The sequence below is a fragment of the Poecilia mexicana genome, unplaced genomic scaffold, assembly GCF_051168715.1.
Source record: "Poecilia mexicana isolate PSO_F unplaced genomic scaffold, ASM5116871v1 scaffold_16, whole genome shotgun sequence".
NCBI lineage: Eukaryota > Metazoa > Chordata > Actinopteri > Cyprinodontiformes > Poeciliidae > Poecilia > Poecilia mexicana.
Window position 1 is genome coordinate 8,525,005 of NW_028263385.1, and position 143,200 is coordinate 8,668,204.

The window sequence follows — 143,200 nt, forward strand, 5'->3', positions numbered from 1 at the left end:
TATTTATTCATTTTAGTAGTATTATTATTTAACTCATATCTAATTCATTGTAGTACAAAAAAACAGAAAATTGGGTAAAATGCCAATGGAAGACATGGTATTATTATTATTATTATTATTATTATTATTATTATTATTATTATTATTATTATTATTATTGAATTTAGTGTCATTATTTAAACTTAATTTGATTGCTTTGAATTTAAAATATGCTGATTTTTAAAAAAGTGCCCAAGTATGGCATTTATGAAGTAAATCCTTGTTCCTTTCCAGATCAAAAAGAAGAAGAAGAAGAAGAAAAAAAAAACTTTTATAAAATCATCACGGTGCTGATTAAAACAAGCAAACGAATTCATGGATCAATAGTGATTGATCACATCAGCTTGAAACGTTGACTCGCGTCTTTTGTGGAGCAATAGACGCGTTAAAGAACGAGGATGTCAAAAAAAGAACTTCAAAATGAAATCGTGCAGATTATCAAACGAAATTCGTTCAAATTGCATACATACTTTGAACAAAGAAATGGAAAAGAAGGCAAAAAATAATTCTCTAGTATAGTTTTCTTTTTCTCTTTTTATTTAATCTTGTTTGTAAGGGGATATTTTGCAACAAAAGCTAAAGGAAACATTCCCTGCACCCGGGATTTCTTTGAATTACTACGTTGTTAGGATACGAATAGAAATGTCACATGCGTTAAATACATCTAAGAATGTCAAGTTGTTATCACAAATAGACTGAACAATATGTGAGTGAAGTTTTATCAATGCGACCACAACGACCCCTTGTGGACCCGAGAAACCCTTAAGTGTTACATAATTGGCTTACACAGAAAATGACAATAACACTAAAGCGATGACAGAACAACAGAAAATCAGTTGGAATATACACTACTTGTTTTCACGTTGAGCGGTGAAAAAAAAGACACATGGAGAAAATATTATCCGAAATCTTATTTCAATTAAATTCAGTGAGGACAAAACAACATGCTTATTACACAGAAAGTAATCGTTACACTCTGAATGAAGATGGTTTACAGCTGATGAAAACCCACAGTTCTGTTTACCAGACAATTACAATTTTACTCAAGATTAAATAAAAGAGGACATTTGTCATTTAATAATCTACATAACAATGTGGAAGATTGCTGACTTGGCAGTTACCCAGCAGACATCCCCCAGGAGCTGGCAGTTTTATTATTTGAAAGTTGAGTGGAAGGAAAAAGTGTGGCAAAATTTGGCATTAAGCAATGGATCCATCCTGAACATAGCAAAATAGCTTAAATAATCTCTAACAGCATTTGGGGTCGAATAATCACACAGATTTGTCTTTCAAATTGACATCTTTTTGTAAAATCTAATTTGGTTATTTGGAACAAAAAAAAAATCGTTTTCATGATGCACTAATGTAGAGTTTCCCAAACCTGGTCTTCCAGGCAGACCGTCCTGCATCTTTTAGCTGCTTCCCTGCTTTAATACACCTGACTCAGATGTTTGCTGTTCAACAAAGGCTTGTTTATCAGCCATCAGTTAAAAGAAGTGAATAGATCCACATAGTCCAACTACCTCCACAGCATTTTAAGATTCAGCAAATTATTATTTTTCCCATAATTTATGCTACCCAAAACAACTTCAAAGAACTCTCCATAACTCTAGTAACATTGCAGTTCATAAACTAAATGTATTACCAGTCTTTGCTTCATTTTAACTGATTACCTACAACTTTTGACATTAAATCTGCTTTGATCTAATCCATTCCGTGCAAATCTGTATGCTCATGGTTTTCCTCTTGCCATTCTTGCTTGAATGAAATCATTATTCTGGTACCAAGAATTTGACAAGAAATTTAATAATTTAAACTTGTTTTTGAGACGGTTAAGTAGGGTTGAAGATCAGTGAGGAAAACCTCAAACCAGGTTTGAGTGGTATAAAAAGTGCAACTTTTGTGTTTGTCTCAATGGTAAAATTGAGAATATTTGTCTTTGTGTTTTCACAAGAAGATTAAAGGAATTCGAGCATCCCAAACCATGTTGTAGATTTTGACTGAGTAATCACACTGAATCCTGAATTGTAAAAAAACAAAAACAAAAAAAAAACAACAAAAAAACAGTGAAAGCCTCCTTTAGTTCAGTATGATTCAGATCCCAACTTCATCTTTAGCTTACAGTGTTTACACTGTACACAACACATGTCCTCTTTGAATGACAGGATCTGTCAGTAAGTATATAAAAATTTGTTCAGTGTTATCTTTTTCTTTTTTTTTTCTTTGACTGTTTGTTCTGCCCCTAATGCAGTTGTGCTCTGGGTGAAGAACCATATTGCCTGTATAAAAAACTGCTGCTGGTTGTCCCACTGGAAGGTGAACCTCCTCCTCATGAGATTCAAGTCTTGCAACCTCTAACAAGTTTTCTTCCAGTATTTGCCCTTTACTGAGCTTTGTCATAGGGGCGGTGTGTTTAGTGTGTTGTCAAGTGCTAATTTTTGCTCACAGAGGGCAGAAAGTTCATTTTTTGGAATAATCTCTCCAAAGCATCTTGTTTCGTATGATTACTAAGTCCTCTACATCGATTCTAGCAGATTCGAATCAGATTTGTAATTGATTTCTTTCAACAACTTTCTTCTAGGCACCTTTTGTTATTAGTAACCCAAAAGCTCAAACATCCTATTTGTTTCCTAACCGTTTCAACAACATGAGCAATAATTATACACAACTATACTTTGGAAGTGACTTTATATGCCCATGTGCCGTCATTTCTAACTACAACATTTTTATTTCTTATTGTCTGAGAAACCAGTGAAATTAAATGATGGATTCAGTGAGAAATTAAAGACTCCACAGCGGTTTTATTTATTCTAAAGCACTTATTGGATAAAAAAAATGATTTAATAGCATATCAGTATGTCAGCCCATTGTAGGCTGACGTACTGTGGGGGTCAGTTCCTCTAAAGTGCTGTCTAATGTCTTGGCCGCGATCCAAGGCTTTCTGGACCACATCTGAGCCAGCAGACAGAAAGGAACCACTTTGTTACATCACTTTATACACTCTTAAACCTTGCTGTTACCTATGCAATACCTCTCCGGGAATGTTTTCATTTGAATAAAAAATCTGTCATCACACACACACACACACACACACACACACACACACACACACACACACAAAATAGATCCAGTCCATTACTGAATGCGCCCTAAATTAGGTTCATTTTGGGATCCTTCCAACTACTTTCAATCACCAAATATCCCAGCAGAATGAAAAAACAAATATCACCTTTACATTATCCATTCTCCATCATACATCTACCATAATTATCATGACAATATTGTATTACTTTCACAATAATATTACTGTGAAAGTAATACTACTTTCACAGTAATATTACTGTGGGATATTTGGTGATCTGCTGGGATCACCAAATATCCAAGCAGAATCCAAAAACAAAAATCACCTTTACATTATCCATTCTCCATCATACATCTACCATAATTATCATGACAATATTGTAATATTACTTTCACAGTTTAGGTGATTATCCAATGAAAAGATGAGGAAAAGGGCTTCTTTTAAAATGCTACCGAGCTGCTAATTTGCATATGACTTAAATAAGCATATTCCATCTCTACTTATTATTGCTTTTTTTTATAACAATGACTAATACATTTAAACACGTTAGGGTACCCCCAGTACCCTAAAGTGGTACACGGGGTACCCTAATAAGGTACTGGGGCGTCTATTCCATGAAATGACCACTAGATGACAGTATGAGGAAATGCCTAAAGTTTTAACACTGTAAAACTTATTTAATTTAAGAAGAAGAAAAAAAAAAGTGTGACACAAAAATCCACTTTTGCCAACAACTATACTTTTAAACCTTTATGCTCTCCTGTTTTGTTTCCTTCTCGTCTTTAAATGCTGATGCGATGTCCTGGGTGTTCGGCATGTAGGAGACTCAGGCTAAAAAAAGTATGACGAGCCAGGCCCCGCCCCTTTGGCGTCCAAAATAGAAACTGTAAACAAAAAGCAGCCAACCACAGAGGCTTTCAAACGCCGACACTGTGGAGCATCACTGCTGCTGTGGGACACCGGTCATGTGTTGGATGTTAGGCGAACCGAACCGCTGCTGCTGGCGCTCAGAGCCAGAGGAAGCATGAGCGCTGTCTGTTTTTGAAGGTCGATTTAGTCGTCTTGTTATTATTCTTACGTTTCTGATGCAGATTAGCAAAATGAGAGACGAGGGGAGCAAAATAAAGTTAAATACCTCCCAAACAAATGCGCCAGGCTGTCTGCTGCGATCGGACCGCAGCCATGCATAGTTCAGCTGAAATTCTGTCGGGACACTCACAGAGAGTTGTTTGCAGAATCTTAGTTGTGCTTCATCTGGAAACTGGTTTATTCGCGCCGTTTTCATCCCATGCAACCCTTACCGACCATGGCACGGCTGCGGAGGAAGGCTTGCGTTGCCCTGTTTCTTTTCACCCTCTTCATTTTCGGATCTCTGATGGGACTGAGGACCCTGAAGCCTACTGACGGATTCTCGGATCTGGCTCCTGGCTTGGAGCTCCTGCCGATCTTAGGAGGGAGGATGTCCCGGGAAGCCACCGCGTCCCCAGTCCAAGCCCGCCCGCAAGGGGGAAACACAAAAGCGGTTCTGTCCAACTCCGGTCCAGAGGGGACAATATTCTACGATGTTCACATCTTTTACTACACTTGGTACGGCAGCCCTCATATGGACGGGAAATACATCCACTGGGACCACATCCTGGTCCCCCACTGGGACCCCAAGGTCGCATCAAGCTACCCGAGAGGAAAACACATGCCGCCCGAGGACATCGCCTCCAGTTTCTACCCGGAGCTGAATTCGTACAGCTCCCGGGATCCGGACGTGTTGGAGTCCCACATGGAGCAGATCGGAGCCTCCGCGGCAGGTATGCAGCTCCGTGATGCTCCCTGGTTTGTTTTGGAGCTTCTCTTTACAAATCTGATAGAACGCTGAACAGTTTCAGCACCACAAACAGACTGGACAGCTCCGTAAACTCTCAGTCGATCTGTTCCTGCGCTTATTGCTCTCATGGATTTACAATAAAGAGCAAAAGTGTTCACATGTCTTTACTGCTTCACTATTTTCGCCATGTTACAATCCAAAAACATCAGTGTATTTTATTGGGATTTTATTTTTTAGACATACCTGACAGTAAATTGGATGTATCTGTGAGTAGTTATCATCATAAATAGATACAGACTTCAGATTCTATAAAGACGTCAGAGGTTTGGTAGAGAACATTAAGGAGTCAATATGATTACAAGGAACATAAAAGAGACCAGAAAGGTCAGATATAAATGAGGGTTTGGTTATAAAACTAATGGCCAAACTTTGAAAATCTCAAATCGCTCACAGCTGGAACAAAATGCTGCAGCTCCGTTTTTTTCCCCTCTGATCCAATCAGATAAGACCAAGTCTCATCATCCTTTTGAAATCTCATAACAGTTTGACTCCAGCAAGGTGGTAGGAGGCTTTTCTTCAGCAGAGCAAAGCAGGTCAGAGTTGGTGAGAAGACAAAACAAAAAAAAAAACAAAAAAAAAACAGGGATATTCTGAAGACAACCTGTTAGAGACTTCAAAAATGATAAGGCAGAAATTCATCTTCAAACAGGGGAACCATTTTAAACTAACAACCAGAGATGCAATGAGATTGTCCAGGCAAACACTAAAAGATATGAAGCTCTAAACACAAAGAAAAACACTTGGATCATTTTTTTCAACATCACAACATTGTGTATTTTTGTCTGTCACAATAAATCCCAGTAAAACGTCTTGAAGTTTGTGGTTGCACAGAGCCAAAATGTGAAGTCCAAACCCTGCATGTTTTTACAAGGCACTGTAAACAGCCTTGCTTGAAAAAGTAAAATAAAAAGAATCCATCAGCAGTAAAATGATACAAAGTATTAAATTATCAGCCAGATCCAGTGTCTCCAGTGTTGTGAACTTCAAGTACTTCTTGAAAAGTGTCATAAATTATAAATGCGTACATGCTGTTGCCTTTCCAAAAGCTCCTGCGACTCTAAAAGACATCTGAGGTCTGCTGCAGGGTGTCAAGTAACAGACTCGTGTGTTAGACGACACGTGACAGGCCCTGATGTTTCTGTCCCGCGGCTCACTGGGTTATTGTACACCATCCGGACTGATGAGCCCGCCATGCAATCCTCTGAAAGCTCATCACTTTAACAGATGGACCAGTGGAGGGCTGGCTGCTAATGCTTAGTTAAAACAACCCAATTAATTAGAAACATAACAAGTCAAACTATTAACACTTCCGCTTGAGCTGATAAATGATATTCTGCCACATCAATGTCGACAGTGAAAATGAATAGAAATAGCCACATTGTTTATACACATACATATGAGAGAGTGTTGTACTGTAATAATTTTAATGGATTTTTTATTTGAATGCCTCATGTGCCAGTTCCTGTTTGATGCCAGTGACCAATGTAGTAGCTATAAGGTACCTTCCATTTTTCATATTAGAACTTCAATTTGTATTGTATTGGGGCATTTATAGGCCATAGTGACACAAAACTTTTCTTTTTTTGCCGCCTTTTTTTGCAGATTGATGTGCATTGTTGTGTTTTTTCTATAATGATTAAGAATACTTTCTCTTTTGGCTATGGTTTTCTTCCATATATATTTTTTCATGACTAGTAGTTGCTCAGCAAGATTCTCCAACCTGAGCTGAGGTTCTCTGCAGCTCCTCCAGTTACCATTCAGCCTCTTTGCTGCTTCTCTGATTTCTGTTCTTCTTGATCTGATCTGTTTAATTAATGTGTTTCACTGAGTGAATGAAGCAAAGGAACATAAAGGATCTTTTCAGTAATATTTTAAGTCATTGAATATGAGTGTGATATGGCTGTACATGGAAAAAAAAAAAAATCTGGAAAATTTGAAGAGCGATGAATACTTTTGCAAGGCTCTGCTAAGTCCCTTTTTCTGCCAGCATCAATGGAGGATTCTGCTTTCTGCTTTTAAATGCATGAGCTGTCAAAGCGCCTAAGTGTGCTGAGAGATTTCCTCCTAAACGCGACATGACAGGCTTAGATGAGAAACGCAGATGAGTAAATATAAATACCATGACTACTTGATGAGCAGGATGAAAATATGAAGACGGAAGCAGAGACAGATTTCCAGCCTGAATCATCTCCGTGTTTCCAGGGGTTCTGGTGCTGTCTTGGTATCCTCCCGGCCTCGCTGACGACAACGGAGAACCCGCTGAGGATTTGGTGCCAGCTGTGCTGGATGCTGCGTACAGACACAGCCTGAAGGTAAAGTGCATCAGCACATTTTGTGAGAGCGGAAAAAGTGCTGAAAACTGGTGGAAGAAAAGCTCTGAGAGGAGCAATGTGCTGTAAAACATGGCATTCTTCTATATTTTTCACTGTGTATATCATATTTGTTATTGCAAGAGTGAAGGTTTAATTTCTCTATTGACTGTGCTATTTAAAGTCGACACCTGCTGGTGGACAAGGTCATATTTCATCATTAATGCAGCTAAAGGTTTTCCATCATGCTTAACCTTTAGCCATGCGGATCCCTACTGAACAGCAAAAATAAGCCTATTTCTGCTTCTGTTCACGTCTTAATTTGCTCTTTACCTCTGACACAGAAACGATGAACCCCAAATCTGTTAGAAAATATGGTAACGCTGATACAAAAATGTCATTTTTAAAGATAAAACTAATTAGTTTCTAGAAAAACTACACTGGTAGTAAGAACAATGAAGCACTGGTTCAGATAATATATAATGTACAATATAATGTTTTGCTGGACTTGATCAAATATTAAAATGGTAGTCATATAACTGCTTTATGATCTTCCTTCTCCTTCACTTAATCAGTTTGTTAGCACAAGAACAGGAGGAAAAAATAAAAGTAAACAAATTAACTTTTAAAGTATGTTTCTAATTATTGCACTTTATTTTTATATTAGTAATTGATATGGACATAGATGAAAGCATGTCACTCCTACCTTCCTGTCATTTTAAAATACTGTACTCTTTAATAATGTGCACTGTCTCTGACAAATAAACTAATGTATTTGTTCCCACACGCAGTATGCCAAATGTGAAGACTCATAATTGGAAACCAGGTTTATGAACCATTAGCAACCTGTGAACAGCTGCAAACTGTATCTGAGTGGAGCTGTAGGTGATAAACTCCAGTTGGTAGAGCTGTGAAAATGAGGGTGGGAGTTGTTTTCAATCGCAAAGAAATTCTTACATAAGATTTGAAATGCCATGTTCAAATTGATGCAGGAAAGAGTTTCTCGTACTTCAAAGTGACGCTGAGAACATTATTAGACGTCAACGATTCCTGAAAGGCTGGAGCTGTTTTACTCTGATGTCCTCCCTCCTGAACTTACACATAAAGATGTTGTTTTTATGACATTTTTTTATGTCATCCAGCTATTTGGCTCATGTATCCAGAAAAATAAAGTTGAAACAAGACCTTTACGTGGACTAAATAGAAAGACACATAGGCACAATCAAACATTACCACCTTTATTTTCAGATGTCAGAAAAAAAAAATAGTCCTGCTCTATTTTAGCTGTCTGCTTTTGGTTAGAGTATTGAATATTCACAGATAAACATTGACGTGTAGGGGTACAAAGTTAATGTAAGGAAATCTTTGAGAACAGATTCATGGAGGGAAAAGAGAGACTGTGCTGTTGTAATATAAAAAAAAATCTAACAAAGCCTATAGTTTAAACATTGCAGGATGTGATATAAAAAGGTACAGACACTTTGCAAGGAAGTGTGCATTTGCAGAGTTCCTTAATGTGATGATCTTTGATTGCAAATGTATCCCTTTTAGACCACTGTCAAAATAGTCTTGTCATGAAAAAAATCTTTACTACTTGAATATCAAAAAACAAATAGTTTTACAACATGGTGACGTGATTATGAAGATGCATGACGGTGATGCAATCCATGAAAATGACAGAGTTCACGTCCTTACATGAACACCCTGAAAGAGTGTTCATGTCTTATCCAGCACAGATAAGAGTCCTCTCTATAAAGAGCTCTAGAGAAAAGCAATGGGCTCAGGCTAGACTGTCAGATTTTATATCACATTTATGTCTTCAGTTATCTGGCTGGAGGCAAATAAATAAAGTATCTCCGGAGAGACAAGACAAGAACTACCAGAATAGACATGCAACAGTGGGCTTGTGAGGGTTTCACACATAATGCTGTCAGGAACAAAGCTAACAGATAGGGTTTATCACCACGGTTTGCTGTCAGCTCTGCTCTGGTCAGTGTGGCATTTTCACGGAATGCATGTGGAAAACAGTAAGTGACATGCTACAAAGCATTTTCATTCTTCAACATGTCAGCATCTTATTGAATTAGGAGATTTCTTCTCCCGAGCCTGTGAATAAAAATAAAAAATAAAAAATCTTAGTGCAGTTTTTCTAAGCATCCTCCTACCAAGCTTCTTTCACTCTTTCTGCAGAGAGCAACATTTATTTTGGGACTGCTTCCTTTTGTGCAGTCTTAGATTTTCAGAGTGCAAAGTGCAGAGTGTTGGACTGAACCTTTTTTTCTGGGCTAAAAGAAAAAAAAAAAAGACAAGACAAGTGAGGAGGACAAATGCAACACTTCGGTGTGAGTTAGAGCACTAACTCACACCAGAGTCATAAGTTTCAGGATGAATGTTTTGATTTATAGAGCAGAGAAAATCAAATCCAAAGATAAATTAAAACATATGCACCTAATACTTAAAAAAAATCATGTATATTCATTCCACCTTCCAGAAGAACATCTAAAATAAATCTTAGGATAGGATATTAATGCAAATGATGAGTGGATGTAAACTTCTATTTGAAACTAAATATCGACAAATGGCCGGGCACTGATGACTTGAAGGGACAACTTTGCATTGCTCTCTGGCTTGTAAGAAAATCTTGCTGGAAAAAAAAGAAAAAGAAAAACTTCTGTACACCCGACATCAATCATTCCAGCAATCCCACACTACACACCTAAAAAGAAAAGAAAAAACCTTCACATATCTTTAGGTAATGTTACAAAAGAAACCAATGGAGTTTTCATTATATAAGGTGAAAGGTATTTTCGGCAGCTCCCACACACAGCTTGCGTGTTGTGCACAGCAGAGTTGGAAAGCTCAAAAGCACAACCGCCGCCGCCGCTGCTGATTCTCGACCTCAGCTTGAACCGGTGCCGAAATAGTACCTCTGCCCAAGGGAGTGCATGGGGGTGGTTTGGTGGGGACAGGGTTTGCGGTGGTGGGGTGTCCTGGGAGCTGGGTGCGGGGAGGAAACGAGCAGAGGGGAAGTGAGCATCAAAGGTCCCATGAGTCAGTTTGTGCCTCTGAACAATCTGCACCCTGAGGGGCTGGAAAAGTTCTGTCTCGTAAGTAGGCCATGTCAAGTGCACAGGGGAATACGGCCCATGGGTGCTCTGTGATCAGACAGACTGCTTTATTTCTATCTCTGGATGACAGCATTTTTTTTCTTGTGTGACCCTTTGTTGTTGTTGTTGTCTGTCCACGGGGTGTGACCACAAAAGAAAGTGGCACTCTCAATTACAGAAATGTCCTAAGCGTAGTTGAAATTCATCTAATTATTGCAAAGATCTGGAGCTTTGTGTTTGTGTTTGTCCTAATCCATCCCTTTGTGCTCTCTGCATGAGATGGCATTAAATTCCTCCCTGCTCAGCATAAATCAGGCTGCCGTTGTTCCAGGGTCGTGCTGTCAGTGTTTATGAAGTATAATAATGCTTGAACTCATTTACTTAAAATTTACAGGAGATTTATTGGGCAGTATTTGGGGAAATTAGTACTGTGGGGTCTACTCTGAGCTGCAGAGGAACAGATTTGTGTCTCCCCTTTGGGTGATAATCATGTGGCTTTATATCCTCAGCTTCTCAGAAGAGGTTCACACGAAAGGCTCACAAAGTCCAGAAAGTTATGGCTTCATAAACTTAGATTCAAAGCTATGATTTATACTTCCTGAGGTCTACAGTTACAGAGAAATCAAAGCAACAGTTTTGTCGCCCATAAAGCCTTCCACAGAATCCTGACAGACCATTCATAGGGTCTACAAAAGTACTGACACGCCATTTTTGTCACAGTACAACAGCAAATTTCATATTATTTCTATGTTTCGTATTTTATATGATATTCCGACACAAAGTGTAAATGTCTGAAAACTTGGACGCGCATTTTGGTTCTGTACATTTTCCTCCATAAGTCAATACTTTGAAGAACAATATTCTCAGTTCAGTGCAGTTCCTCCAGCTTTACTCCAGTGCTCTTGGCTGCTTCTCTAATTAATGCTGGCTGAACGCTCTCTGTAAGTTAACATTTCTATGGAAGCAAATATCTTGCAGATTTCTCTTGTTGTGTCAAACGAACACGAGTCAGATCGACAAACAAATATTAATAGTTAAGCATGGACAGTAATGCAGTATTTAAATGATGACTTTTTCATTAAAAGGAAAAAGGCTATCAAAACAAAGCTGGCCCAGTTTGAAAATAGTAATTTGCCCCTGAAAGCAACAAACTGCTATCAAGCATGCAGGATAACTGGCAACGAGTCTTCTACATGGCTATGGGGTATTCTGACCCATCTCATCCAGACTTTTTCAAGGCAACCTTTGGTTTGTTCCCTTTAGATTCACTCAGACGGGACTTGCTGGTGTGCTTTGGATCATTGCTTTGCTACATGACCTAAATACACTTGAGATTAAGGTCACAAACTAATGGCTAGACATTGTCCTTCAGGATTAACAGAATTCATGGCTCCAATAATGACCACAAATATATCAGGTTCAAAAGAAGCAATGAGGACTCGGACCATTACGCTATGTTTGATTGTCTGTATTAATATTATTATTATTTTTTTACTGGAAAGTGTTAGCTTTATGTCAAATTCTGCTTCTTTTTTTTTTCCCCACAATACGGCCATGTCTTGACGGGTTGGCCCAAATGATTTCATTTTTTAGATGAGATGCTTTTGTGTGTTTTAAAACGAACCATGCCTTATATTTCTTCACAGTTGGATCTATACTGGGACTAAGTGGAATACAGGTGGACTCTACAAATTAAGTGACTGGGTTTTCTTTAGGGGTGTCAGAGTAAATAGACTGAATGTAAATAAGCATCACACCTTCCATATTTTTTTGTCTTTGTAAAGCGGCTTCGAAACTGGCTTTTGTGTGAAAGGTACTTTTGTAAGGCACTGTGCAAACATCCGCTTAGCTTCTTAGTAGACTTATGATGAATGTCATGTTGACAGTGGTTTCCAGAAGCACTCCATATCTGTAACACAGACTCCCACTGTGCTTCAAAATCCAGCAAAGATTACATCTGATATAACAACGATGATGTACAACACGCTCCACGGTGCTTAAGGCTGAGCCCGGCTTCCTCACTGAGGTCCCTTCATGGCATCCCTTTAGTCACTGCTGTCATTTTAAAAGGCCATTTTTCTCCTCGCATTGTTCTCTGTGGGTTTTCACTGCTTTTAAAGTGGTGTTTCAATCTGAATTATGCATCATCAAACTCACTGAGTTTTCACTCCTTTTAAAATATTCAGCTTTAGCACCTTTTGTGTACACGCCATTTCGGTTCTCTTGTAATTTTGCAGCTTTTTACTTTGCCGTCAACTGAAAATTGATGTTTCTCTTAAAACACTGGAGTGTCTCAGAGGCCTCCACAGGGGGGTTCTGCCCAGGATAAAAATAAATATTATACATTGTTGGGGAATTTGACATGAAAGCACAGGAGTTCAGTTAATAGTTATTTTCTTTTTGGAATCATTGTCACAAAAATGCTATGATATGCTACAAGGCAACATGAAGCGAATGTTCTTTATGCTTCTTCTAACTTGGGGCAAAATTGTAACTTTGTTTTGAAGAATAAGCCGTGGTAAAAGGATTTCTAAGTCTGATTACATACAATAAAATTTGACTTTAAAAGCCTTTTACTGTGTTATTTCTGCTTGACCTCAGTAATACATTGCTTTTAGCCCTATGCTCAAAAAGGTTAGCTATCAGCTCAGGGAGGATCACTTAGATATTGACAAAAGTTTGACCTGTGATACGAGTTAAAACGCAATATGTATTCTTTTTTTTTTCAGGTCGCATTTCAGATCCAACCCTACAGAGGAAGAAATGACCAGACTTTGCACGACAACATCAAGTACATAATTGACAGGTAGGCGCTTGTCTGGCTGCGCTTCATCACTGACCCAACTCAAACAGAAATCCATTAGGTTTGCATGCATAGCTGAGGGAACAAGGGTCAAAACATAGAAAGACTTTTAGGTTGCTTTTCTAGATTATATAAGGCCAGGTTCATGACTTATAAATGGGTTCTTGATATGAAAGCAGTTTTCTTTTCAATCTTTTAGTATCAAAGAGGGCATGGATGAAATACACACTTAATTCAAAGCCTCCAACTTAAACCAAACTCTTACATATTTTACCAAGGTTGGTGAGGATGTGTCAGGTAAAACATGTACACCTTTCATTTGCTGGCAAATAAACTGTAAAGTAATCTTTACTAATCTGTCATTGATGGCGAACATTAATGTTTCAAATGACCCCAGACATTTTTTATCAACTGACAATATAGCTCTTTGCATTAAAGTAAAAGCAAGCCAAAGATTCACCACATTTTATCAGCACGAGGAAGACAACTGATGAAAAGTTGCTCAGCAGATATTTATTGACTTCAAGCCTCAAAAGATAATTGCTGAAGAAGTTAGCAATTCACAGAATTCTGTATGTAGGCAAACTATAGGAAAGTTGAGTGGAAGCAGAAGGTGTGAGAAAAAGATGAGGCGCACATGAAAGAGGGATAATCAAAGCATTTCGAGGAGGGTGAAGGAAAACCCTTTCAAAAATTGTGGAGAATCACAAAGCGTGTTCCACGTGCTTCAAGAAGCACCTCAAACAGATGAAATCAATACATGGGCAAAAGGATTTTGCACCTTTCCACAATGCCATATGTACCGATATCTAGTTAAATGGCCATAATTTTGCTTGATTTGCCCACAAAATGACTTTACCCAAAATCCACAGAGAATGGAGTATTCAACAGGAAGATGAGAGACAGCAGAGCCAACAATGCTGACGAACTGAAGGTTACTATTAAATAAACCTCAGCACAGCCAGTTTGATGATTTACCACACTGTTGCAGTAATTCATGCAAACGGAGCCTAGACTTGGCATTGAGTGTGCAGTAAAAACATCGACGTATTTTACAGTAGGCTGACATTTAGAAAAATCATTTGTAATCCTATGTAATATTCTATCTGGCCATAGGGGTTTAGTCGCTGTAAACTGCAACAGAAACGCTTGAAATGTATCACGTTGTGTGTAATGTTTGACTTTTTGAATTAAATTACTGAAATAAATCCTCGTCTCTGAAGGTACGGTGATCATGGGGCCTTCTACAAGTTCACCTCCAGCACAGGGAAGAGTCTTCCTCTCTTCTACATCTATGACTCCTATCTGACTCCACCAGAGTCCTGGTCTGAATTTTTGACTCCCACCGGCTCCCACAGTGTGCGCGGCTCCCCATATGACTCCATGTTCATCGCTCTGATTGTTGAGGAGCGTCACAAGCATGACATCCTGGCAGGTGGCTTCGACGGCATGTACACTTACTTCGCCTCCAATGGCTTCTCCTTCGGCTCCTCCCACCAGAACTGGAAGGCCATTAAGGCCTTCTGTGACGGGAACAACCTCCTTTTCATCCCCAGCGTCGGGCCCGGTTACATCGACACCAGCATCCGACCGTGGAACAACCACAACACTCGCAACAGGGTGAACGGCCGCTACTACGAGACGGCTCTGCAGGCGGCACTCAACGTGAGGCCGGAGATCGTCACCATCACGTCTTTTAACGAATGGCACGAAGGGACGCAGATAGAGAGGGCCATGCCTAAGAAAACCGTGACCCGTGTGTACTTGGACTATCAGCCGCACGGACCTGAACATTATCTGGAACTGACCCGCCGCTGGGCCGAGCAGTTCAATAAAGAGAAGCAGCAGTGGCTGATGTGAGCTTTAAACAGAATAATGCTCCACAGTATCAGAGTGATCAAAGTGGCAACAAATGCTCATTTTTCCGACTATGACACGGTGTTCCGGGTCTTTTGGGAAAACACTGAGAGAAATTTTTTGCTGAATACTTAATAGTCCAGGACTCTGAAATGGGCCTGTCTGATTTGTTCTCGCGCCTCTTAACCAAAAACAAAATGTGAAGTCTATCTGTACAGTATACAGTTCTTCTCTTCGTCACTAAAAAGATTTTAAATTAGTTGACTGAGATTATTTTTTTTTGTTTCTGCATGACTTGATTTGTATCACTTCTCTTAGACTAAGGTGTGGAGTTGAACATTTACTAATTTACTACAAAATAAAATAGAAAACAAATCACATTTATATATTAAACTGGTGAAACACCTAAATTAAGAGCATTCTTAGCCTTTATGTGGAATAACCATACAACATAAAACATCAATAAATTAAACAAAACAAACAAAAAAAAAAACAAGAATGAGATTCACAAGCTTTGGTTTATGTCAATCCGCAAAGGATCAAATGCAAAGTTACAGATATTATCCCATAGCATCTCCATTATGTGCTTCAAGTAGGCATCAAGAAGGTCACTTAACCTGTGGCAGAAATTATTTAAATTGGTTGGTTTCCTCACACTGATCTGGCTTTTGAGCCTAGCCTAAGTGAGCACAAAGTGTGGCCTGAAAAATTATGTGCTGCTCTGAACCGCGACTGAAGAATGGTACAAATTGGGCCGGACAGCACAGTTGATTAAAGTAGATTGGCATTAAAAAAAAAAGTTTTAGGAGATTTTCACTGATAAATAGAAATCTTCTTTAAATTGAGAATGTCGAGTACAATACAAATGATTCATATTTTATCAAAAATGTGATAGAATTTCTGGCTCACATGAGTCAGTATGAGGCTAATGGCCAACATTTGAACACTGTACAAAGTGTTGAGAGGTGACATCATCATGGTGTGGGTTTTACTTCCAGAGACGCATAGAAAAATGAAAGAGAAGGACTTCTTTCAAATTCTTGAATTTCACCTCAGTTTAACAGATAGAAGATTGAAACTTGGACATAATGTGGTATCCCAACAGGGTAAATGATCCTGAACACACTTAAAAACCTGTATTGGAAGGCACAAAGCAGGCTGACGTTAAGATCAGGCAGTAGCCATTTCAACAAGGACCTCAGTGTTGTTAAAAAAAACGATGTGTTGACTTTGTGCCAGGAAACCAATCACATTAAATAAACTCTAATTCCGCCAAGAAAAGTGGTGAAACACTCCACCACAGTTATGCCAAGAGAATGTCGATGGCTACTAAAAACGTTTTTCTAATATTAGTGTGCATGTATGAAAGAAATGTTTTAATTATTGCAGATCATCTCTGCCATGACAGTAAAAGAAATACAATGCACTGGTAGCAAGTCAAAGACAGGCCCAGCATACAAATCTATTCACCACTCATGTATGACGACTGAGAGGTAATTCGCCTCGATACCACATCACTGCTGGTTTTCATTCTTCTGCTAGCAGAGGGACCTGCTGCCCTGCATTTACCTGATGGCTTTCTTTTCCACGTGAATTGATCAGCATTTCCTGCTGAATGCAGACAGTGACATTAATCAACCTGGATGGGAGGTGACATAACACAAGAATATCGTCATCAGTTCAATTCAAATTCAAAAACACTTCATTCATCACAAAGGGTAATTTAATTGTTCCTCAGGTAAGTAAAGCTCAGTTAAGGTGTGATTTCACCAAAACGTCTAGAAATATTTTTATCTTCTATTCAAGAAAAGAAAAAGATGCACAACACCAACAGTGCCTTTTACTTAGCAAAAGGAGATTTAGTAGCTTATCAGTGTTAAAGGTTTTGTTGCAAATGAAAAAAAAATTGGCCAAGAGGACTTTGTTATCTGTTAAAGTGAATCTTTCTGAATCAGCTGTTTGGGTTAACTTTAGTTTGGCTCTTTAGTGTATTGTTGACTGATTTCCACAAGGAGAGCATCTACACCTTCTTGTGAACTTTTAAACTAATCATGTGTAATGTACCATCATGTTGTCTAAAGGTCTTTCATACTTTTAGTTTGCATGTTTTTAACTCATACACTCCAGAAGGATTGGCTGTTTACGGTTGAGACACTAAACTCTGTCCTAAAAATCCCTCTGGAATAAAATTCCTCTCAACACGTTGACCACATTACCGTCAACTTTTGAAATAGTTAATTTCTAAATACTGATTTTCAAGCAATTTATTAGTCATCAATAAAAAGATAATTGGCAAATACTTGGCATACAGCAAATTATTGGCTCTCAAACATTTTATAACAGGAACGATCTCATTAAATACCAGGATGAACACGGATACTTTAAAACAACAGAACAACAGTAGCTGGATTTTTGTGTTACGTCACACAAAGTATCCAAAGATATCAGGTGATTGCTTGAAGAACATGGTATAGTTACGTGTCATGTTTTAACTCAAGCCTTAGGTTGGTTAAGCTGGTATGAACTACGACTACATTCAAGCAAAATTCAAAAAAAATTATAAATAAATATATGCACAAAAAGTAATTAGATGGAAAATTCAGAACTGGAATATGAACAAATTTATAACAAAAGTTAGAAAGACGATCATAGTCATCACTGTTCACGTCAGGCTCACCGTCTGTGGTAGGAGTTTAACTTTGCCACAAAATACTTTAACCTTTCGGAAATAAAAATTAATAATCCTGCTTGTTTCTTTTGATGTTAACAAAAATGTAAACAACGCTGGAATAATTAATTTTTTTTTTTGTGAAACCCTGCAGTGGAAATCCATACGTCATGTGATTTTATTGTCCATGAACATTGGTGGAGAAATATGTACTTGATCTTTAAACTGTTCGCAAAAATAATTTTAAAGGCGTACAAAGTTTTTAATACACAGTTAAAAGTTAAAAAAAAAACTTTTATTATCGTAATGTATTAAACAGATTATGAAATTATGATAAAAAAAAACCCCCAGGTCCAATATAGGATGAAAGTAGATAAGTGGAAAAAGAGAAATTGGAACAGCATCTAATAGATGATTAAAATTAATAACAACAGAGCGAATTTGAAACTGTCAGGTGTAAAATATCTGTGGCTGAGTGACAATGAAACACAACTTATTGAAGTCTAATCCTTTCACTGTGCTACAAAGGATAATTTAGGCACACAGTAAAAACTTTCATAACATGAAGAGATTTAAGGAAAAAAATATTACAGAAGATTCAGCTTACTTAATTTATTGAATTCCTGAATAAACTAAACCGAGACATCTTGAACCTCTACACCACATCATGATCAGTGGTTAAGCAAAAAACAAACAAAAAAATAAAATGCAAAAAGAAAAAGCAACTCTCAGTTTGAGAAGAGAGCCTCCATCTGCGATGACAGACTCAGGTTTTTCCTACATTTGTTGTTTTCCATGGGAATGTCCAGCTCTCATATTCTTACTTTCCTGAGTTTCTTCGGGTCAGAACCGGTTGTGCGTCTTAGCGTGCGTTTGGAGTGCGTAGGGTCTAAAGGTCATTCCTCCTTTGAGTTCTCTGACAGTCCGTATTTGTGCTCCAACACGTCAAGCGTGGCAGAAAGGGCACTGAAAACAGAATTAGGGTCATTTGTCATTTAACACACCAAGTCCACTTCAGAGGGAGCGTGGGAGGTTTTAGGAGAGGGGCACGGCGACGGAGCTCAGAGTCAGAGAGGCAAAAATAAACACAATGTGACGAGCTGACTCTGCAGTATTTAATCCAAGCTGGCAGGCATTTGTGGGGAGCCTGTAGTAAGCTGAGGTTGTGTTTTATCAGACTAATTAATGTCAAACAGCTGATTAAAGTATGTCCTTAACTTTAATTGAAATTCATATTTGCAGCAGGTTTTTACTGAGTACATTGTAACAATGTCGTAGTGAATTTCTATGAGAAAATGATATGAGCTCCTCTGTAAAATCCACACATCTGAAGCCAGTTTGCTTAGTTTAAAACTTTAAACACCTGTTTTAGAGCATTAGATCACACAATCTGAAGAAAGGGTGATGTGTTTGGAAATCCAGAATTTATCACTGCAGCTATTACCTAAAATAATATAGCAGAATTCCTACTTATTTCTAGTACTACTAATTATTGCTCAAGACATTTATTGGTACCCCTAGGAAAAATGCATAGAAAGCCTTAAATTCAAGAGTAGCATCATCTCACACTGGTGAAATGGTAAAAAAAAAAAAATAATAATAAAAATAATAATAATAATAATTTGAGTATATTCATTCATAGAATTTTTTTATAAATAAATAAGTTGTAGTAATCAACAATGGCACAATTATTATTATCCCTGTTGTCAATATTGTACTTTCAACATTGAAGTTGACCATTTCACTTCATTCAATCTCTGCAGATCATCGCTTCTGCTTCCCTGACTTCTGACTGTATATCTGTTAGGTCTGTGATGGGCTAAATATTAGCAGAGTAAGGGGCACTTGGTAAAAGGAAGCAAATATTAAGGGTGCTAATAAATGTGACAACCCTATCCCTCTACAGAAAAATGTAAACTTTGAGTAGAGAATGTGGTAGTAGTGAACAAAACTTCCAACAACAATACCTTATAAAAAAAAAAAAAAAAAAAGAAGTAAAAACAAAAACTTACCAGCCTGGTCTGATGACTCTGTATTTACCAGGTACCGACAGATCAATCACAGTTGACCCTTGCCGAGTCTCGTCTCCTATTGGTCCTCCATCCACCACCACAGCCAGTTTTGACCAGAGCTCCTGAAACTCCTTTAACAGGGAAACAGCCATATTCAGCTTACAAAATGCTGCACATGCGTCAAAAAACAAAAAAGAAAGAAAAAAAAAACATGTTTCTTAGACTTACATGTACTTCCACTGTGCTGGTCGTCGAGCTGATGTTGGCACTCGTCAGTGCCAGTGGTTCCCCACACATCTGGCAGAGGCGCCTCATAAAGGCATGATCAGGAATACGAACGCCTACAAGCTAAGGGACAAAACAATAACAGCTGACGGCCTACATGGACACATCATTTGGGATTCTGTTTAAATGCTTGTCCAAGTAAAGAAGGAGACTTACTGAAGTAAAAGGATTGAGATTTGTATTCAGCTTTCCAGATCTTTCAAACACAAGAGTGACAGGACCAGGCAGTAAATCACCTAGAAGACCCTCTTTCACCTTCACCTTACAGTACCTGCTCAGGAAACAAGATGTCAGTGGTCCCTTACTTCATTAATAACTAAACAGAATATGCAGTGATTTCATGAGTCCAAAAGAGAGAATTAAAGGACTCTCCTAAGTCAGAGTCTAATCAGAACTGAGATCAGCACACTCACTGATAGATATCCTGAATTTCTCCAACACAGATCGCCAGCGGCTTCTGTCCGTTCCGTTCTTTCACTTCGTAGATTTTTTTGACAGCCTCAGAGTTTTGGGCCAAACACGCCAGACCGTAGATGGTGTCTGTCGGCACGGCGACAATGTGACCGTCTTTCAGAGCCTTCACTGTGCAGCTCAGGACTTCAGAGTCATCTGAGGGGAAACAAAACCGTAAGCAGATCTAATAAATAGCAAGATCTACAGCTCTGGTGAAAAGTTTACTTTTGCTCCTCACTGGCATGAATAAATACATTTTTGGGCCTTTATGGGTGCAGTGATCCATCTTTTCTTCAGTAAAAGATGGATCATTATATTAACTGTCATTGAAAAATATATACAGAACCACCCCTTCAGTTTTTGATTAGTTATCCTATAGCAAGTTGCACCTACACTTTTTATAGCCATTCCCCTGCTGCATTCAGTTTGGTCTGAATGGGAATCAGAACCAGTGTAATGGCCAAGATAGTGTGCACACACAGAGAATTTGACTTCAGTTTCACACGCTCAGAACATACAGACATTAAAGATAAATATATAACATTAAGATGAAAACAAACAATTACATACATATATGGGTATGTACACTGCAAAACTGCTGGAGCCACAAGTTTCTTCAAATCAGAGCTGCCTTTGATTGTAGATTAATTTTAGTTTTTCTTACAATATTCTACGATGATGATGATTTGTCAACGTTTAAGAAAATGTAAAGTTTCTTGTTTTATGCTTTCATCCTGTAAAGCATCTTGAGCTGCCTGTTAATGAAATGTACTAAAAGCAGATTGGTGACAGCAGCCGATCACATTGTGTAAAATTCACACAGACTCAACAAAATTAAACAGCTGATTGGAAAAACATAGACTCCTCTGATGATCAAATGATAGTCAAAGTTTGCCATAAAAACAACATGAAACCACAGATCCAGCCTGCCTTGTGTCCATGGTTCATGCTGGTGGTACCATAATGGTGTGTGTGGGGGACAGCGGGGGGGATTTTTCTTGGAACAATTTGAAACCCAAAGTTTAAAGGACATACATTATATATTCTATTTGAGTATTTCTGCTCACCATTTCCATCCCTACATTAGTCACAAAGCTAAAATCATGGGTTCACAGTGTTCTGTAATAGCTGTGCTGCCTATATATGCACAACAGCAAGAGAGTGATGATACCATACCAACATGTAACTAACAAAGTAACCACTGAGTATGTATTTTTGTGAATATTCTGATGCCGTGAAACCGGAAACATGGAAACAACAGACTGGACGTAATAAAGAGGACAAAGTTATTTCTTAAAAAGTTTATTTCCATTATCCTGGATTATGGTAAAACATAGACTACAGTTCATCCTTAGTTCACTTTGCCTTCGCAATGCTTGACTGAAAAGGGTACTTTAGGTAAAAAGAAAAAAAAAATCAAAGTTAGCAACATTTTCAGAAAGCTAACGTGTTTTTTGGTCAAAAGTATGCGTGTTAGTTAAACTCTCCCCCATTTAGCTACATCTACAGTTATCTGTTTAAATAAACTGACTGGGATATTCTTTTGTTCTGAGTGACACGCTGTCACAGGTACCTGTTTGGGTCTCTTGATGAACCGTCGGCCCGTTGGAGGTTGGCGGGTATAAGCGGAGCAGTTTAGTCTTCGGTTCTTTACACATGTCGGTTCCGAGTCGACCAGCGACCGCTGAACAGTGCGATCCTCTATATTTGATCAATCCAGCAGCGACAAATCCAAACGAACGCATAAAATCAAGCTAAACTGAAACACAAGCGTGTTATTCCACCAACCAGGAGCATGTTGACGCCTGATGCAATGACAGAGATTTTCCGGGTTACGCCTCTAAATTATGACGTCACTTTTTTTAAAAGCACAACTGCCTATTTGACTAGAAACAAACTTGATAAGTCAGTTCTGTTATTACACTATTTTGTTCATATTTTTTAACAATACAAAAAGAACGAAATTAAAAAGAACATAAAAGTATTTTTTTAAAGCCAGATAACTATGTAATTATTTATTACCCTAAAATTCACTTATTAAATCCCAGCCAAGATGTCTGCAGAACTACAGAAGCAAAACTTGGTAAGATTAAATTATTTATATAACGGCCCAAATATACAGAGCCCGTTTTTTCTCCTCCATGTCCCCTTACAAACAAAAGAGCTATAACCCACAAAATAAATAATTCCCCCCAAAATATTTTACACATAAGATTATTTAATTCCCCCCAAAATATTTTACACATAAGATTATTTAATGCTGGAAATAAAAAAATAAAAAATAAATAAATAAATAAATAATAACAATAATAATAAACATAAATTATATTATGAATGTGTCAGTAAGTTACTGACCGACCCATCATATGGGTCGGTCAGTAATTTATGAAATGCAATTACTTAAATGTATTATTAAGTAATATTTCTAGGAAACAAATACTTATATTAACTATATACATTGCATTTATTATTATTATTATTATTATTTAAAAAGATTTTTTGACTCTATTGGCCTTTATTTGACAGTTATTGGATTGTTGCACGTTTAGGCATTACGTCATCACGCGGTAGACCAATTAGGAAAATGTAAAGCACCTGTAACTGCTTTAATAAATACCGACAGACTGGGCCAGTGAATTATATGTACGGCCATGGCTTCGGGCACAGGTAAAATCAGTTTTCTTCGACAACCAAAATTAAAAACAGTAAGTAGTTTGTCATCGTAATTATGTTTACGTTAGCAGGCGTCTTAGAGGATGGTGCTGATATCCTGGACTTGGTGCACCAGGTCAGTTCCAACATTAAGAGATGTTTGTCCAAACAGTTTCAGCAGTACAGGTGAAAGTAAATAAATGGCTGTAACTTTAAAACGACAGTACTGGAGTCCAAGTGTTTAATTATAATTAAAGCTTGCAGGTGCTTTAAAACCCCAAATAATGCTTTTCATGCCTACAAACAAAATCTATCTCAATGCTGCAGGAAGTCGGTGAAATTTCTACCAGGATGGCTGCCCTGACGGACAAAATAAGTATGTGTAACGCTGTCTTGGATGACTTGAAAGCACTGAAGGTCTTAGTGGTGAGTATTTTTATTTATTTATTTTTCTTGCCCCCAAATCCTTTCTTGCATAACGTCTACTAATGCTGCTTTTTCTGCAGGACAAATCTCTACCGGATGTATACTTAAAGTCGCAGCCAGAACCTGCAGAGCCACTCCCCAAAACGTCCCCATGAAATGTAACTGAATAAAAGCTGTCAATCCTGTTAAGTGGCAAGCAAAAGTCAAAGGACACTGAATGCTTAATGTGACATGAATAAGGTTTTATTAGTACTATATTGCTCTCAAGTCATAGGTATTTATCACTTTGTACGAAACAAGCAAAAGCAAACATTTTCACATTATACATTCTTTAAAAAATACATATCCGTAAGTTCTCTCTTTGGGTGTACGACATTCCTTTGGAAGCATATGGTTTCCTATGTTAAACTGGTCATTTGTGGGGGAACAGTGAAACATTTTACATCAAGCATTCTGCTTCCAAATGTCAACATATAAACTAATTTCTCATGTAGATGTTAAACAAACCTGGGCTGTGAAACTATCGCTAATGTAAATATTGGCAGCAGTAAGCTTTAGTTTTTAGGATAAAAGCTGACAAATTATGTAGTTGAAAGGATATGTTGACAAAATTCAACACCAAGGACTGAAGAGAAAGCTGTATGTTTGACTAATTCTTAAAACAGAATTCTTCTCTGAAGACCTCTTAAAATAAATCAATTTATTTAATAAATCAAAGACAGCTGCAAAATATATGGGCACCGTACCTGAAAGACACTCTAAAGTCCATATTGACACTCTTCATTTTAATATGCACAAGTCTGCAGAAAACTCACTTTTTGCCTAAGAACTGTATATGCAAATCATGTAGAAGGCAAAAAAAAGTCTTGAGTCAGTATTTAAATTCCAATGCCACCTTAAATTGCATAGTTTTGTACTGTAAATTGACAGTACATGTAAAAATGAAAGTAATGGGTGCTTGGCTTTCTTGCAGTAGTTTTAGTGTCTAACTCAGGATTTTTTCAGACATTTTCAAATACAGGGAGTGATTTCAAGCACTATGAGTGGGATTCTGAACACTGCAGTACAATATTAAAAATTGTAAGCCACACATTATTTGTATATTGCTTTAAAATGGTTTACTTCTGTTCAGGCTTTAAAGAAGTGGTTAGCATGCTGGGGAAAAATGTTGTTTTGGGTTTGAGCCAACTACACTTAATATGCTTAAGGTAGAATACAAGTTGCAGATTCTTACTCAGCGCTCGACTAAAGTATAGTTTGTGAAAGTAGGCACCTTTTAATGAGCCGATACGAGGGGAAAAAGTAATTTTGAAAGCCAAAACATTTTCATTTTTAAAATTTGCTTCCAAAGAGCTTTGAGCCAATACAGCTTCTTTACACACCTGTTATAATTTAACAATTTTGACAACTATGTTGGATCTGTGATTTAATTTTCAAGCAGTTCTGATCACCAAAATGATTAGGCACTAGGACCAGCTTGAAAACAATGAAAAGGTAACTTTTGAAAAACTTTTGCTTGAATCCTTAAACAAGGTTACAAGAATGTGTTCTGCTTTTATCAAAATACAAAGAAGGGGTGGCTTAACTTTTTCAGTACTACATTTAAATTTTAACTGAGCCCAGCATTGAGTTTACTGACTCAAGACAACATATCCTGATTACTGTGCCTCTCAAAGATGCTCTTAATTGATGTGAAATGGCCAAAAACGGCCAGATTTTCAAATTTTAACTATGACCATGAAATAAGTCAGCTTTCTGTTCCATCATATAGCAATTAATTACATTCTTCCAAACATCCGTTCTGGAAAAAAAAAAAAAAACTAGACGTGACGAAACTTTTACTGTTTTGGCCAAAGTGATCCATGTAAGAGATGAAAATCAATATTTTGACATGTGAAGGAGAGATGATCAAGGCAAAGAGGCTTGTAGAATGGTTTGTTAGGCCAAGGAGCTTCCATATCAAAACCTGCTAGAAATAATGCCTTAGTTCTGTCTTCATTGCATTGTGTCCCAAGTGAAACGATACTTATTAAATTATACTTTACCAACAGGCTATAAGTTAAATCTTTTTGATACAAATGGTGACTGTACAGAAGCCCAGTTGGTCATAGAACAATTCAACTAAACACAGCAAAAACTCAAAACTGCTCTAAATAAATGTAATTGGGGTGGGGAATGTAAAGATGCAGGATAGATTAGGTTCAAACTCTGAGCTCAAAATTCTATACAAAAATACAAATCCTGAAATCTACAAGGTTCTCAAAGATGCTTACACTAAAAGGTACTCTATCTACAGTCTCCAGACACCAGCTTTTAAATGCTACTTTACAGCAGTTGTATACAAAAAAAGTCTGTAGTGGTGTCGCCTCTCAGCTAGCAAGCTGCGAAATTATTCTTTTTACAAGAAAGTGTGCAAAAAACAGGGAAGAGTGCAGCAAAACATAGGGCCACTGCAAGTGTGAGTCTTCTGGGAAAAAGAAACACGTCTAACGAACTCAGGGAACAGGGATCAGTTATGACTTGATGCATCCCTGAGAGGGTCACGACCCTGAAAACATGGGATGGTGACAGTAGTTGCAAACTTAAGTGTGGTCATATCTTGGAGATCCTTGACAACAGTTTGCTTTACTGTGCATTAAACTAGAGGTCAATCTTTTCACAAACTTGCTTTCAGCAAAACTCGTGAAGCATGTCAGTAACCAAATGAGGAAAAAAAATAAAATGAAATTCAACTTAAAAGCACACCTGATTGAAATAAATTAGATTAATTTCCTACTCTAATAAAGTAGAATTTTACCTGTATAATAAAAGAATCAAGCATTTAAATAAATTAACATACAAAAAGTTAAGTTAGTTTAAGTTAGAGGCAACTTACCAATTGACTTAATGCCATTTAAAGAAAGGCAGAGCTAATCATAGGTTCTTCTCAATTAGTAATCACATTTTTCTGATTACATAAATGTTCCAATGAGAATACTAAGGAAACCACTTCATACGAGCTAAATGATGCTTTAAATCAAACATGATTAAAATAAGAGCAAATTCCTCCAATATACAGTGCATTCTGGTCAGTTGCATACCAGTTTGAAGCATTTGATAGGGCCTACGGTACAGTACGAAGATATACAGATATTTTTTTTCCTTTCTGCTCAGTTACACAACCTTTTTATATTATCAGTGCTTTGACAACATTTCATCAGTTCATGAGTAGATATCAATAGGATTAATATATACAGGCAATGTTTCCCACAAAGGATCAACTGCTTCTTGTCAGAATTGATTTGCCTAAAGGCTGCTAAATCTCTGTGAGCAAACTAACTGCAACTACTGCAGAAATCGAAAACGTACTCCTAGTTTGTACAGGTTTGTATATATGCCACACAGTGCCATACAGAACAGAATGCACTGCACAGACAGAGGGGTTGTACATGCACAAACTATACAGGGCGAAGGATGAGGCATCTGTTTGAAGAATTATTGGAGCTGTGGGTGGAAAAGTAAAACGCGGTGGAAATTCTCTTAGGGACCGCTGTCAGTGGTCATGCTGAAGTCATCCGCAACCAGCAGCAGAGCTTCGATGTTGGCGGCTGTCTCGGGACTCTGCATGGACAGGAAGTCTGAGACGTCCATATTGGCTAGCCCGTCTGATGTGGGTGGGTGGGTGGCAGTGTTGCTCGCTATCGGGGAGAAACTCTGAGCTGCAGTGGAGGAAGAGGAAGAGGAGGGGGCTTCTGGTCTTGGCTCACCCACCTTGGAGGAAGACTTGGGGAGGCAGCAAGACGAAGATGAAGTGGTTGAGTGTGGTGGAGGCTCAGATGACAGCTGGGGAGTGGGCTCTACAGTTTGCTGCTGTGAAGGGGCTGAAATGATGGAGGAGGCACTCTTTGCGGTCTTGTCTTTCACAGAGTCCCTGCAGGCACACTGGCACTGGCAGGACTCCTCCTGTTTGATGATGATGACAGGCAGGCTGAGGCCAATCTGCTGGACAGAGTTACCTGAAAAAGAAACGGCTCCAACTCAGGCTGCTAATATAAGCAAATGATTTACAAACTCGGTACTTTAGAGTATCATTGAAAAGTTCATTTTGGTAACTCGATTAAAAAGTAAAACTCTAAATCAGCCTTTTTAATTTGCTATCTTACTGTCACCAATTTATAGAACTCAAAACAAAACTACATAAAATGAGCCCACATAAACCACATTTCTATTATTAAAAGCTATTGCGACAGCATCTTGGTGGCCCACAGAATCAATACGTTGACTGACTATTGATTCCCTGTTGGTATAAGTATTGATTCACTCCTAACATGATAGGATTGATACATAAATTCCAGATTCCCTCTTGAAATATTTTTATATTTGAATTGTAGTTTTTCAACTCTATCATAGAAAAGATGTTGGTTAAAATTTTTGTACTTCATTTAGAAAACAATGCACACAAATGTGTTTTGTTTTTATATCCGTTTGTCATATATACATGTTATTAAAGTGATTTGTGGACACCTGTAAACTTTGTCTAAATTCAGTTCTAGGTTTTAACAAAATAATCCAAAAGAAAAAACAGAAAATGCCTCAAGGTCAGAAGTTTTATCTGTAAATAGTAAGTATCAATATTTGTATAACAGCAATACTGACCCTGTTTTTACTTAGTATCAGATTGATACATTCGCTACTGGATCACAAAACACATTCTTGATTTAATATTATTTTTTAGCAGATGCCCCAAAATATACAGAACACGTAAAAAGGCTTACCAGCATTTCCTCCAACCGGTATGGCTGTAGTAAAGAAGACCTTTTCCACTTTTGGAGCTCCTTGGTGAGACTGTAAACAAACATCAAAACAGGGCTTTGCTCCTTTGATTTAGACAATTTTGGTGCTGAACTAAAGGACTGTAGAAAGTATGGCTGATAAATAAATGTATTTTATAGATAAATGACATTTTTGGTTTTTCAAGATTAAATTTTTGGAAAATTTTGACTTTTTTTCATCATGCACTCTTTGTGTTTCTATCTTTCAGAGTGATGCTAACATACACAGGGCTGTAATCTTGTTTAAAAAGTGAGTTTTACAGCTTTTATTTATTTGAATTCAGGTCAACTCTATGACATATTATTAGGGCCAGGCTAAGATTTATTTATCTATTTTTTAATTATGAGAGTAAAGTCATATTACAAGAATAGGATCATGGGAGTATAAGGTTGTAATATTAGGGGAATAAGACAGCAATTTTATGAGAACTTCGTCACAAAAACATAAAACATTAAAATGAAGAATGTTGAGCAACTTGTAAAGTTAGAATTTGGCATTGGTTGTAAATATGTGTTATTAAATTTTAACACATCAGTATCAAATTATTACCAGCAGGAGAACTTTGAAACAATTGTGCAAACAACTGAGTCTATTTTGAAGAAAAAAAAAACACATGATCTAGGCTAGATCTCAGTAACTATAAGCTTTATTCTGCTTTAAAATGACTTTTTCTTGTAAGTTTAAGACTTCTGCTAAAAATTCACTTGTTCTGTTAATTATATAACTATATCTTCATAATAAACAATTACACAAAAAAGTTGTATCCTGGCCCTAATACTCTGTCGTACAACTTTCAGAGGCAATGATAAAAGCCACTTTTTGAAAATATTTTCTGTCATTTGTAATTTCTCTATATGGTAAGAAAGCGATTAAAAAGAAAATTTAATCAAAAATCTGGTCTGGTATAAAAAAAAAAGAAAACAGATTTTATTTTTAATCCATATCACCCAGCCCTAGTAGGAGGTAAATGAGTGTCATAATAAAAATCCCCAAAGACTTAGAGATGCTGAGCAGGCAACGTCTCTGTGGAAGCTAATCCTCAATGACTGCTACATTACTCTCATAAAAAAGTGACATTTGTTATGTTAACTCCGGGTGTGTGCAGTACTCACTGCTTGCTCAGGGTTCTGCTGACTGTTTGCAGCGCTGCTCAGGATCCACTGGAGGTTCTGGTCGGACATGACGATGCTGGGCTGGAGCACGTTTGGGGTCGACGCTATGGTGATGGTGGCAGGAGTCGTAGCCTTGCCGGGGCCGGTGTTGGTGACAGTGCTGTTGGCCAAAGGCACGGGTTGAGGTGCAGCTGAAAGCCCATCAGCTGTGGTGGCTGCAGAAGCTGGAGCTGCGGAGGTCAGAGGGGGAGCAGAGATGGGCTGCGGTAGAGGAGAAGTCTGAGTAGCACTTTCCGACTGGAGGAATGTAGGTGGCAGTGCTACATAGTGTTGAGAGGTGACATGGTTTGGCGCTTGGACAGGAGCCGGAGGCACATCTGAAATCTGCTGAGCCCCACCTAGCTGCATGAAAGGGGGGTTCTGTGTGGAGCTGACGCTGGCAGTCACAGGGACAGGAGTGTGTGGCTGAGGGGAGGAGTTCTGAATATGTTGGGAAGAGGCCTCCAGGACAGCAGCGTTGTTGGAGCAGGATGATGAGGAGGTAGGATTGACAGAGAATGAGATTACAGACGAAACATCAGCCACGCCTGGTTGGGTAGAGGTCTCTATGCAGAAGGTTTCACATAAATTCTCTAAGGAAGAAAAAGAAACAAAAAAAAAACTCAGACATGACATCTATGTTTGTTACCCTTTAAACACACGTTTTTGATTCTGAGATCTTACTGGTGGGATGTGGGTCATCTTGGCTGATGCTATTTTCAGGACTCTGGAACATGAGTTCAAAGATTTTTATAGGAGTCGCGTTGTTGAGGTCCAGGTTTTGAGCCTGTAAAACAGATCCAGAAGCATCTCATCAAATTAGAAGATCATTCAAAAGTGTTTTTTTTTTCTCATAGAAGTCAAATAATAATAATGAAAAAAATCACTCTTACAGTCATCACACAGAGTGACATATTAGAAGTCTTCATTCTTACTCATTGTAATATTTATCATTTACAGCTAATGAAAACCCAATATTTGGTTTCCCAGAAAATTTGAAGATTTTAAGAGCAATAAACTCCATTGAAATAAAAATGTAATTTTCATCAAAGGTATGTCTATGTTCTGTACAGTGTATGATTTAAATACTTAACATCAGACCTTGACATCTAAATGAAACTAAATTTACTTTCATCTGAACAGAAGACTTTGGACCACTCAGCATCAATAATTTGTCAGCATAAGATGCTGACGGTGTCTCTGGTTCAGGAGCAAACAAACGTAGCTCTGAGAAGAGACAGCTTCTTTAGCAATGACCTTTTTATTGAATTGAATATTATAAGTAATATTCAAATTACTTAAACTGAATTTTTAGATTTATTTACCTCTAAACTAAATTAAAAAATAAATAAATAAATAAATAAATAAAAGTTTATAATTCAAATACTGAAATAAAACCATTCTAGTTCGAGATGCACATGCATGTAAATATAATATCAATAAATAAATTGGTAATTAATAGGAGAAAATTTAAGGTATCTAATTACCTCACTCTTAATACAACCACTAATTTGTGATTATCTTGACAGATCCTCCACATTAATCCAAACTGCATTCAACAAAGATGAGACAACAGTTCCACTTACGTTATTGATGTTCTCTCGTAACTCTGAGTCAGTAGAGATGAGACTCAAGTCACTGAGGCACAGCGAGTGATTTGCATCCTACAATTATGGGTCAATGAAAAGATAAAATCAGTTTTAAACCTTATACTCCTTTACATGATAATGTCAAAATTTACATTTCACATCAGAAAACATTTTTTGAGAGACAAAAACTCAATTAGAATGGTGTTGCAATTAGGGCTGTTGTAAACGAATATTTTAGTAATCGAGTAATCTATCGATTATTCTTACGATTAATCGAGTAATCGGATAAAAAAAAAATATAAAATGAAATATTGGTAAATCTGGCATAATACCGGTCGGTGTTACTATCAGATATCAATATCAGTCCAATTTTTCATATTTGAGCATCCCTAACAGTTGCTTTTTTGTAGTTTAGAAAACTAACCTGTAACAATAATAGCTCACTTTCTAAGTTAACCAGAAGAAAAGTTATAGAAAAATCTGAAATTATATTGAATTTAATAACAAAGAGGCAGGCTCACAAATATGCTTATAAAAAATGTCTACAATCCAGCTTTTAGTTTATGTATTCATCTTCAGTGAGTTTAATAGATTAATTAAACTCACCTTGCCACCTAACCTGTCACGCTTTGGGTTTGAAAATACGGGAAATGCCGCCTGGAGTGGGAGGAGAGGGCGAATGAACGAACGTAAGATGGGGTGGAGGGGAGGAAATAGACCAGCGGACTGACGAACCGTTAGACCGGGGGACGAACACGGGGGGAAGCAATACGGGATATTTACGACACCTTCACTGGTCACACTCAGAAACTCATCTACCAGCCATGTCCGATGCACTCCGCCACCCGTTTCTTCAGACCGGGATATGAAATTTATTGTGCGGTTCGTCGGTAAAGCTACATTTACACGGTAAGCATCAGCTACTCAGCCGCCCGCCCTGTTCAGTCTATCCGCTCACCTCAGCGCTCTTCCCGCCGTTCGCTTTCAACCAGCAGCCCCGGAGGAGAAATGCTGCCGTACTCCAGGCATCCCCCCAGTCATTTTAAGGATGCTTATTGGTTCCCCAAAAACGATAAAAAGTCGGGCATTATCAATCAATCAATAAAATCCCCACGGGCCAATCTTGAAGATTGGACTTTATGCCGCTGAGACTTAGCTTTTGTCAACAACTCAGAGGCGGAAGTGAGAGCTCCGCGCAACGCAAATTAAGTCCCAGCCGGAACACGGTGCGCTAACTAATAAAACATAAATTAACGAAGCTTCGAGGCAGGTAAATTTTCCTCGAGGAATTTTAGTAATCGAGGTACTCGAATCATTCGAGGAATCGTTTCAGCCCTAGTTGCAATTACAGTGGGACTTTTAAGTACGATGCATCATTCATAAATCTGGGTGTTCTTGTTCACTCCTTTTCTTTTTTCAAAATCAGCCACGGCCTCGACAAGATTATTTTCCCTCTGCTATAAGAAAAAATTTATGATTCAAAAAAAGGTTTTATTTAACCCCTAAAATACTTCCCATTAAGTAATAAAGCTTCACTTGCGAAGTAATATATGAAAAATAAATTAACTCCATATTCACAGCTCATAAACACACACACATCATTTCAAACACAGCTAGATTCACACTTTGCCTGCACAACAAACTGCAAACAAGTGTTTCATATTCCAAGATGCTGCCGTGGAATGACTCACTTCAGAGTGTGGGCGAGTGAGGGTGACAGTGAACGGCTGTCCTTTGTCGTGGCCCCGGATGTGACTCTTCAGACTGTACTGAGTGCTAAACGTCTTTTCACAGCCGTCACTGGGACAGTTGAAAGGCTTCTCGCCTAAAAAGAAAAACGTTTGAACAAGATAAAGGGTCTAATTATGTGCTCAGTAGGTTGTGAAGAACACACAGTGCCTTGCAACATAATCCCTATGCTTTAAACCTCTTTTTTCATTTATTCCATTGCAGATCTGACTGAAAATTTAAGGTTTTAGGTGAAACCTCTAACAGTTTCTTTTCTTTTTTCCAGGATTGTCCTTTATTTAGTTCCAGTTGTCTTCCTGTTGTCTTGAACAACTTCCCTGTCTCTGCTATTTAAAACAATTTCCATAATATAATGATGGTACCACCATGTTTCACTGTGGGAATGATGTGTTCAGGTTTATATATAGGTTTGTATTCCACCACTGGACTGTCTTGTCTTGTTACATTTACAATTATAGTTTACTCTTTCAGCTTCCACTTGATGGAGACATTGGAGCTTCCTGAGACGTACATAGTTTGGAAAAAATACATACCTGTGTGTGTTCGTACGTGTGTTTTGAGATGATGACTTGCAGCAAAGGCTTTCCCACATCCATCATGATCACACCTGTAAGGAATAACAGGAAATGACTCAGCACCTTACAATAAACCATTGATTATTCATCCAGAATCGACCCAAGCCCATGCTGCCCATGTGTCAACATCAAAAACATTCATTAAAAATAGTTTGTGAACACCAGCAAACAGTGATGCATCCCATCTCCACTGCCTTTGGATGTCTTTTAAAGCTTCAGTTCCCAAAGTTGTAGAGAGAAAAGAAATAAAACTGTGAAATAAAACTCACCGAAATGGCTTCTCCCCAGTGTGAGTGCGAATGTGCTTCCTCAGGTCACTGAGTGTGGTAAAGTACTTTGTGCATCCCTCCGATTCACAGTTGAATGTCTTGCCTGTGTGAAGTCTCTGGTGAGCTTTTAGCCTGCGAAAACAATCAAGTTTGCTTTAATACCTCTTTAATGGCAGAACTAGAGAAAATAAACTAGGCAAAAAAAAAAAAAAAAAAAAAACGAGTTTTTTTTTTTGCATTTGTTTTTTACCCAAAAACAGTTATTTTCACATATTTATTTTTATTTTTTTTTTTTTACAATAGTTCAAATTTGGCAAATAAGAAAAGCAACAGAGCAAAGTCCACACCGACTGACTGCAGTGACACAGCATCTGGGTGGCAAAAAGAGAAGACAGAGGAAATGAATGTTGTTAAGGAGAGAATCCATCCGAGTGTTGCATTCGATGGCTCCCTGGGGTAACAGCCTCTGACACATAAGAGATGCTGACGACACATTGGCATCAAGAACAAGGCATTTATGCTACAGCATCTGGAGGAGCCAGGCGGCTGTGGTGTGGGCTGAGATGTACAGCTCCAACTATTGGAATACTGTGAAAAATAGTTCTTTATTGTTTTCCAATCATTTCAGAAACTCACATTTTACATAGTCATTACACAGTTCAAGGGGTGTGACTATTTTTCCAAGACACTGCAGACACATTTAACCTATGATACATTTATTAAATCTTGGATATCATATCACATTTCTCAAACCTTTGCATTTATTTAAAAGGAAATAAAAAGAAACGTATGTAATTCCGGATTAGGGATGTATACAAAAACATAGTGCAGTTATTCTTACACGATGACTGGGTTGGCCTTTAATGTGACTGAAGGTAATTAGTTGCAAACAAAAAAGCCCTGAACAAACAGAACTAAACTTGTCGCCATAAAGACGGGTGGAAGCTCACCTGTATAACGTGTTGAAGGCCTTTTCACAGCCCTGCACGTCACACTCGAAAGGTTTCTCCTTCGTGTGAACGCGGACGTGGATTTTGAGACTGTAAGAGGTGAGAAAGGCCTTTCCGCAGCCCTGCTGATTGCACACAAACGTGTACTCGCCCCGGTGTGTTTTCTGGTGTGTCCGCAGGTTTCCTGCTGTGCTGTAGGTCCGAGTGCAGCCTTCAAATGTGCACTGATAGCGTTTTACCTGAAGCAAAAAAAAAGAGGGGAAAAAAAGGCACAATATTTAAGTCTACTGAAATAATTGCCCAAAAAAAAGAGTCTGTAACTCAGTTTTAAACTTCACTGAACAAAAAAAACAAAGAAAGAAAAAGAAAAAAAAAACTGTAAACAGTTTGTTGACTCAGCTCAAAAATACCAGACCATGATATAGGAAGTGACAATCTGTGACAGTGCGACCTTTCAGAGGGGACTTGAGCTGAATGATTCAGCCACATGTCAGTGTTCAAAGTGGATAAGCGGAAAAGACAGCAAAGATGACTAACTTCCCATGCAACGCATCCATTCAATATTGTTTCACAGCACCAATGTCCAGTGCAGCGCGGCAGTCTCATACAACTACCCCAGGGCCGCGTGAATAATAGCTCTCTATTCACCGTTCAGAAAAACAAAACTACCGTGTTGTGAACACAAAGCCAGGAGAAGAACGTTTACAGATGGCCTCCCTGACAGAAAACTGACATCATCTGGTTTTATTTTTGCTCTCAATCTTATTTAAAGAGACAAAAGGTAACTACAGAACAATTACCACAAAAGCAGGACAAGAGAGGTTACTAAATGTGTAATGTGTCAAGCGAGAAACTCACAATGCAGAGGCAACTTGTCCAGAACACAGATAGTAAAAAGAAAATACAGCGTTTGTTAGTTCTGAGGTTATAAAGTTAAATAATCAGGCAGATAAACTGATTTATAATATTGTTTCAATCTAGCCATATTAAGGCTTCAACTAAAGATTATTTTACTAATTGATTACTCAGACGATTACTTAGAAAAAGAAAAAGAAAAAGGCACACTGTCCAGATTTTTCATGGAATCGTTTAAGCCTTTTTATACAATATTAGAAGTACATTAAAAATACAAAAACAATTTCCTTTTTAAATAAGAAAATAAACATTTTGTTGCCTAAAATGCAATAACAGCATTCCTTCGTCAGTGTATCAAAAGATCTGCAGCTAAAAAAATATACATGTAGCATCAACATGTGAAAAGCTCAGCCTTTCTCGTCAACTTAACATCAACACAGTGTAAGACTGATCTGTTGATTATTTATTAAGCAATTAATAAATGGACAGCAAAAAGGCAATTTCTATTTAAGAGAATCTGAACAAGGTGAAGTTAAAACTAAGCCACTTGAAGACTTCAGGGTTTCTTATTTACTCTGTAAATCTGGGTATGAGTAAATCTGTAAATATGGGAAGAACATATTTACAAAGTTTTATTTATTTATTTTTTTTACCTTAAATGTAAAATGTATATATTTTTTTTCTACAGTTTGGCTCTTTGAGCTACACTCTTCATCTTCACATGATTCACTGAAAAGTTTTCTTGCTTCAAACTCCCCGATCTGTCTGTTGTGTTCCTTGGTTTTCACCACGCTGTTTATTCTCTAACAAACTTCTTAACTTAACAGTACATAAAACACAGGTGCAATAATTATTCATTTAGGCAATAGCTGAAAAAAATTGGTCACAATAAGACTAGAAATAACTGAGATTTCATATTCTACCTGCTTGGATGATTAATTGGTGAGACTACAATTAAGATCTCCTTAATTTTGTTTTCAACCAAATCCAGACCTAAAATGCACGGGGATCTTATCTGGACTTAATAAATACCTGAGAGGATGAGGACAGCGCACCTGCTTAAGCTATTGTTAGACAGAGTATTCCCACTACAAGCACTGCAGCTTGTAGTTGGTTAATTAGTCTTATATAATGTTTTTATGTCTCTGAGTCATTTCCTTTGAGATGCATGCCAAAACCATGGGGAGATTTACAGAGTAAATGAGCAACCAGGTTAGTTTCTGTCTTCCTGTCTGCTTCAAACCCTTCTTCGAGAAATTGCATTACAAACTCCAGGAGAACAAAAACAGCCTTGTACGTACTCATCCCACCTGCTATGTCATACATATAATAAAATTAAGTGGGAAACACTCCCAGCTCTCAACATGCTTTTTTTTTTTTGTTTGGAAGAGAATTAAACCTCTCAGAAAAATCTTTGAAGCTTTCTAGTTGAGCAATTAGCTGCAACTGCTGACAAATCTCATGCAAACAAAGAAAAACCATTACTTCAGCAAAAACCAACAAAAGCCACATCCTACTTTAACAATAATCGATGTTTGCCTACCCTAGCAAACATATCACACACTGGTTTGTCTGGAAACAACAGCGATACGTCCTTTACATTATAGAACATACATGTATTATCATCTTACCTCTCTCTGCTTGGTCTCTGGGCACTCGGAGTGCAAGGTGAGCGTGGCGCCCTCTATGTTGCGAGGCATCGGCGTGGAGCCTGGGTTTATGGTGAACTGGATCTGATCAGGAGAAATCGTGTGGTGCACATAACCCTGAGACATCCCGTCGGGGTCGGCCATGAAGGCCAGAGATCCCTCCTCCTCGTCCGCATCGCCCTCCCCTTCAGTTAAAAAGGTGACTCCGTCTTCATCGCCTCCACAGTGCCCCTCCTCTTCGCCTTCCTCGTCGAGGCGGATGGGGTCTCGCTCGATGAGCACGGTGGTGCGGTCGTAGACGCGCCCAGACGAGGATGACGGCTCAGCAATCAGGTCGTCGTCTTTGTCATAGTGGATCTTGTCGTCCTCTTCTTCGTCTTCCCGCTCCAGCTGGTCCACCTCCACCTCGAAGTACATTGGCGCCTCTGTTCGAGGGCCATTCTCGCTCATGGTCCCTGTCGCCTTACCTTCCTTTGCGAGAAGGACCGTACACTGGTTGAATGCGATACCTGAAAAATGAGAGATAATTACATTTGGTCTTGGTCTTGATTAGATGGTAAGTTACTTTAAGGAAAAGAAATAACTTAATTTCAAGTCTGCAGGTGGCATTGACCGAGTATGTTACTTGTGTGCCAATGTCTAGAAAATGCTCTATGTGTGCTATTTTAGGAATTTTCAATGAAAATGTAATGATACCAAGAACACATACAACAACATAGTCAGAGATGACTGTTCGTGTCTGATATGACTATCAAACAGTGTTTGATTTGCACAAAGATGAGTACAACTATTTAAAATCAGCCAAATAATGAAGAAAGTTGATACATAAACATAAGCATAAGTTAGTCCACAAAAGATTTGGTTTCTTTTAAAAATTGTAAATAAATAATAGAGTTTCATGACTTTCCTGTAAAATTTTGTTTGGAATACAAATGGAAGCTGAAAATCTTTTAATTTGACCACATAACATTCTCCATTCCATGTTAAAGAACCTTTAAAAGAAAATTACAAATATAATATTTATTCTGTCCAGGAAAAGCGTTTGATTATTTATTTAATGCTGCTAACCATTTCAATGACAATATATTAAAAAAATCATTGGAGATTTAGATGTTTTTTTGTGATTTTGCAGCCCAACAATTGATAGGTCTCAAGTTAAAATGAGGAGCAGAAATTACACAATAGTTTTGTCTCTTGCTTAAGTTTTGTATTTTTTGTTTTTAAACATAGAATATCTGAACCATATCTAATAAAATGTAGTTCAACTCATTAAAAATAAATAAATAAAAATTAGGGTGGACCTCATGTTTCAGGAAGATAATTCTTGTACTGAGAACATCCTTTGATACGAAATCTGTTCATCACATCCAGATTTGCAGAAACAATTCTTGCCAAGTCAACCTGCCAAGGTAAAGTCTCAACCTGAACAGATGAAGCATTTTTCACATCCAAGTTCACAGAAAGCACTGTTGTCATCTTACTGAACAAAGCCCCACAATATGTGTTCTGTCTAAGAAAGAGGATGCACTAAGGTAACTTTAAGGATGCTATCTAGTGTTCTGTCCTTCCTGTAGTCCTGTTCTGAAATATTGTTATAATATTTTGCACCATTTGTACAAAATACAATTAAATCCTATTGAAGGAGGAATTTGATCAAAATCTGGCAAAGAAAGATGGAAAAAAATCAACATATTCAAAATTGATATGAAAAAAATGTAATTTTATGGAAAAAAACGAACAAACAAACAAAAAAATAACAAATCCAAAAGAGCATTAACAGAACTTGAAATAACACCAGAATCATTAAAACCTGACATTTTTATTACTAAAAACAGTGACAGAGAACATTTGGCCTTGAAACAAAAATACATTTTCATCTTTACCATTGGAAATACTTGAAACCTGAAACAGTAAATATAAAAGCTGTTTTGGAGGAGACAGAGGAGCCAATAAAATAATTGCAATTCAAATAGCAGCAGGCAGAAGCTCGCTGGTGGAAACACTGGGCTGTGAAAAAGTTTGTGTCCTTGTAGATTTTTTTCTGCTTTAGTTTGTAGTCAAATGTTTTGGATTATATAGCAAACGTCTAAATCAGACATTTGCTATATGTCTGATTTAGATATTTGCCACAGCAGTTTAGATGGGGAAAAATAGCATTTTTAGGGCAAAAATAGGGCAAAATAGCCCTGTTTATGCCCTATTATAAAGGGCAAAAATATATCTCCCATTAACCTAGTAATTGTCTGTTTTTAAGTGTTTGCAATAACTGGCAATATATTAGAAATTGTAAATTTTGGCACACTCTTCCCTACAGAATTTCTTAATTAGGCCACATGGGACAATTTTTAAAACATGTTTAGCCAAAATAATATCATGCCACAGCAGTTTAGATCAATTTTGTCAAGATTCTTGACACACTTCTCCAAAATATTATTTTTACTGTCATTCTTAATTATATTTATTATTTTTTGAGCCATCCAGAAGTTAACTTGCAGCTGTGCCTCGGATTGTTGTTCAACAGCATCACAAAAAAAAAAATAAAAATAAAATAAAAAATGCTGGAGCTTAAGGACAGAATGTGATGGATAGAGATTCTCCATCTAGATTTCTGCTGAAAAGTAGAATTCATTCTTTCAATAAATGCAATTATACCACCACACATAGTGGACTATGCACAGCTAAAATGTTGCAGCCCAACTTTTTAGCCGCAGATTATAATGAATGGCATTTCAGTTAGTAGCATAAACAAAACAGCCAAAATGCAACTCTAAACAACTGAGCTTTTAGACTTGATTAAAGGAACTTGGAGTTCTGGCATTTTTTATTTTTTTTTCAGATTTCTAGAAGTTTGTTCCAGGTTACTGGAGCATAAAAACTGAATCCTGCTTTTCCGTGTCTGGTTCTGTTTTATTCAATAGTTTATAAACAAACTATAGTATTTTGAATTATTTTCTCTAAGCTACATTGAGTTTTAGACTCAATGTCAACAAGTTTAGACACCGAGCGTAAAACTTTTGATGTTCTCCGTTCTCCTAGTGTTAGTGAGAGCGTGAGCAGCAGTGCTGTAGATCAGCTGCAGCTTGTCTAATTTTTTAGGCAGTCCTGTGAAGACACTGTAGCTGTAATCAATTTACTAAAGATAAAAACATGCATGAGTTTCTCAAGATCTTATTGGGGCATTAGTCTTTTAATCCTAGAAGTTTTCTCCATTTGAGGTTGACTTTGTATATGGGTCAATCAAAGTTCAGGTCTGAGTCCATCACAACACCTAAATTTGGAGCTGATCTGTAGTTTCTAGCTGTGATACCCGAAGCTCTGTGCACTCTCTTGATATTGTTGTGTAATAATACAATTTCCTTTAAGAAATGAAACTTTGGAGAAACAGGAGAAATCTGTAAGGAGGCAAATGCATGTTTTCAACCACAGCATCTCTAGAGTGAGTTTAGTTGATTTTACAGAAACGTGTCAAAGTCTAGAACTTTCTAGAGCCAGTTGGGTAACAATTCAAACAGGCATTGGACACAACTAAAAATGATTTACAGCGTACTAAACCTCGTTACAATCCCCAAAATGCAATTACTTTGAAACTTCGTGTCTATGTCCTTTTCTAATGACAACCAGAATCAACTATTTTCGCAAGCAAACGACTAAAATGTTAGCTAAACATAAACATTTGGAAATCTCATCAGCAGGCACAACTGTTCAAAAGTTTGACAATGCAATTACCTTGATTTCTCCAAATGTCAGAACTAAGGTTGTTAGCCAAACACCGTTAGTTAGCAAACTCTATAAGTAGCTAAGACAAACCTGATATTTCAATTTATTTACAATGTTCCTCCGTTTTATCACCCAATTTAGCACATTCGTGCCTTTTCCACGTTTAATAACTCCATTGTAAACAAACAAGATTCTAATTTTCTCGATAAATAGCGAGTTAAAATTAATTTAATAGATGCTAGTATGTTAGCATTGCGCAAGCTGTGTCAACTACATATTTCACATTAGACATAGATGTGCTAGGCAGCAACTCTTTAGCTCACGGCTAAGCTAAAGTATTAGCTAGCATCGCTAATGTCGACAGTTGACATCTCGTACCGACCGTGCTGTGCAGATAAATGGTTAAATTATGTTAAAACGACAAGACGACATACCAATGGCAAAGTTTAGCTGGCACAAGGAAATGACAACAACATACATATTTACCTTTCAAAACGTGAGCCCTGTCCGTAAGATCAGGATGGCAAGCACTTTCTTCCTATCTCCTCCCAACACGGGGATGCCAAACAACGTCACAGATCATAGCCATTTGTGATGAATTATGGGAAACTACATATATAACTCGATCATAAAATAATTTCCAAAGACAAAATAAAAAGTTATATCCTTCCCACACAGGACATGCCAACAGAAATTACCTTTCACTATTAATTTGGCAAAAAAAAAAAAAAAGCTATTTTATGTAAGTGCAACAAACCCCTGCAGTGTAGATTTTATTGAATCAAATCATCTTTACATGTCATACACAAAAATACTTTATTAATCGTAGGACATAAAAAGTAACTATGTTCTCCAGTGAGGTGTAGATGCTGATGGCTGTGGGCAGTAGGCATCTCCTGTAGCAGTCTGTATTGCAGCGGCTCCAGTGAAGACGGAAGAGACAGTTTGTGGGTTTTTTCATAAAATGTTTTTCTACTATTCATTTGACCCATAGATAATTATATTCTGTATATTACTCTGCAATTTATGCATATTCCCATTTATTAACTTCAATTTTTATAAAAGTACATTCACCATCTACACCATAATCAGTGTTTTTCCTTGTATGCCAAATGCTTATAGCCACACTGTGTTGTCAATCAAGTACCCAGCTTTTGGGTAGTTTGTGCGTGTTTTAAATTATTTTCAATGGCTGTAAAATTAGGTTGCTATGTTGTTAAAAATTAGGGGCATGCTTATTAACAATAATGTAAAGCTGAAAATGAATATTTATTTTTTTTAAGTTGCATGTATAATGTACTTATTTTCTAAGAGCATAAATAAAATGCAATGTAAAGTGAAAAATAAAAGCAGACCACACATTTTTAAACAGTTTTATATACAAAGACATTAAAATACAAGTTTTTCTTTAAATAAAATATACATTTAAAAATTTTAGGCTTCTACAGATCTACAATAATCAGTGATAATTGGATCACAAAACATACTGGAATTACAATCATAATTTCTTTAACGTAAATACACTACTTTGCTGTACATAAATGTGGTAAAACAAATTCCTACAGTTTGTTTCAAATACTGTACTGTTTTTAGTGTTCCACTTCAGCAAAATAGACGTTTTGTGCCTAAGAGGAATGTTGGGTTAGGAAATGCTGAAAGAACTCCTGTGTTTTCTTCTTTTCTGCAAGATCCTGCTTCTTAGTCGATCTCAGGAGCAAGGAGGCAAAAATAGTGGCTGTGAACAAAGAGAATTCATTATTTATAGCGCACATAAGAATGATTCCTGTTGAACGTAAAAAAGAACAAATGTATTAATTTCCTCACCCAAAATGTCAACTTCTAATCGATTGTTTGCAGAATTCTTTAAGAGCTCACGGAGAAAGGCTGCTAAATAGTTGAACACATTTTTATGGAACTGAGGTAGCATGGAAATAATCTGAACACAAGGAAAGGAAAGTTGGTGTCAACAGAACATTTAGGTTTTTATTCCCCAACATCAGAAAAAAAGATTGCTGTGATGTTTTTCCTTACTTTCTCACACTGGCCTGCACTGGAGCTGCATTCAAGACACTGCTGGTAAAAAGAAAAGGGAATCACAGGCTCTGGGAGGGCATCTAGGAAGAGAAGAAGGGCTTCTGCCACTGAATGGTTGCTACCCGCTGCAGGTTGATAAAGTCAAGGAAACATTTCTTGTGTGAAATATACCAAAGACTTCAGTACTTTTGAAATACAGCAACAACTCTGTGGTGCAGGGTAACTCCAATTTCAAAAACAAAAAACAAAGACGATGTGGTGACAGCTTCATGCAGTAGTTTTAAAGAGTTTTATTTCACTCTGGAATAAATGTAATTTAAATTCAACACAGATATGGAGTATTTACATTTTTAAGTCTTTAGTAACAGCAACAAAAATATGCAAAGACCATAACAAAGCTTTTTCAAATGTTTCAGTGTTTCACTTTTTTTTAACTAATCAATCTTTTTTTTTTTTTTTTTTTTGAAAGGATACGAAGAGAATCCGGCATCCCTGAATCAAGACAATCTCTTATTTCAGCAAATTCAGTCCGAAGTCCAGGTTGCTGAAATATGTCTTCCTGTAAATAGAAAGACCACATTTGGTTTCCCTTAGGAGCACATACATAAATGATTTATTGTGCCTGACCTAAATAAAAAAAAGTTTCTGAATGAAGGCTTAAACATGAAATATAGATGAAACTCCTTACTTAAATCTACTCCGACTTCCTACAAGCTGCAGAGCATAATTACTTAATCATATTAGCCTCTATGTAGCCTGAGGAGAAATCTAAAACTTAAACCTTTATCTTAATCTAAAGAAGGCCATTTAACTTTAGAACATATTCTAAACAATACATATATATTTTAAGATATACACTGTTATCTAATGAAATAATTTCAAACTAAACCCACTAATAAGCAAGAATAATAAAACCAAAAACAAGTAAAATCCACTCCAATATGGGTCAATGGGAAATCATCCTTTTACAAGCGCCTTATTTTTTACCCAATGAATATATTTTTTACAACTTTAATGCAAAACACTAAGAAAATCTTTTTTTATGTTAGGAAATTTTAAATGTGCAAAAACCTTTTATATTTTGCAACTCAGGAGCAATGCTGAAAGCATGCACTTTATTCCAAGTCCTTACCTTAGCAGATTTCTGCAGCTTGGATACACAGATGGCGAATCTAACAGCAAACTTTTGTAAACCCAAATCTTTTCTCACCTGATTGACAGCATTGCGAAATAAGTGATCCACCATCATCCAGAGCTCTTTAGGAATGTCAAGAGGCTTTTCATCGGTTGCTGCATCATCGTTTGGAGACTTCTCCGCCTGATGTTCAAAAGAAAAAGACACGTTTGTTCGAAACTTTAAAAAAGAGATGACAAGAAATGAAAGAAGATATTTCAAAAGTTGCTGACCAGCTCAAGAAGGGTCTCTTTCGGCATGTCTTGAATGGGTTCTTTCATGTGACACAGTGAATAGATAGAAGTACCGTAGCAGCTTGGCAAATAGTTCCCTGTTACGGAGATGAAGTAGTCCTTGCCTCGCTCCAAATGAAGTACCAGAATATCTTCGATCTCCTGCTTGCCGCAGTTTAGATCTGGTGCCATTGAGCGGTTCACAAAGACCTCCAGGTCAACGTCCATAGAAGCGCCTAGAAAATTAGAGATGGACATACAACACTAGGAGATTTGTGGCAGCAGCCATGATGCAACGTTTGAGGTTCCAAGTTAGGTTTCAGTGTTCAGGATTCTCACCTTGTGCAATGAAGCCTTTGGGTGGGTTGGCTGTGAGCCAGGGCTTGGAGTACGTGGATTCATTCGGCTTCTGGATGAATTCAAACTGACATGGGACCTGCCCGTCATTGAAAAGGTTCAGGGTCTCGGCGTGGTGTTGCATGAACTTCACATCCTTGAAGTGGAACTGAAGGAAAACAAATTCAGAGTCAAAATATGACATCATTCCACGCCGTTTACACGACGCGTGTCAAGACAAACGGCCCATTTAACTCTGAAAATGTATACAGATAAACCGATTTCTATTGAGCTACAAATTACAGGATAGGACATTTTACCTCTCGCTTGGACAAGCTTAAAGATGGAATACATTCATTCTCCATTTTGTCGATATTGCGCACAATCTCTTCAAAGGTCTTCTTATAAGCATCAGGATTTACTCTCTTGATCTGATGAAGAGGGAAGTGAGTCAGAGCAGAGGTTAAAAAAATTAAATGTGTGGGATCGTAGCATTAAAGGGCAGCCTTAGTAATTAAAAATAAATAAATAAATAAATAAAGATTAAAGAGAATGATAAGCAATCCAAGCAGGTCAGTACTTTTTAAATTTTTATTACATGACTCTCTCTAAAATGCAATTGCAATAACTACATTTGTGCATCACAGGATTTATGAACTGCTGCCTCTTAACCTTAACTCTCTTTGGCACTTTTCAACTGAGTCATGTCTTTTTTTAATATATCTATTTCTCATCTTAAGAAAGAAACTGAATTCAAACACAAGAGTCTGAAGGACAAGGCAAAATCTTGAAGTAATTTTACATGTCTAACATGCTTGAGGTTAATGCATCTTGTCCAAACCAAAGACAATGAATTAAACATGAAATCTGGTAGAAGACTGAAGCATTTACCCCGATGACGAGCAAAGAGCTGACAGGTTTGTGGTCACTGGTCCTTACATCCATATGGCTCTTGTAATGCTCCTGCTGAATGTTCTTCCCTTTCCATAAGATACGGTCACACCATGCAGGGATGCGGCATTTTTCACTGAAACCAGAGGAATAAAATGGACAATATTTGCAAATTGGTCTATCTGTGGTAAAACACAGTAATCGGGAATTTCATTGCACAATTTATTATTGTTAAATAAGCACTGAAATGTTAGTGTTACTTAGTGTTAGTGATACTTAGTGATGCCTAGTGGTCAAGGCACATTTTATAGACATTGTTTATAAACACTGTAATCTGGGAGGTCAAATGAATATAACAAAGACATCAGAGCTAATTGTACTTTACCGGTTTTCTGATGAAACAATAATGCTGAAGAGAGTGGATCTCTTTTTGTGAACACTCAAAACCACATGCAGATCCTGCATAAACTAGGATGATGTAAGAAGCCTCTAAAGACTAAAAAAATTCAAAGAATCGAATGAAATGTAGGTGAGACATGTTTCCAGGATAAATTGAATAGTTTGTGTTCAACTAATCTCTCTGCAAGTCTTCAATCTTTTACTACAAACACTAAACTATTGAAAATATAGATTCATAAAGGAAAAAAAAAAAAGCTGCAGTCAGAAATACCTCGTATCCCATTTGTCAGAGCCGGTGTCATATTTGTAGGTGGGCTGGAAATCAATTTCTCCTTCCTTAAAGCCGACAAACACCGCCTCCACATCGATCTGCCTCTTGAGCTGAGGGTCGCATGAAGCAAATGAATATCTCCACTCATAAACACAAATGATAAGTCAGGAACATTAAGGTAATAGATTGACAGTAATTACCTGATCATAAGAGTGAAGAGTCTCAAAATCATTCTTGGCGATTAGATCCTTCACCTTGTCGACGTCCAGATCGCTGATTCTGTAGTTGAGGTCCCCGATCCACAAAACAACACTGATCCAAGAAGCACAGACGTATTTATAACAAAGACGCCTGTGCACCTGTTTGATGCACCAACATTCTAATCACAGCGTAACAATGTAGAGTCATTGAGAAAGTACACACTTGTGCTTCAAGATGGTGAGTGGAGGCTGCGTAGGATCGAGCTGCCGAAACTGGAGACGACTGCAAATGTCCTTGAAGTCCTGATTGCGTCTTTCGTACTCTTCGACGTGCGCAGCCAGGTGAGAGTTGACTACGCAGATGTCGGAGTTGTGGAAGCGAAAACGGATTGCAACAGCCCCTTTGTTTCCCTGTGAAGGATGAAAGATTAATACAAGGAAAGAATATTGACTACATGATTTTCAGTGATTAGAAGAAGACTATTTGGGTAAGTTCCTCATTCTTCAGTTTGGCCACACTTAGTTTGATGACATCACATGAAATTGCTTTCAACAGGAAATTTAGTTCCTTAACTTGTCAAACCGCCTGACATTTTACATCTAAAAACACAACACAGTTGACCGTAGCAGCATATTTTTTGTTATCATTATGTTTTAAAGTCTCTTACCACCTGGAATGCAGTAGACAGATTTAACATATGATCATTCTGATGCTTATATGTAATTATCAGTATTGTCAAAATAAAAACAACTTCAAAAACTGCAGCAGTACAGCCATCAGTGCTTATGGAGTTTGTAGCTTACATAACACTTTGAGTCAGGAATGAAACTAAATGTTTAAGTAAAAGTTCTGGATCAGTACCAATAACGGCAGATATTTAAATTTAGATAACAATCTAGAGCTAGTGCACTCCAAATGAGTGAGAGAAGACTAATTTAACAGACTAGGTTGTTTTTTTTACCTGCAGTAACAAGTACTATTTTAAAGCCTTGTTTTTCTGAGCAGAGCATTGCAGAAGCCACCCTTACCATCCTTCCCATTATGCCTGTGCCCACAGTCTCTGCCTCCACATCAGAGATGAATTCTGCATGCTCCTTCTTCACGTAGAAGATCAGCATGATGCCCACCAAACGGATCAACTTCACCTGAAGCAACAAATTATGTGTTAACATATACAATTAAATGTTTATGACTAAAACAAAATACAAAAACATTAAGCTTTAAGCCATTTAGTTCCATCAGCATCTTGTTTGAAGAAAACTTTAAGCAGACTTGTTTATTGGAGCACATGAAGCAGAAGTGCACAAAAAGAAGCACACAAACTCCCACTGAGTCCAGCATTAAACACAAATCAAAAATATGTTTATTTTATAGCTGAATTTAACTGTCAGGAGCAGATCAGCCAAGTGTGCAGTGAGAAATGACACCTCACTATAATGTCTCTTCAGCTCTGATGAATAAACTAGAGGTGCAAACAAATGAGGAAGCTAACAAGACAGAGTCAGCACTCTGAGAAAGGGGAAATGAGGAAATAATAACTAATATGAACTAAAACTTATATGTGGGCTGACTTGGAGAATAAAACCAAAAAAGGATAGATGCTGAGAAACTGGCTCCAACATGTAAACAGAGATAAAACCTTCTGAATCCACGATGATATAAAAACCAGCTCTGTAAATAAAAACCTACTTACCAAGGCATAATTAGCTTCTTCATGCAAAGCCTCAAACACGGCCTTCATCCACTCCAGCTCCTTGGGGGTGTCACTAAAGAAGAAAGCCTCTTTGCTGAGATCTAGCTCCTGAAAACTACAAAAAAGAGAGAAAAAAAAGTTTCAAAGCTGCTCGTGTTCAGCAAAGTTTTTCACTCCTTCACAGCAAAGCAGTAAATAGAAACGTAGGCAGGATCAGCGAGCATGCATGGCTGAAATCTGTGGGTGGGAATGCGGTTTACTTGAACAGGTTCAATAGTTGCAAGCATCTGTCAGAGGATTGAGCAGGAAACGTCTGTCTTTTGTAACGGGATTAAGCAGAGCTCTTCTCCAGCAGGATGAATATGACTTACCCCAAGCAGTAAATGTCAGGAGGTTCGGGAGTGCAGCTCAGCCACGGACGGAGGCTCTCCTTTGGTGTCTGACCGTTCACATTGTATGTGCCAAGAAAGAATCTGTAAGAGAAAAAATAATAATCAGCATAACTTAATCTGATCGATCTGACTGGAACTTTTTACGTCTACGGGAAAACCTAGTGGCTTTTCTGAGCCTGATTTCCAGATGAGGAAGCTGAAATGGTGAAACAAAATTCATTACATATATTAACCAGAGCATATTCTGTTTCAATGCAATGCACTGGTTCATGATGAAAAACTTTGAAATTCTTTCTAATCAACTATAGGACGCATAAGAGAAACTGTCATAACATTTTGCTTTTAAAAAGTTGCCGTTTCTAAATTTCCAAAATGTTCCAGCATAACATTTCTGTGGCTTAATTAAAGCCCCTTTAATAAAAGTGTCTGCATAAGTTCTCTACAACTGTGCGGATCAGAAAACTGCAGCACTGCCTGTCAGCTGGCTGAAAGAAGACCCCCATCTATGCTTTTAGATCACAAGAAAGAAACAGTCTGAAAATATTATCAAATTGAGGAAAATAAAACAGAACCAAAAAGATTAGACACAAATTAGGCAGTTGAAAAACTAGATGGAAAAAATAATATATATTATATATGACATTGATTTACTTGTTATATGCTATTTTAGCAGCAGTAAGGATTCTTGTTGAAATTACATACTAATTTCGCCATAAAGCTGTGGTATTTTTAATCAAGTTTTCATATTGTCACAGCTTCATTTTGGCCAATCCCAACATGACTATCGACATTATAGCATCCCATACAAGCTAATATCAGTGGACTATCAATAAAAAGAGCAAGTGTTTGCGCAACCCAGTTACAACATCACTAATTGTACATGCAAACAGCAGTGTTTTCATTTTCTCAAAACTTCTAAAACACCAAACTGAAAACCTAAGTATGAAACCAGAAACTTAAACTTTAGGGGAAGCAAAGCAAAAAAATTCAAAGTGGAGAAAAAATACATCTGGTTACAAAACAACATAGATGTCTGCCGACATCCCCATTGGAGAGATACTGAAGGACACCTCGATTGTGACACACACACAGTACCAGAGCCTTTCCATTTAGATCTCCACTGAGATTTGCTCTTCAGGTCCAGATTTAAGATAGGTTTCCTTCCATTCAACAGCCCGGATTGACCCTCAGAGGTCATTTCCGCATGCAGTTGCACAGGATGGAAACAGAAACCCTGTTTTGTGCCAGTTAAAAATGTTCCATCCTGATGGCCCGGGTCTTTGTTACACAAAAAGATAAACTCATGTTTTATACAAAATATAGTATTCTATATTGAATATTGAGTACATTTACAGCCAGTAACATTTCTAACTATCCGGACTAAAACTGAAAGCCAAAGAAGCACAAAATCATCCATACAACACGCATCATTGACAAGAAAGTAATCATAAGTATAAACATTTCAGGATAAAAATACAGGGGCATCTTGATAAACTAAGTTGAACAGCTATGCATTTCAAGCATTCATTTTACGTTTGCTTTATTTTTAGTTTATGGCTTACATCAAATAAAAACTCAAAATTATGTTTTGTTCTCAGAAATAAACTCTTAATAGGTATATTTTAAAATATCACAAAAACAAAATCTTCCTAAGTCTTGAAAGGAGCATAAAGCTTAAAATGCTCTAAGATTTCCTGGTAAACAGCTGCACTGCTGATAAAACACAGTGAACCAACTTCTAGTAATGAGTTATTTTATAATTAAAAAAATGAATTTACTTTTTGAGTAATGTGCACTTGTATGGCTACAAATTCTCACTTGGTGGTTGAATGATAAAACATCTGTAAAATGTCAAAATATCATAAAACAGTCTACAATACTCCTACAGATCACTTGTGTCTAAAATAATAGTTAGACATGTCTACCACTAGGTGGCAGTATGGTAATTGTACAAATCAACGTGCCCAGTGTAAAACAAAAACAAACAAAAAAACGCATGCGTTTTAGTTACCTAAAACGCATGGAAAAACTAACTCAATTAAATTCAACTCATAATGAGTTGGTGCTGCATACTGAGTCACAGAATAGTAAAATAGTCGGCTAGTGCTTTTAATAAAGCCTTGCTCATTTTTGGTAAGTAGCAATGCAAACCCACAAAGCCTCGATCTTACTTTTATAGCTTCTAAATATTGAACTCCCACACACCATGCTGTTAGAAACAAAGCATAAATGTAGATGCAAAAGACTTGGAATGTAAAAACTGCAATCAGCTACATATTTAGCTTTCTTGGTATTAAAATTCAACATCCTTTCACTTGGAAAAGCCGAAATGCAGGAGGACGTGACTGAGACGAGGGTCATACCTGAAATTCTCCAGATAGGTGTACGAGTCCTCACTTTTCAGCAGCTCACACCTGATGAGATTGTCGCGCAGGCCGAACTGCGGCATGGCCAGAATCTGAGCTTTGTTGGAGGTGGTGTGGCTGGAGGAGCGCACCAGATCATCCCGCTCCTCTCGACTAGAAATGCTCTGGCTGCACCACACAAGTTTAAAAAGAGACGGTCAGGGGCAGCAGGGCAGATGTGTCTTCACAAACAGATGAATGGCTAGTCTGACCAGAAAATGCACAGTTGCATTTAAAATACTTGTTTAGCAGTAAGCAAAGCCCCTGGTCAGACTGCAACAGGAACAAGTCTTTTTCTAACAAAGACATTTTATTTTATATCTAAAAAAAACAAAAACAGATAATTTATAAGTACTATTTTATTGAGATATATATATATATATATATATATATATATATATATATATATATATATATATATATATAATGCTGATGAGAGAAAAAGAAACACATTACATCATAACTGTGTGATTTTTCTAGGAATTTATTGTAACCAAACACTACCTTCACGCAAGGCAGTGTTTCTAGGTTTAACAACAAAGTCAGCAGGACTATTGAACACCTTGTTAGTTCACATTAACTGATACAGTAACAAGCAGCAAAATTATAAAAACCTAAGAGCTAAACTTTAAACTTGCTCTCACATTTGCATTAAAAAAAAGCTGCAAACAAATTTGAACTGCTGCTGAAAAGTGTGCTATTGTCATGGCTGGCCCTTTGATCTGTTTTGTGCAGCACTGGCTTTTAATAACAGGGCAGTGACACACCTGTGCAGCTGCACAGAAATGGTTGCTCTAATTTAAAACATACAACAAAGCTTTTTTGGTTTCTCTCTCATAAGCAAACAGAAACAGAACATGTAGGTTTCAAGTTGATTTATTTCAGTGATTCAATCCAAAAAGGGGGAAATTTATGGTTATACTGCACAGTTAATTTAGTTAATTTAGCATTATGGCTTACTGCTAATCAAAACCAACAATTTTGTTCTTCACGAAGTTTTAATACAACAGAAGAAAAACAACAACGGCAAGATTTGAGTAAAAACACTTTTTGTACGCAAACGTTAGCTTTCTGCAACGTATGCCCATATATGTATGCATTCTGTGTACGGTGAATTGGTATACGTTTCACTCACTTTCCAAGAAACACATAATATTAAAAAAAATAATTAAAAACCCAACTTACTTATCTTGGCTGGAATTCCCTTTGGACTTTTGTGGGATGCTGTTAGAACTTTTCACCTTTTCTAACGATCCCTTTTTGTCCGACACTTTCTCTGCGAGTAAAGAAGACGAAACAGAACAACATTAAATGCAATGCAGGATTACAGCATGTTGTGGAACAATGCTTGAAACAACCGCCACAATAAAAACTGGATTCACAACATGTTCACATGCTGCCTTGTTAGTAGTGGGAAGAGTGTGTTTCAGCTGCAGGATTTTTTTCACCCTCCATCTACATTTTAGCTTATTAACTAAAACTAAGCTTAGGGTGATTGGATTTGTAGTAACGGAACAAATAAACTTAATCTCTATATTGTAAAGACGGGGCCTAGCTGAGGCCTTCAGATGCCTGTGGCCATCTTTTGCAGTCAGTTACAGCTACTGCATTCTAAGTAGCTGGATTTAATGGCTGAGTGTGAAGTATGAGACAGCATGGGCCCTGTCTCCTGCTGCTTGGCAGAGAAGGCAGCCAGCTCCCCTGATAGAGAAAGCCAAGCACTTTGAGGAGGAAATTAAACTTTTAAGGCATAACCAGAATACATTAGGAACGCATTTGACTGACAGCATAGCATAATAATCTGAAGGACAACATTAAATATGATTTTGAGGTGGACAATGTAACCATATCAAGTCGTGTCAAATAGGAATAATCTATAGTGAGGATGTAATGGCATGACATACATGGGCAGCTATAATACTCTTATGCAAATAGTTGAATGAATATACTTTTAGTCTCACTAAACTATATTTGATATGTATAACCTTCTAATCTACTGCTATCTTACAATTTTTAGGAAGTTATTAAATTATTCTAGTCATATGTTGTAGGCATCCATTTTTTTTTATTAGCTGCAACTGCACATGCGTGATTACAAAATAAATGTCAAAATCAGAAATGTAACTACTAAAGCTGGGATTGCATTTTTACAGCTCCATCAAGAAAATGTGCTTATTGCATTAGTTTTATTAGGGAAATGTGTGGTGACATATGACCCAGAGTTCTCAAGAATCTCAGCATGTTCCATATGGTCAAGTGACTTCTAAAACTTTCAAAAAGAAACCAAAAGAGCCATGAAAATCTGGAGCAATGCAAGAAGAGAGGCACAAAAAGAGTATTTTTAATGAACTCCAGAAGAGATTCTTCAACATTTATTTATAAATCTTCATTAACAGCTAATAATGCTGGCTGGATCACCAACATCAAGGTATGCCAAAAGAGATTAGATTCAAAACTAACATTTCCTACGATATTTTTACTAAGGTAAAGTATTTTTACCATCAGAAGTAAATGAGTGATTCAAGTTTTCTAGGCCGTATAGAGCTGACAAACTGCTGCCTCACCTATTGCTACTCACTGCCGGTCAGCAGGCTAAAACTATGCCACTACTGTTTTCCTTCACCTCTCCGAAAAACAAATGCAATAGTGCAAACATATTCCTGGTCATAAAGATATGGAACTCACTGTGTTAAAAATGGAGGATCACTACTCACTCCTATTAAGACAATGTGGTTAACAAATTGCATTTGGCAACCATTAGCAATAGATTTGAATATGAACTGCAGGACCTACCTGAAAAGACACCAGACTACTTAATTAGCTATTAAGTTTGTTATGTTACATATTGGAAAAAGAAAGGCAAACATAGGATAAAATGTGGTACAAAGGTTTTGGTTGAGATATCTGCTCAGGAAGACAGTTGGCAGTGGCTGGCCTATCAGATATGTTGTACGGACAGTACGTCTTTCGCAACAGCAAAACACATCTTATCTGCAAGCGAGGAAAACATGTAGCTTTCTTAATTCAGTTAGCTCACGGGCACAGCACAGCAAAAGAAAATTGAGGGGCAACGATGCATTTGCAGTATCCACCAAAATCATGAAAAGTGCAATATCCCTTGCACTTTATAAGGTCTCTGAATAATAGAACTTTTGAGGTAGTCACTTTTTAAAAATCTGGCTATTAAAGACATTTAGATTACAAATGATTGGTACTTAAAAGACAAATAACCTTATGCGACTGCAAAGATATTGCAACAGCAACTGTGATAAAATAATTCATGCAGCTGTACTGACATGCAGTATATTAGTCATTAGTTGGACAAAAGCAATGGTAAAGCAAACAAAAACAGCTCAACTGCTTGTGAATTGTGCAACACCTGCTATTAAAACAAACTGTAAAATCCATGCAAGCAACAGTTGTCAAAAATAATCTATTAAAGCCTGAATATTTCTGAATTAGGTTTGTAACAATAATTCACATTATTAGTAGCTCTTAAGTTATAAGGTTTTGTTTAAAAAAAATAAAACTAAAAGCTCTAGCGTTTCTAGGAAGAGCTTACACTTCCAGATATGGAGATAAGAAACTGAACACGCTTATGTGCTTTTATCAGCGGGTCAATCTTTACTCAGCATACATGTCAGCTCGTTTTCTCAGCCTTCATTCTCTTCCGTATTAAAACATTAACGCCTTTTTGTCACCACAACTGCACAAAGTTCAAAATTACATAACTTCCCCATCTTCCCTTGCTGTATCAACAACGAGAATTCACCTAAACATGGGTTAAGCAAGGCTTTTTTTATGCAACATATTTTCAGCTTCAGGTATGACTGACATGTTTTAAAACTACTTAAAGTCAGGTTAAGCAAGGCTTTTGCTAGAAGCTTAACTATTATTTTTTAAAGCAGAATTTCTAAAGGGAAAGGCACTCTGACCTCAACAAATTCTCGGCTTTAAACTAAAAGACAGAGCAAGAAAAAAAGGCAACAGAAGAGTAGACAGACAGTGAAAAGCCAGGAAATGTAACAGGCTGATAGCAATTCAAACGTGTGAAAGGACACGAATATTTAACCACTTAAACACGTTGAGCAACATCAACCACAACAGGTGCCCCACCACGAACATCATTTAAATCCTGCTGCTAGCGTTAGCCGCGACGTTTTAATATCCACGTTTTCAAGTCAACAAAAGTGGGCAAGTGGCCAACATTAGCGTTACTAAAGGGACATAAAATAAGCGATACATTTCCGCACAATGACTCCCGCAAAACGTTGAAACTAACTAGCAGCACTAATCCTATTCGAATTGCTGTTTGTTAGCATTAGCTAAAAAAAGTTAGCCAATCTCAGCTCCCTGACAGCTCCTTCTGTGTTTTCTCTCGCCTCCTCAGAATCAACAATCAATGCTTTGGGAATGATTTTCATACCAGAGTCTCTCGTCATCTCAGACATGTCCTTGTGTCGCTCCCACGCATTCTGTGCAGAGGATCAATGTACATTGTGTTTCAGACCTGCCCATGCTAATGTTGTAGTAGGAGGAGGAGGGGTTTTTGCTTTTCCTTGCTGCAGTGAAAAGACACAACACGAAGAACAAGCTGCAAAAATGCAACTGGGAAATACTTCATGCCCTAAGTGTTTGGCTGGGAATTCAACGCTCGGAAAAATATTTTTTGTTTGTTTGTACCAACACCAACATGGTCAGAAATGTTTCATTCAGCTTGCAGAGATCTGTGTGTGTGAGTGTTTGTGCATTTGATTTTTGTTTTGCATGCGTGTCCGCAGGAGCGCACAAAACACAGATGTAACATTGTACACAAATAAAAAGCAACTCACAAGCTTTTCTGCTTACATGAAGAATAACAAGTGTGTACCAACACTGCCCTACTGAGACGATTTCAGATTGCTGCCTTTCCAACACTTTTCAGTATTTGATGTCATAATGAAATGTACATTTTTGCTATTCATGGATGGTTGTGTTTCCTAACCCCGCCCCGTGAATACCAGTGGTCCAATGTATAGTTTCAATCCCATATTTGATGTGTATGTCTGTCTGTCTGTGTGTGTGTGTGTGTGTGTGTGTGTGTGTGTGTGTGTGTGTGTGTGTGTGTGTGTGTGTGTATGTGTGTGTGTGCAATACTCATGTTGCAAACTTCTCTGAACTTGCATTATTCAAGGTAAACCTCTAAATTTGTGGTATGAGCTGAAGAAGTCAAGAGAGCTACATAACATAGGACTCCCAAAACCTCACTAAGTAAATGCCCTCAAATCAAATGAGATTCCCCCCCCCCACCTATTTTTCTCAGTTAGCAATTATGCTACAGCATTAAAATATTAATTTATTTTCAAACTTTTTGCATATCTTTACCAGGTGTGCCACCAAATCTGTCTGCCTCAGAAATTGTCACGTTATTCATGGTGTTATTTCACCAGTGATAAGGTTTTGTAAAAAAACCCTTTGAAGGATGACAGAGTTTCATCCAAAGGAAGTGGTGTTTTTGAAATCGCTATGTTGCATTCCTCCAAAGCATAAAATTGTCGACCAAAGACACAGAAACAAGCATCCGCTTCATCCCTCCCTGCTCATACACTGTCAGGAGTTCAATAGGTTTCACAGACCCCAGCTTTTTATAAATGAAACAGAGATGACAAACCGATTTTCTGGTGCTGATTATTTTTAGTGGATAACACCTCCAGCGGTGCAATGGCTTGCTTCATAGCTTCCTGTCTTTTGATAGACTTCTTGTACTTCTTGATCCACTCGAACTTGGGCACTTGTGTGGGCAATCTGCACACATCTAAGGGACGATGGACAGAGACAGCAAGAATAATAGATTAAGAGAAAACAATGTGATATCTTTCACAGCAAAGCATTAACAGCTCTACTTTGAGTACAACAAAAACAAAAGGGACATTCATGATACAGCGCCCGTAATGCGTCGTTCATGCTTCCACTGTGAAAGTAGTGAGCTTGTGGTGAATGTGACCGTCCTTAGCAACAGAGACTTCCTTCTAAATAAAGGCTTGTCTAATTTCGATGTCATTGTTCAGACATGATGACATGAAGTTCAGTCCATTTACCATTTACGTATGTTTTTGCAATACATCCGTGCTACTTTTCTAATAAACATATAAAATTTGATTATATTTTGCTCCTTAAAATGTTCCAAAGCTGTGGAAGATTTTGTCAAATGCTGGCTGTTGTGTAAACAGACCACAAACAGTTCACCCTACCACTCCAAGCTTTGTTGACTTCACAGAGAAAGAGGCGAGAGTGGGACCCAAACGGAAGCCTGAGCTCTAATTCTTCATTTTTGTAGCTCATTCTCACTCTGGTGTCTGCACCTACCATAAGATAAAAAGTGTGGCAGGGGAAAAAAACATTGCAAGATTCATTTTCTGTACGGTAGATCAGTTATGCAAGATAATGATGTCTGAGACTTCAGATAAATGAGGGCAACTTACCCACAACCACAAGCTGCTCTGGAGAAGAAACTATAGAGAAAGCAGCATGAGAAATATGTCAGGGTGCTTCATATTATACTTTATTTGCTTTTCAGTTTAGAGGCAATAAGAATTTTATTAAAAAGTGCCAGCAAATGCAGGTCTTGCAAAAGTATTCATACCTGTTGAACCCACCGATTGCGAGGCAGACTCCTACCACCATTCTCCCGTGGTTTTCAAAGTTTTTGTTACAAAAAAATTTGAAAAGTATGATGTGCATTTTATTCAGCCCCTTTTACTCTCATATTTCCAATAAAATCCAGTGAAACCAACTCCCTTCAGCAGAAAGCTAATCTAGTGATCAAACAGCATCAGACACACACCCAATAGACTAGAGACAAAGCTGTGAATAAATCTAAAGCAGAATCACAAGCTTCTACAACTTCACTTAGTGCTGTTAGAGCCACTGTTTGGCAAAAAGAGCAATAATCATAAGCAGTGGTTAATATGTGTATGGAGGAGCTGAAAAGATCCAGTTAATATTGGGCATTCTGTTGATGGTCACGGAAAAACTATTAGTTGTGCACTCCCTAAATGTAACCTTTATGAAAAGGTGGCAATAATAAATCAACTATTGAAAGAAAATAAATCCAGCTTAATGTTTGCCACAAGCAATGTATGGGACACAGCAAACATGTGGAGGAAGGTGTGCTGGTCAAATGGCACCAAGTCTGAAACATTTTTGCATTATATGCAAACTCATTTGTGGAGCGAAACTAGCAACACACATCACATTGAATTTATCAACCCAACAATGACACATGTTGGTGGCAACATCATGATGTGAGGATACTTTGGTTGACAGGGTAAAAGTTAAAGGGAAGATTGACAAAGCTAAATCGAATACTTTTGCAAGAGACTGTATATTTAATATCAGAAGAAAATTACCTTCAACAACAGCAAAGTCGAGGGTGATGGGTATAATGTCTTCAAGTGACACATCATCAGCTGTAATGGCCATTCTCCGATGGGTATAAATAAAGATTCTGCAAATAATTTTACATAATTACAACAAGTATTAGACAAATACCAATGATCAGTTTCAGTTAAGTTTGTGATTCAGAAGGAAATAAAGATTTAAAAATCAAAAGGCGGGACGAGGTTTTTGTCCGCACCTTTTCTTATTCATTTTTATTGCACAAAAATAATAAACAATATGAAGGTTAAAAGCCATGTAAAGCTTCCTTAATTTGTTTGAACTTACGCATGCTCTTTTGCACACTCTACCAGTCCGAGAAGTCTGCTTTCTGAGCAATCATCAAGCAAGATATCACATTGTGCAGCATGTTTGCAGTTTAGTTAAGGAAAGTGTCATTTAAATTCAACTATTCAGCCAAAAACAGAAAAATATGTAATAAAAAACATCTGAAACATTTGCGTAGACATTTCAAGAGCTGTGTCCTTAATTCAAATCTATTTTCTGTATGCAAATTACTGCACGTTCACATGCTATCAAACCTCCTTAACCACTCCCAACAAGAAGAAATCATGAGCACTTGATACGATGTCGCCATCTTGTGGGTGACATGCGCCACTGCAATTCTATAGAAAAGGCTATTTTGGGGAACTAATCGCAGACCAAACCCGTTTTTGCTGCTCAAAACTGTTCAGGCTGACTCTGGTTAGAAATCACAAGCCTAATGACTCAGTTAAGTGATAAAATCCCGATCAACTCCCACAGCTTAATCTTACAGGCCTCAACCTGGGTTGTATCTCGAGAATCTTGTCGGTCCAGTTTGTGAGTTTGAAGCAGTCGGTCCTTATTTTGAATCTCCGATCACTTAGAAACCATGCGCGGCTCAAAGAATACTACAATGCAGTTTTCTTCTTTTCCCAAAGTTTCCTGAATTGCAACGGACTGATCCATGGTGAAGAACTGAGACAACTTCGGCAGCACGTTTTTTTTTTTTTCTTTCTCCAATGTGAATCCGCGGAGTTTCGAGTGACCCAGTTATTCCCCCTCCAAGAGGGGATCACCGACCGAACGGGCAGCTGAAAGAGACACGGCCCAGCAGCAGCAGTAGCAGTTCAGCGTGGTTCGACATCCTTTTTTCACTCCTTTACGATCCAGATGTTTTCTCCGCTGCTGGTTCAGCCCGAACCCCAGCACGCGCACGCACTCACGGTGCCACGCACTCGTCGGGATCGGTCTTGACGTCACATAAGGGCTGTCATCAGCACAATCAGAAAGGGTGGAAGGATTTTGGGATCGGTTTGAATTAAGCTTCAAGTCAGTAACCCAAATGGGACTTAGAGCCTTCGAGAAGTGGAGAGCGGAACTTACGAAAGGTCCATGATGGAAAACGTGATTTCAAAATGTAGGGGAAGGAAATTGAAAAACAGATGAAACTGTAACCCTCACTCTCAAATAACAAGTGAGACACCAAGTGAATTAATAAGAAATTTATTTTACAGGGATCTCAATAATAATAATAATAATAATAATAATAATAATAATAATAATAATAATAATAATAATAATAAAGAACAATATAAGATTTTAAATTCTGAAGATTATGGTATACATCTAACTAAAACCCTCCAAACACAGGGAACTTACCAGAGGTCATTGCTAAACACATTTGATATTGCTATGCTCAAAAGCACTGAAGAAAAGCTATGAGAAAGAAAAATCACCATCAAGTGTTTTTAAGACTTCATGCATACTGTCTTTTATGTAATGATATATTTTTTTATTAAGAATTAGAAATTATTGTACTATCAAGTCAGATACCCAGAAATTGAATCCAATGGAAATTGTGCGTGTGAATATGTACACATAGGCGTAAATCCCGGGGAAGTCGGGGGCGGAGAGGGGGGTCCCAACATTGGAAATGTATAGAATTGACCCCCCACCCCAAAAAAAAAAAAATCATTGAAGAGACATTTGCATTTAAATAATATCAATATGAAAAGGCAAAAGAAACAAAGACCGAACTAAATTTGCCATTTATCTCAGAAAAAAATAAGAATTAATTTTTAGGTCCCCCCTACCGTTATTAGAACAATGGTTCAGTCCAAAGTGTAGGAGGAGCGACAGCTAGCTGCTGAACGACATATATAAACTCGTCAGAGCCACAGAAGTGAGAAGCTAGCTGTTAGCTGTGGCTAACAGGGAGAGCGGAACTTACGAAATGTCCATGATGGAAAATGTGATTTCAAAATGTAGGGGAAGTCTTGACGGTAAATAAATGTAAACATTTTATTTCACTGCTCATTAAGAAGAAACACATCAACAATAAAGAGCAGACTGCAGTTCGTTAATTTCTTACTTTGGCTAAATCATGATGAGCTGCCTCATTAGCAAAACTGCTACACCGCTTTCATAGTCTTAAGCTTTTTTGTCAAAGGTAGCAAACATCTCATTGATATTTAACTCTTTACATTTTAGTTAACTAGAAGAGTTTGAAACGGGAGGGAGGGCCTGAGCAAGTGGGATAGAGAAAAAAAAAGAAAGTTATGCCTTTATTTCTCATTGTCTTCAATATAGAGCGTTTAAAACCACAAAATAAAATCTGAATATTTTTCTTTAAAAACCCTGGTGCTTTAAGTGTTAAGTGTTATGTTTAAGTTATGATACTTCCCAGATATTCATTTCTATCTACTTATTTGTTCTCAGTCATCCAGGACATGCCAAAATTAAAAAAAGGCTTAAAAATAAGCAACTTAACGAGTTATAATTTAAACAGCTCATAACTTGAATTGGGAGCCATTTCAATAAATCAATGTTTATGGGGAATTTTAATAGTTATTCACTAAAGCTTTTTTATTTAGAACCTTACATTTTTGTAAAGTTGAAGCAGAGATTAGATCAGTGAGACTGAACAAAACTCGTATCTAAGCAACATTTGAATTTTATTTTATTTTATTTTTTTTCTCAATAGGTTCCTTACTTAGAAAAACATGTTTGATATGCATTACTAGTCATTTTTGGTCCTGAAACTTGAATGTGGTTTAAAACTTTTTAAACCACATTTTACGTTACTTTTCTTTGCCGAACCAAAGTCAAATCATTTAGACTTTTGAGATATATAGCTTGAATTTATTTCATTTTAAGCACAATCAAAATTATTCTGTACACAAAGCTAGAAGAAATGGACACATTTCTGATTTCATTTAGCATTTACATGTCACCATTTGAAAATAAAATATATCATTACATATATTTAAGTCATAAATCAGAAAACTATAAGACAAAACTTGCTGCATATTAAATTGCACACTTCAAGAAGGATACATGTAAAAGAACTGCCGTAACAATTTCTTGTAACAGCCCAACTTTTGAGTTTCATAAAGTGCAAATAAAGCTAATGTTCTATTATTCCAAAAATAACTTTTTATATCATAAATCATCTGTGCTGTACCTATTTTTGGGTCACTCACTGACCAAAATATATTTCCCCTTTAAACAGTTGAAGTGTGGCAGTGCAAATATATCAATTCCAATCAATGGACAATGTACAAATGACAGGTTATGGGTTATTTAACAACTAAAAGTCATTACTCATAATTTACTCAAAATTGTCTTTATTATATAATTTATATTCATATATATGAGATTGAAATGTGAGGATTAGGATTAGGCTGATAGCATGTTCCCCCTGGTTGACGCTCTCAATTAAGTTCAAAGCCATGCTTAAACAGAAAGGAATATGAACTGGAAGTGCAAAACACAGGACACAAAATCAACATTGAAACTGAGGCTTTTTCATAGTTTCACATTCTTGCAGTTACAGATGAATCCCAACGAGATACGCATATAGAAACGCGAGGACAGCAAACGCATGCTCATTCACTCAGAGAAGCAGAGTGATTGCAAGCAGGCAAACCAAGGAAGCGATCAACTCAATTTGAAGATAGGGACCTCTTGTGGCGAAAGACGGGACATTCAATGTGCCGTTCAAAATCAGGCAGGAGGTTGTGGTGGCAGTGCAGCACTCCAGGTTACATGGGGAGATTGTGGACACAGTACAGGCAGCATATCCAGTGCAATTGGTGCACCCCGCTGTCCAAACAACGCCGTAGGCAGAGGTCTCTTTTTTCAACTGAAAAAGACAATATATATATATATATATATATATATATATATATATATATATATATATATATATATATATATATATATATATATATATATATATATATATATATATATATATATAATTGAACTACAATTGAAGTAGTTACAAGAACATCTATAAATATCTCACTAATTAGAGAAAATATTTTTTTTTCAGATGAGGTAATTATACTGCAAACAGAAAAATAAATACTACAGTTATTTTAGACTTCTATTTAGACTTTTTTTTACTTTACACCTACTGTTCAGCGCTGGATTTATGTCACATACACAAACGAAAGAAAAGCTATAAAAAATCCTTTCACAGATCATACCTGACAGTGTGGGTTTGTAGAAGTACAAATTTCAAGATCCTTGAAATTTTTATAACAGTTTTCTCCAGTACAGCTACCCTTGTGACATTTGTTTCCCTGAAGAAAAAAAATAACACGACACAGAAAACAGGGTGATTATGTCAGAACATTCACGTTCTGATAGTTAATTGAAAGTCTTAAGCACAAAGCAAATAATAAACTTATAAATATTAACAAGTAAGGAGAAAAGAAGTGCTAAGGTCATTCACAGATTTTGGGCTTTACTTTGTTTGCTGTTGTTGAGGTTGTTCTTGTTGTTGGTGGAGCGTTTGTTGTCATGGTTGCAGCTACTAAAATTATGTAAGAAAAGCATACGGTATGTAAGAGTGCAAGATCACACACACAAACAAGTACTTTTAAATATACCTGTAAAGAGAAAGACAAACATGACAAGATGAAATATGCAAATGCAAGTTCTCTATCTTACCGGTGGTTGTCATCATCATGGGCACAAAAATGTCTTGAATGCATCCAGTGGAATTACAGCAGTTCACAGAACAGTTGGGCTGAGAGGTGTTGTTGCAGTCTTCCACACAAGAGGCACTGCAGCTCACATTGTACCACATGCCCATTGATTTCAGCAGCTGATCCATTGCAAAATTACACAAATATACTTTAGTACATTTTTATTTGTTCACAGTCCTTTTACATTAACAATCTAATTATTTAATTGACTTGATCAGCAGAGTATAAAATAATTATTTACTCCCTTACCTGACATGATTCTCCAGTAGAACAATAAGATTCATTCAGACTGTTGTACTTTGAGTAGCAATCAGAGTAATAGCAGGAGAAGGAAGGGCAATTTACCTGTTTTAGACAGATTGATTGACACATAATTAAGATCAATATAGTACAAATAGAAAACATGGTGACAATATTATTTTTTAAATAAGATTGACTTGCCATTTCCATTGAAGAATTTGATGTGGCGTTTTTATTTTCCTCAGTCATATTACCTAAAATAAAGAAATGATGTCATGTTTGGGAAACTTTAAAGCAGGTATATCGTAGTTGTTTACAATCTGTATATCCTAAGAATTCACTAAAAACTATCAGGTTATCCAGACATCTTCAACAAGTTCTGAAGAACTGCAAGAGTCACGATCTTTCTCTAATTTAAGGCTTGGACTCTCCTTCTGCTTTCTTGGTAATCATATCTCTCCGCCTCATCTTTAAGAACTTGTGGTTCCATGTATTCCCAACAGGATGCTCTCTGCTGAGACTCCAAGCTTGCATATGGTTCCAAGTAGAGATGCCCTCATCATAGTTTTGTGATACCCATTCTCAGACCTTTGGTGCAACATGTGCAGGTCTTCTTGAAAGGTCAGTGCACTCCTTTGCCAATTTGATGAAAGATTCCCAAAGTAGACACCAGTTGACATCCTGTGACAAATGGGTAATTTTCAAACCCCAAAACGTCAGGTACAAAAAAACCAAAACTGTAAGAGAGCTGAATGGTAGGAGTGAAATAACTAGCACCCGTCCAAAGTCTGTTGTAACAGACTGGCCAAACAGCTGACATGCCATCCTAGAAAATACAGTGGACAATTAAAGACCATCCATTTTATTTACACCCTTGTCCCTTAGTGGGGTTGGGAGGGTTGCTGGTGCCTATCTCCAGCTAATGTTCCAGAGGAGAGGCAGGGTTACCCTGAGCAGGTCGCCAGTCTGTAGCAGGGCAACACAGAGACAAACAACCATGCATACACACACTCACACCTAGGGGCAATTTGGAGAGGCCAATTAACCTGACATGTTTTTGGACTGTGGGAGGAAACCAGAGTACCTGGAGAAAACCAGGGAGAACATGCAAACTCCATGCAGAAAGACTGGAGCTGGGAATCGTACCCAGAACCATCTTGCTGCAAGGCAACAGCTCTACCAACTGCGCCACTGTGCAGCCCTTATCAGTTCCTAAAGAATTTAAAAGTTACATGGGATGCAATCCTTTTTGTAGAAACCAGCTGCCAGCTGAAAAACTTACATCCTTCACAAAAAGATTATAGTCACAATCTTCCCAAGTTCTATTTCACAATTCTTTGCTATCAAAAGGAGGACTACTTGTGTAGTACATACATATAAGTTGAGAAAGCAAAGTTAGTATTCTGGTTGTCTACCTGCATTTACCCTGTCTTACAACATGTGAGGCATTTGAGAGCAGCTAAATACCGTGCCTTCTGAGGTGGTTGAAATTGAATGGGTGCTGGATGATGAGGAACCTCCGGAGGTGCTTGAGGCAGAGTGGGTACTGTGTGATGCTGAACCTCCAGAGGTGGTTGAAGGAGAGTGAGTGCTGGATGATGAGGAACCTCCAGAGGTGCTTGAGGCAGAGTGGGTACTGTGTGATGCTGAACCTCCAGAGGTGGTTGAAGGAGAGTGGGTGCTGGATGATGAGGAACCTCCGGAGGTGCTTGAGGCAGAGTGGGTGCTGTGTGATGCTGAACCTCCAGAGGTGGTTGAAGGAGAGTGGGTGCTGGATGATGAGGAACCTCCGGAGGTGCTTGAGGCAGAGTGGGTGCTTACTGATGTTGGGCCTCCAGAGGTGGTTGGTGTAGAGTGAGTGTTTTGGGATACTGAATCTGAGTTGGTTGAGGGAGACTGGATGGCAGTAGACATTACAGTACCTCCATAAGTGGTGGGTATGGTGCTCTGAGTAGGGGTAGCTGCTGAACTGCTACTAGTCATACTAGCAGCCTGGTTGGTGGTTGAGGTTGTTGTTGCTATGGTCATGGCGGTGTTTGCTGCAGAGGTGGTGGTATTCATGGTGGAGGCAGTTGCCATTGTTGGTGAGAATGTAGTGGAAGGATCTGTGTTTGAAGTTGCGTTTTGCCCAGACACAAATACTGAAGGCAGCAGAAGTCCTGATATGAGGAGGCATACAATACCTGCAAAAACGGACATTATGGGAAAGATACCAGATACAAAGATTACCACACAGGTTTGAGTTACAAATATATGTCTTAGAATATCATACAGCCCAGCCAGCAGGGCTTTGCAATAAAAGTATAGTGCATTTTGCAGGAAATTAAGCAATGTGGTTATAGAACTTTATATTGACTGTTTACAAGGGTTCAGTAATTACCTCCCGACAGGTGAGATACTGTATTGTATGACCCCCATCTTATTAAGAAAACTGCTGGTAAAGTTGATTTAAAAACAGCGCTTGCAAGAATGTACATCAGAGTCCACTGAATAATTAACGATTAAATCTAATTTATTATTTTAATCTCCAAATTCAAAAAATGGCTTGAATTTGGAGCCATTGTGCAATGAAAAATGTCAGGAGAAAAAATGATTGCTTTTTACTATGGAAGAGGATTGGGGCCACTAAAAAAAAAAAAAAAAACAGTTCTGACTTTTATCTCAGAATTCTGAGATTAAAGTTAGATTTTTTTGTTTTTTTTTCCAGTGGCCCTAATCCTCTTCCATAGTAAAAAGCAATCATTTTTTTCTCCTGACATCAAGCTAGTAAACTGGCTCTGGGCAAGAGGAACAGTTATAAAGTATTCCCCTTCATCAGAGTTTAACATCAGCAGAGATGCTGACAGTAAGTGTAAATCAGTTTAATTTGACTTGTCTGACTTTTACTTTGAATTTCACATTTAGTATTTTTGTAAAATATCTTGTCTTTTTTTTTTTACTTGGATTTAACTTCTGTGCTCATATTTATGCTGCCTGCAGGAATGGCTTTAATAATTAATAATAATTTCATAAATAATGCAGTAATATCTTGGAAAGGATTACTTGTTTATATCTCCACGATGTTAAACTTTTATGGCTTTGGTTGTGTGTCATCTAAAACTACAGAACAAACTAACTCGTAAGATTAGATGTACTTTTGCCTGACTGCTAATTTGATAACACCTCACCAAATAGAGACTTTAATAACATAACAAAGTTCTAAATGTTAACACAGTTATTCATATAATTTTTCATCAACATGAAAAACAATTTTTTCATTTGCACTTTGGGGTTTCATGACATTTTCTTTTAACATTTTAACAAACAGAATCTATTTAAAAATGTCAGACGGATCCAGAGTCAAATTCAGAGTGAGCATTTAATTGTCCAGGTATTTTTTTTTACTTCACATTAAGGGTCAGAAGAAAATTATGAAGGGCTGTCAAAGTGCAAAGGGTCACTCTTGTAGAGTTTTCAAAACACCTGGATGTATCAGGTGCATCTTTTCCACAAAGAAAATTGTGAATGAAGTCAGCTGCCAAGGCCTTCATGTGAACTCAGTGATTAAAGCTTCATCACTGAAGAAAAAGATTATTGAAGCAAAGATTACTACATGGAAAATCTAAGGAAATGCTTAAAGGAAGTGACACTGCACGGCCTCTAAAAACACTGACAGTCAAGTTCAGAGAATGGGACAGGATAAGTTTTTAGGATTTGGTGCACAGCTTTTTTTCTTACTCATAATCCACAATATAATCCTCTAAATTATTTTAATATATTTTTCTATGTTTTCTGTTTGTTTTTTCTTTTTTCTGTCTTTAAAATAAGAATTCAATTTGTTTGACCCTGTTCTGTGCTTACCTTATACTTTTCAGGATTTAGAAATTAGTAAGTGATTTGAACCACGAGGATGACCATGTTTCTAAATATCAACAGAAGTTTTAAACTCAGAAATTTACACATACCTGTGTCCTTTTTAAAAACGACTGAAGCCATTATGCTACTGGAAGAAATGGAGATAGCTCTGTGCCCAACCTAGAAAAACAAAAATAAAATAGAATAGAAATAACCTTTATTGTCCCACAGAGGGGAAATTCAGATGTAGCATGTAATGTATAAAACTGAACTTCCATAATAAAACCAAAGCAATTTGTTTGTTCTGCTTTGAAAGTCAACAAACTTCATGACAAACGATACCCGTCTGGCAGCAAAATGAACTAAGCAATAATGAACAGACTAAAGGTCTCTGTGACAGACAGCGATGCAATTTCAATTTAGACTGTTTACCAATGATAACAGGTTTCTGAATAACAACCATGCTCATTCACTGTAACCCACCTGCCCAGTTCTTTTGATGTGAGATCTTCTCATTTTACAATCCTCTCACTGTTCTGAGGAAAAGTGAGCTCATAATTGTTTGGTGGAGCCGGTCACACAGCAAGAAACTTCTACTTTTAAATCTGAAATTGTTACTTTTACTTTATTAGAAATATTTTTAAAGTTTGTTTTAGTTATTGCCGTCTGTCCACATCGTCTGCAGTGATGTGTACGGCTGTCTTTTTTTGGCCAGATCACCTTGTGAAAGATGTCTTTGTCTCAATGTCTTTTGTGATTCTACTAAATAAAGATTTAGTAGAAGAAGAAAAAAGTTTCACTGATATCTTTTTAAAGATTAATTAAAAATTAAGTCCACAGAGAAATATCTGTGAGCCCATCGCCCCCACCTCCTAAAAACACAATACAAACTCAAAATGCAGTGAATGCTGCAAGTGCTGTAAAGTATCAACCTGCTCCCTCTATGAAGTAACTTCTGCAAAAATGAGTTCAGCATTGGGTCACGCAATTACACCTCAAGTGTCTTGGTTTGCGGCAATTTATCATTGAGCACAATTAAAATGTGTTTGTTCCCTGATCAGTCCCAGTGGGAGAGCTGCTATCGTGGCATGACTTGTTTTGTTCCTTTCTTCTCTGGATCCCAGCTTGAGCTCCTGTGGGTGCTACACCCTGGAAACTGATGACAACATCGGTCACTTCAGCTTCCATCTCAACAAGGAATCCCAAAATGTTGTATTTGTAAGGAGAGTTCAACCTTGATTTTTTTTTAAACTGTTGCGAAAGTGGCCATTTTCCAATAAAAGTTGGAGTTTATATTAAATTTTAAAGAAGTCTCTTCTGTAACCTGCTGAGAATGTTACAGAGGTTTGAGAAACACTAGTTTTATTTTTTAGCAAAGCAGCCTCAAAGGTAGGGGTGGTTGAGTTTAAGGTAAAATGTGTAAGATCCAACTCTGACATCTGGACATGTTGGCTATCAGAATCCTAGAAATTGCATGATTTTAAAGATTGTAATTGTTTTAATGGAAAGACAACATACATTTGTGAAGGCAGAGCATAGTTTGGGATATTTTAAAAATAAATAATGTTTGATATGAAAGACAAAAGCACTGATATGTTTACACATAAGAAACCTATTATTATTGAAATGTTTACTTAAAAAAATATAGAAGACAACATTTGAACTCCAAATAACTAATTTTCCGGTTACATGATCCTGTTTTTCCCAACCTGCACTTTACTATTTTCCTTTTTTCCTCGACTTCGGAGGCTTGGCTAGCCAAAAACAAATAAATAAAATCCACTTACCTGTGATGCACTCTGCATGCCTTTATCTCAACTTAGGCTGAAGTAAGTAAGCTTGTTCTCTCTCTGGAGTTCCCTTTCTTTGTTGTTTGTTGCGCTCTGTTACCTCCTCCTCCCCCAGTTTGCTTCCTCCTGACTTCACCGCAGCGAAACAAGTGGAAACTCTCACCTGCACCACGTCGGAGGAGGGGACTGGAGGCACGCTGCCGTTGTTGGGTGGGGTCTTAAAATAATGTGGTAATGAGTACAGGTAAACACTTTCTGGGGGGAGAAGGTGGGGATTTCCAAAGCACCCAGAGCTGTGGATGAAAACTCTTTAATGTCTGATTGTAGTTCTGATTAAGCCCCAAATGTGGTCAACCTTAGGGACGACTTTAAATGCCTCTTTTAAGCACTTATTCAGAGCAAAGGCAACAAATAAATTCTTTACATAGCAAAAATTAAATTCCATCTCTTCTCAAAATGTCAAAAATTTTGTGAGCATAATCCCCAGAAAAGAAGATAGCATTACAGTTGGTTGAAGTGTTAGGTTCCTATCATAAATACCCTGAAGTCGTCTAGCTAGCAATTAAAGTTTTATAAAAAAAAGAAAAAAAGAAAAAAAGAAAAACTGTGAATGAGGCCTTCGAAAAGTCTATAAGAGTAAAGGTGAGATTTCAGAGCCCTGCAGTGTGATTGTATAGGGAGTCTTCTGGTTTCTGCTGAACACAATGTGAAATCAGATCCCCTCTTTCTCTCCGAACCATAAAGCCCCTCCACACAACAAATACCTCTTTGTGGCCTAAAGAACATAGAATTCTTGGGCACAACACTAAAAGAACTTTTCCACTCCAGATGACAGAACTGTTTCCACCTTTCATCAAAACTTTGCACTTCATGATAGGGAAACTGTCCCATAAAAACATCAAGGGGTTTGTGGATTGTTTATTTAATGTGAAATTTGAATCCTGTCCGAATTTTTAATTATAGTTTTTCAAGCTTTTGTGGCACTTTGATGCATTTATCATTTGCATCAAAATTTAGTTTTGCTTATTGGTTAATTTAGAACATATTCACATTAACATTCAAACACCACGCGATACATATTTACATTTGTTTGAAAAGGAGGTAGGCAGAAGTACAAATGTTTTTGACCCTGTCCCCTTCTTATGTATCTTACTTTACACATTATTTCTAATTTAAAGGAAGACAATACTAATAAGAACAAAATAATAAAATAGACAGAACACTATTTCTTTCAATCGCTTTTAAATTGACTGCATGCATATTTGAGCCTCAACCTTCAGATGAATTTCAAACTTAAACACAAATCTTGTCTATGAAGTTCACTGGTGTTATTTTTCACTTCCATCTTTCTACAAATCATAAAACTCTCAAAATTACACTCTAAAAAGTGTTGAGTCATTTCCTTGTACCAACATTCTGATTTCATGCTTTTGGAAGCAAAATAAAGCATAAAGCATAATAAAATTATGCTTCCAATAATTTTTTTGGAAGCATAAAAACAAAAGGTTGTTTTATGGCAAAACAACCTTTTGCCACAAAAGATTGTTTCAAAACTGACATTTTACTGGAATTATTTATGTTATTAGTTATGACATATCGTAATGTTAATGACTGTAGTTCATACTAACACTAGCACTAACAATCACTTAAAATAACACAAACCTTTCATATTTTATGTACAAACTGCAAGCTGTGTTAAATATATCCAAATCTGACCACAGAATTAGTCTTAAAGTAATAAATAGAGGTAACATGTCATATAGTGTAGTATAGTTAATCCCAAAATTATTCATACCTTTGGCAGATATAGTTTTAAATTAATCCTTTAGGTGTTTTAGCATATTGACAAATATGTTGGAGTAACAACATTTTGGAGGGATCCAGTTAGATTGCCGAACTTGAATTTGATAGAGAATCTGTGGAGGAAGCAAAAGATCAGGGAGACCTATAACCTCTTTGAAAGGAGGTTAGGAGCTCCACTTGTTTTGAAAGTCACTTATATTGAGATAGGCAACAATTGCATTGTTTGTGTGTTCCCTTTACATGGATTGTGTTTAAAGAAATTCCTGGAGATACTAGAGAAAAGCAATTATTGAAACTTTCTAAATCTCCCCTAAGGTGTTTTAGTCCCCACACAAATTCACAGTTGTGTACGATTAAAAGAAATGTAAGCGCATTGTTAACCTGAGCATTGGTAACCAAAGATCTCTGAAATAACATGTGTGCTGCAATGCAATAAAGGATCCCAAGGAAACTTCTGGAACTTGTACTGCAGTACTTAATACCGATGTTCCATTGCCAGTAGCTGAACAACAGGAACAACAGTGGTGGGTGTGACGGGGATCTGTTTTCAGTTTGCTAAAAACATGAGAGTCACATACACTTCATTAATTACACATTGCTTGAAGCGGGTTGGAAATCTTTTTGTTTTCAGTACTGCCTGAGGTCTAACAAGACTTTTGAAGCATTTCGCAGAGATTTTGATTTATATTTTTACCTGACATGGACGCTGCTTATTTGTCTGCTGCACATCCATGACATAAATATCCTGTTTGATCCTATTCCTAAATATATATACATATTAACATTAATATGTTAACTACAAGTAATTATAAACAGCCAGGATGGATTTTTCAGTCACAAGTACAGAGCAAATATCATGTGATTTGCATAGATAAAGTTTGTCTGAGATTATTGTCAAAAGACAGACGCTGTTCACTCACATTCAAAGTGTCTGCGATAAGCTGATTAAAACCCATTATTGTCTGCTTTCAAAACCATGAAAGGAGCTTTGCTGTTTGCGTGTTCCCTATATGTTCAGTTTGTATGACTGATTATAAGCATGCATGAGGACATGACCCACAATTTGAGATGAGTGCTTTTCTTTGTCTCTGAATGAATACCTAAATTGAATAAGGCTTAAAATTATACACCTATTCATCTCCAACAATTACCATGGATAGATGGCCAGTTGACTCATATTTCACCTCAATGCCAAGCTTTTAGTTTGAAGCCGAAGGCAGCTGTGTTGTCATAGATGGAAAAAAAAGACAATCATTTCCTGTTTTTTTTTGCAGAGAATGAGCTCTGTGGCACAGTACTTTAGACTGAACAAACATACAAAAATGACCCTATTTATTTTTCTACAGGAAAATAATTAAATATAAAAATTAATCTGGTAAAATGTGGGTAAGACTTTATTTGAAGCGGTGTGCATAAGACTGACATGACACTGTCACAACCATGACATAACACCTGTCATGAACATAAACAAGTCTTTATGAATGTCTATGACAGTTGTCATGAAGTGTCATTCAGTAAATAATGACACTTTTAATGCAAAGTTGCTCTAAAAGTTGCATTGAAAGTCCATTAAAAATGCCAACTTTGCATTAAATTATCATAATTTACAAAATCATGCAAAGTTGGCACTTTTAATGGACTTTTAATGCAACTTTTAGAGCAACTCCATATTTTCCGAACTATGAGCCACACCGGACTACAAGCCACAACCCCAAAGTTTAAAAAATAATAATAATAAAAAAAAAAAACAGTAAACATACAAATATAAGCCGCAGATATCTCTTCCACTCTAGATTTTCTACAATGATGCTGCACCAGCAGAAAGGGGCGGACGCCCAAAATCTGAGTAATAACAGGTCAATTGAATATCACATTTATTTCGGTTGAAAAAGAAAAAGTTGCCAAGTTTAGATTTAACTGAACTGATTACGGTAGTTTCTGAACGGTAACTGTAACAGTAAAAGTGCTGATCCTTCGTGTCCTAGCATGTGCTGAATGAAAATAGGTGTTTTCCTTCTTCTTATTATTATTATTTTAAAAAACCCGAACAATCTTCTTTTTCCCCTCAATGCTATTTAACTGATCAACAATATTCTCAAATTTCAATTCCCTATTAAAACCTAATTCCGTTTTAATGGTCACTTTCTTCTTTGATTTCCAATTTTGACTTCCAATGATCACTTCCTGCTAAAGAGCCCCCTGGTGGTTGAAGAAAAATCCACATATAAGCGGGTTATAGTCTGGAAAATACGATGGATGAAAAAAAATCTAAATGCTCTCTGGTATTGTTCAGGGGGCTGGACCAAATGTGGAGGCGGGCCGGATCCGGGCTGGATTCGGCCCGCGGGCCGTAGTTTGGAGACCACTGCTCTAAATTGTCCTTAGGTGTGAGTGTGTGTGTGCATGGTTGTCCTGTCTGTCTCTGTGTTGCCCTGCAACAGACTGGCGACCTATCCTGTACCCCGCCTCTCGCCCTGAACTTTAGCTGGGATAGGCACCAGCACCTCCCAACCCCACTAAGGGATCCACAAAAACAATCTGTGCATTGAGTTGCTCAGTATGCCAAAGAACAGAGTGGATGTACATGGACACTAGTTGCACCGGAGTGTTTCCTCTCACTGTTTATATACACTATTAGGCTCAGCAGACCAAATTAGGAAGCCAGGCTGCAACCGGACTGTGTAATTGCATGACTAAGAAGATTAGGTGAGATTTACCTACCCAGCAGTCGTCAAGTGCTGTTCATGCAAAGCTGGCGCATAGCAACAGGTCAATGAGCCTTACACACCACATTAATCTTTACCAGAGACCTGCAATAGAAGCTAAATGGAAGATATTATCTACATGTGACCTCACTTTGGATTCTCTTTTCAACATACAGATGAACCACTGAAAAACGTGAGTGTTGTGTACATTTTAAAATGGCAAATTTGTGAGCACTGCAGAGTAGGTCCCCACCATAGCATGTTACGACAGATGAACTAACCTGGTTTAGTATAATCTTGTATAGTTACAAAATTCTTAAACCGGGTGCACTTTATTCTCCCAGGAGTTTTGATACACAAAATAAATACAAGCAGTTGATTTGTTTGTTATCTGATTAGAGCCGAATGATGTGAGTGGAAAAAAACATGACAGCGTACATCCTACAGACGTTCTTTACATGGACATACAAGGGGATTCTCTGCACATGCCGGTTTCTATGGGTGAGTTGTTGTATAGATCTATTGGTAGTTTACAATGACGTCTTTCGACAGTACTTGTATAATGCTTGGCACTCATTTGCTCTGCAGATCTGTCCATACAATGCAATTAAATTCTTACCAAGGGAAGCACACATCATAGAGGAGAAAAGCAGACAGGTGACACGACATGTGGGTAAGGATTTGGTGAGGTACAACACTTTCATCTAACACGCAAGAACAAGAGCAAGTCCTCACTGTTATTATGAGGACTATGAGGACTATGAGCATTATTTTATTTGATAATGCCACCAGAGTTTGAATTCCATGTTAAAAGCTGTTTATTTAAAAAAAAAGAAGCAAGGTAATATTAAGATCCCAATATTTTTCTTAAATGTGTTTTATTATTTCTAAAAGTTACTGCAAAATAGTCTTTGATCTTTAGATCATCTTTTCATCTGTCAGACTCATGGAACTACATTTTTAATATTTGTTGTCATATAATAGCTTATGAAAGCAAGGTGACCGCAGCCATCCCAGGCAGCCCCGACCGCGTTAACGCACTCCACAAACGAGTGACCAAAACCGAGAGAGATATCCTGTCCATCAAGACCAGGATCGCCTGCGAGAGAGCATCATGGGAGAAGAGATTTTCAGAGCTGCAAAGGCAACAGGAGGAACTGCGTAATCAGGTGTGTTTGCAAAAATGTTTGCAGGGGTTGTTAAGTTTGTGGCGATGATTCTGATGATGGTTTTCCTCAGGTTTTCTCTGAGGAGGCTGAGATACTGCTGAAGGTGGGGACTTGTGAGGAGCAGAGAGACAATGGAGATGATTTGGACGAGCAGTCAAGTAAATCAGAGCCATCACATTAAAGCAACTGAGCAACTGAGACAACTGTTAGTAGGAAATGACACCAACAGCTATCTCTGATGAGCAGGTGGTTTCTGCCAACGCAGAAGAAGATCCAAAGCGTCATCAAGAAGTGGCAGCCATTCGTGCAGTTTACCAGGGAGCCAGGGATCCTTGTCAACCCCACAGAGCTCAAGATCTTCTTCTTCCTTATCTTCAGCCTCAAGGTACAGTCATTAATTGGGTAGGCCAGCATGTCAGTAAAAGAAAACCTTTCTGACTGAGTTGCCTATGTGATAAATACTGAGACATTAATCTATTTCACTTCCACTTGATAATAGATTCTGAAACTTCTTAGATGTAGTTGTTCTACTGGGGTTCCTTCTGCCTAAAGTCTTCACACCAACTTCTGGGAAAAAAAAATCAGACTGTATGATGGAGTCAATTGAAGTTTTGGATTGTTTGTTGTAATAAGACATAAAATAAGATAAGATGAGTTTTGTAGGTTTTTATGTTAAAATATTGTGGCAGAAAATAAATCTGGTTATACTTGATGGTCTACCAATCCACATGTCAATCTTGTATCCCTGACTAAACCTGAATAGCCTGCTTACCCTTTTGCAAGTCAGATTTGGGTTGTTTGCATTGACCTTTAGAATCCTCTGGGAGAGGTGCAATCTACAATTTTATCTCCAAATCAGCCTCCATGTCCTTAGGATAAGTTTTGCACTTTTCCCACTTCAGCATGATGCTGCCTTTGAACATCAAGCCAACACACCTCAGTGTAGCTTAGTGAAATTCCTTACAGTTGACTAATACATTTCATACATACATTTCACTAATACATTTCATAGCGACGCTTGATTGACCAGTAACTATCAATCAATGATGATGTCATATTTGACAGAATGTAGACATTTCAAAATAAATAAACTAATAAAATGAGAGCAAGAACATGTTTGAATAAAATTAACAAGTTTGTGCTTTTCTGCCACACAATGACAAACAATTTGATCGAATTTTCATATGAATGCTTTCAAAAAGCCTGCCAAATGTGAAAAGTTCCTCAAATGTTAACAATCCACCTAAAGTTGTTTTTTCCAGCCCATAAGAAGCAGCTGGGAGGTTATCCACCCAATCTGGCAACATTTATTGGGACAACTGAACTCTGTTTAAACACCACTGCTGACCCGAGTACTGTTTTTGACCATATCCATTCCCATTCAATGTCTTCTTCAGTTAGGACAATTAACAGAATGTCAATTACACATGGAAAATGCTTTTCCTCTACAAATGACTTAATGTGACAAAATAAAAAAAAAAAAAAATAAAAAAATATACCTATATATATATATATAATTTTATATATAAATATATATATATATATATATATATATATATATATATATAAAATTTTATATATAAAAAAAATAATATATATATATATATATATATATATATATATATATATATATATATATATATATATATAATTTTTTTTTTATCAAAGCATTGTTTTTATCTACACAAAAACAAAAATTATGCTGATCATACTACAAATTTAGTGAGAACAAACAAACAAACTAATGAACCTCAGTTTTTGATATAGAACTAACTTATTTTTTTCCCTTCTGAAGTGTGCGATCCTGGAAAACGTCTCACGGCCCACATCGGGTTTTTGTCCCCCACTCACCCATGGACTTGCAATTGGGCCATCGGGTTAGGATCATGCTGCCATCTGGCCGGATCAGCACAGGAACAGTTCGTTTCCTGGGGAACCTGCAGGGGGAGCCAGAGCTCCACCTTGGAGTGGAACTGCAGAGCCATGATGCATCACTGTGTGACGGCAGTCATAATGGACATACCTACTTTGAATGGTAACTAATATCAATTTCCCCATAAATACACCAAGCACCTTGTGGGTATATTTTGTGTGTTTTATCTGAAGAATTTAAGTGCAACGCTACAAGTCTGTTTTGCCAAGTAGAAGGTTCTCAGCTGTGCTTTATAACATGATCATATCACAGCTTCTTTGGAAGTAAAGCCACCACTTTTAAACAAATATGCTTTGGTTTATTTGACGGTTAGTGTTCTATTGTTTCCTAATACTAAAACAAAAATAGTTAAACTGTACCTTTCATACACCTTCATTTTCCCTAACTTGCTGACCTCAGTTAGCAGTCTTAAAGCCTGCTGAGCAGGTTCAGACTACAGTGTTTAAAAGGTGAGTCATGAGAATGTCTGATTTGAGTGACAAACAAAGCAAAAGGGAATTTCTGAAGGTATTTTTTCTATGACTACTCAAATAATTTAAACAGAAGTAGCTCAATACATGTGCAGAAGGTTAAACACGTGTATGAGAGGTTGTCATGTGTTTTTGCTTGTGAAACTAGTACATTTCCAGTCATGTATCTAAATGTAATTTCATTTTCTTGGCAGCAAACCGGGACATGGTGCCTTTGTGCCATTCCACAAGTTGTTGATGGCCTGGGAATAAAAGAATCCTGTGGATCAGGCAGAACATTAGGTACAATAGTAAACCTGCTATATAAAGAAAATTCATGTCATAAATATCTGACATAAATATCTCTCTCAAATTACCAAGTATGTCTTATACCCCATGTAAGACAGCTAATGTGTGACTTTTTGTGGACAGACATGAAATCAATGATTTTTTTCATGTAAAGCAACTTTTTTTTTTTTTAAAGAAATAAGGTTTCAAGGCAATATGTACAGTATCTCCTAAGGTACAAGGGGGAATCTGAAAGGTTGAGATGAAAATAAAATGTATATACAACAAGTCATTTTTTATTTTTCCTACAGATTACTATGTCTTAGAGGTTAGCTGCAAAGCAAGCAACAAAATAAAAACAACTTTACCAAAAAGTAATGTCATGCTTAGAGTTTCTTAATGACGAGGCCACACTAAACCTACAGATGAATAACGGCATGTCTTTTAAACAAATTTGCATCTGAAAATATTCTTTGTTGTGAACATTTGTCCAGGTAAAAGCAAAACGAGTAAACATATTTATTTGAAGAAAAGACAATCACTGTATTTTTAAATGACCAAGTAAGTACTGTTTATTTATTTATTCAGATTGATTAGATTATGTAAGACACTGACACATATTGAGAAGTGTTAAGAAATAAAGTCTCTTTGCAAGTGCTGCTGGAAAACTGCCTTATATTTTATGACAGCTCAGAATATCATATTGTTGGTAATTGAATATCTAGGTCGCATTTTCTTTCTTCACGTCTTGCTTTGACTCTAAATAAAGTACGTAAGAAACGGATTAGTTGCAAATAATACTTATAAAAATTGCATTATTACATTATCTACATTTGGTCAATGTTGTATCCTGGTAAGGTTATGATTACACTGATAATACACACTCCTTATTTTGACTACCTATGGGTGGTGCATGTTTCAAATCTCTGAAACAGTCAAAATAGTTATGAAACGACAATTAAAGATTTTGATATGATATCAACTTGGGAAACGTGACTCAGACATCAAACAGGAATTATTTCTTACAGAAAACAGATATTTATTTGATTCCTGAAATATTTCTTTGCATTTTTGTGTTTGTGCTCACAGACTGTTTGGCTTATATACAGCAAAACTCTAGTAATATTGTGGTTGCTCTGCCACCAGCGAAGAAGAAATCCACAAACAAATTAAAAACAAAAATAAAAAAGCTTGACGATTTAATTAAAGTGCCAGTTCAGATTTCTTGAAGTGATATAATTAGTAAATAACTTGGATGCAGTAGAAACCGCAATCTTCCTCATTTATTTTAGAGCCAGAGGTAAAGCGCTTCCTAACAAAACATAGCTCTTCTTACAAACCTCCCATGTCTCATGCTTTGTAAACTGCAGGTATTAGGTATTTTGATAGAGTAACTATCTTTTACAACTGTAGTGTGCAGTGAAATGGACAGTAAAATCATTTTGTCTGAACAATATAAAGTTGTTTCCTTGATTTTAACATTCTTTCATTTGCATCAGATACTTCCTCTGACTGGATAACATTTTAAGTTTAAAGCTTAGAGTTGTTTAAAGATATTAGCGTCTCCTCTTGTAATGTAACTAGAGTGCATTTGTTAAAGTTGAAGAAGTCAAGAACATTTCCTCTAATCAACTAACCAATCAAGAGAACGCCACTTTAAGATAATCTGATCAATGCCTTTAATTTTGATCCAGCACGGGCTATACATCAACTCATGGTAAAAATCTAAGTAGAATAATTTATCCACTGCTAAAATAGAAGGTTGAAGTCCTGACTCCAGGCTGAACCGGACTCGCATTAATGATTCCAATTCTGCTTAATAAAAGACAGCCCCAGGTTTAACATGCTAAATACTATTAAAAGTTAAATATCATAGATTAATTAATTTGATTATTCATTCTGATGAATTTCTAAATTCATCAGAATTTAGCATAACACTTTAAGAGTCTCTAAAGCATTTACATTTTGAAAATCCAGGGCGTTGCTGGCATGAGATATGAGACCACTGTGACTCAATCTCAGTCCAGAAAGATTAATTTCAAGGAACTTGGTGAAAGCATTTAAATGTAGTTGAAAGGTAAGATTTGTTTCAGCTTGTTTGCCATACTCTTTTCTCCAAGACAATCACAATCACTCATTCAAATATATGTTGAATTATATTTTCATTTCTATCTTTATTAAAATATTCACTTAAAAACACATAAATTACATTTTTGCCAGTACGCGTTTTATGGAAATGATGCACATTTACAGGAACGGGAAAAGCATACTTGGTAAATTCCTTTTAATTCAGGTGAAGTGTTTTTAAAAGTCACCTCTGCTTAGCTTCCTTGTGGGATAATACTGGAAGAGCAGACTGTTGCAGAGAACTACAGTGAAAGCAAAAGCATAAAACTTTTAATACAGCACGAGAACTTAAAATAATATTTGACACAATATGCATCAACAGTCAAAACTCCTGAAGTCATCTTTGGTCTAGAGGCACATTGCATCCAAAAATTGAATGGTAAAGTTACATTTGACAACAATGTCGTACATATAACACAGCAAAAGTTCAATTTTCATAAATATTTCAGTAGCATAATAGAAAGCAGATAGAACGAGGCATCGCTACAATATATTTTATATTAGTTCCCTGAAAAACACATTTTCAAATACTCTCTGACTGACACACGGCTGCAGCTACTGATTATTTTAGTACGAGATTAATGTGTTAACGGTTTCTCCATTTCAGTTAATTAACTTAATCCATCTGTGGGCATTCATCAGTTCTCAGTACATGTGTCCATCTATCTAGAGGTTCAAATCAATCCACGTGTTTTTGTGTTTAACCCAAACACACCTCATTGTGATGGTTTTAGTGTGCAAGAACCAACACACCTGCAATGTATCGTTGCCATCGATGTGGTTCTGCGTGGGCATGATGACACCATCATATTCAGATCGTATTTTTCTTCTGTTAACTTTGTTGCAGCCCTCACTGAAATTGTCCTAAATATTTTGATATTCCAGATCAAAGAGAGCAGAACCATGATCAGAATATCATCCCCTGAGCTTTCATGTTCAGTATCTCTGCAGCCAAAACTTCAGCATCCATCAGTTGCGGGAACATATCCATGACCCTATCCACTTGGTTTGGGTTGAAGATGGCGTGCAGTTTCTTGCGCATTTCTGACCTATTTTGCTTGAATGCAGCAGGAGCCGGCGGCGGCAGCGGCGGTTGCCGTTGTTGCTGGCCCCAGGTTTGGTACTGGTGATTCTCATAGGAGCAACAGGAGCTGTGGCAGTGTGAAGGGTAGGCCAAGGAGGGGGCGGGGCATGAGGACCTGGCTGGCGGCGCACCCTGAAAGGGATCTGACCAGTAATTATGATGGAGTTGGGGGGTCGCAGTGTTATGGAAATGGGCAGGCAGGCTCCGTTGCTGATGTACACCATGTGGGAACATATTTGGATTGTAGGTGTCATAGATGGGTTGACTGCAGCAATCGATGTTGCTGTGACGTCGCTGATGCGGGTAGGAACGGCATTTGCCACAATGACAGGTATTACAGTTCTCCATGTGAACTGGGGAACGTTGGAGCCCGGGGAGGGTGCTTTGATGCTGAGAACCAAGTCTGTGGGTGCTGCTGAGGGATGGGGGCAAGTCGGAGTAGTAGCTCTCACTCGAATCAAAACCAGAATCAAAATATTCCCGAGACATATTGGGATAATAATGATTCGGCATGTAGTGTGACGCGGGATAGTCTTCTTGACACTTTCCTCCGTTTGCTGAAGACGGCATTTGGTTGGGGCTTTTCCTGAAGTTTTCCCAGAGCAGTAGTTTATTTTCACTAACGTGACCAGGAACTGAGGAAATCTGCTGATCCCAAGGGAGATGTGTGTGTCGAGGATGAGAAGGCTCAGGTTCAGATTGAGGATAGCTGACTGATGATTTTGCCTTTCTCTCTTCTTTTACAAAAGAAATTTGTGCTTTCTCTCTCAGTTCATCAGCCAAGGACAGGTAGGAGTGGTTTGCCCGCTCAGGATGGTTGTACTTGCACTTCATGCCATAAGTGCACTTTTTATCTGAAAGACAACGCATATAAACGCACGATCTAATTATCACCATATTCTTCTGTCATAAAGTGGAAATTGAAGAAACAGAACAGACTATATTTGAAGCTATCAGCTTAATTTACAACTTATAGAATGTTGTTGTTTTGCCAATTTATTCTAAAAAAAATATATATGGGATTTATTTATCTTATTCATAAAAATTTTACTTTCATGAATAAAATGAATAAAGTGCTTCTTCATCAACGCACTTTATAAATTTGAAACCCCTGCCTAATTATCCAGTTGTGTTTTCATTGTTTGTCTAAATTTGAGAGCGAAAACACTAGCCAAGGGATTCCTTTATGAAATAAAATATCTGTTCGCTGAGGCAATAATTCCTTACCATATGGACAGGGCAGTTTTTTCTGCTCCACAGGCAGGGGCTTTTTCCGGAGAAAGTTGTCGAGGTTAGGACCATGTCGACCTAAAGGGTCATCTGGAGGCATGAACCTGTAAAAAGAGACAAGAATAAAGACAATGCTACTTCAAAGAAGGTCCTTCACAAAATTTCAATAAGCTAGAAGGTGTGCCTCTAATGCAGCAGCAGCAGCCCTTTATTAAACAGCGGCAGTGTAAAAAAAGACCTGGGACGTTCTCCTTACTTGTCATTCACAAATGAGTACATGAGGAGCCTCTCCTCAATGCATTTCTTCCACTCAGGTTTTTCTCCTTGAAGGTCACGGTAGGTGTCGTTGGACACAATTATGCCATCTGAATCATGCGCCAGTTTGACAATGAAGCGGTCATCATAGCAAACCACTCGCTTGCCACCAACCCGGCGGGAAGGGGTGAAGGCCACTATTTTCCGTTTTTCAAGCTCCAACAGAATGTGTTGATCTGGAAAGAGGAAAGGTAACAAGTCAGTCAAATGTGTTTTTAGTCCTTTTTACAATATTGGTCAGAATTGTACATCTTACATTTCTTTAGTCAGACTTTAAAACATGAATTAGGTCTGTATTTATTGTGTTTTCTGATCCACAGTGTCTAAATTATACACGTAGACTCAGATACAGAAACTGCAGCTAACATTACTTTCAGTGAATTACTACTCTTTAAGTTATGTCTTAAAGTTGAGGTATCAAACCCATTAATGTAAATGAATCCAAGCATTTTTTTTGAAATACGGTGAAGATCCCAGAGAAGCAACGGCTAAATATTTTATGTGTGCAGTCTCTCTGGAACTTGCTAAGAGCGATTAAACCTAATATTGGAAAGGTGAATGTATAGATTTGAGCCCGTTTGTATTTTTTGACCTTGTGCTGAATAAAGACAAATACACATTGAATTCAAACTTCTGTACCTTGTTATTGTTTTCAAAATTCATGGAAGAGGAGGCTGCCACAAAACCACACGGCTTTAAAAATGCAATAAGCATTCGAGAAATGTGCAGTAGTTTACAGAAACCAAATGCTACCAAGAAAAGTAGATTTCATAACCAAAACCAATACAGTTCCCAGAATTCCCATAATATATTGTATTATTGACTCCTATGGTAGGCAAATTAAACATTAGTACAATCACAGAAACTGATTAAACAAGTTAGAAAGTCAAGTGAAATGACCTGTGAAGCTAACCAACGAACCAGGAAACTGGTTGAGTAATGTTTAGCCATTTGGCACTTTTTCATGCAGGTGTTTTTGCAGGTCCAGGTGGCTGTTTTCATTTGACCTATTGCTGAGATGGTTGTTGACACTCTATAAACAAACTACAGTGGGTGTGGAGGAAAAATAAAACACATAAAGTTCCAGATGGGACTTTCCCAGGGGTGGCTATGGGCTTATTTTTACTTCCTTATTCTGAGACTGAAATAGAACCTTTGGATTGCTCCACCCCAGATGAGCAGATACCAAAATCACAAGAGCCTTAAAGTGAAGCAGTATCATCAAGAAGCTTACTCAGTTTTATGGAATAAAAGATATTAAATCAAGCTAGATTATGTCACAAATCTGTATTTGTGACATAAAATCTTAGTGAGTCAACAATTAGATTTTATATGTAGTTCAACTATGTAATGTAAAACAAACTATCCTAAAGAGTAAGCAACATTGGTTTTAACCAAATCTATTTCTTTTAGCTTATTATTACAAATGACAGTCTTGTCTCATAGTATATCACACGAGTGATGTAAAACTGTACCTCCAGCATACCGATAAAGAATGATGCAATGCCTATAGCTACAATAAAGGAACAGACTGAAGTGGAAGTCATATTCAAACAGCTAGGTAAAAACAACCCCGTTTTACCACACCTCCTATTTCCTTCCCATTAGTTTTTGTTGCTTTATGCGGCAGCTACATTCTGTGCTTTGCTTGTCTGGGATAATTTTTTTTTGTTTTCTAAAACTGACGACTGAAGACAACGACCTGAGTGTTTCTTTTTTTTGTCTCCTCTCTCTCCACACACATCTCACACAATCCCACTGAGCAAAAGAAGCTTGTTAAAACATGTTGAGGCCCAAACTCTAAGGCTAAAGTGAAAACATTTTAAACTGAACCGCACAGAAAAAGATGTTCTTTGATTAAACCTTTTGTAATCTTTCAAGTTATTTCTGTTTTGATTGTAGTAGAAAATGCAATTTTACCCACGGATGGACAATTTAGATTATATGTTGTGTACTAGAAAGAGATTGTGTCTTCCTTGCTTTGCTGAGCCATACTGACTGATAGCTGCTGAGGAATGTCTCGAATGTTAAAAATGCAACCAATGTAATTGCTAACAGGTATAGGCTTTAGCAGTTCCTAGGTGTTAGAGAAGGGTTAACTAACTTCCAGACGGGAACCAACTGCCTGTCCTCACCTGTTATAGGGGCATCAGCTCGGGGCAACTCTTTGCGCCAAGAGGGAACAAACACAGTGATGTTATTATGACCTCTGTCCAGGAAGAAATCCACTGCCAACTCTATGCCTCTGCATGAGAACACTTCCTTGTTGCCGTGACTGTAAAAGAAAATAATAGAAAGGGTGTGTGGGAAGGAAGGGAAGAGGATCAGTTAAAGCTTTTTCAGTGGAAAGAATCTTGAAGGAAGTAGTTAAGATTCAGTTGATTCGTGTCAAAACAGCATGCCTTTGAATGATCTCACTGAAGGAGCTTGTGTGCTATCCCTTCCCTATTCATTCAGGACAATATGCATTATGTTTCACATCGGTGAAGGGGCGGGGCTCCTGAATTTGCATGTTGTATCAGTGGCTTTTTGCCAAAACAAGCTCAGGCAGTGTGGCTAACACCCATTAAAATATCAAGTACCATAAGAACTCGTGAAAAAAGTCACAGCTGAATGATTAATAGCAACAGCTGATAAATATTTACATTTAGTTATTTCAAGTGTGACTTACAGTCCTCAGATGTAAAAGGTAAAGTATTGTCTTTGCAATGGCTATTATTTCTGTAATGGTCTAAACTCACCAGTCACTTCATCAGCTAATGTCATATCATTAACTTAATGTATTCCTAACCCAGATATATTAAACAATTCCATTTTGCTGTGACACCAGTTGATTATGTTCTGTGTTTTTGTCATTGTCTTAAATGTATCCGTTTTAATTTGTATTTTCTTTTAGTATTGCTTATCTCTATGTTTATCTCTTTATGAATATAGAGTACCTATCTTCTGATAGCTGCTTTCATCAGGTAATTCACCTAATCACAAAGCTCAAATAATGTCAAATTGGTTTGTTGAAAATGAAAATTATTCTAATATACTTCAATGGTTTTCAAATACAAGGCCTAAATCCAACAGAGATTGGGACAGGCCTACAAATCTCCATAAACTATGTGATGCCAAAATATCAGGAGTGCTTAAGACACCTTGTTGGATCGATGCAATAAAAACTTAGATAGCTCCAAAAGCAAAAGTGAATAAAACTTGATACTGGCAATATAACCTTATCGACATAATCAGTGAGTGTTTAATCTAGATAAAATTAAAATTTTTATTACCTCATAGCAACATTGCTGCCGTCAATAACAATAGGTCTCAGCGCCGAGTCTGCACCGTTTTGCTCCCCGAGTTGTGGCGTGATTCTGCAGGTTCTAACGTCCCAACTAGGAGGCAGCAGCAGGTCTTTCGGATCTGTGCTCCTATCATCGCTGTCGGAAACACCGGGTGACGTGTTGGTGGTTCTGTTCCCCACAAGCTCCCCGAGCATTGCATTGGTGTCAGTGCTTAGGCCCAGCTTTCTCAGAGCAGCTTTCACCTCTGCTGTGGAGTACCCCAGTTTTCTGAAGAAGTCCACTTTAAGCCGGAGTTCCTCACTTTCTGTCTCCAGCAGATCTGAGTCAAAAACGTCACTGGGAAGTACCGGGTCCATCCTGAAGGCCCCTGAACTCCGTTTTAGCAATGTGTGAGGCAAGGCACTGCTCCTTTACTGTGATATTCTTCAACTGACTGATGGAAAAAGATACATTTTATTAGCACTATGCATAAAGATTAACACAATAAACTAAATATTAAGAAAGTCTGGAGTGATTTGTTTCAGTTGTTTACTAAGGCATTACTGCATCCACACCAAAACACCACAAAATCAAAAAGTAGACATTTTAATATTCCCACAGTTTCACTACAGTATTGATTATAAACTCTTAAAATAGAAGCTGATTAAATCATGGTAAATACACATTGAATCTACTTTAAATAACCTGTGCAAACCTGTGCTACTCAGGTTTGCACAAGCTGAGTAGCACAGGTTTGGAAGACATTTCCTTTACAAAATCACATGTTTATAAAAGTATAAAAGTTTCACATAGCGGAGACGACTGATGTCAGGTTCTGAAAGAGATTAAACCTTTGATTAGACCTGCACAATGTCTCAACTTGTCTTTATTCTTGCAATTTTTGCAAAATAGCATGTGCTAATGCGTACGTCAATGCTGTTTTTGAGAGAATATATATTTCTGTTGCCATTCACTGATGTTTAAATAATAGTAAAAAAGTATTTTGTAAAACAGCTACTTAAGCACTGAGTAACTGATTAATATTCATCATACCATATAATTAAACTCTTTAAAATTATGTAATTAGATAAAAATATAAAGTTTTGAGCAAAATCTGGTAGTTTAAACACCAAAAAAAGCAAACAAGTAAACAACAACAAAAAAAATGAATAAATAAATAAATAAAAAAATAGATAACATAATTACAAAACAATAAATGTAGGCAGGCGAATTTTTTTTCAAACCTTTATTAAATATAAAACTTAAGAAACTAGGTAGTCAATGTTAAAACAAGATAAAATACTTCTATTGACAGTATGCGTTAACTGTATCTTCTTGATTTTCACGTGACAGATCAGGTTCAACAGAGAAAACAACATTAAAAGAACAACGTTATTGTACAAAATAAAATAAAAATCTCACTTGACTATAAACTGTGTTTGTGTCTAGTGGACTTTTAGATAAGACGTGTTTCTTCCAGTGAAGTTTCTCGCAATGGGTATATAGAGTATATAGAAACTGTACCTAGGTTACAGTGGCGATAATTTAGAATAATAATACTTAAATAAAAGTAAAAAGTACGTGTACAAGTTTTTTTTTTCTTCAAAAAGCTACTCAACTAAATTTGATCGAGTAAATACAGTTAAATGGCGTTGTATTTTCTGTTACTGGTGATATTTGCCTCCTGATTTGATAAACGGGATCATATTCAAAGCAGTAGGCTAACCCGTGGTTCCTCTGGCGCACCGTATGTGGCATATCAACATGACATTGTACCCTGTTTGAATGAAAAGCTAATATTTGAAGCCAGGTACTTGGATTTGTGCAACAAAGGCCCCTTTCCAAAGGCTCTTATTGGGCGTGTGTACCTTTACCAAACACAGGTGACAACACGGGACTTTTTCAGCCGTTAATATACATACAGGTGAAGTAATACTGGCAGTGAAGACGAAAAACGGCCTCTTACCTGCTTTGGTTGTTTCTGTGTGTCTTCGTACTCCATTTACGAACAGATTAAAGTAAATCCTGTTGCTAGTCGGAGAACAGTGAAGTTTAACACTTTTCATGGCACCGCCCACTTCGATTTTTTTCTTCCTCCACTTCTAAACTAAGGCATGCAAAGGCAGGAAGTATTTGCATATTAGACAGAAAAGAAGACTTCCCCTTTCCTCCCACCTTCCAGTTACACTTTGATTTTTTTCCAGGAGGTTTTTTGTCATGATGTTTCCCCCAGGTAGTTCATTAACCAGGTCTACAGGAAAATAGACCTTTGCTTCTGCAAATTCATTTAGGTAAGCACAAAACAACATACTCCGATTGAAGAACAATCTAGATGGAAAATATTCAACAACAGCAATAATAATAATAATAATAATAATAATAATAATAATAATAATAATAATAATAAAGTTTATTATTATTATTAAGGTTATTCTTTGAACACCTTATCCAATCCTGTCAGAAACAGATCGTACTATTATGAACTTTATGGATGAACGGTGTCACCTAGCGGTTGAAACTCGCCACAACAAACAATTACAGGACTGTAAAAGGAACAGGTAAGTGCATGCAGGAAATATTTCGAAATACACACACTGCTCCAAAGTAAATTAAGTATAAACTGTATTAATGTGCAACTTTTCATCATTTGTATTTGGCTATATTTGTCTTCGTGACATAGTCTTTTTTATCTCTAAGAATTTATAAAATACACTGTATATATAGGCCTCACTCTGGTAAAAGTTATGTGTTGTAATGTATTTTGCATTTACATATTTACAATCTAATAATGATCCCTCATTTTAAAAATTGATGTGCATGACCACATTTTGCATTGTATAAAATATTACTCTTTACAGATTGTTCAAAAATAATTAAAAAAAATTACTTTGGTTCATTAAAATTTTATTTTGCGTTTTGATCAATGGATTTTATAGATCAATCATACATTTCAACTCCCGCTGAGGTAAAAATAACAGCATCAATAAAATACACAACACTGTTACAATTTAAAAGGACAAATTTTAAAATAGAAATAAGGATTAATTAGATAAAGTCTAAAGAAGAAGGCAATTTTCTCGTATTAATTATTGCAGTAGCAGTAGATGCTGTTACCGCATTACGCTTTAACAGCTCATATAATCTTCTATTATATTAATTGCCCAGTAGATGCCAGCCTTGCTTCATGGTGTCGCACAACAATCCTCTATGCTCTTACTTTTAAAACAATAAACAGTGCTTGCCTGCAAGCAGCTCAGTATCTCGAACAGCGACGGATAAAATTGTGAAGTGTTCTGCACTGTGTGTGTGAGTGTGTGTTCTGTAAACCACCCTTTGTGTGCAGGGTTAATGGGATGGTTGAGTTGGACTCGCACTGCGTGGAGCTGGTTAATGGCTCACACTGAGTTGAGTTCCGGAGAGTGGAGAAAGTAATCAGGACCAGTTGCCAGGCTGTTGCCTTCTCTGAGGCCTCAAGCTGCTGGTCCCAGGTGTCTGCGAGGCCTGATATTACCACGGGGCAATGAGCTGCAGACAGCAGCCATGAATTGGAGCTTGCACAGATGCACGCTCAAACAGATGTGTTTCCATCACCTCAAGAGGAAAAACAACACTGACTTACGTTCTTTACCTGAAGGCCTAACCTAATCATAACCCCTCAGAGCCTAATCCGAACCTTAAACTAATTTACACAACAATGCAGCCTAGGGTGAATAAAATAATATAAATAGATAAATGCTCTGCTTTAAGGAAATTGATCGCATATGGCCATACATGTGGGAGACCTTCCAACAGCATTACAGTATGAAGAAACATCTGCTCTGTGACATTTTGGCGGGAAGGACACTTGTTTACCGTTTTATTGAATTCAATCTCTAAAAGCATTGCGTATATGTGGTTGAGTGCATTGTTTCGTAATTTATGTCTAGATTATATTGGGAAGCATTATTGGCATCAGGAAAACTATTGTCCAGAAATGCAAATCTTGAACCTTGCTCAGAATCCAAGAGCCCAAAATTGGATGAGCTTCTCACAGACTGGGCTTTGTGAACATTAAACACTTTTTTTCCCCCTTAACATCTTGAGGGAAGCAATGCCCTGCTCAAATGCATATCTTTTCCTCCCAGGCAGGTGTTGTTTGGCAAGGCTTGTTAAACCTGAGACCGTTGATCAAATATTCAGCCAGACTCATTGTGCTGCTGAGAGCTTTTGGATGCGGCTGGGATAACGCCATGGAGATAAAAAAGAAAAAAAAAAGCAGCTTTGTAGTTCCTCAGAGCTGGAGTCCCTTTGCTTTTCTTTTTAAAGCCTGCCCAGGTCAGCCGTCTGTCAGAAAAATTAATTTTTGTATGATTTCGTTAAAAAGATCTAAAGTAAAGAAAGCCAGCCTTTAACTGAAGTAATCCATCTTGCACCAATAGTGTCAGAGTGATTCACGGTTTCCAATTTAGCCGCAGTTTGAATCTAAAGTAAATCAGGCAGGACGGCTCTACCCTTTGTGCTGCCGGACGACAAACTCTCAGTGACAAGAGCTTTCAAATGAACACATCCCCCACATTCATCTTACTCATTTATTACCAAAGACAGCTGGTTACTTGTCCTACATAGAACTGCGAGTAAAGACCTCCTGTCTTTGTGTGTAAGTGTAGAAAAAGTGAGGCTTTTCCTCTGACTAGGTGGCTACAGTGCTGAAGGAAAATTGGAAAAAAGAGCAATAGATCTGAGAGGGCCGAGGCTTTGACTCTAGGATTAATTAGATTTGCTTTGATTAGTGACAACTAAATTCCCAGAGCAGCTTGGGAGCAGACAATTGTAGAGAAGAAGTTGCTTAATGGACAACTGCCAAGAGGAGGATGGAAAGAATTAGATTAATTTCAAGTTCATAAATTAGTTGAAGTTTTCTTTTTTAAAGTTTGTTAACCATGTAGCTGGTTAATAATTAATTATTCTTTTAAGCCATCTTTCTACAAATTCGATCTCAGACTTCACAGAGAAGATTTGTTGAGTTTATTTAGTTATATTTTGTACAGCTGGTTGCTATCATGTCGGCTCAAATCCATTTTTACCACTTTACAGGAAAAACACAAAAATAAGAAGCAACATTTTAACATGCGATGGACATACTCTGGCCAGTCTAAAAGACAAAGTAACAAAAATTACATAAAAATAATACTTTATTTAACTGCAGATGAATGCTTTTAGGAATCACAATTGAAAAATAGAATCATGCCTCCAAAATTTGCAAATAAAGACGGTGCATTATAAAGTTGATTCCCCCTCCCCCAAGGATATTTTAATAAAATCCCACTTGCAGTGCCTAGAAAAACAATACTGACATTCTATAAACCTTAAATGTAACACACTGTAACCTAGTATAAAACACTATGTGTGACAGAAAGCTAACACTGCCCACAACTCTAAAATGTACAATTCCTATGGCATAACACAGTGGTGGCAGCATCATGGTGTGTGTGGACAACTTTTCTTTGTTAGTGACACAGACATTGCAAAGAGTAAATGGGAAAATGGAAGGACTATTACAGGTAGCAAAAAAACTTCAGGCAGGTACAGGAGTTCACCCTTCACCAGGATGATGACTACCGACGCACAGTCATGTTGATAATAGAAGAGTTTATATCAAAGTATGTTCATTTGTTAGAATGACGCAGTCAAAGTCCACTTGAAAATTTAATGGAGAATATGTGGCAAGACTTGACAAGTTTTAGTCACAGACGCTCTCCATCCAATCTGAAACAGCATGAAATGCTTTTTATAATATATCCAAAGTAAAATTAATTGAAGTCATAATGACTGCATAAAAAATATTTATGCAGTCATAATGTGACTGCATAAATATTTATACCCTAGGTTTTTTTTTTTTGGTAAAACTATTGAAAATAATGTATAGTTTTCCACTTATGGATAACTAAACTGTTAGCTTTTTATGCATTTGATCAATTCTAAAAATGAAATAATACTATATAGTAGCTTTTCATATTGAAATCATTTGAAATCATCTTTAATCCGTATTTCTGTGACATGTAATCAGGTGCTCTAGACACATGGTTGTGTCTAGAGCAGTTAAACATAACTGCTTAATTCAAACATGAAGCAATTATGCGTACATAGACAAAACAAGCTGCAAAGATGTCAGTAGTTTACTCATTGCTCCATTATTTTATTGTGACAGACATTTACTGAGAACTTGATGCACTGCATATTCTGAAACCTGAACCTGGAGAGAAAAGTATTTCTTGAAAAAATGTTATGAAAACAATATGAAAAATAAATAAAAGGTGTGTGTATATTTCCCCCAGAAAATTCAGTGAATCAGATTTTGGCTGAAAAAGTAATTTTCACTTTGAATCTTATTTCTAAGATATTTTCTTAGCCAACAAAAAATACATTGTTTGGTCAGATGAGAACTTTCTAAACAGATTGAAAAGTTGTTGCCTTCAAGATGTTAGAGTATTTTTTTTTAGCTTGTTTCATCTGCCTCCTAGTGGTATAAATCAGTTATGGCAGGTTATTAATGAAATTAACCCAAGTTTCTTTTCATTAATTTCCTGTCTTATCAGAAAATTACACACAGCAAAGCACAAATTTTGTTATGGCGATAGCTATGGCAATTTGCACAAATAAATGAAGGGAATTTTAGCAGGTTTCCCCAGAGAAAATTTGTGTCTTATAGCAAACCCCTAAAAGCCATGCAAATGCACATTTCTCCACTTGAGATAAATATGCTCCAGGCAGCCATAGATCATTTAAAGATAATTTTGGATATGTGTTCCCGATCCCAGTGCAACTGAGGCCTGTGCAGGTGTAACCTCAGCATGAAACCTCATCCAGGAGCACCGGCAAATGTTCTGATTAATTGTTCCTGTCATTTCGGGTCATTTAGTCCTGTGTGATGCTCTGCGTATTACTCATATCTGGTCCAACAAAATGCATGAGCTCTCGCTGATGCACGTGGTTGCACAAGCAAACAAAGGTGCAGAAGTCCAGCACACAAAGGTACACAAGCAAAAAAAACAAAAAAAAAACCTTTTCAGTGTTCTAGCAATTCATGCTCAGGCAGTCAGGCAACGCTCCAAGGTATTCATTACTATTGATGTCAGAATCCACAACAAGAAGTGATGGCTGAACCTCCTGCAGTCTGTACTGCTTAAAGTCGAGCTCCTCTCCCCCAGCTGTTGCTCTCTGTCTTCACTTAGGAGGAGGGTAAGACTGTGATGATTAATGCACTCTCTGCTGGGATGCAAGAAAAAAAAAACAAACAAAAAAAAAGCAGTCGAGTTTCTGCTGAAGTGCTCCACTCATGTTGCGGTGAATCAAAAATCTTCACTATTGAGCAATGCTGAAAAATAACTGCATCAAAATTGAAAATCGTAACGGTCTCGCACTTTTCCACGGGTGTGCCACTGTTGCTGCTGAAGATGGATTAACCCGATGCCTGTTTGCTCTCAGGGTTGTCGGGGTATGCAGTGCTGCTTCTCCAGTCCCAGCTTTTGACTTCAACCAGTCTTTATCAATCAAATAGGCTGTGGCCTGTGGGAGAAGAGACAACACACTGCATCACGATGTTTGCTTTATCACTGTGGCAGAGGCAAAATAAACAGCAGCGGAGCATGTAAGGGTTTTATTTATGAGAATTTTTCTCTTTGTGCTGAATAAAAATGGTAACGCAGTTACATGGTGTGACAGCTACTCTCTATTCTTGCATTCTCTGAGTGATTGCTTTGATGTTTGTTCACCTCGGGGCTCCTGTTCTTGCTGACAATGCTCAGAATTGTGGTATGAGCTGTGTACTGGTAACATTAACTTGATTTGCCTCGGTGGAGGTGCTGAACGCTGGAGATAGCGCTGAGCTTAGTGAGTGGAGCTCTGCGGTATTTCATTGTACTCTCTGTTTACCTCTAAACAATTTGCAGGACGTACTGGGGGCATTTGTAGCTGTGTTAGTAAAATGAAAAGGCCCTAACAGATTGAAACAGATATAAAATTTGTATTGTGTTGTGGAATTTGACACGAGTTCTGGCTTTTGAGCATTTTTTAAAAAGGAAAAAAAAAAAAATTTACCAACCTGCAGATAGTTGTGCTTCATATAAAGGAGTGGCAAAGATTTCTTTAAAATTATATTTGAATAAATCTGGGATTTTGTAAATTTACTTCCTAAACTGTATTATAATTCAACACTGCACCCTATTGTAAAAGTCTGAGACAGCATCCTCCCTTCTCTCTGGGTAGAGATGTTAAGCTAAGAAATGCACAATTTTTTTTGTTTATCTTGCTAACAAACAAATAAACTGGAGTAGTCACATATTCCCCTTAAAGGAGGAATGATGTAACCAGCAGCCTGATTTCATGCGATGGAGCCCGGTAGAAAATGTCACAGTTTTCCCAATCCTGAGCGAGACTCTGAAGCAGTCGAAAACAACATCATGGTTATTTTCTCACACTTTTCTGTAGAGCCACAAAAAGACCGTGCAGCTGCATTTAAAAGCTGCATTGTGCTCCACACGAGGGTTCTCACAATGCCTTGCAAAACCACTTTCACATTTTGTTACATTATTACATGTAAATTTTTAAGAGAAGGGCTGACGCAAGTGAACCATTGTGAATTGGAAGGGAAGGACACACGGCTTTCTAAAATTTTCACAGAAAAAAAGAAAAAAACTCTTTTCAAACTGAATTCAGATCCTCTGAGTCAATGTGTCAGCATCACCTTTCATTGCAATTACGGCTGCAAGTCTTTCGCCATAACTAGCTGCCATCTTTGCACGTCTTTCTCATTGACTTTCTCATGGGTGCTTCTGCATAAAAACTTTTTATTATCAAACGCATGAAGAAACAATGTGATGAGGCTACATCAAATGGGAATGTTTTTCATGTTCTGGCTTGAAAAAAATTATGTCAACATTTAAGAGCCTTTAGCTGGTGTAGAACAACACAGCAGAGAATAAAACAGAAGGAGATTTTTGTTTGAGATTGTTTGGAGCTAGCTGATATTTCTCATGGAGTTTGTAATGTTTCTCAGCGGACTGAACTTTCAGAATAGTGACATCCAAATAGAGGAAGAGACACAGGTTGGCCTAGTCTAGTCAGATTAATCAAGTTGAATTAGAGAGAAGAATGCTCATCTATCCTTGTGTTTATGTGTTTTTTATGTGATTTTAATGTGTTTTTAATGTTCAAAGAGTGTTTATTACTTTATGGATTGATTGAAGTGGCAAAACTGGAGAATATATCCCACATGTTTTTGTTCATCAGTGACGAGTTAAATCTCATTTAAAACTATTTTCTCAACAATGATCAATAATGATCAAAAATAATATATATTTTTTTCCCTTCATGCTTAACTTTGAAGCATCTTTTATCGGTTATCGCAGGTCATAACCCATTTCATCCATTTTTGAGGTATTGAGAAGAATACAGTCACATCCTATAATGAAGTACGATATTTATTTTATTTTTGAAACAAAATTTCACAATATTGAGTAGCTTTGAGTTTATGGTAAAATTACTATAAAAAACAGAAAATCTGTTTATGGTAACTTTAAATAAAAATGGCTGAGTGGGGTGTTTATGAGAATATATATTATCGGATAGATACATTTTCTAAGAACTGTTTTAATGAGTTAAGCTAAAAAATACATAAAGCTAAGGTTTAGACAAAGTTATAGAGTTGATTTTGTGTTAATTATTGGAAAGTGGCGTTCATTCTCAAAGGGTACACCTAAAGTTCAAAAAGACATGTTAAATGAATTTGTTACTCTGTTATCTAACCCTATGTGTCTGTGATAAGTTTCTCACATTGCCATATGTCTCAGCGACTGACAACTTGAGATCAGCACCAGCAAACCTGCAACCATGTATGAACTAAGAGGGCAAGAAAATGAGTGTAAGGATGAATTTATGACTGTACAATCAGAAAAAAAAGCATTACTTCAAAGCAGTCATAGTTTACTATTTGATAATTTACTCTGTTATTGTCCCACTTACTCATCAGTTTTATGTTTTTTTTCATTATAGTTTATTTTTTTTGTCATTGTTTTTTAGAAACATCTGACTTGCAGTGTCTCTGCTGATCTGTCTCACATTTAAACGTAAAAATTCTCCCTAATATTTACCGACAGCACAACAATGAAACATACTTCTTTCTTGCACACAGCCAGTATTGCTCTATACAATCACAGATGTGACTTAGGATTTTCATTGCTGCAGGACAAACACTGAAGATGTCAGTTCACTCATGCTGGTAAAGGCTAAAGTGCTTTAAGGGGTGTTGGAGAAAAAAATAGCGCCGTTGTGGGGATTTTGCTCTCTTTTTGGCCACTTATACCCATAGGGTCATTAGGAGGGTGCTGACAGCGTTTGTGCTACACTCTGTATGTGTGGGCATTAGTTTTGCTGTCACTAACAACAGAAGGGAACAGAACTGTTGCCATTAGCTGTTAGATTTTCTGATATGCACTCAGTGGGAGTAGGTTCTGAGGAGCCGAGCTGCCAACCGGTAGAGATAACAGACAGTCCAGGCCTCGCGCCCCTGTTTTGTCCTCCATGACTGAACTCTGTTTTTTGAAGCGTTCAGTAAAGATTATGTTTGTGTTAATAATTTTACTGGTTTCCTGTGTTTTCCAGCAAGAAGCTTTAATATGAAATAAGACAAGAAAACAAGAAGGCCAAACAACACCACAATGGATGTCTTGTACATTTCTATTTTTTTTTTCTTTACAATTTTGCTTAAATGCAGAACTTAACAAAAATAGCTAGTGAGAGCTTATCCACCACATCATTTATTTTCCCATGTGTCCAGACATGGGAACACAAAAAAGGACTATGAGTCAGTAAAACAAGAAACAACATAAAAACAAGCAGGATGACATAAATAAAAAATGGGTGATGAGAGGGCGGTTTGGGTATTTTTATGTCATCTATCCTACTTTTGACAAAGACTACAAACTAAGGCACTTTGCTGTCTTTCAAAAGTTTTGTAAAGATAAAGTTCTCTCTAACTTTTCCCACATTTTGTCACATTATAACCACACATATCAGTGTTGACTATTGATATATTTGGTTATAGACAAAGTTGTGTGTAATTCTGTGGAAGAAAAGAAAGATGTTATTTATTTTTATTTAACATAAAATAAACAAAGATCTGTATTCAGGTCCTTCAATCAGTTGTTCCTATGATGGCTCTTGCTGCAGTAAACTACTTATTTTTTTCACAAGATAAATCTGAAAACTCTCAAACCTGATTTTTCTTTTTTTTGCCTTAAAAATTTGATATTGTGTGTGGATCATGAATAAAAAAAAACATCAACAATATATCTGTAGTTGCAATGAAAACACAACATTAATATTTAAAGAATAAATAAATAATTTTCTGTTTGCTGTACAATTCTGTGCCTGAACCATATGGCTTCTCTATGATTTGCTTCCATCTTTCCAAGAACAAAAAAAACAACAAATATAAACATAAAGAAATGGTTTGCCACTGAGTCAGATTTAGATTAGTGGATGGACAGATGGGAATACATAATGGAGATGAACATACAGCATTTTATTATACAGAAAGGGGACTGTGGAAGTATTCTTATAAATAAGCATTGCCCCACTTGTTATGATGAATGTATATGACACTAGGCTCTGTAATAGCTCCATTCAGAGTTCCCCCCAAAAGACTAATACCACCTTACACCCTCCCTTGCACACTACAATCATGTTTCTTCAGTATCTGTGCTTTGGGGGCCATAGAGTGTGATTCTGATGAAGTCTAAATCACTTACATCATCCTCTGAGGACAAGGTTTAAACCATTTAGAGAGAATGATGCTTCATTTTTTTCCCCCCCCTGCACTGAGTTGTTTTCCAACAGTTTACAGAGCTTTTAAACCCACACCAGGCTTTGTTTTCCTCTCTTCAGTGGCGTGTAAAAATGTAATTCTTCCTTATCATGACCCAAACATGCAGTCGTTCATCCAGAAGCTGCCAGTTTTTATTTGCTCGGCCTCAGTCTGCTTGTCTGCCACATGACAAGAATAGCTGAAACAAAATCTTTTGAGTGGTTAGGCACAGGTAGTAATTCAATGTTTTTTTTTTTTATCCTCCAATAAATGTTATTAGCATACAATAGTATTCACGTTATGTTGTGTTTTCACTCTGGGGCTTAATAGGGTAATCATTTCTTGTCATTTCATTGCCAAGAACTTTAATGGAATTTCTGTATAATTGCAAAAATGCTAATGGGAATCTGGGCTTTTGGAATGTAAAATTGCAGAAAACAAATATTATGAGGGAAGATAAATTACTGAAAGCGATAGAATTACTAATATAAATGATAAGAATAAAAAGGGAGCTGCAAAATAATGGGCTACCTTCAACCAAAGAGGAATGTGTCACGCAAAGAGCTTTTTGCAAAAGTATGAATGCTCCTTGTGCTTTTCACATATTTCCCACATTGAAACCTCAAAATTGGGATCTTTTTTTTTATTACAGACAACAAAAAGTAACGATTAATTGTGAATGACTAAGTACAAATCTGAAAGGTGTGGCTCAACTCTTTTTACTAATTTATTCTGACATATAATAAATATAACCCAGTTAAACCAATCACATGGACAGTATACAAAATAAAACTGAATCTTGTGGCCTGTATGCAAAATGTTATGTTCTGCAAAAAACTGTGACTTTCCAAATAACACAATTTCCCCTGTGACAAAATGGTGTTGGCAGCATCATGATATGAGGTGTTTCTGGTGATGCTGGTCAAAGCTGAGTAAACCTGGAAGAAATTTAAATCCTGCAATAGTAAGGACATTTTGACAGGTCTAACAAATCGATGTTCAAAGACACTCTTTGTCCGACTTGGCTTAAGCTGTTTTGGGAAAAATATCAGTATGTGCAAAGCAGGTAAAGACATACGCCATAACACTTATAGCTACAAATCTACCACTGTTTTACAATGAATTCATAAACCGTAAAGAACTTTTCTTCCCTTTTCAAAAGACATTGCTGATGTTTGTGGTGACAAAATTAAAAACGTTCAAGGGGTCTTCATTCATTTTGTGAGACACTAAGTCAAAACATCATTAGAATCAAAAGCTTGTAAACTGACGTGATGATTTAATGCCGAGCGTCAACTATAAGCAACTTTACGGTTAGACGGGATTTGTTGCATGTAAGTCGTCTCAATCTTCTTATACAGCAAAAAAACAGAGCAAGAACTGGAGACTGTTTCAATTACAGAATACATGGAAGGGATATTTCTGCAGCAGGATTGATATGTCATTTTAACAATGTCCAATTAAAAAGGGAGAATGCTTCTATTATACCTTTATTAGAATACTGTGCCTGAAACTGCACAGAAAGACATGCACCTCCTGGTTAAAGGTGAGACTCCATCAGGCGTGAAATGAGAACAGCACGCATAAAATAAGTCATTTCCCAATGGCTACCATAATTTGGTCGTTCAATTATGCTGGATGTGTATTTCTGTTCCAGTGCCAACGAAACAAGCAAAATAATAGGTTTATGGAAGTCAGATACTTCTTTAATGTGATTTATTATTTCTTAACCTTTGCAAACATTTCTAAATTGGTTTTAAAAATTAAGCTTTAGGCTTTATGAGCAAGACCGCCAAGAAAAATACATGTGCAATAGCAGTCATTTTTTTTGGGATTAGAAAATGTTGTCAGAAAAATCAATCCACTCGAGAGATATAGCATACAACATTTATTTTAGGACATTAAAAACGGATCAATAAAAACAATTCTGTCTTGTCTCAAAACATAGGTAGTAATTTGAAGTTTGAAATGTTTGCAACACTCCAAACTTCAAACAGATATCTTTACATTTCTTCTTATTTTCTTTATTGAACGGTGCAAATTGGACCCATTAGTCATAGAATCTATTTTAATAAAATTCAAAACAAAAGTACACTAAGATGCACTTTTTTTTTATCAAGCATTTCATAATCTAATCAGATAATAAACAGATGATTTATTGAAAAACACATGTTCATAGATCCAAACCATACGGAGAAAGACATCAGCTTGAACTAGTTTATTCTAAACATTTTTTCTCTGGTTATCTACAAAAGTTTGTCAGATTCTAGAGACGCTGTCCATTCATTTATCTAGCAGTTGATCTTGTCATGAGCAAAAACTGAAACTAAGAAAGACAATTTTGAAATACAGCAACACCAAACCAGAGTATAAAAACAATTTGACAATCTACAAAGAAAAGCACAATGAAAATCAAGCAGAAATACAAGATAAAAAAAAAAAAAAGATTGTTGACCTGAACTTCCATCTACTTTAGAACCACTCGCTATTCTAACTTTAAGGAGATGAAGACTCAGATACTCAAACACATTGTCATCTGTCAACAAAGTATCTAGACCCACACAAAACATGATTTGTTCAGTTTATATCAATACTATATCAAAAATAGGTGTCAAACCCAAAGAGATAAAGTTTAAACACAGAATTAAAAACTGCCAAACACTCATTTCACTTCATATCTCAGATCTGTTTCTTGCATGTTTGCAAATAGCTGCTGTGACTCTTTTAATATTGCAGTATACTCTTTCTAAGCTGAAAGAAAATGGAGTACTAGTTAACAAGTTTACATAAAAATGAACTGTGTTGCCTATCTTGCCATGTAACTGGCATGACATAAAAGGAATACTTATGCAAAAAGAAATGGCCTGCAGGTTCTCAGCCCTGACCCAGTTCAGACGTTGCGGGAGGCGAGAAAGCTCTTCATAGCCTCTCTGCTTCTCGAGTACAGTAGAATTGATGGAATACATTACTGCCTATATGGACTATGACCTGACACATAAATCAGTGGCAATAAATATGTGCCTGACAAATCTAGAGGAGATGGGTAAAAAATGCTGTTAGTTCCCAAGTGACAAAGCTGCTTAAAAGCTCAAGTGCTTAACAATACGGTAAAATATACAGGCTGATTGAATCTGCACACTCCCACTCCACCAGCTTCCTCCTCCAGTGACTACACTGGACCTAATTATCTCATGTAAGCAGCAGCCGGTGGATCAGCTGCATGTGAATGCTCAAACCTGCCTGTTATTATTCACAATTCAGACCTGAGCAGCTCCCGCATCCCCCCCGCCGCATCAAGTCCCTCTTCCATTTTTCAAAGAGTATAATTGTCTTGACATGCTCATCATGCACAGAATGAAATGTTGATTCCACCTTAATTACCTTCCCCAGGGGTCATCGCTTTGACTTCTGCAGAAATAAATAAAGGATCAGCTGCATTTGCACGAATGAGCGTCACAACGTGAGTCACCTGCTGCGCTATTTTAGGTCAGGGCCCAAATGAAAGCCTCGTCCACCATAATTAAACAAGCCACTCTGACAGATTTCACCAATTAGCGTTCAAAATGCTCAGATCTCACCGAATCAAAATCTCATTGTGATGTTTGAAAGTCATTCTCGGAGCCAGGGTCATCCCGGTTAAATGAAATTTGGAATAAATGAAGTGAGGTAATTGAGAATGTTAAAAGGGCCAGTTTGTAACCAAAGATATTGTCTGAGCGGAACCTGATTAGTTTCTAGGCAGTTATGTTACTTTCAGTTTTAATGAGAATTCATAGAAATTACAGAGCGATCCCCTCAGTACCAAGACAAAAAAAGAGCAGGGACATCTAGTTCTTGTCTCCTGCCCCGTTCTTGTCATTGTTCCATTTGCCTCTACACCAAAAGATCAACGTTACCTTTATGCTTTATTTTAATATTGAAGCGTTAAATTGCTATTTTTTTTTTCTTTTGCATAAATCCAATTTACTACCAATCAGATTAAATTTGAAGTCAAACTGTGAAAATTGTTTTGTGCTTGGACCCAGTTACGCCTCACTTACTGCAGACAGTCAAGTTCACTGTACTGCACGTTTCAAAGGCAATCTCTGGTGTTTGTATCAAAGCCTCCATGCTTTACTGAATTTAGGATGAGTGGCTTCTCTGTGTTTTGACTTCCAAGAACAACAACGGCGACAAACACGATTATATCGACTTTCCCTGGAATCTGGTGGATGTCGGAATGGCTGAGTGACTTTGAATGAAATTAAAGCAAACTGCTGCTTGCAGGGATGACCCACCAGCAAGAAATATCCACGTTCATGTGAGAATATAGATCTTAAGAAATGTCTCTAAGATTGAAAATTTATGTGTCTGTATTTTTAATACTGTCAGGGAAAAACTCTATGTCAGTTTTAGGGGTCTTAATATCAAGATATAGTAGAACAATCTGGGCCTGCACGCACAAAGATTCTCAGAGCTCAGAGAGCTCCTATTTTAGCCTGAAAGTTTATGCCGACGAGTCCTAGTTTAAAAGTGATTCAGCCAGCTGCTGAGAGCCAGTCTGAGAGAGGAGTCGACATAAATTCCTGTCTGGTTGACACCGTTGCTATTTGTGACGCCGTCCACTAAGGTCTGTGATTGGTTCTTCATTGGTGATCCCACCTGGTAATGATCAAGTGATGAAACACAAAAAACCCTTGCAAAAACTGTTTTCTTTTTTTTTTTTTTTACATCACATATCTTATGGAAGCAGCAGATGCACATACTTTTTCATACACCTCTTATCCAGTTTGTTATTTTTTCTTTGCTTGTTAAACAATTGCAGTGTGAAATTAGTGATGCTCTTTTATGCACCTGAGGTCATCAATATTTTTCAACTTGTAAAGAGAAAGGTATTTTTATGTCCTAATTCATAAAACCCTTGAACTGAAAACATTTCAAAGGTTTTTTTTTAATTTTTTTTATTGTGACTGTAAATGAAAGGTACTGAACTTTAGTGGAGAAGTGTAAAGATTGTAGAAAAGCACAACTGTGTTGTTTACCTTAAATTATTCAGATCTCTGCTCAAACAAGCCACTTGTGGATGTTCTGGACAAAAATAAGTCCAATCAATGGGTGGTCCACCTCCAAAGGTAGACAGTGAACGTCATGGCAAAATTCAAGCTGCTAAATTTTTTTAAATTTAGGTGTAAAAACATCCCTGGGAAGAAACAGTCCACAAGCGCTTAAAAAACAAACACAAACACATTTATCAGTATTTAGGTGAAATTTGGACTCACTTGAGGCTTGGAAGTTTAACACACTTTTAACATGAATAGTTTTTTAACCACTTTAAATTGTAGTTAATATGCCAACCCCTTTGCACAGTGGCACAATTATTATTACTATTGCCTGGCAGCAAGAAAGCTATTTGTTCAAATTATGGCCTGGAGTTTTTCTGTATGGGGTTTGCATACTGTCCCTGTGCAACCAATGAACAACACTAGGTACTCCATCGTACTCCCACAGTCCTAAAAAACATGATTTTTAGGTTAATGGTTCTCTAAATATTTCCCTTATGTAAGGGTTGCCTGGCCTCCATGCTTCTGCCCACCTCATTGCCTTATGTTGAATGCCTTCCATTTTCTCTGGTGTAATAGTATTCTGTATGTTAGCATCTTTGCTTTTGTCTTTGTGGACATTCCACCCCCCCTAATTAAAGTATTATGAAGTAATGTGATTAACACTAGATATCTTTCCCGATTACATTTGATTAATTTAGGCATAAGAAATAAAACTTAATCTAATAATATAAAAAGTACTCTCTCGCTAGTTGGAATTGTTCCTTGGCAAAGAATATATTTTTCAGGACATTTTTGTTTTAGATTTTAATAAATTAATGAGACTAATTAAGTGTTTTGTTATGAAATAACACAGCATAGCATACCAGTTCATTACATATTTCATTTACTGCATATTATAAGAGGAATCTGTGTATAATGAATTTCTCAAAACAAATAGTAGAAACAGCAAATCCTAGTTGATTAACTACTAATCTGTGTCACTTGCTCAAAATGGATAGTTCGTTCCTCAAAAGAAAATATTATCAGTGAAAATGTCATCAAAATGAAAAGTGCTGTCACAATGTTCATGAACAAGACAGTCAACTGGTTTTGTCGTGCTTCCATAGTGAACATGTTTGTTGCCTATAGAAGTGGATTTACTTGTATGATTCGGGTCAGTGTACTGTTGTTTTACCCACATGTGTATGAGTTTAACGTCATGCACTAATGGCTGGACATTCTCCTTCAGGATTTGTTGCTACAGAACAGAATTCATGTTTTCATCAATTACAGCAAGTCCTACAGGTCCTGAAACAATCGGACTGCCACACTTTCACTGTCATGTTTGACTCTAGGTATAATCTTTTTCTGAAATGCTGTGTTGCTTTTATGACAAAATTAAATTATGACACACCTTCCAAAAAGTATAATTTCTCTCTTGTCCCCCTCACACTATATTTTCCCAAATGTCTTGGAGATGATAAAGATGTTTTTGACAAATGTGAGGCTGGCCCTTGTATTCCCTTGGTCAGCAGTAGTTTTCCTTTTAGAACTCCCATTGAGGCCATTTCTGCCAAGTCTCTTTCTTATTGTTGAATCATATACACTGACCTTAACGGAGGCGAGTGAGGCCTGCAGTGCTTTATATGCTTTTTTTTTTTTCTGATCTATGCATTATCAATGCACTTTAGGGTGGCAGGTGGGCGATTACTTTTTCATATACATGCAGGTTGTTTTGAATTCATTTTTACCTTAATAAACTAAAGCCTACTTTTAAAATTTGATTTTTTTTTCTTCACAGCATTGAGACTATGTTAGGTTCAAAAGTATCAACATAATACGTATTAAAAATTGTGTGGACACAAATGGTGTGAGACAATTTAAATAACATAGAAAAGTTATTATTTCAAAACATTTCCAACCATTTTTCCATCCAAACAATGATTTACAAAGACATACTGCGTGCCACCTACATGATCTTGACCTTTTTAACAACTCCGTCAGATGTGGGGGATTTTTTTATTTTTTTTTTAAAGAAAAGAGGAAACACTACTGAGACATATGAAGCAAAGAGACCAACCCCACCTGCTGACTGGTGCTGCTTCCAAAGTGAAGACAGAGAGCAGGGGGCGAATATGGCCCCAAGACTAAGGGTCTGTCACCGAGTAGCCAATGCCAGACTGATTTCACGCTTGATGTCCCCAAGAGAGAAGAAAGATGTGTTATTATTGCCTGCAGGTGCATTCCCCACCAACAGGGGTCACTCTGACTTAAGCACAAAAACACAAGCACGTGACGGGGGGTGGGAAAAATGATGGCATTAGGGTGAAAAGGGTAATCACGATGCAGCGTGGATGAAGGTGATTTTGTAGGAAAAATTACACTTGATGTTCAAACATGGTGGGAATGGCTTGGGAGAGGAACGCTGACATTTGGGGCAGAGTGGATCAATCCCCACAAATTAACTGAGCAATAATCAGGGGGACGGATAGACGGGGAGATAAAAGAACGCCGACAATTGGACAGCAGGAAAAATCTACACCATGGTCCAGATAGTAGAAAAAAAAAAAAAAAAACACAAAGAGAATAAAACAGGGAATGAGAGATGCAGGGACTCCAGAGGGGGATGAAAGCCGGTCAGTTAATAGACTTAAAAGTTCCCAAAACCAGACCCCTCACTTATCGTTATAGCGATCTGATCTACGGGGAGTGAAAATAGTTGCATTAGTCCATTTTTATTACTTGGTGAATGCGCCCCAACAGCTCTGACTTCTCATCAATCATTCACACTATAGTTCTATTCCCCAGTAAGCTGCCCCTGTGTTCCCTTATTTTCCTCCTTCCAAATTCTCTCTTTCCCTGTCACATTCTTCTTCTATTCTGTCTGTTCTCCAATGTCAGTCCTCAGGGGCTTCGGAGCACAAGTTGAGAGATACATTAAAGATGAATGGCCATGGATCTTCCCATAGGATGCTCTCTTAATTCTTTAGGGGAAGTAAAGCTTGTTCTATTATCTGTTTGCTTCACTTTGTGTTGGTTAACAATAATATGAGTTTTCTTTGGCTGATCATTGTGCTGGTAATTAGCAAGAGCTAAACATGTATCCTGGTTAAAGATTTCATCAGTAAGTTATCAGTCAGGGAAACTCAATATTTTAGCTTGTGAATCTCTTCACTTCTTAGACTTGCTACATTTTTACTTAAACTGAATAAAGTCCATACTTTAGAGTGAAAACAAAGCTTTTTCAGTGCACAGTTAGCTGAAGAGCAGTCAGTGGCTTTACACTTGAACTTGGAAAATAGTCAAACCTGAATATTTCTCAGTAGTTAGTAGTCATCATGCATGGCTTTTCCTTTCTCTGAAGCAAATGATTAATAAGAAACCTGCTATTATAAAAATAATAGGTTGTGATTTTTTAATCATCTCCTGCAGTTTAAAGGCAGGCTGCCCTGTGGACACAACCACTGTTCCTCCTTCCACATTATTTCTAGCTTATTAAAAAAAGATTTTTCCCCCCCACTACAGATAGAAAAATAATTTAACTTTAGTATAAAGGAGATGATTTTTGCATGCAAAATCATAGCACTTTCTCTCGTCTCGAACAGATGTTTGAGTGTCTGCGTTGTATTTTGGGTGATTAACCCCAGATTTTGTTTGACTAAATTTGGATGCTCCAGATTCTTGTTTGCACTGATGTAGAATGTGGGCGCTGGCATGCCGAACGGAGATGGCTCTTCATCTATTTTTTTTGTCTGCCAACCTCATGAAAAGATATTCAAGGAAAAAAAAGGAAATTATCATAATGAAATGTGTAATGGGGTATTATTTAATGCTGTAAGAGTCAATTTACCTCATTTTTGCTGTGCTTCCTTTTTGGAACATATGTTTTATATATTATTTATGATTCCTCCAGAGCTCTTTTACCACAAAGTTTGGGTAAGGTTGTCCAAAGTTAACCAAAGAAATTATACTTTTCATAAACTTTTTCCCATTGTTGCAGGAAGTAGTTATTTCCTGATTCAATAAAATAAAAGTTTTTCAATTGCTTTCAATGGGTTTTATAACTAAGACTTCCAAACCGGCAGACTTGGGCTCCCATTTAGCCTCCATACTCTGAGCCAGATTCAAGAATTAAATTTTTTAAAATTAATTCTTACTGCCTAACTGATACTTTATCAGATGTGTTTGAATTGACTGGTGGCTTTTATAATCCACTCCCCTATTGGTGAAATGATTAATTTTTTTAGTCTCATGTCCTTAAGTACAGTGATAACCTAGTGTTAGAACAAAGCCATGTATATTTTAAATGTTGCTTAATCAACATAAGATCTCCTTTTATTAAATGAACTATTTTATGAAAATAGTTCATTTTTTTAATCACGTTGATTTGTTTTCTTTTACAGAAACATTAAATCAGCTGGCTGAGGGTTTGGAGTGGTAACTATCTTCCAATCAGATTCACTGAATAGTCTATGCCAAATTATTAGCCATAATTGCTAATTTCATTAGACACTGTTTTTTTTTCTAATTGTTAATTAAAATAAATTATTTCCGGCTTTATTACAATTAAATGATAAAAATGAATCTGAATACGTCAGATTCATTTAGATGATGTATTTAAACTAAGGAGATGGAATCAAATGAACTTTGGACTCAATTATTATATATTTGCATATAAATTGGACCTGTTTGTCCTACACAATGCCTTGACATGACAATTGTTATGAAGTGGTGCTACATAAATAAGCTGAATTGAAATCTTTTAGAAAAAACATCATATCAAATCATAAAGAATGTCAGAGTCATAAAAGTGACATGAGGCATATGGAGCCTTCAAACCCAAGTGTTTCCCTCTGTGTGTTTATGTGGTTCACTGGATCGGCTACAGCTCCCCTGTGCAAAGTTAAGCTGCTGCTACAGCTCGCTATGTCAATATTGGTGTTTACGTACGCGCTCATTGACTCTCTTTGGTGCTTTTTTGGATGAGTGGAAGGATATATATAATCTGGACTTATTTGGGTCACACCCAACATCCAAAGCATCTGTTTTGATGCTTCGGATGAGGATATTTTTTGTGGGATTTGACCTGCAGTTAACACTCAAAATAAGTTTTCTAAAGTGAACTGACCACCAACAGCAACTTGTTTATCAAGGATTTATTTTGCAGTTTGTTAAAAATCAGAAATCAGAGTCTACTTGCCTCTTCTGCAGTGTACAAAAATGAGATAGTTTACATGCACAATTTTAGGCATTCACAATTATTCAATAGAAATATATCTCAAATGCGTTATGTTACATTTCTTGGGGATGTTTGCTAATATAAAAAGGGACATAATTTGCATGAAAAAATATTTTGAGTACGTTGATGTCCCTTAACAAATTACAGAGAAACCCTTCCCTGAAAAGTTTCTGGCAGAATTCTGTTTCCATATTTGATCATTGCTCTTATTGATTGGTTTCCTGGTAATGACTTGGATTATCCTGTAAAATTAATCAAAGTTGGGTTCTGTATCATTATTTATAAATGAAAATAAAAAGCATAATTAAAAGCACAAAAAACCCAAATAAATAAATCCCAGTAATGGAAATAAAACATTTTTATGAACTGAGCTGCACTGTGCCTGTATAAGAATTACATTACTGATGTAATAATCAAATACTTGATTTGCCCTTTCCAAAAGTAAACGTTTAATTCATAAAGCAAAATTTGGTGTCCAAACTGCCCTACAGCCTGTTGCTTGTTATGAAATGCTGTGAGTTTTGCAGACGAATGCTGCACGTGACTTTCTGCTCTGATGTTTGATACAGTTGACTATTGAGATCAGTCAAGATGGAGCACATGCCACATCAACGCAGACTGAGATGCAGATGGACGTTGTGTTCCTTCATTACACATGCACTAAACCTCTTGGCTGGGATCTCACTTGCTCCTGGTGAAGACATCCGTGGCCACTTAACCAGCTGTAGCGTGAGCCCGTTGTGACAAATAGCCAAGCACTTTTACTTCTCAAATCACTAGAATATCATGAGTAAATGCTCCTTTCAGAAGATCACTTGAAGTGTCAGAAAATTCACCCGCCTTGTTTCACATCTGCTCATATTTATGTCTTTATTTCTCCATTTGCTTGTCTCATTCTCATTCTTGCTCTTCCTTACACACTTTTATACACACAGGCACAAGTTCATGTGTAAGGTTGGGATCTGGGTGCCATGACAACAGGGCACATCAAAATCCAATTAAATGGAACTTCCTCCCACTTCACCAGACCGACAAATAACTTCCTCCTGCCCCCCCTTTTCCCCTATGCATAAAAAATAACCTCTGAATGTTTAACATATCTACACTCTTGTAAAGACGATAAAATTATTACATCAAATTAAACTTGTGGGAAAAATAAGAAGTCCAAGTTTTGTCATAAAGAACAAGAAGCGACCTATAGCATGACTGACATTTCTCTGGACATAGTGCTGCCATATGTGAAATGAATACAGAGTGAATTTCAGTCAACAGCTACTTACTGTGAATGTTCATGTTCTTAAAGTGCCTGTGCATTTTAAACACAGTAGTGTGTTTGGAAAATGGACCAAAACATTATGCTTTTTGGTAATCCAGCTGAAAATATGAAGCTCATACATTTTTCTATAAAGTATACATAGAGTGATATATTCATAGCATTATTTTTTTGTTAATTTTGAAGTTAAGGCTTATAGCTGATGAGAAACCAAAGTTCTGTTGCTCTGAACATTTGAATATTACACCAAAGTAAAAAACACACACATATAGAAAACAGGCGTTTCAGCCTAATGAAAGGTATATCCAGGGACTGCACAGCATATACACTCAATACCGAGTGAGGGCTTCTATACGCTATAAGGCAGTGCCTCTGCTGCATCGTATTAAGGGTACAGGATGGTTCAATAGTGGCCTTCAGCTCATCTGCATTATTTGAGCTCTTGACATCATTCCCCAGAATCTCTTTTGGGGCAAGGTCAGACATGTTGACTGGCTTGTCAAGCTTTAGTAGTACAAGTGCAATTAAACAAGATATTCTTGCATATGGCAGTAGGCAGGTGTTAAGCTCTGCTGGAAAATAAAATCTGAATAAAGTTTTTCTGTCTACATTTCTCTGTAGACAGTTCTGACGGCTTTGGATCATAATATGTAATGTGTATAGCTACGGTACTGTGTATCGTAGATTGTTAAACCGTATTTCAGTGGATTTAGAAAAATAATTTCAATGGTTTTCTTAGTTACTAAAACACACCTGTACAGCCACTGTTAGTCATCACATTGACATACAATGTCCAACTTATATATTTTTTTAAATTCTTAAGATCTGAATTTACAGAACTTTGCAGAACCATACATCCGTGAAGACATCTGGTGCTATATTTCCATACTGTGTTAAAGACAGTGGGTGTCATCAATCACTGCCACCCCTACGCTGACACTGCCAAGCCCACAGAGAGATGCAGAGAACTGGGCGAGGCAGAAAACAGGGCTCCCTCCGCAGAGAGGCAGCTTACATGTTATGCCTTCAAGAGGTGGGAGTGGTAATGTCCCTCAAGGGCTGCCTTCCTGCTGTGCTTGTTGGCTAATGGGAGGTTTAGAGGGGACAGAATGCCACTGCAAGACAAAGCGCATGAGTTTCAATATCACATTAGCCCCATTACAAGCCTTAAGAGGCCTGCCACTGCAGACTGAGAGGCCAGGTCCACCACCACAATTAGAAAGAAAATAATTAACAATTAGCCTGCTCATTAGGAATAAACAAGAGGTATCGCAGAGGAAACTTTTCCGCTGCTGTGGACCCATTTGTGTAATGGGGGAGAGCGCAGATATTCCCTTCAAAATAGCGAACAGCTCTCCATGTGCTGATGAGTGTTCATAGCCCACGGGGCTCAGCAGGGTTTGTGCTTCCTACACCATGCTGCCCAAACCCACGCACTCTCGTCTGAGCAGCGAGAGGAGAGAGAGAAAGAGAGAGAGAGAGAGAGAGAGAGAGAGAGAGAGAGAGAGCGAGGTCGTCCATTTGTTTAAACATCCTGTTTGCTTGTTGCACCACTCATGCTCCGCAGCTCTGGACAGACACAGAATTTTAACCACTTCCTACATTTAAACATTTTAAAAAGGCGTCCTCCTGCTGTTCACAGGACAGCTGCTCAACTCCTCGATTGTGCTTAAGCTCGCTGTTCATTGGTTGTCGAATGCTGACTCGGAGCGACTTTTACAAATTGTAAAATAAATCAGAAGACACCGGAGAAAACACACTTGATAAAATCCTCTGACAATTGAATGATAAATTCACTGGCCCATACCTGAGTGTTCTTCGAATTGCCTAGGGGTTATTGCTGTGTACTTTATCCACGGCTGGTCATTCATCACCTGAGCGTGGCATCGGCCACGGTCTCTCATTCACACGCGGAAAGGAAACAGCAGAAAAAGCATGCAGGCAGATATTTTTGCAGTGCAAGGAAAAGTGTATCCAACAATCTAAAGTAAACTGCTCCTTTATATATTTTGATATATGTTGGTATAAAATCCATGTTTCCTGGGTTTGAAAGCTCAAATATTTAGCATATTTTGTGGAACATCACTTCTTATCATCTGGCTGAGGTTATGTGTGTAGTGTTTGTAGTGTACTACCATTAGGACAGTGTACATTGCTTTTCCACATTTGAATAAAATTTAAATATTAATTTATTTCAGGGATTCAGTTTGAAAAATGTAACTCAATTATTAAGATTTATCATACGCAGAATGATAGATTTCATTATAAGTTTATTCTAATTATTCTAGCCTACAACTAGTGAAAACCCAAAATTTATTTTCTCAGGAAATTTAATTACTTGGTAATAGTAAGTAATAACAGCCTTTAGCGCCTCATGATATTTTTCGCATCAATGTTTGTGTAACGTTTTCAACCTTCACACAGTTTCCTGAGTATTTTGACTATCTACAGTTTGTGACTACAAGTCTTATCTCACTTATTTAATTGTTTCAGAGTCTTGTTGATATTTAGGTTCAGGTTTTTACTTTGTTTTATGTTTGTCTTTAGAAAAATACCTTTTTATTTGGGCACAGCAGCTAAGTAAGTCAATTATGTTAATCAATCCTATAAAATAAGCGCGATCGTTGCCTTTTGCTATAAAATATTACAGCAGCTCATGGACATAGAAGTTGAAAAGAAATTTCCTAAGATTTTAATCTTTAGACATGATCTATGGTCTAAAGTAAGAAGATACAGCTGTGTGACTTAAATAAGTAGCACATTAGTATCGGAGGTTAATCGCTTATTCTTCATAAGACTTTTTGTTAAATTAAACTGTTTAGTATTATCATAAGGTTATATTGGGTTTAATATTAAATTCCAATCTAACCGTGATCAAGTTTTCTTTCTTTTAAATACATTTGAATAACAAAATCATCAATTTGATTAACACAGCCTGCACACTAACCTACAGCACACATAATATGGTGATTGTTGACACAGGACTACAGATCTGTTGTGTTTTAATCCTAGGTGTGAGTTTTCACCTCACAGTGTGACCACCCACTACTTCTGGCACAGATAAAGGGTGTGAACGTACATGCAGAATCACAGACAATGTGCTTTTGTTGTTTTTCTTCTTGTGCTCCTGAGAACAACTTCGAGAATGTCTCTCTGTCACTTATCTCGGTGCAGCAACATTGAGATCCATCACACCCTTTTCTTGGAAAACTTCCCAAACATTAGGAAGTCTCTAAGATAAGAAAAAAAATCATGCATATTCATAAACCTGGCTGGATGAGACTCCATGAAACCTCATTACACATTTATACGCAGAGACTTTCTTATGTGCACAAGTTAAAGTTCCTGTTAGCCTTGTAGTATGAAAAGACGTTGAATTTTAATAGATCACACAAAGTAAAATTAATTATTTTAATAGTTTGTAATTCATATTAAAAATAATAAAATAAAATTCAATGATTTTTTTTTTCTTTTTACTGTGTTGTAATTTTAAAGGACTCCCTCATTAACCCTCTTATGCGTGAGTGACTGACTATACAGTCTTCCGTGAGTGGGTCCTTTTTGACCCGGATTACAATCAATGTGTTTTTATGCTACTTTTTGGGGGAGGCTGCAAAAGAGCATGTTTCTGGAAACTAGCTAGCTAACCAAGCTTGCTAACATTACTGTCTCTATTCTATTATGCTATGTGTATCACACATGTGAGTGTGTGTATGTGTGTGATTTATCCATCCATCCATCCATCCATCCATCCATCCATCCATCCATCCATCCATCCATCCATCCATCCATCCATCCATCCATCCATCCATCCATCCATCCATCCATCCATCCATCCATCCATCCATCCATCCATCCGGGGTCAGGGGTCAGCAGCCTAAGAAAGGAGGCTCAGAGTTTGCTCTCCCCAGCCACTTGTTCCAGCTCCTCTGGGGGAACCCATGGCGTTCCCAGACCAGTTGAGAAACACAGTCCCTCCAGCGTGTCCTGGGTCTTCCCCAGGCCTCCTCCTGGTGGGACGTGCCCAGAACACCTCACCAGAGGGGCGTACAAGAGGCATTCTGACCAGATGCCGAGTCACCTCAACTGGCTCCTCTCGACATGAAGGAGCAACGGCTCTACTCTAATGTTAGCTAGTTGGTTAGATAACTAGTGTTAGCTAACTTTGAAGAAGGCTAATATGTTGATTCGTGACAATAACGCTGTCACAGTACTCATGATTGAGACACACAAACACATTTGTGAGATAAAAAATAAAGATAATACATATATGTAAGAGTTCTTGCTGTGTAAAATAATATTATTCAGGGGTGACACTTAGGTCTCAGTGTGTTTGGTTCACAAAAAATGTTTTCCTGACAGTCACAGTTAGTAAGAAACAAAGATTTACATTAAATTCCATAGGAAATGAATGCGGGTCATTTTGGACCCACTCACGGAAGAATGGGGTAGTAACATAAAACATGCTATTTCTTAAAATGTATAAAAGGTAAATTAAAAATTTGAATTGCATGATATCAGTAACATGCTTCTTGAGGAATACCTGGAATATGAAGCGATTAAAACTTTTCATTACAAAGATATTGCAAAAAGATGACCTCACTGGGTCAAAAAGGACCCAGTTATGCTTCAGAGGGTTAATATAAGTTTTACAAATGTGGCTCTCGTGTGGAAAATAGAAAAAATGTGATGCTAATGCTGGCCCACGCAACAGTGCAGCGACTATAGATGGTAGCAAAAGTAAAGCAAAAGAGACACCAAAGTTGCAGTCTAAACATGACTAATGGATACTAGAGTAAGAACAAAGCGACAGACCCTGAGCTGTCATTTAAAAACAGTGGACATCTTGCCAAATGTCTCACTTCTGCTTACTGGGAATGTGTTTTCCTCTGAGCCACTGTTGTTTATTTCTCATCCATCTGTCAGGAGAGAGCTGCAGCGTGCTCACCGCCTTTGTCTTGTAAATTCAACTTCTGACATCCGCAAGACTGTAGAGGGTTGTCGTTTGACAGAAATAGACTTTTTGTTTTTGTTTTCTGGTCTTTTTTTTTTTTTCTCCTTGTTTCCTAACAACAAAGCACTTCTGTATCAAAACCGCAATGGGTGTACCTTGAAGTGAGAGCCATATATAGAAATCATGTAAATCAGGCATGAATTGGCACTGAGGTGGCTGCATGCTTAGAAGATTTCAAAAACCTTCAGAGAAACGATGCCGATAGAGTAAAAGGATTTGTTTTAAAAGAGTGAAGCAATCCAAGAATGCCCTTTGTGCTAATGGTGCACATGAACGCCGCAGTATTGCTTGGGATAAATTAATGAAAACAATTTCATTTTCTGTATGAGCATAGCAATTAATACCCCAGTGAGTTTAATATTGCTTTGAGCTGAAAATGACACGCCGTCAAACTAACTTGTATGTATTTTGAAGGGGAAAAAATGCAAAAGTTTTTATAGATCAATACATAATAGCCTGAGATTTAAAAATACTGTGCCGGTACAATGCACAGTGTGATGTGAGATCAATAGAGAAACGCTTCTGGTTCACAGCAGGAGAGGAGAAAAGGAGATCAATAATAAGCAAATTTCCAGAAATTGCAAGAGGTATTGGCTTTTTAATTACCCATTTTTCTCCAAAGGTGTATCAACGAGTCATGATAAAGAAATGCTAATAATGTTTTGTGAAAAACCCAGACTTCAACAGGAAAGAGAAAATGTTGCACAAAGCATAATGCTCTTGTATAAAAACAAATATATTTATTATACAAGTTTTTATCACCAAAAGTTTTTCCTACCAACATATTTCAGCCAGGCAGTTTAGTTTCACCTCTTCCTATTCAAAGTGATAAAAATTTTATTTTTGTACGGAGGCGCAAAATCACAAAGTTATGTCCTAAATATGTGCAAAACTGAGTTTGCAAAGAGGCAGATGTTCATTAAGAATGGCCTCATTGAGCAAAGAGCAACTCTCTCTCTCCACATTTAAATGGCACATTACACATGTATATAGGGGGATTGTATAGATATTTATTAACAGCGAAAAGCTATTTTGTTTCACTGCAGTCTATTTTAAGCTAATTTTAACATTTATGTTATGTATGATATTTTCTCTTGCTATGCTGTTTACTATCTTTTAAACAGTTTTATATTGTTAAAACCCCATCTGGGGATGTGTATTGAAAAGTATTTAAGGCTATAAAAGTCATAGTGTTCAGTGTTAACGCACGCAATTAATGCGTGTCGCTATGCAGATAAACAAAGAAATAAACAAATAAACCTTATGACTTTGCAACATTCCAGCGGAAGCTTCACATGCAAAGGTTGTTAAAGAAAATGCAATTATAAAGAAAAGTTCTTTGCATCTGGTGCAAAGAGAAATTTTCATCTGCTCTGTTATGAGATGGAGAAAGTACAAAGCTAGTAGTTCACAGACTACAGTTCATTTTTTCATTTATTAAGTGAAATTAAAAGGCAGCCATTGCACACAAAAGTTACTTTTTTATTTGCATACAACTAGAAACTAGTACATTTGTAGTTTGTTTACTGTGTAAATCATTTAAAATACTATGCATTTTAACTATGATCAATGCTTTGATTTGTCTGGGTGAGACACTCAGTAGGTTCCACTGGTCTGTTACAATTTTCACCATCATTTAATGAAATAGAAATGCCACTTCTATAAGATTCCTCCAGTCAGAGTCTGTTCTTAAAGTATGCAATTTCTAATTTAAAATTTTCAAAGTGGAAGTTTTGAAGCAATGCTGAGTTGAAAGATTATTAGTAGGCAATATCTTACCTGCTTTAGACATTTCTGTTAGTATTTTCACTTATGATGGTGGCAGCATCAGAGCCAAGAACAGAAAAAGGTTAAAATGCATGATGTTTTAGTCTTTCCTAATTTTTAAATTTCAGTAAAGGGAGGAGTTTAGAACGTTATCAAGGCCCACCGCTGTAATGACGATCCAAAATTAGCACAAAAACAGAAATTAGGACATGCATTCCAACTTATTTCAGTGCAGCTACAGACAAATTGAGAGAGTGAGAGCGTGAGAGAGATTTGATGTGGTTTTGTTGAGAACATATAGAGCCTGTACTTATAAAGATGAACTTGGTTTCAGTTTCATCAGCCTCCATACTTCTTCCCTTATTTTATTTTTTTATTTTCCTTTTTTTGGTGTTCTCACTTTCTCATACTGCTTATGCACTTCCCACCTGGCTCAGGGCATTGCATCAGTTTACTCACCTGCCAAGCATCAGTTAACGACATTTCAGCGCATCTCCCCCAGGTTTCCATCTGGTCTTTGCCAATTTTTTTTTCAAGCCTACCACTGCGGTGTGCACACTGTTGTGGCTGGTGAAGTCTGGTGTCTCGTGTTTCCTAATGTTCATTGACATTGTTACTTCTGCTTGCTTCCTCCACCTGGTAGCTGCCAAACACACTGTTGCAACACCTACAACATAGGCATTGTACAAATATTGGTCATGGTGATCAAGGTAAGACGAAAGCATAAAGCATAAAGTTCGCACAAGCATTGTGATATTTCTGTGGAACAAGAATCTTTGGGGCTGATTTGCAGAACTTTCAAAATTTGCATAATTGCACTGAAATACTAAAGGGGTAAAACTAAAAAAACATTGATCTATTAAACATCATCACTACCTTAAGGTTTGCTATAGTTTAGTTTTAGTGTTTCGCATGTAATTTTGTAGCATTGATACTTACAGTCTCTTGCAAAAGTATTGTTAAATCACAATATTACACAAAACTATGTGTTTCGCAGGATTTCATGTGACAGTGCTATACCCTGCACTTGTGTTCAACCATTTTTAGTCTAATACCCCTAAATCCAGTGAAAGAAAATACTTTTCAAATTCAGTTATTTAATAAATAGAGCCCATTTGTATGTTATGCTAGTTTGTTTTAAGTTTTCTATTTTCTATTAAAGTTCCCAAGGTTTTATTATAGCAGTTTAGTAAACACGCAGCCATGTTGGGGACAAATGAAACATGTATATGAAGGTCTTGTAGTTAAAACAGACAAAAATAAATAAATAAATACATTTTTGGCATGCATACTAAAAGCATTTTCTTTTTTTTATTTTACGTTGGGTGGCTGAACATGAATGTACATCACACTTCTCTAATTTTTATTTGTAAAATCTCTGTATCCACCATTCCACTTTGTAATTAGCCCTTGCTAGTGCTGGTTTGTCACATAATACCCCAATATGTGGACTTGTGTAACTGAATGTAAAAAAGTTGCTGACTGACTCAGGCCTTACATTCGATCAGAGTAGACTGAATGTAAACATTTGATCGTAACAAATATAGGTCATCCGAAGTAAAAAGAAAAACCTTTCCACCCCTCAACAAAAAACGTACAAAAAAGAAAATGACAACCACCGAAATCAAGCTATAGATGTCAGCTAAAATGTATTAAATGTTTTTTTCCCCAAATTCTTCCCCTCCTATGAAACTCTATCTTTTCATTCCTCCAAGCAAAGTAAACATTCGTTCGAAAGGTTCTAGTACATACAAACACCGAGAGCTGATAAAGAGACTAAAATGGCTGAATGCTAATGCCTGTGGATCTACCTTTACTGGATAGTTTTCGACTAGCACATCAGTCATAAAAGAATAGAGGGAAAAACATGGAAAGAAAATGTGATGAATGCCTTTGTGAGGCAAAAGGGAAGAAAGATACTTACACATGGGACTGAGAGACGCTTATGGGCATTCGAGGTTTTTCTTGTGATGACTCCACTCATGATTTATGTAGGTATAGGCGTCTCCTCTGACCTTGAGAGCTGCCTCACTTTGTGCTGATGTTTGGGTTAACTAGGGATTGTGGGAGTTGGAACTCCCAAAGAGGATACTTTTTTTTTCTTGACCTCACTCAGATTTTTTTTTTTTCTTTTTGCGTATACAGCCCGCATCGTGATCAATATCCACCTGAGTTCATGTGGGTTTTTCACAGATATTATGTACTGATGGTGCACTGAGGTTTGAATATGGCTTTGAACCCACTATTCCTGAAAAATTCAGTTTTGATATTTTGCCAGGCTGCAGAATAGTTTTATAACATCAACTTATTTAAAAAAAATATTATGTAAAGTGAACTATTTTTTTAAATAACCGCTATGAAAGTTTTATCAACTGTTGGTCCCACAGCATCTGTCACAATTTTCAAGTAGGTTAGATTACTAAAAGTTAATAAACATGTCATTTTTATTAACATTTTTCATCCTTTTTCCTCAAGGACTAATCATAGACTTTTAAAAATTTGAATTATGCACACTGAGTTGCCTGTTTGAACCATAGAAAGCAGTTTATCCATCTAAACATTATAAATAATGAAATGACTCTCTGAGGGACTGACACAATAAAAACTTATTTACTGGGCCAAAGAAAACACACCTTACATCTTAATACACTGACAGTGTGGGAAAATGAATTGCGTGGTTACATCTGTATCATGTTCACAGCAGATCAATCTGTCACTCTGCTGCAGTTGCTTATTCAATATCGTCCTTGGCCTCAAACTCAGCAAGTGAGATTTATGCTCTCAGCTTGAGTGCTGGGAAGCACAAAATCAGGTCTCAGAGTAAAGCAGGTGCATTGGATTTTTACGTTTTAATGTTTTGGATTTGTCATTTTGCTGATAGAAATTACACAAAAGTTTAACTTCTCAAAAACGGCTCACAAGAAATTTCACAATGGTTGGCGCAGTATGCCACTGAAAAAAGATCATGGCATCACAACAAAATCTGTAAATCCCCTGTGCTGACTGTCACGTTGCTGCAGACAGTTCAATATATCTGGAAAAGATTAATCAACCCGACAACAGTTTCTCTCTGAGAAAATTCACATCTTGTCAAAGAGAAAATATAACTTCCAAAGAGACAAAACAAGAAACAGGAGCACAAATGACTCTACTGCCAATTCCTGCAATATGTTTAGTGTAACATGATATTTTGCAAAAGATTTGGGCTAAATTGGGCTTCTTTCTTTTGGATTAATTTTAGCAGTCCCTCTTTTTGCAGCTCTTCTGTGAAGGTCATTTTTGTGGCATGCATTTTGAATAGTTTACAAGATTTTGCCACTTGAGCATTAGTACTCTGCATCTCCTCTAGAGTTCCCACAAGATTTTTAGCTGAGTCTTCCACCAATGTTGATCTTTCCTGGCCTGCCGGTTTAGCTGGATGATCATGTTTTGGTGTGTTTGAGGTAGGGCTGAAACGATTCCTCGAATGATTCGAGTACCTCGATTACTAAAATTCCTCGAGGAAAATTTACCTGCCTCGAAGCTTCGTTAATTTATGTTTTATTAGTTAGCGCACCGTGTTCCGGCCGGGACTTCATTTGCGTTGCGCGGAGCTCTCACTTCCGCCTCTGAGTTGTTGACAAAAGCCAAGTCTCAGCGGCATAAAGTCCAATCTTCAAGATTGGCCCGTGGGGATTTTATTGATTGATGATAACGCCCGACTTTTTATCGTTTTTGGGGAACCAATAAGCATCCTTAAAATGACTGGGGGAATGCCTGGAGTACGGCAGCATTTCTCCTCCGGGGCTGCTGGTTGAAAGCGAACGGCGGGAAGAGCGCTGAGGTGAGCGGATAGCCTGAACAGGGCGGGCGGCTGAGTAGCTGATGCTTACCGTGTAAATGTAGCTTTACCGACGAACCGCACAATAAATTTCATATCCCGGTCTGAAGAAACGGGTGGCGGAGCGCATCGTACATGGCTGGTAGATGAGTTTCTGAGTGTGACCAGTGAAGGTGTCGTAAATATCCCGTATTGCTTCCCCCCGTGTTCGTCCCCCGGTCTAACGGTTCGTCAGTCCGCTGGTCCATTTCCTCCCTCCACCCCATCTTACGTTCGTTCATTCGCCCTCTCCTCCCACTCCAGGCGGCATTTCCCGTATTTTCAAACCCAAAGCGTGACAGGTTAGGTGGCAAGGTGAGTTTAATTAATCTATTAAACTCACTGAAGATGAATACATAAACTAAAAGCTGGATTGTAGACATTTTTTATAAGCATATTTGTGAGCCTGCCTCTTTGTTATTAAATTCAATATAATTTCAGATTTTTCTATAACTTTTCTTCTGGTTAACTTAGAAAGTGAGCTATTATTGTTACAGGTTAGTTTTCTAAACTACAAAAAAGCAACTGTTAGGGATGCTCAAATATGAAAAATTGGACTGATATTGATATCTGATAGTAACACCGGTATTATGCCAGATTTACCAATATTTCATTTTATATTTTTTTTATCCGATTACTCGATTAATCGTAAGAATAATCGATAGATTACTCGATTACTAAAATATTCGTTTACAACAGCCCTAGTTTGAGGCAGTGGCATAATTCAATTGAACTCACTTCAGTTCATTTATACAGTGCCAATTCACAACAAATTTTGCTTCAAGACAATTCATAAAAGAATATTCAATTTCTATACAGAAGTATAAAGTGCATTCAACCCGATCACGCGAACAGACTAGAAGTCAATTGCATACTGTACATTCTAGTTTGATTCTAGTTATAAAAGTTATGGAAGAACACAATCAAACTCTAATCAAACGACGGGTTCAACAGAGCTCTGTGAGATGTTCAAGGATTTGGATCCAGCTTTAGAACCCAGTCCCACTTTAAACCTCTCCACAACATTAGCTGCTGATTCATGCCCTTTAAAGACAATCTGTATGTTTACTTTGACTTATCCCCCTGATGGAGTTTCCTCACTCCATGATATCACTACTTATGGTTTCTCTTCTATATGGTCCTGCAAGAAAATCAATCCCTGGTAAACAGACATTTTTTCCCTCAACAGTTACTTCGCCAAGTAAAGTTTACTGAGGTCAGAGTCTCTCAGTAGGAGCTCCTGAAAAACAACCTCTGTGAGGTAATCCTTTACTTCCTGTTTACACATTACTTCCTGTTTATACTCCCAGTTACTCACTCTCCTGTCTGTTTTGTAGAGTTTGATCTGAAAGTTGTACCCAAGGATAAACATCGATCATCTTGCACGTTCGAATTGTTGTCGGTAGAACCCGTTTAACCTTTCGTTGGTCGTGAGTTCGGGGTCTGAACTGTACTCAATTCATCACAACTTTGGAGATCACAACTAAACCACTAACAATAGCAAACAGACAACGCCAAGCTCAGACATATATTACTAAATCAGATGTGTTATGAAGCTGAAAGCTGTATGCATGTGTAGCAACAAGCTGCCTTTCATTAATCGCTTCTGCTGTGTGGCAGTAATTCAACACCTCCGCCTACACTCACATTATTTCAGTTGCTGGAGTGGCTAAATAATTAATCAGCAAACCTTTTGTCTTTTTAAGTGTATTTAATTGAGCAAATACATCCCCCGAAGGCAAAAGGCTTAGGTAAATTCAGTACCATACACTTTATGAGTCGCTTTGATAAATTAAGTCCACTGATTGTGTGGTGAGCTGTTTAGGCTGAGTACCGTCAGACATCAGATGCTAATGGATGACGTAAAGTGGTGAAAGCTCCTTCGTAAATCAAGCCTGGGTGGACTCTAACCTCTGAACTGATTGTCTCTGCATGTTTGGGCGGGAGAGATTTACAGATACACATATGTCAACCTGCTTCCCACATACATTTTTATCTGCTGCGAATGGCTGGGGCATAGGAGCTCAGGCGGTGGGTCATGGTGCAGGTCAAAGGTGAGCCAAAGAGAAAGCTGAATGTTCATTAAGTTCTTATTTAAAATCAGTAGCAAGCATTCCCCAGCTCTACTCCCACCGTTACTCGAGCGGCTCAGTCTTAATCAGAGCCTGTCTCCTCTTTAAGTGGGTGGCAGTAATACTCCTGACCTCACAAATTTCCGTTCACCTTAAATGATATTTTTACCGCATCAAACAAATCCCTTGCTGCTTCTAATTAAGCAGATCTAACATCATCAAATTCTTGTTAATGTTGTTCATGGAGGATGCATTAAAGCAGCACAGCTCCTGGGTTCTGCCAGTGCTAAATCAGACACAAACATAAATTAAAAACATTTGCTAATGCATTTTGGATATAATTACGGCATAAACACTATGAAGACTCTGCCCCCAAATCCCAGATTAGTTATTGAAATAACACGAGCTGAGGTCTAATTGATTGGGGTTCAAGTGATTCAAGGAGCCCAAATCCTGAGAAGCATCTGAAAATAAATATAGTGTCTCCCTCGCCACGGCCAAGGCCAACCAATTTTTTTTCCTCAGATGACTGGTAGTCAGTTCGGTATTTGGCAAGCAAATTCACATTTTAGATTTACTGAACTGTAATATGACATAATCAAGTTATAATTCATCAATTAGAATAATTAGAAGGCGGATCCAATCTAATTAAAGCGGTGAAAAGACTCAGAGGAAGCCATCCGCATATAATTGAGGCCCCTGGTTGAGTTTTCAGATGCGCTGGTGGATTAGCTGTCATTCTTTTTTTCAATCGTCTACCTAATAGGTTCTTGGTGTGAAGGAAGTAAGCATGTAGTTTTGTAATCACATCTCCTTGCAGACAAAACCTGGAGAAAAAGAAAGCTTCTGTGGGGGGAAAAATGTAATGCTTTGTGGCATGGGAGTTTGGCCCTGCGTCAGTGGACACTAATGAATTGGCACTGTCAGCAGTGTGAACTCTAGACCCAACAGCGCGATGTGCTTAGCGGTTGTGCTGAAGCATGTCAGCAAGACGGGTCCAGCGAGCTTGTAAGACAGAAATGAGAAACTGAGAAGGACAGGATGGAGCATGAAGAGAGAGATGGAGGGAGAGAGAGAGAGAGAGAGAGCGAGAGGGGAAACTACTAAGAGAAAACTGGCTCTGTCTGCCCTATTTTAAAAATCACTTGGCTATGATTTTAAGAATGTAAGATGCCTCTCCATCTGTCCAAGTTATCAGTGTGTCACATGCCCACAGCTGCTACAATGCCTCGCAAAACTACTCATACACCTTGAACGTTTGCACACTTTGTGACATTGCAACCACAGATCTCAGTGTGTTTTATTGTGATTTTATGTAATAAACTAATTCAAACCAGCAAATACATGCATTCCTTCCCCCCATATACTTGTATCGCAGTCGCCTAGCAAGTGGATGCCTTTTGTTTGTTATTCAAAGAATGAAGGCAGCTGTAAGTGATATTTGCACACAGCAAACAGCACAGACTGGGATAACATTGTGCCAAAGTTTATAGCAGAGAAAGGTTATAAAATAATGTCCCAAATGTTAACTGTCTTATAGCATGGTATTGAACCCATTAAACAAAAACTGAAGTAGAATGGCGTAACTATAATCTAACAACACATGGCAGCCTGATTAGACAAGAGATCTCCAACAGCAGATTAGCAGTGTTTTATGTTTTTATTTATTTATCCTTTTTTTGTATGGTATAAATCCTGCATTAAATTTCAACAACAGAATGATGGGAGAATGAAGTATCAGTGATGTTTATTATGCTTTTCTCATCATTGTGTTTGAAACTAAGTCGTTTTTGTTTTGATCATTTTCCACTAACAGCATCCCATAGAACAAAATGTGCCAATCTGATTTTTGCAAATGTTTTATGATTTTTAAATCTAAAAACATAAATAAAATTGTGGATCTTTAAATACGATCACAAATTTCCTGTAGTATGAATTCATTATAAAATGTCATGTAACTTTTGTGGCACTAAAGTTTTATTTAGCTAGACCCAGGGCAAAAACTGCTCTTTGTTTTCTAAAGAGCAGTTTTAAACGCCACCTATTACAATGTCATTTTACATTAGGCCTCTCTTAAGCAATCACAGAAAGAAATGTAACATTTCTTCCTCCTTTGTACAAGTCTACCATTTGTTGTAGTCTGCCATATTGTCTCTTCCACCCCCATTTCTTTTAAGTTCTTCTTCTCCCCCCCATAGGTCATCATTCTCCCTTCCTCCTTCTTTAGCCATTTGTTCCTTTGGCCTGACACACAAGGACAACCAGCGCACAAATGCAACTACATGCCTTCCTCAGTGACGAAGCATCATTTAAAAAGGCCAACCTGTCAGGCAAGCAGCATGTCAGATGGCACTGCAGATACTGATGAGGGAAACATGTACTTGTGGTAAAGCAGACAAATGATTATGGTGTGATGATGAAGGGGGAGGAGATAATGACTCTCTCAAAGGACAGAGGCTGTAAGGTTCTGGCTTTCCAACCCATAGAGGTCCCTCGCTGTATTTTCCATTTTCTTTTAATCTGTGTTTTTCTGACTTCCAGCACAGCGAGAAAAACCAGCATGTATCCAACTTTGCAGCTCATGGAAACATATCAAATTTCGCATTCCAGTCATTTAAAGTGTTTATCTAAGCTGATAGATAAACAAGTTATTAATTTAGTTAGTAAGTCAGTCAATCATGCAGTCATGTGAGGGATCCCATTAGACAACAAAGCCTGGGTTTTATCTGGCAGGCAGCAACACAGAAATATTTAGCACACATCTCATACGCATAGGAGTATTTCGACTGGCAACCTTATTCAGAATAAGCCAATATTCAGATACTGTTTGCATGGGACGCACATTGAATCTTCAATTTGTAATCCTCAATAAAGTCTTAAACCCACATTAAGTCCTCTTATGCTAGATTTTGCTCCGTTTTAAACCCTTAATCACATCCACATCCCTCAAAAAACAGCATTTTATGGTTTCTCTTGCACCCAAGCATGTGTATTTGTATATGAAGCTTTTTTTTTTCTGCACTCAAATTCCTAGAGCCTGGGGGATGTGACATAAAACCACAGTGTCTGTTGCAATATGCCCAGAAAACCTGCAACACATCATATTGTGATTAACTGTGCAAATATATAAAGAGGGCACTCAAGACTGGCATGCTTCTATTTGGTCTTCTGGATAGGGTGAGTTAAATTCAGTTTGTATCTTAGGACCGTCTTCAGCATAAGGTCCAAGAAAGATTAATATCAGATTATTACTGAGATGTAAACATGTCCTTTAAAAGTCAGTCACTAGAATAAACTGTAAAGTGTGCAAATGTCTTTCCACCTTTAAATTTCTCATCAGTAATTTAGTGATCTCCGTCTCTGTTAATGTCAACCTTTGATGAAGACTTTTCAAGACAAGAAATCTTTGCAACTGTTGCTGAGAGAGCTTTTTTTTTTCAGATCATTGGGATCTGAAACCAGAGATGTAAAAATAAATTATTTGGTCACAAAAATTGGACAGTTTTAAACTTTTTTTTAAGCCTTTTCCGGTGACCAGGTCAGAAAATGAATAACATATTTTTCTAATGGGAAAACAACATATCTAAGCACTACATTACTGTACATGTAGCACTGTTCAGTTAGGAAGTGGGTTTAAATCTCAATGTTCTAAGAGTGCACCTAAAAGATAAGGAGCAGAATTAATCAGAAAATGTTTCATCAATAGCATCAGTTTTAGTTTAACACATCAAGCATGGAGAGGTAAGTGCATTTTCAACAGTACTGTTATGTGCAGCATGACATTAGATAATATCATGGCTGCAACATCTGATTTCAACGTTTTCCATAGCAGTGGTGCAAATGCGTGGTGTTTACATTATACAATAGCCTTCAGAGGCCAAAGTAGTTTTCTTTTTTTACTCATCCAAAATATCCCTTGCTGCAGCCAGACTTATAGAGTAGTAAGGAAGAGGCAGAGTATTATTATTTTATGAGATTTGTCTTCATATGCAATTGAAACAAAAGGCAAATAGTGTGATGGGTGTATAATAAAGTTTCTTCTTCTGCCTTCAGCAGTCTAAGACCCTTCATAAAATTCTATTGCTTGTCAAATGTCCAATAAATTGGAAGTACCAGTGCTCTTAAACTGCAAAGCACTGCAGCTTCTAGTCTGAACAAAATAGCTACAATAATTATTTGCATAGTTTATTTGCAGTTACAGTTAAACTATGTTATGTGATGTCACAGTCCACAGTCTAGTGGCTAAGAGCTTGAGTACAACACTGAAATCAGCCTTCTTTTTGCAATAAAAAAACTGTTTTAGTAGCTTAGAGCCCATTGCATGTTGTAAAAACCCCTTTTAAATTCTGGTCCATGTAGACATGATTGCATCACATCATTTCTGTGCTTCACCAGCTGCACATCCATGCTGCAAATCCCTCGTTCCGCCAAGTCCCAAAAGTGTTCAGATGTTAGTGACTGGGGAGACATGTGAAATTCACACCATACGCAGCATTTGTTTTTCTGTCATTTTGCATAGTTGTTCCAGGGGGTTGAGGACAGAGATGGGTAGCTGTGGCCACAGAAGAACGAACATGGTCTGTGACAATACAGAGAACAACATCTGACTGATGTCACCCACACTGTGACAAAAAAAAAAAAAATCATCCACACTGTTACGCAGTTAGTCTGGACTGGTGACATGAGGCAAGTTTTAGAAATAGTTACAGCATTCTGGCTGGCACCAACAATTCTACCACAGTCCTTCTGATGTTTGATATAAACACTGACTGATGCATATATGCATCATGTAATGTGATGACTGAATACACAATGGCAAAAAACAAACAAAGAGAATAAGATTATGGAAGATTTCTGATTCTCCATCTACACAGGTTCCTGTTCTTTCCTTATAGGTTGGTGTGTATGTGATGAGACTTGACAACAAACAAAATACACACAATGAATTATAGAGCAATTCTTATATCCAGCAGTTTGTCAGATGTGTGATGAAATTTGTACAAGCTTTACCTTGATATTCTCTTTGCTCAGAGGTCATTTCTGATTCAGTGTTTGTTTTATTTTCTCCTTCCAAACTTCAGGGCCGAGCTGGAAGAGCTGGAAAATATGACGGTGATATTTAAACAGTTAATGTGATGCGGATGCAATGCTGTGATTAACGAGGTGACTTTTGTTCTGAAATTCTTTTGCAGTTATTCTGTGCTTAGCCCAGCTTCTTTTTTGGACAAAGCCAATTGTCGTCGTTTTTTGTTGTTGCCATCAACAAAGAAACAAAGAAAGTACTTATAGCTCCATTCTTCTACAGTTAGTTGTATTTCTTTCCCAGATAAAAGCATTAGTTAAGCTATTGCTGCCATTAACTATGTTTAATGTTCTTGTTTGTTTTTTTCTGTGCTCCTAAGTTCAGTTGTGTTTTTTCCTGGTTGAAGCTGTTGGTGCCTTTGCTGCCGTTGGCTTTAACTTCTTTCTCCATCAGAAGTTCTGATGGCTTAATTTCTTCTACATTCAACTTTTTCTCCATTTTTTCTCCATTTTGGACCGACCTATTGTTGACATTCACTTTGTACTTTGTTTTTTTTTTGTTTTTTTCACCCCATAGATAGTTTGCCTGCATCAGTGTTTCTGTGATTAGCTTTGGTTCTTTCCTTGACACATGATTATCAGAGATATTGTTGTCTAAAACTCATTTTTCAGAAAAGGACTTTTTTTTCCCCCTAATAAATGATAAATAGTTTTGTGTGTGTTCTGACTTCTCAACCCTCAGCCCATCACAGCAGATGTTTGTTGATGCTGAATGTAGTTTTGCTTGAGGTATCTCATTGTTTCGAGGGAGTGGTTCCTCTCCACTCTCACTACACGCAAAAAGATTGCTGCAAAATGAACTCGATGCAGTCACTCAACATCTGTCTAGTCGATTTTAATTTTACTATAGAACCGGGATGGACTGAGTGGACTTCAATTTCACATTTATAAATATGAATACACTGCACTTTCAAAAAACCTGTAGAGATTACTGTAAAGTATGTGGTGCTGAGAACTTTCAAAGTGCGAAGATTGGTGTGTTTAGAGAAGTGAGTTGCTTTCTGCCTTTAGAGTATTCTCTAAAGAGACCTGAAATCCTCAAAACCAGGTAGTTTGGAATAAAATTACCATGAATGATGTCTGTATTTCTGCTCTCATTTCATGCTGATGTGCAACTTTTCTTTTTAAGACCACCAGAGATTTTTTTCCCAACTCTATCTGTTGCTCAGTTTCAGACTCAAGCAAACTGCAAGTGCAGAAATGTAACAACTTCTGACTTTAAATATCCCCTTTTTCTACACCAAACTAACAAAGTTTAGCATTTTACGAACTTTTAAGTTTATTGTAAACAGAAAAATTCTTCCTCGATTCAGAAACTGAGCCTGCTTGGAGGGAGGAGACCTTCACACTGCACCCAAGTCACACAATGCATGTGGGGCTTCACTATATGAATTCAGTTTTCATTATCCCGATGTAATAAATGCGGTGTGGATCCTGGGAGGCCATGACAGCAAAAAATAAATCTGATACATGAATAAACGATGTCCCCCGGGAAGGTAGACTCCTCCTTTGTGAGGAAGATTGACTTCTCCGAGATGGGACACATCAGCCACAAGCAACGGAAACAGAAATAGAAATTGCAGACAGAAAGGCGTTAGCTCAGACTTTTTCTTCAGCTCTGCGACCGGTCTCAGAGCTGCATATAATAATGTTACATATTCTATGCAGTGTGACTGCAAGCCATCAAATTCTCCAACAGGTCAGCAGTTTTATAATTTTCACACCGAGAATGCAATTAAACTTTGACACAAACCTTAGTCACTGTTCTGAACCTCACTTTTCCGCGCGTAGTGTTCGGCGTAACAAAATCTTTTGTGATTCCTGTGCAACATAATGTCAGCATTCACACCTCTCTGACTTGAAATGTGCAACTGAATTACGGTTTCATACCACTTTTGCTGAAACACTGTGACTGCAGCATTGTGCAGGGCGTGTTTGGCACTTACAAAAAGCTCAAAAAATAGATTTGCTTACTTGCATGTTTATTTTCTCTTCACAATTCTAACAGAGAGTGTGGAAATTAGCTTGTTCCAATCAATATGACAGATTTTCTACCTAATTTAAAGGTGACAATTTCATATAAACTATTTGGCGGACATGTTATAGTTACTGCTTGCAATGTTGGGAATTCACTATACATCTGTGATAACATATCTGTTTTACAGTTTGTAGTTAGAAACCACAACATCCATTTCTGACAAACAGGTCAATGTTTTAATATTAAAAGAACACTAAAGGCCAAATATCTTCTGAGCATTTGCTCATTGATTTTTTTTTCTCTCCATATGAGTATTTTTAGTACAGTAACCCTAAATTAAACATTGCCAGACAGTTCATTTAATCCAGTATTGATGTCTATCAAAACCCAAACATAAAAAAAAAACCTTGTGAAACAAATTAAGCATGGTTTTTAGAGGCCTTTAAATCAAAAGCAAATTTTCAAATTATACTTGTTCTCTGTTCACATCATTGGCAAGTGTTAGATTTTTCTTTTACTTTTTTCCATAACCTGGTTGCACAAGTAGCAACACTCCAACACATTTTTATTTAACTTACTTACTGTACATTCTGCATAAGTATCTTATCTTTATGTTTATTTCTAACCTTTTTGTGTGTGTGCACATATTTTCATTTGCCTGTCATTTTGGTGCTGGTTCATCTAAATTTCCTCACTGAGAGACAATAATGGATAAATCTATGCATTTCTAATATAATGCATTTGGATTCATGCTTAAGCATTTAGACTTCTTTGGTTCCAATCTTTCAGCCTTCCAGAATTTTTGCAAGGCACACTCTTTCAAAAGTCCTACAAATCTCTTGGATTGTAAAGGCTCTCTTGTCCTCTTTGGGTGACCCCATATATTTTCTATCTAATTTAATGTTGGACTTTATTCACCTGTAATGAAACAGTGTAATCTCCCTTCATCGTTAACTTTCTGGGAGTTACCTGAAATTTTTAGGTCTGCACTGACTGCTGAACTTTCCATTCATCTCAACAAGAATCCGAGGTTCATGCGGCCAGCACAACATTCATCTGTGGTTTCATCAGACCATAACACATTCTCCCAGAAGGTTTAAGATGATTTTAGCCAGCCTATTTTCTATAAAATAAAAGGCATCTGTTTTACTGCTGCAGATACTTCAGTATTGCTGTCTGCATTTTGGCAGACGGCAAACATTTTCTCTCTTTTCATCTGTTTTGGAAAAACCTGCAGGCATGGTAATGTCACCGTTGTCTTTATTTTAATAAGTGTTTTTATGGTACTAATAATACTTGTTGTGGATTATTTTTATTCTGTTTAATAACTTAGAATTTTGTACAGTGAGATCCTTTTGGAGCCTCTGTAAATGCTCTGGAAATTATGATTTGAGCAAATAAAGGCAAATTATAAATATGCAGAACCTACTTGGCCATGTGAACTTTAATTCTGTTTATCCAGATTCACCTAATTACTGATGGACCTGTAGAATCAAGAAAGCACTTAAATGACAATGAAGAAGGCAAAGAAATCTCAAAATCAAACAAAAAACGACGTAATTGGCCTGCACTGGTCAATTTCTGAAATTCATAAGTCTTGCAGTCGTCATGCATAAATGCAGAAACATTGCAACCATATGTCTATAGAGCCATCATCCAGCAATGAAATAAACATGGAACAAATGTAAACCTTCCCATGAAATGCCTTATATGGAGCTTTTTGGAAGATGTGCTTTGTAGCAAATCTTCAGGACCTGAATTCTCCAGAATTTATTGAAGTCTGGTTAGCTTCCCCCCCTCCCCCTAATAAATTAGTTAATAAATGAACTAAAGTTATCTTTGTGTGATATAAAATGTTATTTGATAATCTGAAGTAATAATTTGTGTCAAAAAAGCAAAAACATAAGAAATCTGTAAGGGAGAAATACTTTTCATGGTGCTGTATAAGTTGTTCAAAGTAGAGGTGATAAGTTAAGTTGCACCTAACTTTTGTTTCCATCTTCTATATTCATTTTACTGTAGAATAGGAATGTAAAAAAAAAATCATTAAAACAATTAACACAACATTTGTGTTAATGAGTGTAACCTTCTGTCCACTTGTTGCTTTCAACAGTAAAGTGCAGGAGGTCTACAGGCGATTTATCTTCAGGGCTGCTGGTACATTGCTGCCTAGAAACAAGACAAACTGGTAATTTTCCACATCTGGGAAGAAAAGGAATGTTACACCCCGACACTGTCAAGCCTCTACCTATAATGTTAAGAGACAGGATGATAACACACTATAATTACACAAAAAACTCACTGGGTAGTTTGGAAGGGAAAAAAAAAATCATTACGCCCCAAATCCGTCAGGAGAGAGAAAAAAACATTTACTGTACAAATCTGTTTATGCCACCGAGGTGAATCTCGCTGAAAGCTATTAGCTCGACCACTGAAATCAACCTTCTGCAACCCCCCAATCTGGCGTTACAGCAGATGGGTGGAGGTCTGTGATCTGTTGAGGCAATTTTGTGCATGGCTGCCATGGCCTGTCCTGGTGTGACATCTCCTGCTGCTAGCCGTGCTGTACCCTGACCTTCACACTGGGCTGGCATGCAGCTGTCTGGCTGAGAAATGCAAACACACACTCACACCCCAGGCTTTAACACCGACATACACAAAACACACTTGCCATCCCTAGGGAAGAGCAAAAAGTTTAGTTTTAGCTTGCAGATAGGGTTGAGTGGAATGTGCTATTACGCTGGCCAGCAACAGCAGTGATCTAGCTGGCAGACAAATGACCAGTGTGCTCAGTTGAACAAAAATGTCAAATGTCCAAAATTTGAGCTTAGTTGGTTACAGATGAGTGATAGGGAATGGAAAATAGTCAAAGTGCTGTGAAGATTTTTTTCCCCCTTTTTTTTTTTTTTCTATTTTGTCACACTTAAATGTGGCAGATTATCACACACAACGGAGCATCAGACAAAGACAACCTCAAAAATTAGTTTTTGTCATGATGTGTGTTTGTTGATGGACCCAAATGCAGCAGGCTTGAGATGTCAAGAAGTGTTGAAGATTTAATGAAAAAAATAAATAAATAAAGAGCAAAAATCTTACAAAAACCACAAGAAGCCAATGAAGTCAGAGAAGAACAAAACTATGAATCCAAGGGAACAGTACAGCAGGGAACTAATGGGGAAAACAACTGCATGTAACAAGAAGAACCAGTGTATAAGTAACCTGGGTAGAGAATGCTGGAATAATGGACTTGAGCTGATTAGCTAACTGTCTCAAACCTTCAAAATTTACTGCAAGAATACATCAATGACCAATCAAAGATGACACAAAAGAATCCAGAACAACCTCTACGTAGCTGCAGTCAACACTGGCTTGCTGACTAGCATGAGGTGTCTATGATTCAACAATATGAACAAGATGGCAAAAAAAAAATTGTGTGAGAGCTGTTAGGCCAAAACCATTACTGACTCACATTGGCTAAAGAAAACATCTCAGTGATAACTATAAATTATGATTCAGAATTTGATTGTTCATGAAGATGTGCACCCTGTTTCATTTGGTGTAAAAATGACATGGTATTTCATAAAAAGAACATGGTTATGGTAGTGTGGCTGTCTGGAGCTGCTTTGCTGCTTTAGGATGCTGATAATTTACCACAATTGATGCAACCATAAATTGCTAAAGAGAACATCCAGTCATGAGTTAGTGACCTTAAGCCAAGGTTCGTCTATGCAACAGAAAATGTTCTAAAAAGCACCACGAAGTCCGCCACTGAATGGGCAGAAAAACAGAAGGATTTAAATGATCTTGTTAAACTCTGGACCTAATTGCCACAGAGATGATGAGACAAGACCTCAAACAGACGTTTCAGTGACCCAGCTCAATTGAAATAGTTTTTTTGTTTTTTAAAATTGCTTCGTAAAATCATCATTTGAATAATCATCATTCCCAAACTGCGTTTTTGTATTTCTTTGTGTTATCTTTGTCAAACATTAAAATTTATTTTATGACCTGAGTACTTTAAGTGTGACCAGAAAGCAAACTTTGAAGAAATTTTGAAAAGGACAAATGCTTTTTCACACTACTGTAAATGTTTGTGAAAGTGCAGTCTCAAAAAACAAAAACAAAAAAAAAAGTCAAACGTGAGTAAAAATGACACATGAAAACGTTCCCGTACTGAAACCTTCACCACACCAGTGTGGTCAAAACGCACACTGTCCCTTTCCACTTTCAATTTGTCGGGTTAGAGCAAGAGGACACACAACATAAACCCAAAGAGACACTTTCTCCGTAGGGAGAGATCTTCTCTCATTATGGGCAGGATTGACACTAGGCCTGGCCTGTCCAGAGGGAGGTCCAAGCCAATATGAGAGTAATTGAAAGAGGCGCTTGACTTCCCGTCTGTAACAGCTTACAGACCAGGGCTGATGTGCCTCAAGGAGCATGGTGTTTAGACAACAGATGGGCAGAGACAAACAACATGAAAGCTGGCTCAGGATTGCAGAGAAAATGTCAAATACTGGAAGCTTTTTTTTATTTCCCTCCTCCTGTACAATGATCAGACGCGTCTCCAGACATCAGAATGTGAAACCTTATCCCTCCTACTGTGGCTGATTCCCTGAGCAGATACTTGATTGCTATCTTCTCACATTTGTCTCGTAACATTTTTTGACAGAAGTGACTGAGCCGGCACGAAGCTCAAAAAACACACCACGAAAACATACCATAAGAGAGAAGGTTTTTGTTGGTTTCCAACATCCCCCAAGCAGCTACGGTCCTGAGTGTCAACTGCTTACGCCAGAACGTGGAGAGTTTGAGGCTGCGCCACAGCACTGTGTCTCATGGAGGTGTGTGTTGAGTCCCAGCGGCTAGACTTGTTACAGAGATGACAGCATGTTATGTTTCACTACACAGCCCTCGCACTGACAGTCTGAAAGCCTAGAGCCAAACAAACAGAGGTATCAACGATGCCAGGTATCTCAAAATCTCTCTCTCGCACACGTTCACACTCACACACAAACACACACAATTACACAAACACATTCACTGTACATGTGAGCTATGCAGAAGATATGCCCAAAGCACACAGAAAAAAAAAAATAGACACATCCACATAACTGAACCAACACGTTTTGCTGTACAAAACATCTGCATCACTGCAGTACTTTCCCTGACAGAGGCTGAAAACAGAGCAATTCTCTCTCACTTTGCAACAAAAGAAATATATATTATTCCCTTGTTATATAATCAAAAGGATCAACTAAAAAATTCAGAGATAAGATGAAGTAAATAAAATCTACTTGAGGTGCACATCACTTTCTAAATACAGGCTGAGGTTGCATAGATCCAGGTTATGCATCATTTAGTATACACTATGCACCTGTGGGCCATCAATATTTCAGCTTGTGCTTGAACCCCAGGTGTAAGAACACCTCCAAATGTTCTTGGAGGAACTGCTGTACATCTCTGATTGATGCAGCATTCAGTGTGATCAAGAGAGTCACCTGGCAGAATGAATATGATTTAGAACAACAGAATCTCATTCGAAGACTTGTTTTTCAGGAAGCTCAGAACCTATAAAGAGACCTATAAAAGGGCAGGTGTTCAAAGTTTTAAAGGGTATTTATGAACCTAAGCTCTAAAAGAAAGCATACACCTCACTTTGTTCAATTAAAATGACCTATGTTCAAACATAAAATAAGCATATAATGTTAGAGCAGGCTTTCTTTATGCACCTGACTCTGACCCAGGGAAAACAGTGAATGAGGGGCTGAGTGTTCTAATGTTGGAGAAACGACCTACTGTTCCAGAAAAACTGCTTACCCACTGTCATCGGTTGCCATGTTGACTACCCTGAGCATTCATGACAGGCTCTGCCGTGGAAAACCAGCTGCGATGTAACGTAGAGAGCAAGGGGGAGGCTGTAAACAGCTTGTGATGTGATTGACAGCGCTAAGACCTTCTTCCCAGCTCTGATTGGCTGCTTCTGCCCGGGAGCGGTGCATTTCTGCAGATGGCTGTTGGACCCCAAGAAGAAGGCAAAGTAGCTTGTTTTCTTCACAGATCATCTGTCTCATGCCATACTGACACGACATAGTGGCAGTTTTAACGAATAAGTAAAAGTTTCATACTTAAGCTTCGGTGAAAGTAAATATCTGATCCTGTGGCTTCTCAGTAAAACTGAAGGTAATAAAGAAGAATGTGTTATTAGGAAACTCACGTATCATTTTGAAAGTGACCTAACAAGAATAGTGCAAATTTATTTGACTCCTTGAATTACTATTGTTCAAAAATACAACATTTTTAATATTACCATCACTTCCCTCTTCTCTGACTACCAAGAATAAAACACATCTGGATTAAAGGAGGTTTAAGTGATAATATTACAGCTCTGACAAATATTTCATATTAAGATGGATTTAGTCCAAACAAAGAAACAAAGTTGCACAAAGTACAGGACTTTCATCTTGTTGTTTCATAAGGCCAACTCAATTAAACACAAAGCAGAGGTAATTTGTTGAGTTACTAAGCCTAATAGACACAGACGGTTATACTCTTGCCATCCTAGAGCTTGGGTTTTGTCGCTTATAATTTAAATTATAGATCCATGGGTCATAGATGCAGAAGTTAGAGATAAACAATGAAAGCTAATGATCTGTTTCTTGAGAGTGTTTTTGCTGGTGCTAGAAGAAGACAGCTAAAGTTCACTGGAGAGTTAAAAAAATGGGTGGGGCCTTATTTAGCAACTTCTATTTTCATATTCACATTGGAAACAAAGGGCAGAACAAAAGAAAAGCACCTCTCGAATTACTGGGGGAGCTGGCACACTTCTTGTTTTTTTTTTTGTGCTCTGTGTTGAAATAAAAGATTTGTCTGAGAATAATTTATTCCAGCACTCCCTTTGCCATTTCCCTCTCCTTCTCTCAGTGATACACCGAGGATTTTTGAGGTAGAATACCGAATGATAAATACTGCACATTTATAAAAAGTTGAGCAAGTGTATTTAGAGCACAGAAAAATGGCGCACAGGCTTTTTTTTTTTTTTTTTGTGCATTATTCACTTCCCAGTGAGAGCTGAAATACCCAAGAATGTGTTATAAAAACGAGTCAAAGACATGTTAGTTCAGCGATTATAAATTTATATTTTCCTCATCAATGAACAACAGGTATTACATTGTAATACAAAACATTTGGAGCTATGCTCCTCCAAAAAAAGGATACTTATATGGAACCAGAGAGCGTGCCTTCCTGTAGGTGTAAGCAGAAAACGTATACTTTTCTTAACGGTTTAAACTGTCATTAATGGCTTATTGGCAACACAAAAATTAGTGAGCACTATTAATTTATCCAAAACATTTCCTACAAAAACAATCAAATTTCTTGACCCAGCAGAAGCAGCATTTTTCTGTGCAAAATACTGTCCAAGAATATGTAATTATAGCAGCCCTGGTTTCAGGGAAAGGTTTAGCTATAAGCACACAGTTCAAACTGTGGTCACCAAAGATAACTCAAGAAGTGAGTCAGAGGGAGACTCAAGTATTGTCTGTAAGGAGAAAGTTTCTCCAGTAGTCAAAAAATGTCTTCTTCTAGCTCTATTTTATGTTACATAAATTCATAATTACTACAAATTGCACACAGATTACTTTGTAAAGTTATATCAGTACCCTCTCCAACTGTTTCTGCTTTAAATCATATAAACAAAGGGAAATTGGACTGCAAATGTATTCTGATTGGATATTAGTATTTTAATTTTCCTTCCTACCATCCTAGAGGATTAAAGCTTAAAGTAACTTACTGTGTCCTTGGAAAACTTTTAACAGCAAAAATGTCATTAAACTCTCAAGTAAGACATTGTGTCATGAATGTTAAATTTTCTGTTACCTTAGAGCAGAGATACAATAAGACCAGGTGTGTGAAGGTCAAAAGCAGTTCATTGAGTAGAAAAAAGTGGGATGTTTTAGAACATAATGTAGAAATGGATCTGAGGTAAATAATTTCATTGGTAGCTGTGATTTAAGGAGGAAGCCCTGAAGATCACAGGGAGGCTAAGTTGAGTATTTTATAGGTGCAGGTTTTTCCTGGTGAAAGATTGGGAAAAGGTGCAGAAAGGTAATTTTAGGACACAAAAAGGCACTAGGTAAACTTTCATAGGGGCAGGACCTCAACTCTTTCCTTTATTTTATAAATATTAGGATAACTAAGACACAGTTGTCAGTATGATTGCCTAAAGAAGTGCTGACACACACTAAGTGTAACACTGTTGGACAAAGACCTAGCAGAAGACAATATTTTCTGCTGAAATGCTGCCGTGGTTATTTTGTATTACATTTTCATCCCATTCACCACTGTGGTGAATTACAAAAAGACAATAAATAACTTTTAACTCTTTGGGATGGGCTCTGATCTTTTATGTCTTCAAACAACTGCTGACTTTCTTATCCTCACTAGACAAATCACTACATAAATCTTTCCTTTCATCATTTTCAACTTCAGTGGACGTTGAGCTATGCATTGATAAATTTGTCACTTTCCACGATCTGTTGGCTGCGTTCTCAGATGCTTTGAGTATGCTTTTGTTTAAACAAATTGCTAGAATTTTGGCATGTAAATGAATGAAAAATAATTATTGTGAGATGCAAGGTCAAACAAAAGTAAAAAAGTAACATTTTAACACTGATGAACATAAATGCCATTATATTGGATGCTTTCAGCCAGTCTGGTGGGACCAAGAAACAAACATGAAGAAAGGATTGAACAAATTAGATTTTGAAGCCCAGTTAAAAATTGGCCAGTTATTCTATCCTTGTTTTACCAGTCTTGCTATTTTGAAGAGCAATATTGGGTTAGATAATGCTTGTGGGAATGGACTTGTCACCAATGGGGCTGCTGCAGAAATGATGCATGTGGGTGTACATTTGGTGCGCCGCTGTCTTTGCCTGAAGCAAGAGATGAGAATATCAGAGTAAAAGACACTGATACACTCACCACCTGCAGAAGAAATAAAACCTCCGCAAGCAGAAAATCAAAACATACTTCACGTTTACACATAACCGCATTCTGGTTTCAGTAGTATCACATTTTTTACGTTTTTGTGCACATTGTACTGGACCAGTGTCAAGCCCCTTACAACCAGTTTGAATGAAGTAGTACTTTAAGAGCGTTGATCTAGTAAAAAAAAAAGAAATCCGTATACTCAACTTAAATGACTCATTGGGGGCCTTATGAGGCGTCTGACACCCTTAGCCATACCAAACAAAGCATCCAACTGAGATTAAAAGCCACTCAATGAAATACAGGAGGGTCTGTGCTCTGGAAGTCACACAAGCTAAAAAATATAACAGTCTGTTAAGCCAGGAGTGAAAATAAATGAAGGGAGGAAAGTGTTAGATTAGCTGTCAGGCATTGCCAATAGAGATTTGTGTGATGATGTGTGTGACTTCATTGTCCTCCAGTGAAATATGCAGTAGAGACATGACGATCAATTTATGAGTGGAGAGTGAGGAGTGAAAACACAGTTTTTCACATCAAAGCTTGAACCCTTAAAACTGTTACAACATGACGTAAAGTGGCTGCAGATTTGAGTTTGTTTTGGTTGAAACAACTGAGCATTTGCCAATGTCTGTATTGTTCTGCATACTGTTGTAAGACAGGCTCTCGGGTCATTCAGCAACTGCCTCACAAGTGCTCTTGATATTGAAAGCGCCAATCATCAAAGAGACAGAGGATTGCTTCAGATATGTTATTTCAGCAGTAAAAACTGAAGGACCAGGCAGGTAGTTAGCTGAATATGTGACTCATTTGACCTATTTGGTGCTATAAATATTAAAATAGCTCAATCTTTTAGGTAAGCTGACATCAAGAAAACTGGACTCTTGACCTGATGATGGTGTTTTTCTAAGGTACATAAGATCCTTCAAAATCTTTAAATTTATTGTTGCTATGTGAAATGGTATCCCCATTTTATTTTGGGGTTTTTCTGTTCGACAGACAATGATCCACAGGTAAATAAGAAAAACTGCATGTCTTTATCTATTGTCTTATTAGGTACCTCAGAGTACCTAATAAGTTCATGAAATAAATTCAAAAGTGATATTGTGTTTTGGCTGTTCACTAGTGTCAACACCATTAGGTCTAAGTTCAGTAAAGCTGAATTGGTTTATCTCCCTTGTTCATGACCCAAATAATCTAAGTAAATTCACAGTTCCCCAAACTAGCTCTCTTTGACATTTTGATAACGACACTGCCTGCCGTGACCTTTGAGCATCAGTTTTATAACTTGGATAAATCAAAATTTTTGTTCTTAAAAGCTGTATTTTATTGTGAGTGAATCCTCAAAAAACTGTCCTCGTTCACATATATTCATGTTTTAGCTGACAGTTAATTTTGAGCACCAGAAGTTTTAATGAGGCCACCCTTGAAGCATGTTGAGGTTGATGTTCCTGTGATGAAATCCCAATTCTGATTAAACATGTCATTTGTAAATATTATGTTAATTTCTTCTGACTTTTGCGGAAAACCGAAGCAAAATATAACATTATGCAATTAGAAAGACCTCACCAGTTAGCCGTGACTCTCTTAATGGAAACATAGAAAAGCCACAACATGAATTAAGTTCAGATTAATTCATGATTATGGTTCTGTATTTCTATAGCACCTTAATGCACATTTAGTAGGTGTTCGAAACTATAAAATGTAAAAAAAAAAAAAACAAAATACATACATAAATACATTGCTATTAGCTTGTACTGCTGATAGCAGCCATGCAAATATTGAAAGGATATTCACATATAGTCAGGACGAATGCCAGTTTTTCAGCAGTAAATGTCTCTTTTAAATCTGTAAAATTAATTTTCTCATTAACAGAATTAATGAGACTGTGTTACAGTCTTTACTGTAACACACCCTTGCTTCTCTGGCTGCCCCAGCTAAATATTGACAAATGATAATAAGGAATTACGTTGTAGATTCCTGTAAATAGACTTTGTTATCTTCCTGGAGCCTGGCCTTCATAACTAAGGAGGTTTCATTGAATGTCTTCTTCCAATTTGCATAAAGTTTCACCACGAGTACCTTTCTGGATCTGTCACAAAACTGTGATGAATTCCATCTTGATATAAAAATGATATTTTATCATATATTTTTCATTCTTGCAAAAGTATTCTTCTTAAAACAAGGGATTCACATTCTCAGGGCCACATCTTGCTGTTCAGAATGCTCCCAATAAATAATGGAGATCCCTGAGGCAGCAACTTTGCCTTGAATAATGGCTACAGGTGAAGAAGTAAGTCTAACAGGGTCTTATCCTAAATGAAAAAAAAAGCCAGATTTTGCGCAGATGAGACAACAGCAAGGTGTCAAACGATGATTTTTTTAACCTTGCAAAGTAAAAGGTGCTAGCTCAGTTTTACATAACAGGAAGTTAATTATTTTGTGACAGAAGCAAAGTTTAAAAAATCCCAATAAAATGTTCACATAAATAAATAATGTCTGCTCAAAACAAACAAGAGCAAACTGTTACTTTTCTGCTTTCCATCTTGACACTTTTAGTCTATATGCAATATATTTATTTTGTTTTTTTTAAATTACAGGCATATCTAAAAAAAAACTACAGGTGGATAATAAATGTATGAAAAATCAAATCGGCATGTGTGTTTAATTCTGAAACTAGACACAAAGGCAGATCTACTCTCTAAAAGGCACATTTCTCTCTCTGAGCTCTTCAGAGAGTTCGAAGTTAAGCTTTTTTGTCTCCACTTTAAAAGAGTTAGTTGAAGTTGCTTGGCCATCTGATGCTTCCTGGGTTCCTGCCTTTGGTGGTTTTTGTTCCACTGGGAGGAGACCTGGGGGTAGACTAGAATATTCTGGAAGAACTGTTTCCCCTGCTGGCCTGGAAACTCCTTGAGATCACTCAGATGACATAGTGAAAAACCATTTTTCAAAAGAGGGTTCTCTTCACTTGCCAGCTGCAGCAACTTGACTTCCAGTAAGCAATAGTTTATGAATTGGATGACTTGATGAATGGACTAACTTCACTGCACACCTTTCCATTATTTATGAAGTTTTACATTAGATTGTTACACAGCAAATTTGGAAGTGTTAATTCAACTCCCAGAGAGTTGAATTAACACTTTGAGAGTGTCTATATTGGTCCACTATTGATTGTGTTAAAGTAACACTTTTGAAAGTGTTATTTGTGATAGAGTTGAATCAACACACTCAGTAGTTGAAATTTATATAATAATAATAATAATAATAATAATAATAATAATAATAATAATAATCCCCTTCTCGCCCTCCATGGGTGGTCTCTTTCATCCTCTGAGCTCGGGTCCTCTACCAGAGGCCTGGGAGCTTGTATCTTGCAGTATCTTGGCTGTGCCTAGAACTGCTGGACTGAGATGTCTGATGTTGTTCCTGGGATCTGTTGGAGCCACTGCTCCAGTTTGGGGGTGACTGCCCCGAGGGCCCCGAGGGCCCCGATGACCACTGGCACCACTGTGGTCTTCACCTTCCAGGCCTTCTCCAGTTCCTCTCTGAGGCCCTGGTATTTCTCCAGTTTCTCGTGCTCCTTTTTCCTGATGTTGTGGTCACTTGGTATTGCTACATCCACCACAACGGCTTTCCTCTGTTCTTTATCCACCACCACAATGTCCGGTTGGTTCGCCATTACCATCTTGTCTGTCTGGATCTGGAAGTCCCACAGGATCTTAGCTCGGTCATTCTCCACCACCTTTGGGGGTGTTCTCCACTTTGATCTCGGGGCTTCCAGTCCATATTCTTCACAGATGTTCCTGTACACTATGTTATGTATGTATGGTTATGTCGTTCCATTTATGCTTTCCCTCCCAGCATCTTGCACCCTGCTGTTATGTGTTGGACTGTCTCAGGTGCCTCCTTGCACAATCTACACCTTTCGGTCTTGTCTGGTGTGGTAGATCTGAGCCTCTATGGCTCTGGTGTTTAGGGCCTGTTCCTGTGCAGCCAGGATGAGGGCCTCTGTGCTGTCCTTGAGTCCAGCTTTCTCCAGCCATTGGTAGGATTTCCTGATATCAACCACTTCAGTTATTTGTCAGTGGTACAGCCCATGTAGGGGTTTGTCCTCCCATGATGGTTCCTCCAGCACCTCATCCTCTGTTCCCCATTGTCAAAAAATCCTGATCCTTCTGGATCAGGATTGTGCGCCCTTCAGTTAACCATTCAGGGTGAGTCCCATTTTGTAGCAGCTGGTTCAGTTGAGTTGCCAGCCGCTCAAGGAGGGCAGTGAGTTTCTTCAGCCAGTAGGCATAGATCATGTCAGGCCCTGGTGCTGTCCAGTTTTTCATACCTGAGACTCTTTCTTGGAGATCTGCCACAGTGATGGTTACCGGGGCTTGTTCAGGGAGGTTGCTGTGGTCATCTCGTAGAGAGGTTAGCCACTGTGCATTGCTGTTGTGGGATGCCGCCCTTTCCCATATGCCTTTCCAGTATTGTCCAGTCTCCAGCCTTGGTGGGTCTGCTCTGTTGTTAGTACCCTGCCATTGGGAGTACACTTTAGCTGGTTGGGTGGAGAAGAGATGGTTAATCCTCCTGGCTTCATTCTCTCTTGTGTATCTCTTGAGGTGGCTGGCCAAGGCTTGGAGCCCTTGTTTGGCAGTTTCGAGTGCTTCAGGTATGAGCATCTGGCTGTATTGTATCAGACTAAACAAGTGTTGAATTAACACTGTATTTTTAATGTACAACATCAACAATGGCAATCTAACACTTTTGAATTTGCTGTGTAGAACCAATAGTTCTTACTTTATTTAGGATGCTCATTATGTATTCGCTAAATGTTGTGAGAAACTGGCATACTGCTATTTAAAAATATTTCTGCTGATTTTGTTTTCCACTCCTAAGTGAAAGTTTTTGTATGTTGGAATTCAGTCAGTGTTTCTATTCTTCCCAGTGTTATTGTGCTTTAGGACTTTCACCCCGACAATTGTAATCTAGTCTATTGTATTGTGCAAAATTGCTGTTGCTGTTGATGCTTCATCAGCTAAGTGCTGTGCCAGTTTTCATAAAGGTGAGCATGTCATTTGGATTCTTTGTGAGCAACATTCACCCATTAATGGGAAGAGTGAATGTGGCATTTTGTTTTAATGTGTCACACATGTTCACCTTATAATAATTTAGACTGAGCAATTATTTTGTCTGACTGTTGTGAAGGAAAAGTAGTACTGTTGAGTCTGATACTTTGGTGTACTTTGGTCTTCATCTACATGAACTGCAAACAAAGAATTGATTAAATGTGTTGAGTTGCGTAGGTTTCAGTAAACCTCTGCTTTATCACATTTGCTTGCACTGACGCACTATATAAATTATTTATGTTTTCTCCACTTCCTGAATGATGACAGCTTCTTTACTGTTGGTATCCATTTTACAGGTGGGTTCCCCTACATTCAAGTCTATGTTTGTTTTATATGAACTCACCACCATCCTTCTGACCACAAATCATTTTGAAAGAGGAGAGAGACGGTGGAATAAACT

At 37.4% G+C, this 143,200-nt stretch overlaps 7 protein-coding genes and 1 long non-coding RNA gene across 12 annotated transcripts; 3 read left to right on the forward strand and 5 right to left on the reverse strand.

Annotated features, from left to right (window-relative positions):
* The first annotated feature begins 4,341 nt into the window (after positions 1 to 4,341).
* LOC106906690 (glycoprotein endo-alpha-1,2-mannosidase-like protein) lies at positions 4,342 to 15,079 on the forward strand. The gene is made up of 4 exons (XM_014972103.2): positions 4,342 to 4,923; positions 7,203 to 7,312; positions 13,146 to 13,222; positions 14,443 to 15,079. Exons 1-4 carry the CDS (start codon positions 4,410 to 4,412, stop codon positions 15,077 to 15,079), a joined length of 1,338 nt encoding a protein of 445 aa, XP_014827589.1. The 5' UTR covers positions 4,342 to 4,409.
* Positions 15,080 to 18,017: 2,938 nt separating this feature from the next.
* Positions 18,018 to 22,328, reverse strand: yrdc (yrdC N(6)-threonylcarbamoyltransferase domain containing). The gene is made up of 6 exons (XM_014972222.2): positions 22,068 to 22,328; positions 20,455 to 20,650; positions 20,198 to 20,312; positions 19,985 to 20,104; positions 19,757 to 19,887; positions 18,018 to 18,710 (listed from the first exon to the last, which is right to left on the reverse strand). The coding sequence occupies exons 1-6, from the start codon at positions 22,237 to 22,239 to the stop codon at positions 18,641 to 18,643; spliced, it is 804 nt and encodes a 267-aa protein (XP_014827708.2). The 5' UTR covers positions 22,240 to 22,328; the 3' UTR covers positions 18,018 to 18,640.
* Positions 22,329 to 23,096: 768 nt separating this feature from the next.
* Positions 23,097 to 23,780, forward strand: LOC148154972 (uncharacterized). 2 transcript variants are annotated; one of them, XR_015765719.1, is made up of 4 exons: positions 23,097 to 23,161; positions 23,239 to 23,282; positions 23,474 to 23,572; positions 23,653 to 23,780. It is a non-coding gene; the product is annotated as an uncharacterized LOC148154972 (long non-coding RNA). The 2 variants fall into 2 exon arrangements; XR_015765718.1 differs by having other exon boundaries at positions 23,107 to 23,161; positions 23,236 to 23,282.
* Positions 23,781 to 23,793: 13 nt separating this feature from the next.
* Positions 23,794 to 42,165, reverse strand: mtf1 (metal-regulatory transcription factor 1). Its single transcript, XM_014971878.2, has 11 exons — positions 41,375 to 42,165; positions 37,154 to 37,680; positions 34,668 to 34,906; positions 33,718 to 33,849; positions 33,407 to 33,480; positions 32,816 to 32,949; positions 31,122 to 31,199; positions 30,220 to 30,322; positions 29,497 to 30,128; positions 28,327 to 28,396; positions 23,794 to 27,567 (listed from the first exon to the last, which is right to left on the reverse strand). Exons 2-11 carry the CDS (start codon positions 37,619 to 37,621, stop codon positions 27,092 to 27,094), a joined length of 2,406 nt encoding a protein of 801 aa, XP_014827364.2. The 5' UTR covers positions 37,622 to 37,680; positions 41,375 to 42,165; the 3' UTR covers positions 23,794 to 27,091.
* Positions 42,166 to 42,247: 82 nt separating this feature from the next.
* inpp5b (inositol polyphosphate-5-phosphatase B) lies at positions 42,248 to 59,625 on the reverse strand. 3 transcript variants are annotated; one of them, XM_088014212.1, is made up of 23 exons: positions 59,229 to 59,625; positions 58,622 to 58,702; positions 58,306 to 58,403; positions 57,379 to 57,408; positions 57,148 to 57,258; positions 56,568 to 56,711; positions 52,103 to 52,193; positions 50,876 to 51,046; positions 48,492 to 48,593; positions 48,121 to 48,235; positions 47,456 to 47,572; positions 46,650 to 46,837; positions 46,427 to 46,538; positions 46,227 to 46,336; positions 45,557 to 45,692; positions 44,986 to 45,096; positions 44,669 to 44,834; positions 44,330 to 44,565; positions 44,133 to 44,240; positions 43,397 to 43,481; positions 42,920 to 43,047; positions 42,713 to 42,824; positions 42,248 to 42,623 (listed from the first exon to the last, which is right to left on the reverse strand). In XM_088014212.1, exons 1-23 carry the CDS (start codon positions 59,282 to 59,284, stop codon positions 42,514 to 42,516), a joined length of 2,718 nt encoding a protein of 905 aa, XP_087870338.1. In that variant the 5' UTR covers positions 59,285 to 59,625; the 3' UTR covers positions 42,248 to 42,513. The 3 variants fall into 3 exon arrangements, with proteins under 3 accessions (XP_087870338.1, XP_087870337.1, XP_014827472.1); XM_088014211.1 differs by lacking the exon at positions 59,229 to 59,625 and having other exon boundaries at positions 58,622 to 58,730; XM_014971986.2 differs by lacking the exons at positions 56,568 to 56,711; positions 57,148 to 57,258; positions 57,379 to 57,408; ... (1 more) ...; positions 58,622 to 58,702; positions 59,229 to 59,625 and adding an exon at positions 55,344 to 55,668.
* A 1,812-nt stretch (positions 59,626 to 61,437) lies between these two features.
* On the reverse strand, positions 61,438 to 69,328 carry LOC106906344 (uncharacterized). Of its 2 annotated transcripts, none has more exons than XM_014971625.2 (9): positions 69,177 to 69,328; positions 67,500 to 67,569; positions 65,028 to 65,738; positions 63,757 to 63,809; positions 63,565 to 63,660; positions 63,278 to 63,434; positions 63,076 to 63,140; positions 62,812 to 62,907; positions 61,438 to 62,462 (listed from the first exon to the last, which is right to left on the reverse strand). In XM_014971625.2, exons 1-9 carry the CDS (start codon positions 69,192 to 69,194, stop codon positions 62,214 to 62,216), a joined length of 1,515 nt encoding a protein of 504 aa, XP_014827111.2. In that variant the 5' UTR covers positions 69,195 to 69,328; the 3' UTR covers positions 61,438 to 62,213. The 2 variants fall into 2 exon arrangements, with proteins under 2 accessions (XP_014827111.2, XP_087870339.1); XM_088014213.1 differs by having other exon boundaries at positions 65,478 to 65,738; positions 69,177 to 69,327.
* A 4,420-nt stretch (positions 69,329 to 73,748) lies between these two features.
* On the forward strand, positions 73,749 to 78,194 carry LOC106906271 (uncharacterized). The gene is made up of 8 exons (XM_088013873.1): positions 73,749 to 73,880; positions 74,087 to 74,188; positions 74,276 to 74,360; positions 74,672 to 74,856; positions 74,927 to 75,014; positions 75,103 to 75,241; positions 76,652 to 76,891; positions 77,454 to 78,194. Exons 2-8 carry the CDS (start codon positions 74,114 to 74,116, stop codon positions 77,509 to 77,511), a joined length of 870 nt encoding a protein of 289 aa, XP_087869999.1. The 5' UTR covers positions 73,749 to 73,880; positions 74,087 to 74,113; the 3' UTR covers positions 77,512 to 78,194.
* A 1,477-nt stretch (positions 78,195 to 79,671) lies between these two features.
* On the reverse strand, positions 79,672 to 87,659 carry zc3h12aa (zinc finger CCCH-type containing 12Aa). The gene is made up of 6 exons (XM_014971393.2): positions 87,518 to 87,659; positions 85,558 to 86,005; positions 84,418 to 84,557; positions 82,224 to 82,458; positions 81,965 to 82,071; positions 79,672 to 81,591 (listed from the first exon to the last, which is right to left on the reverse strand). Exons 2-6 carry the CDS (start codon positions 85,926 to 85,928, stop codon positions 80,561 to 80,563), a joined length of 1,884 nt encoding a protein of 627 aa, XP_014826879.2. The 5' UTR covers positions 85,929 to 86,005; positions 87,518 to 87,659; the 3' UTR covers positions 79,672 to 80,560.
* Between the last annotated feature and the right edge of the window lie 55,541 nt (positions 87,660 to 143,200).

What these genes read in the sequence shown, in the direction of transcription:
- yrdc (XM_014972222.2), bottom strand. Translation starts at nt 22,239, where the DNA reads ATGCGTTCGTTTGGATTTGTCGCTGCTGGATTGATCAAATATAGAGGA. An exon ending in GAAATTCAGGATATCTATCA is followed by an intron (nt 20,313 to 20,454) that starts GTGAGTGTGCTG and finishes TTTCCTGAGCAG; the next exon opens with GTACTGTAAGGTGAAGGTGA. An exon ending in ATCTCAATCCTTTTACTTCA is followed by an intron (nt 20,105 to 20,197) that starts GTAAGTCTCCTT and finishes TTTGTCCCTTAG; the next exon opens with CTTGTAGGCGTTCGTATTCC.
- LOC106906344 (XM_014971625.2), bottom strand. An exon ending in AATTTCAACCACCTCAGAAG is followed by an intron (nt 63,810 to 65,027) that starts GCACGGTATTTA and finishes TCTTTATTTTAG; the next exon opens with GTAATATGACTGAGGAAAAT. An exon ending in CTACTGGAGAATCATGTCAG is followed by an intron (nt 63,435 to 63,564) that starts GTAAGGGAGTAA and finishes GCAATGGATCAG; the next exon opens with CTGCTGAAATCAATGGGCAT.
- mtf1 (XM_014971878.2), bottom strand. Translation starts at nt 37,621, where the DNA reads ATGAGCGAGAATGGCCCTCGAACAGAGGCGCCAATGTACTTCGAGGTG. An exon ending in CAGAGACCAAGCAGAGAGAG is followed by an intron (nt 34,907 to 37,153) that starts GTAAGATGATAA and finishes TTTTTGCTTCAG; the next exon opens with GTAAAACGCTATCAGTGCAC. An exon ending in ACACGTACGAACACACACAG is followed by an intron (nt 32,950 to 33,406) that starts GTATGTATTTTT and finishes TTTTCTTTTTAG; the next exon opens with GCGAGAAGCCTTTCAACTGT.
- zc3h12aa (XM_014971393.2), bottom strand. Translation starts at nt 85,928, where the DNA reads ATGGACCCGGTACTTCCCAGTGACGTTTTTGACTCAGATCTGCTGGAG. An exon ending in GGCAGCAATGTTGCTATGAG is followed by an intron (nt 84,558 to 85,557) that starts GTAATAAAAATT and finishes TTTCTTTTACAG; the next exon opens with TCACGGCAACAAGGAAGTGT. An exon ending in TACTCATTTGTGAATGACAA is followed by an intron (nt 82,072 to 82,223) that starts GTAAGGAGAACG and finishes CTCTTTTTACAG; the next exon opens with GTTCATGCCTCCAGATGACC.
- inpp5b (XM_088014212.1), bottom strand. Translation starts at nt 59,284, where the DNA reads ATGGATCAGTCCGTTGCAATTCAGGAAACTTTGGGAAAAGAAGAAAAC. An exon ending in CAGGCATAATGGGAAGGATG is followed by an intron (nt 46,838 to 47,455) that starts GTAAGGGTGGCT and finishes CATCCTTCACAG; the next exon opens with GGAAACAAAGGGGCTGTTGC. An exon ending in TTCGCAATGCTGTCAATCAG is followed by an intron (nt 43,482 to 44,132) that starts GTGAGAAAAGAT and finishes TTCTATTTACAG; the next exon opens with GAAGACATATTTCAGCAACC.
- LOC106906271 (XM_088013873.1), top strand. Translation starts at nt 74,114, where the DNA reads ATGACAGCGTACATCCTACAGACGTTCTTTACATGGACATACAAGGGG. An exon ending in TCCTTATCTTCAGCCTCAAG is followed by an intron (nt 75,242 to 76,651) that starts GTACAGTCATTA and finishes TCCCTTCTGAAG; the next exon opens with TGTGCGATCCTGGAAAACGT. An exon ending in GGACATACCTACTTTGAATG is followed by an intron (nt 76,892 to 77,453) that starts GTAACTAATATC and finishes TTTTCTTGGCAG; the next exon opens with CAAACCGGGACATGGTGCCT.
- LOC106906690 (XM_014972103.2), top strand. Translation starts at nt 4,410, where the DNA reads ATGCAACCCTTACCGACCATGGCACGGCTGCGGAGGAAGGCTTGCGTT. An exon ending in CGTACAGACACAGCCTGAAG is followed by an intron (nt 7,313 to 13,145) that starts GTAAAGTGCATC and finishes TTTTTTTTTCAG; the next exon opens with GTCGCATTTCAGATCCAACC. An exon ending in ATCAAGTACATAATTGACAG is followed by an intron (nt 13,223 to 14,442) that starts GTAGGCGCTTGT and finishes TCGTCTCTGAAG; the next exon opens with GTACGGTGATCATGGGGCCT.